A 144,179-nucleotide genomic window follows, 5' to 3' on the forward strand; every position below is an offset into this window, starting at 1 on the left:
GGAACTAAAAAGCCTCTTGATGAAAGTGAAAGAGGAGAGTGAAAAAGTTGGCTTAAAGCTCAACATTCAGAAAACCAAGATCATGGCATCTGGTCCCATCACTTCATGGGAAATAGATGGAGAAACAGTGGAAACAGTGTCAGACTTTATTTTTCTGGGCTTCAAAATCACTGCAGATGGTGATTGCAGCCATGAAATTAAAAGACTCTTACTCCTTGGAAGGAAAGTTATGACCAACCTAGATAGCATATTCAAAAGCAGAGACATTACTTTGCCAACAAAGATCCGTCTAGTCAAGGCTATGGTTTTTCCTGTGGTCACGTATGGATGTGAGAGTTGGACTGTGAAGAAAGCTGAGCGCCAAAGAATTGATGCTTTTGAACTGCGGTGTTGGAGAAGACTCTTGAGAGTCCCTTGGACTGCAAGGAGATCCAACCACTCCATTCTAAAGAAGATCAGTCCTGGGTGTTCTTTGGAAGGACTGATGCTAAAGCTGAAAGTTCAACACTTTGGCCACCTCATGCAAAGAGTTGACTCCTTGGAAAAGACTCTGATGCTGGAAGGGATTGGGGGCAGGAGAAGGGGATGACAGAGGATGAGATGACTGAATGACATCACCGACTCCATGGACATGAGTTTGAGTCAACTCCGGGAGTTGGTGATGGATAGGGAGGCCTGGTGTGCTGCAATTCATGGGGTCGCAAAGAGTTGGACACTACTGAGCGACTGAAATGATGAAGTGATCAACACAGTAAGTCTAGTTACCATCCATCACTATACAATTGACCACTTTCACCATTTTGCTCTCAGCCCTCTTGTCCTCTAATCATCAGTTTTTTTCTGTGAGTTTGGTTTTGCTTTGTCTGTTCTCTGTTCATTTTGTTTTTTTTAGATTCTGCATGTATGTGAAATCATATGGTATTTGTCTTTCTCTGACTTATTTCACTTAGCATGATACCCTTAATGTCCATTCATGTTGTCACAAATGGCAAAATTACCTTGTTTATGACTGACTAGTGTTTTATTGTATATACACAGGACATAGGTTGCTTTCGTATGTTGGCTAGTTTGTAAATAATGCTACAATTAAAATGGATGCATCTTTTCAAATTAGTGTTTTTGTGTTCAGTAGACAAATATCCATAAGCTTGATCATATCATAGTTCAATTTTTAATTTTTTGAGGTACCTCCATAATGTTTTCCATAGTGACTGTACCAATTTACACTCCCACCAACAATGCGCATGGACTCCCTTCTCCACATCCTCTTCAACACTTGTTAACTTTTGCCATTTTGAGAGTAGTCTAATATTGTGTGCTGATATCTCAATGTAGTTTGATTTGCATTTCCATGATAGTGATGTTGAACACCTTTTCATGTGCCTGTTTACCACCTACATGTCTTCTCTGGAAAAATGTCTATTTAGATCCTTTGTCCATTTTAAAATCAGATTATTTTATTTACTATTGTTTGCGTTCGACATTTTAGATACTAACCCCTCATTAGATATATATTTGCACTTCTATTCAGTAGGATGCCTTTTCATTTTGTGGATGATTTCCTTTATTGTGCAGCTTTTTAGTCTGATGTAAGCTCACTTATTTTTGCTTTTGTTGCCTTTAGTTTTGCATGCAGTGTGCAGTTGTGTCCGACTCTTTGCAACCCTTTGGACTGTAGCCTGCTAGGCTCCTCTGTCCATGGGGTTTTCCAGGCAAGAATACTGGACTGGGATACCATTCCTCCTCTAGGGATCTTCCTGACCCAGGGATCAAAACTGCATCTCCTACGTCTCCTGAATTGCAGGTGGATTCCTTTACCCGCTGAACCATCGGGAAAGCCCTAAAAGGCTTTGCTTTCGGATTCAGTCTAAAAATTTAATGCCAAGACCAAAGTCAAGGACCTCATTGCCTATGTTTTCTTCTAGAGGTTTTATGGTTTCAGGTCTTATATTTAAGGCTTTAATCCATTTTAAGTTAACTGTTGTGTATAGTGTAAGATAGTGGTCTAGTTTCATACATTGCATGTACTTATAAAATTCTCCAATGTATACTCTTGGCTCCTTTATGGAAATTGCCCATACACTTGTGGGTCAATTTATTGCTTTGTATTCTGTTCCACTAATCTGTGTGCCTATGTTTATGACAACATCACTCTATAACTTTGCAGTATAGTTTGAAATTGGGGAGTGTGATACCTCTTTCTCAAGGTTGCTTTGGCTATTTGTGGGTTTTTTTTGTTTGTTTGATTCCATAAAAATTTTAGAATTGTTTCTTCTAGTCCTGTGGAACATGGCTTTGTAACTTTGATAGGGATTGCATTGAATGTATACAATGCTTTTGGTAATATGGACATTTTAACAACAGTAATTCTTCCAATGTATGAGCATGGAATATTCTTCAATATTTTGTGTCTTCTTTCATCAATGTCTTAACAGTTTTCAGCATACAAGTCTTTCATCTCTTTGGTTAAATTTATTTCTAGATACTTTATTCTTTTTGATACAGTTGTAAATGGAATTTTAATTTCTCTGATAGTTTTAAAGAAAGCAATAGGTTTCTATATATTGATTTTGTATCCTGCAACTATAGAGAATTCATGTTAGTTCTAACAATGTTTTCCATGGAGTCTTTCTTTATACAGTATCACATCATCTGTAAATACTGAGTTTTACTTCTTGCCTTCCAATTTGGATGCCTATCTTGTTGAGTATTTTCAAAGTTAAAAATATCATCTTGATATCTTCATCTGGAATTTTCCACTCCTGATGAATCCCAGTGGTATAATATTTCTACTGAAATTGCTAATGCTCATTCTGGTATTTAACATGCCATGCATCGTTAACGCTGTTTTTGATACTTTTATGGAGTGATTTGTGTTACCTCATGTGTGTGTTTCAATTTCTCTTTTTCTGATGGTCTGAGCCTATAAATTAGGTTTGATTTTAGCAAGTTTATGTATATATACAATTGGGTCGAGTCTTCAAACTGTTTAATCAAGTACGTCCAATTAGCTGAACATAATTTCCTATGGGGTGTGTATTAGTTGCTCAGTCGTGTCTGACTCTTTTAGTCCCCTGACTATAGACCACCAGGCTCCTCTGTCCATGGGATTCTCCAGGCAAGAATACTGGAGTGGGTTGCCATTTCCTTCTCCAGGGGATTTTTCCAACCCAGGGATAGAACCGAGGTCTTCTGCATTGTAAGCAGATTCTTTACCATCTGAGCCACCAGAAAAGCCCAACTTCCAATGGTAGGAGGTCCTGAAATTCGGCAGAACTGTAGATGTTTGCTGCCGCTCCTGCTAAGTCGCTTCAGTCGTGTCCGACTCTGTGCGACCCCATAGACGGCAGCCCACTAGGCTCCTCTGTCCCTGGGATTCTCCAGGCAAGAACACTGGAGTGGGTTGCCATTTCCTTCTCCAATGTATGAAAGTGAAAAGTGAAAGTGAAGTCGCTCAGTCGTGTCCGACTCTTAGCGACCCCATGGACTGCAGCCTACCAGGCTCCTCCGTCCATGGGATTTTCCAGGCAAGAGTACTGGAGTGGGGTGCCATAACCACACTGAAATGAACTAAGATTGGAGGGCAAGTCCCTTCAAGAAGTTATAAGAGTGTCAGTGCAGGGGCAAGCTATAGCCGCTCAGCTTTATAGCCATTGGTTAGCACCCAATGGGCTCCTCCTCCAAGCAGTTGACAGGGAGCAACTGTCAACCCGCAGCTGTTACTGGTTCTGCTCAGTGATTTGGACTTCCCTGGTGGCTCAGACCCATAAAGAATATGCCTGCAATATGGGAGACCCAAGTTCGGGAAGATATTGTGGAGAAGGGAATGGCTACCCGCTCCAGTATTCCTGCCTGGAGAATCCCATGGACAGAGGAACCTGGCCGGCTACAGTCCATGGGGTCGCAAAGAGTCAGACACGACTGAGCGACTAACACTAACAGAGTGGGCCCCTCTCCCACTGTATAAAAGGAGCCTGAATTGAGATTAAGCAGAGGTAGCTTTTTGAGGCCTTAGTCGGCCATCTTCTCAGTCTGCTAACTTTCCAATTAAAATCGTTATTTTTTCTTCCAACAACTCATCTCCTGATTGATTGGCCCGATTTATGGCCAGCATAACCAGCCTGCGATGACCTAAGGGTACGAGGCAAATTCCTGCAAGAAGTGCCTTTGGATTTCAAAAATTTTCCGTCCAAAATCTACCTTAACATCTGTAACCCAGTACACGTGTATATGACTGAATAAAGAATGTTACTATAGAATACTCGACTGTCTTACTCCAATACTTACTCGACTACCCGAGAGGTTCCTGAAATTTCTCACTCTATTTCATATAAGACAAAAACTGTAGCCCTTCCAGGTAGAAACCAGGTAAGCTGATTTCACGAACTACTAAATGGTCGTTAAAGGCAAACTGAAACCGCTCCTCTATCCGTCTCTGCTGCTGCCTGGTCTCTCCTGGCCCTTTGGAAACGCGGCGCTGGCTGCCGGGAAGGTAACGGCCCGCGGAGACGTTAGGAGCTGCACCTGCGGTCCGCCCTTGACCAGTAGACCGGTTTCCTCTCCGGAAGCAGCTGGGCTGCAACTCACAGCCCGCGCTCGCTGGATGATGCGGAGCTCCACCAGTTGCCCTGCCCTCCGCTTCCTCGAAGTCCGTCCCGCCTCTCATCTGCTCTCAGTCAATTTCGCATCTCCTCTGCGAGGTGGGCCGAGCGCCGAGCAATCGATGCCTCCTCCTCCGCCCCGGGAGCCGCCATTTTGGGGGGAGGAGAAACACTAGTAGGGGCGGCAGCGGCTCAACGGGATGTCGACTGGCTCCTGCTTCTCTTGCCAGCGCTGTGGAGCTCGGGCAGAAGCCTCCATAGGGGCCACTCCTCCGCCTGCCTCTCCGGAATGAGGCCTAAGTTCCCGCACCGGAAGGCCCCCTTTCTCCTCCAAGAGTAAGTAGCACCAGGCGGCGCAGCGCGCCCCCGCGCGCCCTCCTCTGTCAGTTACCCCGCGCGTCCCCGCGGCCGCGCGCCGTTCCCCGCGCGCTCCCGCCCTCCCCCTCCCCCTCCCAGGCTGGGCGCTCGGCGCAGACTCGCTTGTTTGTGTCTGCAGGAGCCCAAGAAGAGGCCGAAGCCGAGACGATGCCTGGGAAGCTGAAGGTGAAAATCGTGGCCGGGCGCCATTTACCAGTGATGGACCGAGCTAGTGACCTGACTGATGCCTTCGTGGAGGTTGGTGCAAGGTCCTGCCCCTCCAAACACAGGGAGCGCCAAGCCCTGTGAAGGATCCTAGCCACCTTGCCCGCAGTCCCTCAGCCCGTTCCCCGCCCACCGGCCTGCCGGGTGCGGTGCTTAGCCAGCCCTCCCTGGAGAGCTGGCTGCTGAGGCTGCAGCCCATGTAATGGGTGCACGGCTCGCAGGCGTCAGCGGCACGCTCAGCCGCGAGGGAAGGCTGTTACTGCTCTGTCTGCAGGGGTGACCCTGATGTCAGGACTCCTAACAGGCCACCCGCCAGTCAGGAGATCGCAAGGCGTGGCCAGGCGGCCACTGAAACACACACACACACACACACCCCCACACCCACATCCACCCTTCTCTGGGGGCAGGGTACCTGGTTTTTTAATGTTAGAGTGATGGAGATATTTAAGAATGTAGATACAGTCTGTTATGGACTCGGGAGAGCTGCAAGGCGATCTCCTCTTTAGCATAGTGATTTCTGAATCATCAGTGCAAGTTCTGAAACCCAAGTGTAACACTTTTCTGCTCTTGTATAGACTGGTAGGTCTGATGAGCTGTTTCAGGGTAATTTAGTGCCTTGAGGTAGGAAGCCAGTTAAGTGCCATGGGTTTAAATTGCAAAATTGCTTTTTAAATCTAATGATTAGTTTAAAACTCATGCAAATTAGCACAGGCCTGGGGCGCAGAAAGTAATAATCCAGAGTCTGAAAGAAGCCTAGTAATACTGTAATAAAAAATTGTCAGGACGAGCCAGAGCATTAGAACAGTAATTGTTTGGGCTATTAATGCTTCGAGTTGATAGATACATGATAATATACAGCCTGATTCCATCTCAATATAAAATACTGTTCACGGTCCCTAAAGATTCTCTAACTCAGTCAAATATTGACACAAACATTTACATTCTTAGTCTCAACTTCATTTTTATTTGAGAAACAGTTACTGAGTATGTTCTTGGGCCAGATGATAAGTCATGGGGTTGCACAGATTGCAAAAGCATAGTCTTTGCTCTCAGGTATATCAGAGACTGACCTGCACAGTTTAGGTTAATAAATAGTAGCTAACATGTGTTGAGTCTTGTTATTGCCAGGTCTGTGCTAAGTATTTTTCAATTCTTAGTCTTTATATCTTAAATTTTAGTCTTACGTCTTAGTCTTTATATCGGACTTCCCTGCTAGCTCAGGCCGTAAAGAAGCTGCATGCAGTGCAGTGCAGGAGACCCAGGTTTGATCCTTGAGTTGGGAAGATCCCCTGGAGAAGGGAATGGTTACCCACTCCAGTATACTTGCCTGGAGAATTCCACAGACAGAGGAGCCTGGAGGGCTACAGCCCATGGGTTCGAAGAGTTGGACACGAGTGCGGGACTAACACACAACCCAGCCTTTGTATCAGTCCTACTGCTGTATTATTTCCCATTTACAGTGGAAGTACTGGAAGGACACAACAGATTGGTTTGTTTTAATAGCATATGAACTTTTGTTTCCAAGCAATATGTACATATAATCAATTAAAACATATCTGGAAAGAATCATGATACATGAGAAATGCTGTGAAGACTTGCTGGTGCAAAGGAACCTGGCAAGTTCAGGAGCCAGGGGAAAATGTTCTGAGATAACATTTGCATTGTCAACCTGTATTGACTGTTTTTACAATTAAAAATGCTTTACAACTTGGAAAAATCCTAGGAACAGTAAATATTTTGCCAGAGGTAACTTAACCTTGTAATTCTCCATAGCCTTGTGGTCTGTTAATCCACTGTGCTCATACTGCCTTTCCGGACAAGATGATGGGTGTTTTCTGTAGACTCTGGAAACTTAATTCTGTCTCTGAAGGTTGAGGGGTCTTCCTAAGAAAGAGACATCAGAGCTGGGCTTTGTAGAATACCCAGAATTTTCCAGGCAGAGTGAAAAGGCGCAGAACATCAAAGGCGCCGAGTGGGATACGTGGTGTGTGAGGAGACCAACTTAGTTTGTGATGTGCTTGGTGTCAGAAGGGATATGTGGGTAGTGGAGCTTTGGGGGGTTAAAGCTAGAAAGGTAGGTTTGCACCAACCTCATTTTCTGTATTAAAGACAATTTTCCTTTATTTTTTTGAGTGTAGGGTAGTTTGGGGAAGTTTTTCAAGCAGAAATGAAATAAGATCATTTTTGTATTAGGTTGTTTCTTTCTAGGATGACTTGAATGGTGATGTTATTGATAGCCTGGATAGATGAGAGACGAGGCAAGGAGATCAGTTGAGAAGGTGGTAAAATTATCCAGACAATGTGTGCATGTTTAGATGATAGTGGGAATGAATTAAAGGAGAAAGATTTGAGGGACGTTTCTGAGGTAACATTCTCAGGCCTTGGTAACAAATGGTGTTTGCTGGAGAGGGAGGAGTTGGATTTAATGGTGACTCATTCATTCCTTCTTTCAACAAATAGTTACTGAGTGTCTGCTGTTTGCCAAGCCTTGTGGTAGTCACCGATCTAGCCGATGCATATGTGATAGTGAATAAAATATTCTTGGTTCCTGTTTTTATGGACTGTATATTTTGGTGGGAGAACCAGATGTTAAAAAGTAAAGGAAACTTAAATTTATAATTAGAAATAGTGGTGAGAGTCATGAAAGAAAAGTGATAGAGAATCTCAGGGGGTTTACCCTCACTGTTCACCTGAAATTATCACGACATTGTTAATCGGCTGTACGCCAATCCAAAATAAAAGGTTTTAAAACGGAGAAGGCAATGGCACCCCACTCCAGTACTTTTGCCTGGAAAATTCCATGGACGGAGGAGCCTGGTGGCTACAGTCCATGGGGTCGCTAAGAGTCGGACACGACTGAGCGACTTCACTTTCACTTTTCACTTTCATGCATTGGAGAAGGAAATGGCAACCCACTCCAGTGTTCTTGCCTGGAGAATCCCAGGGATGGGGGAGCCTGGTGGGCTGCCGTCTATGGGGTCATACAGAGTCGGACACGACTGAAGCGACTTAGCGATTAGCGACAGAATAGATGCTGCCTTGAATTCTGTAAAGCAAATACTACTTTTCCTATTGGTATTTATTGTAGATCAAACATTCATTTCACCAAAAAAAAAAAAAATTTTTTTTTGCCCTGACGTAAGGTATACAAATAAATCAATCTAATAATAGTTTGCTTTTTGCATCAAAAAGTGTGTGGATGGATGTGTTAGTTTTTCCTTGTTTCTTTCTTCCACCTAAATGGTATGGAAGGAACAAAGTACGTGGTAGAAGTCACAGCATTTCTTTCACCACAGAGACCGAGTATGTGATTTATTAGCTAAACTTGTCTATATCCTGAACTACTTCTATTATTTTTGCTTTTTGCCTACTCCTTTTTTCCTGTCAGAGGCTAAGTATATTTCCCATGTGTAAAATGGGACCTAAGAAAGTGAGGTGCAGTACAATCAAGATTTGTTCACATCTCAGTGCAAATCAGTGAACAAATCAACTCATAATTTTTACAGATGTAAGAAAGATACTAAAGGTACCCCGGCTGACCCATTTTACACATGAGAAAACTGGACCTCCTTTTTTACATCATCATCAGTTCAGTTCAGTCGCTCAGTCATCATACCTTTTCATTTTTTTCCTAAATGTACTAATTTCTCCTGCCATGCTTTGGCAAATCTGATTTGTTTTTCTTTGTTTCACACTCATATTTGGTACCATGGATCACTCTATAAACTGGTCATCAGTGGATATTCTAAAACCACAAGTATAGAGACCTTGCAAAGAATTCCTGCCCAAGAGGGACTATGCCATGCATCCAGTATTATCTGACCTCAATTTTTTAAGCTACAGATTTTAAAGTTTCTGTTCTTCAACCTGTAATTGTTCTCGATCTTCTAATAAATGAAGTGGCAGCTCCAAAAAAAAAAAAAAAGGTTTAAAAAAAATTAAATACCATGTACTTGTACCCTTTTAGAAGTAGTAGACTGTTAAAATTTAATTTTGCATAGTCACTGTCCTGGAGTAAAAAAATAAATATATGCAGATACCCTTTTCTAATTGTCAGTAACTATTAAAAAAGAAGAAGAATCTCTGGAACTTTTGGTTGGATTATCAAGGGAGGCCCCCGAGAAAGTGCCAGCTAGGCACAGACCTTCTGGATGAGAAGGAATAGCTGCTTGGTGGCAGTGGCGGTGTATGTGTGTGTAGCGGAGGGGCTGGAGGAGAAGGAAACCTCAGCAGAGGGAAGATCCTGAGGATTTGCTTATTGCAGGAAGTGAGGGAAGAGATGTGTGCTGGCAAGTAATAAGGGAAGGAGCGAGTGCTGTGAGAGAACACTGGACAGTTAATCAGGGAGCCAATTGTGCAGGATCCTAGAGGCCATGACTGAAGTTTGGTTTTGATTGTCAGTTCAGTGGGAAGCACTTATTAAGATGAGTATTTCTGTTACTGTCTAGAGAATGGACTGCAGAGGGGAAAGAGCAAAAGCAGTCAACTAGTTAGGAGATTTCATAATAGTTCAAAAAAGAGATCGTGAGGGTCAAGGTGATGGTTTTGGTAATAGAAGTGGATGGATTCCAGATACACTTTGAAAGTAGACAGTAGAGGACTTGGTAGGTTGGAGTAGGGGCCAGGGAAAGGGAGATGTAGAGATGATTCCTAACCTTCTGGTGTCACTGGAGTAATTTTCTCAGTCTCCATGGGGTTCAGAGAGATTGGCTGAGTGGGTTGAGCATCAGCTTCCGTTTGGGCATGTTCAGTTTGAAGTGTCTTTGGGTCCTTTAATTGGAGTTATTTAGGAGAAAAGGTTGGATTTGTGAGGATGGTGTTCTGAAGAGAGGTATGAGTTAAAAATAAGCTCCCACAGTCCAGTACTTCTCAACTCTGTGAGACCCAATCTCGCATTTATATAGCAGGTATTTTGGAATCTTCCCTTTACTATCTTTACATGCTTACAGTTCTAAATAATCAATATAATGCTCTAACTGTAATATGATACAGAAATAAAAGTATTTTATAATATGTATTTTAATATGGACATACTTGTTAATGACCATAGTAGAAGACATGAAGTAGTCAGATTGAGTCCATGATATTTATTGAGGCTTTGTATATATCAGATACTGTACTGGCTATAGTACAGCATGCAAGGATAGAGCAGTGAGCAAAACAATTTCTGTAGTCCTGGAATGTAGGTTTTAGTGGGAGGAGAGAGTTAATCAGGAAAATTGTTAAGTAAGAGAGAAACTATGCAAGGTGGTGAGAAGTGCCCCATGTGGAGAAAATAAAGCAGGGATTCAGGATAGCAAATACCTCACCTCCACGTACAATCTCCTGAACACGGCTGCTCCTCGAACAGAGTGAGACAGTTGTGTAGTGCTGGCATCTCAGATGGGCCTTCACGGCCATAGGTGATCTGGGTTTCCAAAATAGCTCATGGGAAAAAAGTTGTCCACTGATTTTTACAGTGGTCATATTTCTTGACAATTATGTATATTAAAGTGAGTGTATATTTAAACCACACTATAATACTTATATTTGTAAAACTGATTTAGGTTCTAGGTAGGTTTTTGACCCATCTGGCTATCTGGTGCGGACATTTGATAGTCATGACATTGGACAAGTCTTCATTGCTGGGGACTGTCTCTTGAATTGCAGGACACCTAGCATCTCTGAGCTTCTTCGCTTAATAGTACTACTGTTTGTCCCCAAAATACCTGGTGGCAATTTTTAAAGTTCCATTAGAAGTTGGTTCTGTCCCTTTTGCAAACCACTGACTAAGGGGGAGAGAAGAGGGAGCAAGAAGAAGGATGGATCCTTGAACAAATTTGACATTAAGAATTTATTAGAAGTTGAGGATTGTGGAATGGAAACATACTGTCAGCCAGTGATTTTAGGAGAGAATCAGGAAAGTAATGTCTCAGATGGCATTGACACTCAGAAGGAGTGACAAGGCCGGAAACGCATACTGTAGAAAAGTAAGTACGCAGGAGGGCTTCGCAGGTGGTGCTAGTGGTACAGAACCCACCTGCCAAGACGGCAGACATAATAAGAGACCCACGTTTGATCCCTGGGTTGGGAAGAGCCCCTGGAGGAGGGCATGGCAACCCACTCCATGGGAGAACCCCATGGACAGAGGAGCCTGGTGGGCTACAGTCCACAGGGTCGCAAAGAGCTGGACACAACTGAAGCGACTCAGCACACACGCACTGTACACAGGAATAAGGAAGTAGGGGTGGCATGAATAGGCAACTGTTTCAAGAAATAAGGCTGTGAGGGGAGAGGAGAAACAGTGTGATATTGAGGGGGTATGCAGCTTTTAGTACTTAAAAAATAAATTAGAAGATATTAGAACATATTTGTGTGCTAGTAGGAATAATCCAGCAGAAAGGGAAAGATTAATGCAGGAAAAAGGGGATAATGAAGGATTATAATATAATAAAGGGATACATTGTATGGGGTAGACTCTAAGTACTGTATGAACACATAGGAAAGGAGCATAATGAAGTCTGGGCTCGTGATAAGAAGCCTTTGTGCTGGACTCGAAGGATAGTAACATCTCCACAGGCAGAGAGGAAAAGGGAGCATTTTTTGGATGAATAGGACAAACTTGATAAAAGCAAAAGGAGGTGATAGAGCACATGTCATTGAAGAGAGGGTTCTTGTTGAATAGAACTGGGAAATAAAATTTGGCTGAGTAAAGGGGATACGGGCCCCCTGGTGGCTCAGATGGATACAGATTACCAAGTGATCTGAAAAGGACGGGGAGAAGTCTGTATGGTGGATGCTCTCTTAACCAGTTTCTACCAGCTGACTCATTACGGTCTCCAGTGCTCTGCGTTTCTACCATAAACACATTTTTGAATACCTCGTATCATTAGATTCTGCTCCAGTGTGCCTGTTTTCTCTCATCAGTTCTGATATATTACTAAGAGGCAGTTGTGTTTATTTATGCCCTACCCTATTTATGCCAACTCCATTTGTTATTGTTATTTGTTTAAACCTCATACAAATCAGTGATTTAAGTGAGATGATGAAGTTGATAATGCTGTGTAAAGATTTATGGATACAGTTGCTAAAAATTACTCCTGAATTAGATGAAGATTTTAAAATGAGTATTTTCTATCCATAGTTTTTTACCAGCAATTTTAAGTCTACTGCATGAAAAAAAAAAATTATTTGTTTATATGGCCGCACCAGGTCTTTAGCTATGGCATGTACAATCTAGGTCCCTGACCAGGGGTCGAACCTGGGCCCCCTGCATTGGGAGTTCAGAGTCTTAGCCACTGGACTACCAGGGGAGTCCCTCTACCACATTATAAGGAAACCCAAACTGGTAAACACAGATGATACATTATGAGTGTTGTTTATGCAAAAAAGATGCCACAGAACTATCAGCAGTGGATCCTTACTCAAAGATGAGGCCTTTAGTCTTAAGATAAAAGATAGAGAAGTGAATATTTGTTTGCCTGTTTTATTTGAAAATGTTTATTGCTTGTATCATTTTTAATTATTATCTGACTACAAATTATTTGACTGACTACTCAGATATTGGTCCTGGTTGTATTGGTTGAGGGAATTTCTGCTGTATTTGATGTGAGGCTTTCAGGAAGCCAGTGAAGACCAAGTAGTACTTAAAGATGATTATTAAATGGGAATCTCCAGGATGAATGGGATGGGATTCTGTACAAGGGAAGTATTAATCAAAATATATCCCAGTATTAATGTGCATGTTACAAACTGTTCCTGCTAAACTACATTATCATGTGGTGTTTACCCAGGAGCCTTTGAAGGAACTGGGAGAGGAAAAGAAATTAATAGTTAATGAGCATCTTCTACCAGACATTTTGCTAGGTCTCTACATGCATTATCCTGATTAATGCTTACAGCAACTCCTCTTTTCAGAGGAGGAAGCAGCTTTAAATAACAGGTTAAATAACTTTCTCAAGGTAATTTAGCTAATGAGTGGGGAAAGAGAATGCCTTTACCTTACCAGGGAATCTCGTTAAAATCCCTGATGTTCTTTAGCTAAATGGTGAGGCATTCATTTAATTGCTGAGTAATAAAATCTCCTTTGAATTAAATAAGACCAAATGAACTCTGATTCTTCTTTAGTAGGTGGGGAATCACCGCAATGTTGGCAGAGTACCCGCTCTAGCCTTTTTCTTCTAAAATCTTTTGTTGGTTTAGAGTAGTATGGGGACTATTAGATTTTTACTGTAGATGAAATGGACAGTTGACCGTCCCCACCCCACCCCCCCCAAAAAAAGCACATTATGGCACTACATGGTAGTGGGACAGAACTCAAGAGGGTGCCAAAATCATAACTTAGGGAATGATATGCTGGTTTTTGGCAGTTGAGCCAAAACCCTTGGGTACATTTGGCTTTTGAATGGTGTTGAATGGTATTATGAATCCTAGTGATATTTTACTTCAAATAAAGTAGTTTTTAGGTAAATTAAAAAATAAATATTTCTTTGGTGTTTTGAATATTGAAATGTAATAAACATTAAAGAAGTAGTAATCAGGTTTCTTCTGAGGGGTCTTTTTCCTCATTTCATTTCTTTTACATTTGTGGTTTAAAAGTGAAAAGATAGTTACAGAGTAATACAGTTGGCCCTTCATGGCCCTGGGGTCTGCTTCCTTGGAGTCAACCAACTGCAGGTAGAAAATATTTGGGAAAAAAAATTCCAGAAAGTTCCAAAAGGCAGCAGTTGAATTTTTTGTGTGTGGCAGCTGTTTACATAGTATGGGCTTCCCAGGTGGCATTAGCAGTAAAGAACCTACCTGCCAATGCAGGAGACATGAGACAAGGGTAGGGTTGAATCCCTGGGTTGGGAAGATCTGCTGGAGAAGGGGATGGCAACACAATAGTCTTGCCTTGAGAATCCCATGGCCAGAGGAGCCTGGCAGGCTATAGTCCAGAGAGTCACAGAGAGACAGGACTGAAGTGACTTAGCATACACACATGTTGTATTTACAGCTATTTACATAGCATTTTGGAGAAGGAAGTGGCAACCCACTCCAGTATTCTTGCCTGGAGAATTCCTTGGACAGAGAAGCCTGGTGGGCCACAGTCCATAGGGTCGCAAAGAGGACAGGGCTGAAGCGACTTAGCACAGGGCTTCAGCCATGTCCTCTTTGCGACCCTCTGGACTAGAGATGATTTCAAGTGTACAGGAAATTATGTGCAGATACCGTACCATTTTATATAAGGGACCTGAGCATCCACAGATTTGGATATCTGGGGGTTGGATGAGGGGTAGGGAGGAGTCCTGGAACCAATACCTGGGTACTGAGAGACAGCTGAGCACGAATAACTCCTGTTACAAAAGATTTAGATACTCAGATGTAAACTTGAAAGCCCCATACTTCTTGCTACACTGTACTGTGTTATCTGCTCCCTTATCAGTTCCTTCTTCAGAGATCATTGCTGTCTCTTTTTTGGCATGTCTATATCTACTCCTCCCTCTAAAAAAAAAGCAACTCTTACTATCATATGTTTCTTGTTTTTTTCATATTCACCTCCCAGCATATATAGTTAACCCCGTTCTTTAGTAGGGAGTGTGTGATTTAGTCCCTTTCTTGTTCTCACTAGGTTTTTGTGTATTTTTTGGAGGAGGAGCCACATGTGAAAGTACTACTTGAGGATAAATTCCTGGACGTGAATCCAGAGTTCTGTAATTCGAATCTAAACAGAGTTTTTGCCATTTGAATTTATTTTTGATGTTTTTGACTTTTAAAATAGCCCATTTAAAAAATAGGTAATATACATGCATGTCAAAATTCCAGCAGGTGCAAAATGAGTCAGCCTCTCATTGCCTCTCCTTCAACTGATCTGTTTTGTTCTGTTCAGTGGCCTCTGTTAACATTTGTTGTATATCCTTCCAGAAATAATGCGTGCACATATAGGCATATGTCATATGCCTTATGACATTTTGTCATTTTTTTCCTCCACAAAGAATACCATACACACTGCCCTGCAGTAGAGATGTATCATAGACATTGTTCCTTTTAAAAAATTTTTTAAATTCAAATTATTTTGGCTGCACTGGGCTCTTTGGTTCAGCACACAGACTTCTCTGCTTGCAGCACATGGGCTTAGTCGTGGTATGTGGGATCTTAGTTCCCCGACCAGGGATCAAACCTGGGCCCTTAGACATTGTTCTGTACTAGTGTTTGGAGAACGGCTTCATTTTTCTCTTTAGCACTGCATCATGCAGCTTTCCCATACTTGATTTAGCCAGTTCCCAATTGATGGACATCTAGGTTACTTCCAGTCATTTGCCACCATCATGCTGCTTGTATATGTCATTGTGCATCTCTGTATGAATTTAAAGGGTATGGGCATTTAACATTTTGATAACTGTTGTCAGATTGCACTTTGTGAAGATTGTTCAGAGTTGCACTTACAGCAACAAGAGTACGAGTATGAAACACTCACACTGTTTTTTCGGACTTTGGACCTCTACCAACCCAAGCAGTCAACGTGTTGGTTTAGTTTGTTTTCATCTTTTGATATATTAAAAAGACATCTACGTTCCATTTCTTTGAATTTCTCTTTTTCAGTTGGTTTATTGATCTTTTTCTTACTGCTTTGTAGGAACTTGTTAGAAATCAAGGAAATTAGCTGTTTGTGACATGTTGGCAAATCCTTTTTCTCAGTTTTCTTATTTATCATAGTCCTTACCAAGCCTGATGGAGTAGGAAATGGCAAATCAGTATTCTTGCCTGGAAAATTCCATGAACAGAGGAGCCTGGCTGGCTACAGTTCATGGGATCGCAGAGTGGGACACGACTGAGCAACTAAGCGCACTCACCATGCAAGAACTTACTATTTTTGTGTAATTTCTTAAACTTTTTCTACTCTCTGATGCAACTACCTAGGTACAAAATGGTGGGTATCATCCCTGATAATTCAAATTGTGTGATAAAATGTACAGAAGATAATGACTATAGTTTTGGGTATTTTGCTTTTAGAATATTTTCTGGACTGATTAAACATTAATGTCTGCCAGCATTATAATACCAAAAGTAGGATTGTCAGTCAGGGAGGAAAGGAGATTTCATGGGTAATCTGACTGAACCAACATTTCCTGAGTATCTACAATGTGCAAAATTCTTTATTGGGTATTGGGATAAACCTTTAGTGAATTTTGAGGGTGGGACATACACACTGGTGAAAACTGATAGAACTGGGAAAGAGCTTGGCAAGATCAAATTTAGGAAAGATGAGACAGTCTAGGAAGTAGTTTCTTATCTGTTTTGCTCTTAAGCTTCCTGACCGCTTCTCAAGTCCAGTCTAAGGTTTCACAATCTCCATTCTTTGTTAGAAATGTCCCAGGGATTTAGCCTGCTTTCCATCTTCTTCATTTCCTTATTTACTTTTTCTTTTTGATTTAGTGCCCACCAAGACTGACTGTGAAACCAGATAGACTCCCCATCCAACCCCTTTTATTGTCCCCTGACGTAGGAACATAAAACCCGTAATGACCATAGTTATTGCTGATCACTGATGCTGGGAGGGATTGGGGGCAGGAGGAGAAGGGGACGACAGAGGATGAGATGGCTGGATGGCATCACTGACTCGATGCACATGAGTCTGAGTGAACTCCGGGAGTTGGTGATGGACAGGGAGGCCTGGCGTTCTGCGATTCATGGGGTCGCGAAGAGTCGGACACGACTGAGCGACTGAACTGAACCGATGTATACACAAGTAAAGATTTAAAAAAATAACAAATATGAGGAAGTAAGAAAATAGGGGAGTATATGTTACCAAGTTCTTGTAATAATAGGCTGTAGTTCTGGATTCCCTTGATAAGCTGGTGAGACAGTTGTCCTTTTTACCTTCTGATTTGTTTTGCTGGTCCTCCACCCTTAAGACTTTCCTCTTTTGTTTAAGCTCCTGTTTAGTGAACGCCGTGTTGAGTACTTCCTCCATACGGACTTGGTGGTGGATTAGCCACTAAGTCTTGTCCCACACTTGTGGCCTCATGGACTGTAGCCCACCAGGCTCCTCTGTCCTGGGATTTTCCAGGCAAGAATAGTTGAGTGGGTTGCCATTTCTTTCTCCAGGAGATCTTACCGACTAGGGATTGAACTTGGGTCTCCTGCATTGCAGGTGGATTCTTTACAGACTCAGCCACCAGGGAAGCTCTCACACTGACATAATGGTCTGATTTTAATTTCCCCATGCCGTGCTGTGCTTCATCACTCAGTTGTGTCCTACTCTTTATGACCCCCGTGGACTGTAGCCTACCAGGCTCCTCTGTCCTTGGGGAGTCTCCAGGCAAGAATACTGGAGTGGGTTGCCATGCCCTCCTCCAGGGGATCTTCCTGACCCAGGGATCGGCAGAGCTAGTCAAACAGAACAGTGGGCGAGCCCTTGTTCCCAGGTGTAATCTATCAACTTACCTGGGCCTATCCTATTTTCTCCCCTTTCATCTCAGGGATAGTTATCTTTTTCCCCCTGCATGGTTAATCTTCCCATTGCTTAGCTGACGTTAAATTTTATTTTTATTCACATTTTTGATCTTTATATTTGAATTATTTCTCATTTGTTTTTAGGTAAAATTTGGTAATACTACCTTTAAAACAGATGTGTATCTCAAGTCCCTCAACCCTCAGTGGAATTCAGAGTGGTTTAAATTTGAGGTAAGTTTTTAAATGTCAGCATTTTTTGTGTGTGTATTTTTGATATGACCCTTTTTTCTCCTCTCCCCAGGAATGATTGCACTACCTTTTATTTCAGGTAATGTAGTTTTTGTACACCAGGAAAATATTTCCTGTGTGTGTGCTCAGTCACTCAATTGTGTCTCTTTTCGGCCCCATTGGCCTCTGCCCATGGGATTCTCCAGGTAAGATTACTGCAGTGGGTTGCATCTTCCAGGGCATCTTCTCAACCCAGTGATCAAACCTGCATCTCCTGCATTGGCAGGTATATTCTTTACCACTAGTGCCAGCTGGGAAGCCCTGCTGCTGCTAAGTCGCTTCAGTCATGTCCGACTCTGTGCGACCCCAGAGATGGCAGCCCAATGGCAGCCCACCAGGCTCCCCCATCCCTGGGATTCTCCAGGCAAGAACACTGGAGTGGGTTGCCATTTCCTTCTTCAATGTATGAAAGTGAAAAGTGAAAGTGAAGTCGCTTAGTCATGTCCGACTCTTAGCGACCCCATGGACTGCAGCCTACCAGGCTTCTCCGTCCATGGGATTTTCCAGGCAAGACTACTGGAGTGGGGTGCCATTGATTTCTCTGTGGGAAGCCCTACGAATATTGAATTTTCAAAAAAATTATGTTACAGTTTAGAAAAATGGTGTATGAATAGGAGAGCCCAGATTAAAAAGGTATTATATTATTATGTAATAATTTTCCTCTGGATTTTAGCATATACCAAAAATCACATATGCACTGTGTATAGATTAAAAGTTTTTGAATTTTGTAAAAATATGTCATAAATATTACCATTTTAACCATTTTTAAGTGTACAATACAACGGCATTAATTGCATTTACCTGCATACAATGATACATAAGCATCACCACTATTTCCAGAACTTTTTGATCACTTCAGAGAAACCACTCATTCAGCACCAACTCCCTATGCCCTCCTCTCCCCTGCCCCTTGTAGCCTCTCATCTACTCTCTGTCTCTGAAGTTGCCTATGTAAGTATTTCATGTAAGTGGAATCATAAGTATTTGTCCTTTTGTGTGTGGCTTCTTTCACTTAACATGATGTTTTCAGGGTTCATCTGTGTTGTGCAGTGTGTATCCAAATTTCATTTCTTTTTATGGCGGAATAATATTTCATCTTATGAACATACCATATTTTGTTTATTCTCTTTATCTGTTGTTGAACACTTGGATTTGTTTCTGCCTTTTGGCTGTTGTGACTAATGCCACACCAGTGAACACTGGTATACAAGGATCTGTTTGAATCTTTGTTTTCAGTTCTTTTGGATATATACCTAGAAGTGGAGTGGGTGAGTCATATGGTAATTTCTGTGTTTAGCTTTTTAAAGAACTGCCAAACTTTTCCACAGTGGTTGCACCATTTTGCATTCCCACCAGCATGTCTTGAGAGTTTCAGTTTTTCCATATTCTTGTCCATATTTATTTATTTTAAAAATGTAAGTCATCCTAATAGGAAGGATAATTTAATTATATAAATTATCCTATAAATTATATACATTATTATATAATTTTAATGTGCATTTTTATTATGAATGAGGTGAGTTTGATTTCTTATGGCTAAGGCTCATTTGCATTTTTTTACTTTGAACTGTACCAAAGGAAGATATGTAGATTTTTGAGGTAGACTTCACCAGACTTGATGACCATTTTAATACAAAGAATGTAAATGTGAGGTGGTATCTCATTGGTTTTCTTCTGCATTTCTCTGATGACTAGTCTCTCTACCTTTACTTGGAGATAAATCTGTGTGATTTTTTTTTCCCCAGAGATAAGTAATCTTCTACATTATGCATACATTTATGGTAATGAAGATTTTTATTATATTTTTATTATAAGATTTAACTTTTAAAGTATCCTTTTTTAGGTGGATGATGAAGATTTACAGGATGAACCTCTCCAGATCACAGTTCTTGACCATGATACATATAGTGCAAACGATGCCATTGGTAAAGTGTACATTGACATTGATCCTTTACTCTACAGTGAGGCTGCAACTGTCATCTCAGGATGGTTTCCAATTTATGATACCATTCACGGTAAGCAGTACATTTTAAGAAAATAAGTCACGATGTTTTTTAAAAAATTAAATCTTCAAAATTATTTTTGGTCGTGCCAGGTCTTTGTTGCTGCGTGGGCTTTTCTCTAGTTGAGGTAAGTGAGGGCTTCTCTGTTGTTATGGAGCATGGGCTCCAGGTGCCCGGGCTTCAGTGGTTGTGGCTCATGGGTTCCAGAGCTCAGGCTCAGCAGTTGTGGTGCATGGGTGTTGCCCTGGGTGTCATATGGGGTTTTCCTGGACCACGGATTTGAACCCATGTCCCCATTGGCAGGCCTATACTTAATCACTGGACCACCAGGGAAGTCCTCACAATCTTTTAATTTATCTTAAAGACTTTTGTGCTAAATTTGGTTTTTTTAAAAATATGACTTTTGTTTTAATAGACATGTGGTAGTATGTATTGTTGGTAGAATTGTAACTTTTCTGACCGTAATTTGGAATAATGCTTGCTGAATTTGTGCAATATAATAAGCAAATACATCATTTGAAAATCATCTAATATTAGTACTCTGTTTCTAAAGCATACTTTAAAATGAATGATTTTGAAACTTTGTAAAAATTCTTGAAAGGAAGAAAAGTGTTCAAAGGCTTTTTGTTACCTAAAGTAAAGTTCTCAAAGTATGGTCTAGGGACATCTGTGTGTCCCTGAGATACTTTCACAGGCCCTGAGAAGTGAGATGAGAACTGTTTTCGGCATGATACTTACATGTATGTCGTTTGCCATTTTTAGCCTCATTTTCTTACGAGGGTACAATGGAGCTTTGTAGAGGTATCTTAGATAGCATATTCAAAAGCAGAGACATTACTTTGCCAACAAAGGTTCGTCTAGTCAAGGCTATGGTTTTTCCTGTGGTCATGTATGGATGTGAGAGTTGGACTGTGAAGAAGGCTGAGCGCCAAAGAATTGATGCTTTTGAACTGTGGTGTTGGAGAAGACTCTTGAGAGTCCCTTGGACTGCAAGGAGATCCAACCAGTCCATTGCAAAGGAGATCAGCCCTAGGATTTCTTTAGAAGGAATGATGCTAAAGCTGAAACTCCAGTACTTTGGCCACCTCATGCAAAGAGTTGACTCATTGGAAAAGACTCTGATGGTGGGAGGGATTGGGGGCAAGAGGAGAAGGGGACGACAGAGGATGAGATGGCTGGATGGCATCACTGACTCGATGGACGTGAGTCTTGGTGAACTCCGGGAGTTGGTGATGGACAGGGAGGCCTGGCGTGCTGCGATTCCTGGGGTCGCAAAGAGTCGGACATGACTGAGCGACTGATCTGATCTGATCTGATCTGATGATAATATCATGTTACCACACACTGAATGCAGAGCAGAAATGAGAATCTAAATATTTCATTAAGTTACGCACTATAAAGGTTCAAAAAAATGTAATGCCATTCATATCATTAAACATTTTTTTGTTTTTCAAAATATAGTTATTTTTATAAAAATGTTTATTTTGACATAAATAGATTTCCTGTTTAAATGAAGTAATAAGTAAATATTTTTCTGAATTCTCAGTTTAGATTTGTAACATGGTAAATATTGAAGATAGGTTTTGACCCACATAGACAAAGACTCTTTGAGATCCTCAATAGTTTTTGAGATTAGAGGGGCCCAGTGATCAAAAAGTTGAGAACCACTAACCTAAAAATAATGTCATCTCTTTAAAAGGGCAGATGGACCCATAAGAAACTGGCAGATACTTCTGCCTACAGTCTTGTACTTTTTGCCTATTTTACATTTTTGATCTGGCAATTCCATCGATAGTAGTTTATTATAAGAAGTAAGATATTTGATGAGATTTGTGTGTATTGTGACATTATTCATATTCTGTATTTTTACTGATATTTAAAATGGTAAAATAAGTTGGGAACAATATTTACTTAGAGCATCTGTAGAATAAAAATAATTAGGAAACAAGGTTAGCATTGCTATTATGATTGATACATTATTTTAAAATCATTAATTGGCATTTATTTGCTGATTATTTAATTATACTTTATTTTCTAAAGGTAGAAACTTGATTTTCCTTTTGAAATTACAGGTATCCGTGGGGAAATCAATGTAGTTGTCAAAGTAGACCTCTTCAATGATTTAAATCGATTCAGGCAGTCATCATGTGGAGTCAAATTCTTTTGCAGTAAGTAAATATATTTTATTACTCATTTTACAGGAAATTTAATGCATTTATTAATAAATATGAGAAATTTTGTTAATTTATACATATTTATATTAATAAATATGAAAATGTATTAATAAATATGTTAACTGTGAGAAATCAAATTAATATTTCAGAAGGCTGACAGAAAACCTATTACACTTCGGTCTTAATGTCAAAGAGAAAATTGCTAGTTTTTCAAAACTAATTGCTGTAGTTCTGGAAACTTATCTGATTTTAAAGTAGATGATAGCCAATTTTCACAAGTTCATAGAAAGTTTTTTCTAGAAAAATCCAGTAGGGCATGTCTGTGCATGTGGTTGTCATGACGATGTCCCTGTGGCCTACAGGGAGGCTGCCTTTGGTTGTTCCCCCCTTCCCTGACTTCTCTAGTCTCTATGCCAGCCTCTGCCCAGGCCCACAGAGCGTGATTAGAAGGAATCACATTAGTCACTGCGGCTTACAGTACTTAACACCATTAGAAAGAGTAACAGGTGAGGATTTTTGAATCTTTCAGAATTTTTAAAGAAGAATCCATATGTTAATGAGAGAATATTTACTTAAACCTTATGTTTAGTGATACTGGGTTTGAGGTGGAGAATTGATTGGTAAAGCACTACATAAGAAATATTTAAGAATGACTGGAAACAAGATTGAAGATAAAGGTGAAAAGTTTTTTCCTGCAATGCAACAAATTAATTCAGCCTTAGAGAAATTAGATATGGGAATGCAAAGTGTGCTAGCATTTGGTACAGTCTTAACTCAAAATGCAATAATTAAGGGAATAAACCCAAACTGATATATAATGAGCCCACAGTTCATCCAGGCTACATGTTGAAAGAAAATCAGTGCATTCTTAAACTAGGTGTGAGCCCATGTGTAATATAAAACATTGTGATATAAAACAGCTGATATACTGTATTTGAACATAGCCTACGCTATCTTGATGTCAGCAGGTAGTCAGTGGTCAGAGAGACAACACGAGGGGAGAGAACTTGTTGCACTTTCTCAATCAATGAAGACAAATCCCATTAATATCTACATTTGGGAAACATACTGGATGAGGCTACATGTGTGGAATATTCAGACCTAATTCAAATAGGTTGTTCAAAATCAGACAATATAGATGTGGAACCATTTGTGGTGGATGGACATGTATATCTTGCAGAAGTCTGACATGGCTTTAAAAAGCAGAATTATTTAAAAAGCATAATTACAGGACACTAACTTATAGAGAAGATTGCAAGCTACTCATCTGGTTTGAGTTTTACTCTTGTACCAGTAGTCAACAAAATCTTAAAATAATTTGCACATGTTTGTCTTATTTTATAAAAATTAATATTTTATTGCCTATTACATTTTTTTCATAAATTAGAACAAGTTATTTTTGTCAAATGTGTAAAAGATCTGACTATAATTAAGCTTTGACTAACTGTCCCAAAAAAGAAAAATCCAGTGGCATTTTATGCTGGTATAGGATGCTAAAAGATAGGAGTGGAGTACTGTGGTACTATCCAGAACGACATAAACACCTACAGGTATGGAGCCCTACAAATGCCATGAAATATGGGGTTGCAATTAAGCAGTTCTGGGCAATTCATAGCCAGCCTGAACTAACAAGGTTGAAAACGCCTAAATAATTGAGTTCGTTTCAAGGTACATGAATGGCTTGAAACTAATGACTTCACCACAAATGGCTCCATGTCAGTATTGTCTGATTTTGAACAGCCTATATGAATTAAGTGTAAATACGCCACACATGTAACCTTATCAGATTTGTTTCCCAGATGTTGATATTAATGGCATTTTTTTTATTGGTTGAGAAAGTGTGAATTCTCGAATTCTCCCCTTTTTGATAAATCCACTGAGCTTTGTTGTTCTCAGTATTGAATGAGTCTGTTAAGTAGTGTAGTGATTACTGAACCAGTTGGCCATGGAGCCATGGATTATTAGGAACTACAAACCTGTAGGACTTCTCAGATTAAGTCAGAAAGGTAATAGTGTGATTTTTGAGGCTGCATTATGAGGTGTTTTTAAACTTTTTAAAAGGGCTTCCAGTAATTAAAGGTTTTTGGTATTCATTATCTGCTTTCTGATTTTTTGTATAATACCTACTTAGCTCAGTTGAATTTTGACTTTTTTTATATTCTGTATTGAATACTACTTAAGATGGTGTGTAGCTATTTTCTGTATTATAAAAGTAAAGTTTGTATCTACTATGCTTATATGAGAAAGGTGAGAAGCCTCATGAAAGAAAATTATTGTTTCTAAGAATAATCATTAGAATCAATAGATTGGAAGAATCAATTGATTCTTGATTATTCTAATATTATTCGAATAATAATATTCTAATATTATTCTAATCAAGAATCATTAGAATCAGTTGTTTGATTGGAAATATTATTATGATTATACTGAGGTTATCAGAGTCAAAGATGTTCTTGTAGTATGTATCCACAAGGTAAGAACTAGTTGTACATTTTTAAAGGGTTGAATTTAACTTTGTGATAAACAGAGCATAATAAATAATTTTTTTTAACAGCAACATCCATTCCAAAATGCTATAGAGCTGTAATAATTCATGGATTTGTAGAAGAACTTGTGGTCAATGAAGACCCAGAGTATCAGTGGATTGATCGAATTCGCACGCCAAGGGCATCAAATGAGGCCAGACAGAGGCTCATTTCTTTAATGTCAGGTATTTGAAAAATAATAATAATAACTTCATGGCTGATTGACTTAATCCTCGAGAATTCTTCACTTCCTTTTGACATTTTACTAAAACTTTACAATGAAGACTGAATTGTAACTGACTGTTTCCCTATCCTTGGCCCCATTCTGCTAAACACATGTGCATTGTTGTCTTATAACAAGAAATCTGAATCAGAAGCTTTTGGTTCCTTTTTTCTAGGTGGTGAAAGGAAATTGCGCTTATGAAGTGGAAGAGAGGGAAGTAGTTTCCCTCCTTTGAGTGTTTATTTGTATGCAGAGCTTAGGTGATCTCTCTGAGGCTTCCTGTTTGCGTGCGTGCTCAGTTATTTCAGTGGTGTCTGACTCTTTGCAAGCCCATGGACTGCAGCCCACCAGACTCCTCTGTCCATGGCATTATCCTGGCAAGAATACTGGACTGGGTTGCCATGCCCTCCTCCAGGGACTCTTCCAACCCAGGGACTGAACCCACGTCTCCTACATAATAGATAATTTTTCCTGTATTGTGGGCAGATTCTTTACTGCTGAGCCACCAGGAAAGCCCCTAGGCTTTTTGTTTAAATGTCTTTTCATAGTCCTTCTCTGACAATTTATATCTCCTTTTATCCCCTACTCCCCTGCCACTCTTACCCCATTACTTTATTTTCCTTTGAAGAACTTATTTCCATCTAAAGTTTGTATTTATATGTATTGTGTGTGTGACTGCATACGCACACACACACGCACATACATTCATTCTCTCATATATATCAGATAATAAACACAAATGTGTTTATAATAAATTTGCATATTTAAATAGAAATATAGATATATTTATAGTTATTAATATATTATTAAGTATATTAAACATGTACTTAATATTTATAAATTTTTAATATAATTGATGAAATTTTAAATATTTATAAATATTTAATGTTTGAATGCATATGCATGTTATATTTAATATGTTACTGTTAATATATTAATTTAATTAAATGTTTTTTGTATTTAGTCTACATATTAAGAAATATATAACTTATTATATTTATTTATAATATATTAGAGTATATTATGTGCTGTATATTCTATGTATTTTATTTATATTATATATAATACTTGTTTACTTGTTTTTTATCTGTTTCTCCCCCTAGTATGTAAATCCCACTAGTTTTAGGGCTTTATCTTTCTTGTTCCCCTCTGTATCTCTAGCACAGAAGAAAAGAATGCCAGGCGCACAGTATACGGTGAGAAATTATTTAGTAAATGAATGCACGAATGAGTGAACCTTACTTAGCACATCTGTAAAATGTAGCTAGTAATATCTTACCTCCTTGACTATAGGAGTATGTACCAGGTAATCTTCTAGGTTCCCTTCAAGTTCTCAAAATCTGTGATTTTTCTGAACTCTTTCAAATCACCACCATACCCAGCTTTGTATTTTGAAACATACAGATAAAAAGCTGACTGAATTTTCTTCCCTTTTTTGTAGGTGAACTGCAGAGGAAGATTGGCTTAAAAGTTCTTGAAATGAGAGGAAATGCGGTTGTTGGGTACTTACAGTGTTTTGATCTGGAAGGCGAATCTGGGTTAGTGGTACGAGCCATAGGAACAGCGTGTACGCTGGATAAATTAAGTAGCCCAGCAGCATTCCTTCCTGCATGTAATTCCCCGTCCAAAGAAATGAAGGAGTAAGTATGAATTGATGAATTGTTCTTATGGAGCTTTTTATCTTTTGCTTACATATTTTCATTTGATTTGGAACAGTAGAGTTGTTCAAAATACATTTTTTCCTGTGGCAATTTTACTTATCAGAGATGACTATCACAATTTGAAACTTAGATCTTTCTAGTATTTTTTATACTGTCTTGTGAAATTCATATTAAATAATGTATAATTAAACTTGTTCTACATCTTTAGGCACTGTGTACCTAAAGCATAAAATGAACTTTTATGCATTGTGGGGAATTTTACTTGTTTTATGGGAAATGGTTAATACCCCATACCTCATAATCCAATTATGCATATTATTAGCAACATAGTATAGACAGCAGGGAAGAGACCTGTTCAGGGGTCTGAAACTTCAGTGTCTACAGAGGTCAAGCAATTTATATAAATAAAATAATTGGGTATAATTAAATGGTGAATACTGGGACTACATAGAGCAGATGTTGGCAAACTTTTTCTGTAAAAGACCAAATAGTAAATAGATAGTAAATATTTCATGCACTGGACATATAGTTTTGATCTTTGTTTATCAAAAAAAATTAAAAAAAAAAGGAATTTGGTGATTTTGACCTTTAGGAAGTTTAGTTGATTTTGACCTTTAGGGAGTTTAGGAAGTTAGAGTCTCACATTAAAAAAAAAAAAACTCCATCTGATCCAACAAAACATTTCTGTTGGCTTGATTTGGCTTATGTGTCATCGTTTGTGCTTAAGGCAGAGATTCTCAACATGGTGGTGGTGCTATCAAGAAGGAGTACTTGAAATGAAAAGTTTCTGTTGTAATGTCTGGGGTAAGGTGGATGATTCTGTTGGAGACCAGAAATGCTGCCTGTTCTGCAGAGCAAGGGACAACTCTATATAACAAAGACTTGTTTAAAATACTAAAAATGCTGATAGTATTTCCACTGAGAGCCATTGCTCTAGAGATTCTTGTAGATCACAGGTCAAAAAACTTGTTTTGGTAAATGACCAGAATGGGAATAGCAAGGACTCAACTTTGCTCTTGTTGCAAGAAAGCAGCCAACAGTAGTTTGCAAATGCATGGGTGTGTCTTTCATTCCAATAAAACTTACTTATTTTTGAAAAATGGATGGCAAGATGGATTTGGTCTGTACTGTGTAGTGTGCTGACCTCTGACTTTCATCATCAGGGAGTCAGAGTTCTGTAGTAAAAAAACCCAAAATGTTTCCTAGTTCAGCAGTAAAGAGAGGTTGCCTAGAAAGCAATCACAATGTTTTTTCCAACAGTCTTTATAAAGGTGAAATTTTTCTCTTTGTCTCAACTTAACTCTTTTTAATTATTTCTTTCTGCTGACCTTTAGTTATTTGAATTAAATTTTAGTCACAAGAGGGAGGACAGTATTGCGTATGCTACCTAATTTTATTTAGAAGTATTGATGTGTAATTGTTTTAAATAAATTGAGTGAATTTGCTTTATATTCCATTTAAAATATGTCTTAAAAAAGCTGTGAACTACCTTATGCTATAGATGAAGTCAGATGGCAGGTATAACCTTTTGGGGGATTGAGATTTTTTTCTTTCCATAGCAAATTTACTTGAAGACCTGGGTCCCTCCTCCTTCCGCCACCCTCCTGCTTTATCTGTACTGCCTGAAGGGGCCTGGCCTTTACAACTGTGATGTCTGAAGTTTTCCTCTTTTCACTAAATTACTTAGTGGAAATAAAGCTGCAGTACCTGTTGTTGTCTTAAAATGATATATGGATAGTAGAGAAATACATTTTGCCTGCATTCAGGGAGAGTTCCATTTATAGTAAACCTGAGCTTGTCTAAGTTTTCTCTTTTTTCTAATTTTGTTGCAGCCATTTGCCTTAAATTTTCAGATATTCACACCATGAAGAATTTAAGTGGCTTCATTAAGATTTTCTGATGGCATCTTATTACTTAAGTCACGTTATTTAAAAAAAAAAAAAAAACGCTTTCAACCAGCTTCTTTGTCTTTTTGATAAAGAATTAGTTTGGGTGCTAGTTTAAAATTGTTTTATGAGTCATCTGATTGTATTACTTTGCTATTTAATTTTAACTTTGTTGATTCTAGACAGGAATTTGATAAAGGTAATTTGGATTATGTTCTTGTCTGAATGGACTTAATGTTAAGAAATACCACTGACATATTCTTGTAAGGCAACCTCTCATATAAGACCAATAAGAATTAGGGCTCCAAGAATACATTATGGTGATGCTCCTTCCACTATGCTTGGATTTTAATTCGATGTAATAATTTGAACATTTAACAGTGTTCATTTTATTTTGCTTTTATTAACCATGTGTTCTACTCCATCAGTTTGTTTTCATTTTAGATGTTTAGTGTATTACAGAGTATAAATCTCTTTGGTGTTTCCTAGTTGAACTATCTTAATGGTAGAAAGTGCATTTAAATATGATTTATCAATTCCCTACTCTTTTTTAAAAAGTACTTTTTAGGAGCTTTTAGTTATAGTTTCTCCTCTGTATGGCACTGATTCTTATACTTTTTAACCATTAGTCTCTGGAGCAGAGAAAGAAAAAAACAAAACCTCACTTAGTTGCTTGTATAGAAATTGGTCACCCATGAGATATTTGATTTTTATCCATTAAACACTTAAAAATTTAAGTTAGCAACAAAAGCAGAAACATTTGTCCTGCAGTAAAAGCAGTGATATTTTCAGAAAGTAGATGGTCTGTAAAGGACCACTGTTGCCAGTTAATGAGAACTCATGTTTGAATCTTGACAAACTGTGACTTGGGAATGTTTACTGGGAGATGGAAAAGGAAGAAAGGCCAGGAAAAGTTGGGCTCTTAAACTACTATTAATTTGAATTCTAAAAAATGGGAGCATGAGAGCTTTTCAGAGTATAGTCACTTATTTGTTTCTCCCCATTGGGAGAAACATAAGGGAAGGAATTGCACAGTGAAATAATTGATTATATGAAGTCCAGGATTCTTAATTATATAATATGCCTTTTTTCCTCTCCTTTTTGGCCATCCATTGAAACTGCTCTTTCAGCTAAATTTCTTTGTGAAAATTTTAAATGTCATAGATGAATGTATATCTGTGTATCTGGTCTAAATATGTATCTTTACATGTACATAGATGTGATCTGTTGCAAGATATAGTTGATATCCTACAAAGTTTCAGTTTAGAATTTAGTTGAAATAAATTCTGTTTAAGTTTAAATAATATTTTCTGTTTGAAAGTTACAGAAGAGTCATTTATATTGTTTAATGTTTTTATTTTTTTAAGAGTAGTGTTCCTTTGCTTTGTTTTGTTCCCATTGTAACCTGATTTTAAGGTAGATATTTGGTGTGCAGAAATATGGATGATTGGATATACATATATATACATTCTATTCACTTATTTATCTTTATGCTGTCATTTTTCATATTCTAATGTACCCCAGTCTTGATATTCTAGATAGAAACAGTTCTGTTATTAAACTTTCTTTATAGAAAAATATAATTAATTATATTAGCAATTATTCATATCTCAGTTTCAAAGTCCGTGTAAGAACTTCATATTTGACTTTCATTTTTATGGGTATTTTCTTCCTGAAATACTGTTCAGTAAGCTCAGTGATGATCAAAATAATAACAGGCATTTTAAAGTAACTGAAAATCCAAATCATAGTCTTTTTCTTATTTAATTCCACTGACAGTTCTGCTTGCTGTTTTTCTATTCACAGTCATAATTTATTAATCTGATTCCTAACAAATTAATATCTAGCTCTTCTTTTTTATCTCAACTTGTTTTGTGCATGCTAGGGATTAAAAAAATAATTCCTCTCCCCTAACTAAAGCTCATTTTAAACTGTTTTAACATAACTTTGCTATCTGTTGTATGTATTGTTTTCTTTTCTTCCACTTTGACCACAAACTCCCTCAGGTCTCCGCTGGTTCATCCTCCAAGCCATGGATGCCGCTCGACTCACAACAGCCCAATTCACACTGCTACTGGCTCACGACTTACTCAGAACTTCTCTGTGTCTGTTCCCACTCTCATCTATACTGGTACGAGACTGCTCAGACTCCAGAGCTGGGGAAGCAGGCCACGGGCAGAGTGGCTGCAGAGGGCAGGCAGGCAGGCAGGTAGCGTAGGCAGGCCCCCGCTAGTCTTTGCTTCCTCCTTTTCTCACTCCTAGTCCAGCGGCAGTGAAGAATCCTGTATTTAGCCACCGCAGAGGCTCTAACTACATGGAAGTGAAAGTGTTCTTCCAGCTTCCAAAGTCTCTTCCATAGATCCTCTAAGACCCCTATCTTGTGTGTGTGTGTATATATATATATACACACACATATATATACACGTACATATATATACACATACATATAGATACTGTGAGTTTTGGGAGAATCTTCCAGTGTTTATTTTTGCCATTATTTCTGCATTAGAAATAAAATAGATAATTGGAATCTAAATGAAATAGCTGCCAAAGCTTCCAATTTGCTTATTTTCTTTATGTACAAAGCTTGTTACAGTAGGGTCTGTTTCGTTCTGTGGAAGAGAGCTATTGGAAAACAGGTAAGCGACTCTTGTGCATAAAATGCGATGTCTCTGTGTAACTATATTCATTTTCCACTCTGCTGTGTTTTTAGCTGTGGCACTCTTGATGCTATAGGATAAGGAAACATGTTTTTTTCCCAAGATACCTGTGTGTGCAAATATAAAAACTATTGTGAATATTTACACACACCATTTGCAGTCACCATTTTTTATTTTGTAACTTAAAAAAGCATTGTTTGTTTGAAAATATTTTTAATCATGTATTGATCCTTTTTGTTTATTTCTTCTTTTAATATTTTTTTACCCCTTGAGTCTGCCATTTCATGCTTTTTTGCTTTTTCCCTTGGCTTATTAACTGTTTCAATGCAGATAATTACTTATCTGGAGAATGGTGAATGGTTAAACAACAGTTGGATGCCTTTGGCCTCAGACCCAGCTCCACATTTAAGAAATGACTACTGGCCCTGCCCCAATCCTTCCCTGGTGTTTGGATCATGCTGCCTCTGTCAGGTCCTTTGGCACATGATTGCTTAATATTTCTCCACCTTCTTCTGGCAGGATTCCCTTCAATGAAGATCCCAATCCCAATACTCACTCATCAGGACCCTCAACCCCTCTGAAAAACCAAACTTATTCCTTTTCACCTTCCAAGTCCTACAGTCGACAGTCCTCTTCTTCTGACACAGATTTGAGTTTGACACCCAAAACTGGTAAGGCACTTCCACTCACCTTTTCTTTTTTTCTTTTATTTTCCAAATTTGTTTTTTGTTCCTTATTAGCTTTCCATCCAAGCCTTTCTTCCTGTTTTTGGCATTTAAGTTAAAAGCTAATGGAAATACTGATCATTTTCAGTGATTACAATTAAAATGTGAAAACTTTGTATAGTTCAGAAGTTATTTTGTTTAAAGCATGACATTTTGTTGATTTAACTATAGTTTAGATATGAAGTCCAGGATTTATTTTTGCATGTAGATATTTTTCATTTCATGCTCAAATTAAGAGGAATAACATCTCAAAGCATTTGAATAGAAAGTAACACTAGTAGCTTGCAGTCCAGTTCCTCATGCAGTATAAACAGTTTTGAATTCATTGTTTCTATTTTGAAATTTAATTCTAAGATTTTATTATGAAAAAAACCTTAAGAACAGCTGATATTGTTATACTGGAGTATATATATTTATTAGCTTTTATTTAAAATGTTTGGTTTTGCTAGTCGTATTCTCTAGGTTAGAAAATAGCATTTATGCTTTACTTATTCTTGCATATTTCTCAGTATATGAAGTTTATAATTTTTCCCTCTCCTATTTGTATTTTGCTGATCTCTCAGTTTTGTGAATATGTTTTATGATAAAAATTGATTAATGAATCAAATTAGTTTCTTATGCCTTAAAATAAAATTAGCTTATTTAAATCATCAAATTAATATTCTTAAGAAAAATAAAAGATAAATGAAACATTTAAAAGTTAATCGTTTGCAGTTTTTGCAAATAGCATGTTTGGGAGTTTCCTTGACAGATTGAGGAAAACGTTTTGCCTAGTTCATGTGTTATTTTTAATTTGTAATCTTTAGTAACTATTTTTATGTTAGACAAGAAATTTAGAAGGACCCCAGATTTTATGAAAATAAGGAGAAGAAATCTAATTCTAGAACCAGTGCTACTTTCAAAGTAAAGATAGGGTGTTTTTAAAAAGCCTGTAGTCATAATATCTGGAGAAGGAAATAACAGCAGACTCTAGTATTCTTGCCTGAGAAATACCATGGGTGGAGGCACCTGGCAGACTAGGGTCCATAGGGTCACAAGAGTTGGACACAGTTTAGTGACTAAACCACCACCACCAGACACAATATTATTTTTTATAAATGTAGTCACAAAATGTAAAGAAGATAATTATTAATACCTAATTCTTTGAAAAGCATTACTTTATTTTTACATGTATAACTATGAACAAAAACAAATGTGATATTTGATAGTAATGGATGCTGTGGAATGTGGCATCTTAACCATATTGGTGTCATAAAAACAGAATCATTGAAATTGTAGGGAATTGGGGGTGTTTTTTTTTGTTTTGTTTTTTTAAATTTTGTTTTTAAGTAAAGAATAAGATTCTGGCTTTGAGATTCATAATATCAAAACAATAAGGACGTAGCATAACATTTGATGAGTAGTTTCTTAATTTTTTGAGACTTTGTCCACTGCTTGTTCATTTTTGTATTCCAAGCCACTTTTCAGTATTCCTTATCTTTTTTTTGCCATGCTACAGACACATTTTTTAAAGTATTTTCCTTTGTCTTTCTGTTTCTTTTTAATTGATCAGGAAAACCAAATCTAGTGAAGATTGTCAAGTAATAAATTAACCAAACCAGACTTCTATTCCCTTAGCTTTCTAGTAGGCAATCAATTGTATTATCAATGGAAACTTTTTTCGTATTTTCTAGCTCCAAATTTTTGGTTTTTAAAAATTCATTTACAAAAAAAGTATTGTTCTCATGTATTTCTATATAAGCTGCTTCTAAGTAAATTATTTTGTTTTGCCTGTAATTATTCACTACATCAGTTGCATTTTCATAGGATATTAACAGTTTTTAGGTGCTTGTCCTAATCATGGGTCCTTAATACTTCTGAAAAAGTGAAAGTGAAAGTGTTAGTTGCTCAGTCCTGTCTGCCTCTTTGCAACTGCATGGGCTATAGCCCGCCAGGCTCCTCTGTCCATGGGATTCTCCAGGCAAGAATACTGGGGTGGGTTGCCATTCCCTTCTCCAGGGGGTCTTCCTGACCCAGGGATTGAACCCAGGTCTCCTGCATTGCAGGCAGATTCTTTATCGTCTGAGCCACTAGGAAGTATTCCTATTTTTCATGGAGATTGAAAGTGCCAAAATTGTGAATGTTCTAAAATTTCTAGAGCTGTAGGTCAGCATGTATTTCATGATAGATTGGTTGCTCATGATTGATAATTATATGTACATTGGGAAACAAAAACAGAATAGAATAAAGTTAATAGAACTTAGACTGAGAAAGTTGTTTTTCTGTTTGTAGATAAAGCTCTCATCCACCTTCAGATGAGTCTTGTTTTAAAAAAATTTCACACTTATTTCTGTAGATTTTTATTTTTTGACATTTTACCAGATTTTATTTTCATGTTTTTTTTTCAAGTATTCAACTAGGAGAAGTGGAATTTTAGAATGCTAGTGTTAAGATACTGATGTGACATCTGACTCAAGCTAATTTTTACTTTTTTTTGATCAGGCTTTTTGCCATGTGTGTTTTTTGTGGTTCAGAGCATATTCCTTTGACTCTCAGGTACTCAGATCTTTGTAAATGCAAACAGTGCTATGATCAGATTTGAGTATTTAAAATTTTAGAGGAAAAAGAAAAGCATTAACATACATCCTGTAGTTAATATTGTATTTATTTAAACTTAATGATGGCTATCTGCTTAATGTGGTAGCAGGTGTTTGATTTTTTAAAAATTCAATTAAAATACTCATAAGTCATGTGTTTTAGCTAGTAACATTGGAAGAACTATACTCTTACCTCTTTAAAAAGGTTTTTGTATTTGAGACAACAAATTTCTGGCTTTAAAAAATGTGATACATTTTGACCTTAAACAGTCTTAAGCAAAAAAATGGGAAGTAATTTAAATGTTTTTAAGGAGTCAGCTAAAAGTAATCAGAATGGCATAAAATCCTGTTGATCGATTTAAAAATGTTTAATGAGTGCAGAGTTTGTAAAGGTTTTGTTAAGTTTTAGACTATGCCTTTTATTTCTATTACGTTGAACAGATGATCTTGCTAATGACTTCATATGCTTACTGTAATTTGTGTACGCATTTTACAGTTCATTTTACTGTTACGTTTTGCTTCACCATTGCTTTCCTTATCCTGCATTTTCTGGTCATCTTCTGAATCTGCATCTTTTCTCTGCTACTTTCCTCCACAGCACCTTACCCACAGGGGCCTAGGATTTACCTGTGTCCCAGCTCCCCCTCTCTCCCTTGTGGGTCCCTTCATCTTAAAAAGTCCTGTCTCCTCCTCTCGGAATCTAGCCTTCCCCCTCATCCTTCTAGCCTTGTCAGCCCAGTTCTGAGGAAAAGTGTTTCTTTCAGTGAAGAGCTGTTCCTGGCTGCTTCTGGTAGGATCATATTATGTCAGCTTTTTAATCCCTTTATTCGAAATCATTTTTGAAAAAAATTAATTATTTCATACTATACAGAAGTATTGAGTATTTGACACAGGATGTATTTCTTATTTTTCTTATTGGCGGACAGTAAAATTACCATGAGAACACGATTGAGGATTACTTGATGGATAATTATGGATATTCTGCTAAATAATCTTATGTATTAAAAATTGTATGTCTAAGTGCTTAGAGCTGCATATTTCCAGTAATTATTAGGTTCTCATTACTAGAATTTCTGTTCTAGATGCTTTTACTTTCTTTCCCTTCACACCAACTCCATTCACGTTGGACCTATGCCATCATGTTGCTAAACCATATGGTTACATTAGTAAATTATTCTGTTTGAATCAGTTTAAGTCTCATTTTAGTGATATTCTTTCATTATCTATTTTTTTTCTTGTCCATTGCATTAATTTTCAAGTTATTCTGCTCTATTTTCTGATATTTCGTTTATCTTTCCCAAATTACATTTTATTTCATGGCTTTCAATATGCTTCATATGAAGATCTTAGTTTTGTTTCTGTGTTTAGTATTGTATAGTCTCTAAAAATTATGTTTAGGTTACTACAAGAAAAATACATTTCTTTTTAATTTTTAAAGAACAAAATGGGACTATACACATGCTAACTTTGTTTCCTTATCCAAGAACAGCTAAAAATATAAAAGTAAATTAGTTCCTTTCTTAAGTCATTGTAGTAAATATGCTTGCATGTATCTTCAGATTTAAAAGGTGGGACTAAATTATTAATTTTAGTTTGTAGAGCACTGGCTTCTCACCTGCCCCCTGCTTTCTTTAATTCTTTGACCATAGTTGGTCTATTAGTACTATCAAAAGAACAAAATAAGGAAAGACATTTAAACTTATGCCTTAAAAATAAATACGTCTAAGAGCTTGGGAAATGTAATTCTTTCATCCATAACCATGTACATTTGTGATGTGTCTATTCTATGTCTGCAATTTTTAGTTTTTAAAAACTTTATGTCAGTTTTTGCAAATGAGTGTTATGATATGAATATTAGTGCTATTTTGTAATGAATATTATGTTTATGAATGCAAAATTATCAGAAAATAGATGTGACTATATTTCAAAATTGCCTAAAATTCATACTCCTTAGAGAATTTTGGAGTATTTTAAGCTCAATTAGTGCTTTCTCTATATATATATATTTAGTTTGAAACAAACATTTAATGTTTCTCTTATTTCTTTTAGTACTTTTCACTTGTTAGCAGGGTATAAATAATTGATATTACATTGATTTTTTTATTAGAAGATTCAGCTTTTAAAATTGAGTATTACATTAAAAAGTTTATCACCTTAATGTAATTTTAAAAATGATTTTTAGAATAAATTAAGTCCACACTCACTGTGATCAGAATTTTGACATCTTGCTTCTAAAGAAAACCTTGTGAATAAAAAAGAGTATGTGCTTAGTTGCCATCACAAATACTTAAAATGTTTAGATTTTTGTTTTTAACAGATTTTGTTCATGATATTTATGAAGATAAATGCAATTAAACTTTCTATGTCTCTAGTTGTTTTTGGTCGTTATTTACATACTGATGTTCTGTAGGAATGGGAAGTGGTAGTGCTGGAAAAGAAGGGGGGCCCTTTAAAGCTCTTTTAAGACAACAGACTCAATCAGCATTGGAACAGAGGGTAAGGTTCACTCAATATTCTTTCTTCTTACACTGTTAATATGATTTTATTCTCATGCTTCTATGTACTTACTTGTTTCCATATACTAGTTTTGATTAATATTATAATTTCAGTCCAAAAGGTATCATAATAATTTGCTTATAAATGATTACTTTTAATTTGGAATAATTCTATAACTATTTTGGTCTTATCTCCCAAAGTTATATTAGAAATAGTCTATTTGGAAATATCCACTGAATAATGAAATCATTTCTAATTTTACATTACAGTTTAATATATAAAAGGAAATAGTGGATAATTTTCTAGAAAAAAGTTTATTAGTGTTGTATTAAAAATAATTCTTTAGTATATTAATATAGATTTGCTGAGATGAATTTTATCAGTGGCCAGTCTCTTTGGGATTAAGAAATGCAGATTCCATATTTTTACAGATTAACATAGATAATATGATTGTTCAGTATGTGAATACATCTGTATTAAGTACTGTAAATTTATTTAATTAAATATGTTGTATGAAGAGCTAAAGTGTTTGGATGATTTTCTCTCTTTATTTTTTTGTATAAACTTCATTGCTAAGGGAGGATCGCCTCATAGGTTCTGTAGAAGGCGGGTATGTTTCTGAACATGTGTGAGAGCCTATTTCATGTATTGGTAGCTTTTCTAGTTTTAATCTTGGTCATTTAAGTTTTATTTAAGCATTTAACAAATGTTGCCAGCTTTTTTTCTTTTTATAATGCAAAATTGTTTGTTTTTTGTTTTAATTTAATGGCACTATGAGACTCATTTTTTTTTCCCCCCTAACTAATACAGTGCATGGTTTTATATGTCATGTCAGTTATTTTAAGGCACAGTTCCATAGCTTTCATTATGTCTGATTTGGAAGTTACAAGCATTTACAGAATTTTCTTTTACATGTTCCGTTTTATACTACAGTAAAAAAAAAAGATGAAACGTATCAAATGCCTGTAAAAGGATGCATTTTATAAAACAAAGGTATTTATTTGCTAGAAGTTGGCTTTCAACAAGAGTGTTTCTCAGATGCTATTATTATAAACAATACAACAAGTAATTTTTTTAGACTTCCTTTCCGTGTGCTGAAAGTATCTATGCGTGTAGTTTGCCTGTTATGAAAGTCTGGAGAGAACAGAGCTGAACTAAACTTGGGACTTTGGTAGGACTTGGGTGGTACCTGGTTCTTTGCCTTTGAGCTACTACTCTTACATCGGCAGGCATATCGTGCCAACGGCTGCCATCAAGTAGCTCACCTAAACATTCAAACTATACATTGAAACCAAATATAAAGAAAGACTAACAGCGTGGGGAAGAGGATCAGAGTTAAAGTGTGTGTGTCACTTACAGTTTTTAGGCCAGAGAACTCTTATTGCCTACCCCCTCCCAGTTTTACATTTTCTGGAGTCCCTTACGCTAGGAATATTTTCTGTAATCTAATTACCATTCTAGAATTCACATGAACAGAGAAACTTGACTTGCCTTGACGTTTGATATAATGAGACTTTGCCTGTGTGTTGAGTCCATGACTCTCCTGTCTGTACTAAGAGCTTTAAAAAGCACCTAGTTTTAAAAGACAAAAGAAATACTAATCATTGAAAAGGTTTTGGATTTAGTTTGGATAAAATTTATGTTTTCAAATATGCTTTCAAACATTCTTAAACTTTTGGGCGCATTAACACATTAGACATACATTACTAGATAATCCTCGAGGCATTAGCAGCAGAGACGTGGAGGTCTATAGTTTTCGTTTACCACTCTGTAAACCTCAGTTGGCAATATATTTACATTATCAAACCTTGCAGTGGCAGTGAGTTGTATGTGTGAGCCTCCCTCTCTACCCTGTGTACATAATGGGTAGAAAAAGCATTGTCATGCTTGGCTTCCCCATTTACCTGTGGCTGCCATCAGTATGGGAAAATTTGTGCAGAAATAATGTAGAATTCTTCCTATATGTGGTCACTGATGCTTTAACTCTGCCAAGTTGAACACTAGATCAAGTTGAACATATGATCTATTTATCATTTTATATATTCATTTTTAAAATACTCACTTCTGCCCCTTGCTACCCTTAATATATTATATGGCCTTTTGTTTCTTGTGGAAAAGAGGAACTTTATTTGTCCATCGTCTTTTATTTTGAGTTACTCAAGTAGCAGTTATCAAAAATAAAAGTGCTTTTTTCTTCCTCACAAAAGCATTAAAAAATGAATTGACAAGATCGTGGTAATTGGTATCAGATTATTGGGAGGTAAAAGTTTAGATTAAGGTTCTGCCTGTGAAGTATTTGCTGTGAAGCAAATAGATTTATTTTTCCAATATGATTCTTTTTTAACTTGCCAGAAAAATGAAGTTACTTTTTAGATTCTGGAATGTATATTTTTCTTCAATAAAGAATCCTAATTGACTTAGTTTAGTTTAGTATTTCCCAAATGTATTTTACCATGAAGTCCTTCCATTTAAAATGCCTGTTAGGAACCCACTTTGGAAAACTTAGATTTAAAATGGATTCTTTTGATAAATTATGATCTTTTTTGAAGTAGGGATAAAATTATATGATAAATCATTGTAGGAACCTAGTGGGGAGTTTTGTATCTAGAAAGTTTTCTGTGGTGTCTTGGGATAATAAAAAAATCTCTGATTTCAAAAAATGAAATTGATTAAATATCTTTTGAGAAAAATCCTATTTAAATCTTTAAAAAAAATTCCATTTGTTCTCAGAATTTTCAAGTAGCCTGCCTCTGAACACATGCTATTAAATGATTTATGCTGCATGCACTTGGCTTATGTCAAAGCATCAATGTATGAAGTCTTATCTAGGCTCCACAGGGCAAAATAAGGGCTTTCCAGAGAAAATGTGGTCCCTGGCATTCCCATCTGGACACTGAAGGCAGGGTGTGCTTGGGCGGATCTTAACGAAGCTGTCCTTTTCAGTGGAGGAGAGCCTATGGATTCATCAGGTGTAGTAATAGACTATAGAGATTAAAATCAATTCTTTTACTCAGTGATTTAACCAGCAATGGTAAGAAGCCAGGTGACAAAGTTTGTGGCTCAGAGAGTGTAGGCCTCCTCATTTCAGTGTTTCACCTGAACCCTGGATTTGATAGGACATCCATCTCAGGGTATGGTAACGTCTGTGAAGCCTAGTTTTGAGGTACTGTGTACAGGACTGGCACATTGGAAGTGCTCCATAATAGTTACTGGTGATGCTGGTGGGAGGACAGCTATTTAACCTTCAGTTGAGATACTGGCGGTAAGCTCTTCTGAAAGTGTTGTTTGCCAATCATAGTTTGGGTTGAATAACAATGCCATTTTAATTCTAGGTTAAGTTTGTTGGTTGGTTTTTGGCCACGCCCTGTGGCATGCGGGATCCTAGCCCTAACCGTGGGTGGAACTCATGCCCCCTGCAGTGAAAATGCCAGTCCTAAGCACTGAACTTTCAGGGAAGTCCCTCCAAGGTTAAGTTTTGTGTTAAACTGGGGGAGTGTGCTGCCTGGATGAACTGGGGACAGTTAGGACAGAGTCTTAAGTTGGCAGGGCATCGTCCACCTCTGAGGTCAGCTGGTCCCTACTACTTCTGCTCTGACCAGCTCTGGAGTGAGCTGTCTCCAGATCCTGTCTCCCCATCCTGTTCTTCCATATTCTGAAGTTTGGGGAGAAGGGTCAGAGACTCCCAAATAGAAAAATCATTTAGGTTCATTTTCTTTTTCTATCTTATCTAAAATCTTATATGCATATTTCTAGCATGGAATTTACTTATTTCTCAAGTTTAGGTGGAAGTACTACGTTCCATTTAGCTTCCAAAATTTGCATTTTCACTGTCTGTTATCCAAAATATTTAAAATGTTAAATATAAAGATAAAGTGTAACATGCTTTTTGGGCTTTACCACAGTAGTTTGAGGAAATTTTAAAATTTTAAAATTAAAAACAAATCTTAAGGATCTTAAGGACACAACTCAGAGACTGAACAAAAGACTCATGTTTCCAATAGTATGAGCTTATCTGTACATTTCTCATTTAAAATTTATATGTAAAAAATTTAGGTGGAAATAAGGGGGCCTCTACCTATCAACTGGGTCAAACCTGTCCACTTCCACTGTTTTTTTACTCCCTTTTTACATAGCATAGGTTTTTCTTGCCTTTGTTAAAGATTATTTTTAAATTTTAATGAATTTATTTCTGAATATGAGTGTGTGTGTGCACACACGCACTCACACATGTATATATATTTTAATACTATACCTCATGGGTTATTGGGGTGTGCAGGACTGTTTGCCTGTGTGCTAAATGACTCCAAGTTGCTTTGCTGTGTGAATTATGGTCAGTTCATATCCCCATGCTTTAAACAGCCAGTCAGTAGTCTTGCTGTGGTTAATGTGCCTGCTTCTTGTAGTATTCTGTATCTCTTTATCTCCCAACTTTTATTTGCTGCATTTAATCTGCTATGGCCCAGAAAAAAAAGATACCAGTAGATTTTAGAATATAATTGTAATGTTATACACTTGTAATTACCGTATATCATTGTATGAATATAGTCTATGGGGATCTCTTAGGAATGAAATACATGAAGTTTAGTCCTTGCAACTTTAACAGTTCGTTTGATTGTTGAGAGCTCTGTTTTGCTTACTTTCCAGTTCTCAGTTATGTTCTGAATAGCTGAGGCTACTGCTAAGTGACTTGTGGTTAAGTGAGCTACGTTAATCTTGGCCGCCAGACAGGTCGGATATTGTTTTCCTTTCTTGCATCCAGTTTTTATCATATGAGCGGCCTCAGGAACTCTCCTTTCCTTTGGCTGCTGTTTCAGTACATTTTCTTTCTCTGCTTTACCATTTCTCTGTTGCCTGCATCTCTTCATTTCTAGACTTCCCTGGTGGCTCAGACGGTTAAGCGTCTGTCTATAATGTGGGAGACCTGGGTTCGATCCCTGGATCGGGAAGTTCCCTGGAGAAGGAAATGGCAATCCACTCCAGTGCTATTGCCTGGAAAATGCCATGGACAGAGGAGCCTGGCAAAGAGTCGAACTTTTCTAAGTTGACAAATTTGATGTCCGAGAGAGAGAGAGAGAGAGAGGAGAATAAATCTTGGAAGAACTTGTAGAATTTGATTGCCTCCCTTGCTGTCATCTACATACCTCTCCCTTCTTAATTTGCATTTATATATTTAGATTTTTTTTCCTGCTGCCCCCTTGTTGATAGAGGAAATAAGCCCACACAATAATTCTCTGCCTACCTGAACTTGACATTGGCTCTTCTCTTCACCTTTCAATGTAGGGTTAACCTGCTCTGCTCATCCTCTCCCTCCTCCTCCCTCAGCCCCACCTTGTTTTAGACCTCCTGCCCCAGAACTTCAGAGTCTGCCAGTAGCCTGGAACAGGGTAGGTGTCTGAGGGAGACTCTGCCCCGTCGAGAAGTAGACGTGGATTGTGGTTCTGGCAGATTCCCCATCTCATTGCTAAGTTGGATCGCAATAGGCGATTGAGAGGAAGGAAGAGTGTGTTCAAATATCTCAAATTGAAACTCTGAGAATTTTTTTTTTTTTTTCTCGTTTAGAAGTGATAAAAAAGGTGTTTGGATTCTCTATAACATAATACATATGGGAAAATGGATTGGGAACTCAACATCCAAGGAAGCTTTTCATTACAAAGCATCTGTAATGTATAATTGGTAGCCTTTTGTTAAGGGGTAGAATTCATTTCTTTATGACAGGCTTTTTAACAGGCATGCATTTGTACTTCACACATGGTCAGGCATATTTTTCCCCCATTCTTTCTACTAGGAATTTCCATTTTTCACCCTGACGGCATTTCCTCCTGGATTCCTTGTGCATGTTGGGGGCGTTGTTAGTGCACGCTCTGTGAAGCTTTTGGATCGTATCCACAATCCTGGTATGTTCTCTAAACATTTGTTTTCTGTGTTTCATTTACTTACACTGTGATTATTATTAACACTGATTTTGATAGTTTTTTAAGCTGAATTTATCCAAAAAGAAAAATGACGAAGAAAGTATAAACTAGCACACATTGCTTATAAATATTTGCAGTAATCTTAACTAAAAATAAACTAAGTAGAAGTGTATATTTCAGTTACTTTTTTTTAATACAAAGCAAATCTTGATTCATTTTTGGCCAAGGTATATCACTCTGAGGCAATCCTTAAATCACTTTTGAGTCAGCTGTTTTCTTTGACTCAGGCAGATAACGAAATTTACAATTTGATCATTGTGGCCATTAGCTTAAGAGGTTAGGTTAGTTCTTTTCACTGGAATAATTCTTTATGGGTTGTTTGAGTAAGTTTCTTATTCATAAAAGAAGTCTTAGTTTGAAATGTATAAATTGTGTAGAGAACCTAAAAGTTTTAAAAAAATAATTATTGTCTTTGGGTCCTTGGTTTCTTTCAGTAGCTATTTATTCCATTTAAGCAAACAGGAGAAAATGGCAACTCACTTCTTTAAGACATGAACCTTGATTATAAAAGAGAAAAAAAGCATGCAAGTCCCGGTAATTTCAGACCCTTGGATTAGAAATGCTTTGCTGATTTTTCTAAATCTAAAATAAGCATGAGAAGTATAGTAGGAACTTTCCCTGTGGAACTTGTTCTTGCATCTCTCATTGACTGGATGCCCAGTAACTTGCTCAGGTCACTTATTATTTTGATGACATACTTTAAACTTGAAGTTATATTAGTATTCTTACCTGGCATGGTAAGAATGTATGTATGCGAATGTGTTTTTGAAAATTGAAATGGTCACTTCCAGTAACCTCTTCGGGGCCTTGTACTGACAGCTATGAAAAAAGAAAAATGCTTTGAAATTATTGTATGCAAAACTCAAGTAGTGATTTTGAGGATACAAAGCATTACTGTTCTTTTAGATTTTTAAAAAATTTAATCTGGGCCCCATAGTTTGATGTCATTTGAATTAAAACAATGGAATTTTTCTAGACCCTGAATGGAATTGCAGAAAAGCAATACTATTTGGGATTAATTAAACTCCTAACGTTGGGCAAATACATATTTTAAGTGCCAGTCTTCTCTTTTTCTTCTCTGGTTTATTATTTTTTTCCCCTGTATCTCATTTTTGGGGTCAATTTAAAATCTTTTCTTCATGCAGTATTTTATGCATTCTGTAGTAATTAAATGGAGAAGGCAATGGCACCCCACTCCAGTACTCTTGCCTGGAAAATCCCATGGACGGAGGAGCCTGGAAGGCTGAAGTCCATGGGGTCGCTAAGGGTTGGACACAACTGAGCGACTTCACTTTCACTTTTCGCTTTCATGCATTGGAGATGGAAATGGCAACCCACTCCAGTGTTCTTACCTTGAGAATCCCGGGGATGGGGGAGCCTGGTGGGCTGCCGTCTATGGGGTCGCACAGAGTCGGACACGACTGAAGCGACTTAGCAGCAGCAGCAGCAGCAATTAAAGGCAAATTTAGACTGATGCCAGTTTTAATGGATTGAGATCTTGAAAACTATGCCAAGTTTCATATCTGTGCATTTAGGAGCTTGAATTATTTGAGAAGTGCAAGGGAATACTGAGTTAAGATACCTGACACTAACTGGGTGACCCAAGGCCAGTTAGCTGAGTTTCTGTGTACCCTTGACTCAAGTATTTTGATAGTTGGCATCCACCAACTCCAAATAGCTCCAAAAATGGTTATAGGAATATATTCAGTTGTTCGTGATGGAAGCATTTAGACTTCATCATTGCTTCCATGTACTCTGAGTAAGCTGTAGAATCTAGGAGAAGAAACAAAGGTTATTTAAACCAAATTTAAGTAGAGAGCCAAATTTTAAATTGCATTACTTAAAAAAAAAAACCCAAAAACCTGCTTTTGAGCATTTTCTATACTTGCCAGTTTATTTTTAGTTGTGTAAGAAATATAAAATTCCAGGCCCAGGGAAGAAAAAACAAGTTCTTCCTTCTTATAAAATATGATTTGTATATTGTAACTATAGCACATCCATTTTCTTCCTCTCCTTCCCTATCAGAATATTTTTTCAGTTTACGTGGAGAAATTCTCAGTTACTGATGGTTTATTTTCCAGAAGATTATGGGCATATATAATACATATAAATACTTGTAATGTTATAAATATTGTATTTCAGTTTTGTTTTTATTTTCAGTTAAATACAAATCATATTCTAATGGCCCTAATATTATATTATTTTGATACAATTATCACATTATTTGGATTGTTTTTTATATATGTATTGTGCCTGAAAAAGGAACATTTGTTTAACATTTTGTTAATCTTCAGGCCCCGTAAATAATTATGTGTGAAAAAATTTTAATTTGTTTACAGAAGCTAAATGTCAGAACAAAACTCAGTTAGCATCTACCATAATAAAGATTTATTAATTTTATGATTCTGAGTTACTCTGCTGAAAGAAAATTATGACAGATGAGATAACACGCGCTAATGTCAAAAGACCTATATTTGCACTCTCAGATGAATCTTGCAGCTATTTTTTGACTAGTGAATATGGGAAATTTTCATTTCACACTAAGTATAAAAGGAAAAGCCTTATTTTAAAACGACTACCACCTGCTAACTATTGATTATTATTTTGGAGTTACTTCTTTAGAACTTCCTCTTCTTCAATATTAAACAAACAGGTCATACAATAAGGGAGAGAATGGGATGGTTTTAAAAGGTAATTATCTGAAATAATAATTAGACTTCAGTTAATGTTAGATTACTATAGCATGTTCCTTCTTCTCTATTTCTACTTCTTATTAACTCTGCTGTCTCTGTCTTTCTAGTTCCTGTCAAGTGGTGTTGTCAATTGTGTTCTTATTTGTAGTATTTTTTGTTTTTTTTTCTTACTATTCTGCACCTAAAACTGATCTACTAATTTGCTGTTTTGAACTCAGCCTTTGTCGGAATTATGGGTAACACAAGATCTTACAAACTGCTAGACTGGAATAGTTTCAATTCAGGTATTTTAATGGTCATTCAGTACTACATATGCTGACAAAAATTATGGCAGCTCAGTGAAGTTTTTAGAAATGTTCTCAATTAAATAGGCTTAATGTCAATTCAGTTAATACAGATACATTTTGGAATACATATGTGATAACTTTTGTAATTTCCATGGAAATACAAACATAAAAATGTTTTTACTAAAATGAATTAATCAAAACCATAGAAATACCATGAATTATGAATGACTTCTGTTAGGTAATGAACTTTCAGAGTGATAATTTTAAATTTATTACATTTTTGTACAGTTTTTTTCATACCAGGTGAATGATACTAGATTAGCTTTATCATTAAGGGAATAGTAATTATTTAAACTTCTATTTAGATTTGAATATATTTAGTGTTCTATAAATATTATAAAAGTATAACTGTATTTTTAATTTTTTAAAATTTATTTTAATTGGAGGCTAATTACTTTACAATATTGTGGTGGTTTTGCTGTATTTTTATTTATAATTCTAGAAGTGTTCTAAAATTTGGTAAGTAGGAGCAGATTTTGGGGGGATTAACAGCTTTCATAAGCTTTCCTCTCTCCCTTTCCAAATAGAATATATTTTTTCTTTTTAAGTAATTTTACATATGAATATAGTTTGTAGCTTTTAAAGAAACTTAAGATAGCTTTACAGCTGATGATGTGGTTTAGAGTCAAAACAATTTTTCTTTTTGATTAAAAGAATGTTCTCTTAACATAAAAATGTAGATATTTATATTAACTCTATTTTAGAAGTAAATAATAGAGCTATTTTGATTCAGTCTCAGAAACTGGCATTTTCCTAAAGAACTTTTTTAGTTGTGTCAGAAAGTACATCTATTTACAGAAAAACAAAAGCAGAAACACCAAGAGGCTCAACATTTGAGATAATATTCCATAATCTTTTCAGTATTATAAACTTCTTTTGTTTTTAGGAGTCCAGGAGTAAGTTCTGATGTAAGTAGTGCATGTTTGACTATGAAGTAACTCATGTTCATCATGTGGATTTAACCTAAAGTCAGTCTAGTAAACAATCTGATCTGGTCCAACCTTTGCAGATTTGGACTGACGTCAGTTGGTAAATCTTTGAGGAAATTACCTCTATTTCCTATCTAAGTTTTTGCCAGCATGTATCACATTGGTTAGAGTTAAAGTAATCTCTTGTAATGTCATGCTTTATATTGGTTTCTTTAATGAGAAATTAAAAACGTCCTGCTGGATTCATTTAATAAGAATATATTTTAGAAAAACATGGGCAGATTATGGTGGTGGGCAGAGAAAAGGCTAGTTACATAAGAATAGAACATTGAGGCATCATCATTAATAATTTAAGGAGCTGAAAGTTTGTGAGGGCAACGATGTTTAAGATGAGAGATATAATAGATGATAGAACTGTTTTGAAATGTGGAAAAGGCAAAAGTTTTTAAAGACACAGTAAAGACTTTGTTCCCTGTAAACAGAATTTGGTGAGGAGGAACATGGTTGAGGAAGCAGTATATCTTGCCATCATTTAAAATAAAATCCAGTAGGAAGTGTAAGAAAGAAAAGATGGATATGTTACAGCATATTAAAATAACATAAAAAGTGATGCTTTCAGTTTAATATGCTTATAGTTTTATGTTTTTGATTGGGGGTATTTAGAGTCTTTCTGATAAGAATTGGTACATACTTAGAAACCAGGGTTTTTCTGATACTAGTTTCAGAAAAATAGCTTGATAATTCTGCAAAAAAAGTTATATATTTGGTAAATGTATTCAAATCCTTTATATATTTTTCTGTGTAATTAGGCAATATTTAGCCACTCCTGTCCTGAATTACCACAGAAAATCGAAAATTGTAGAAAAGTGGTTGTTGATACAGTTTCTATTAATGCTAGAAATTATTTATCAATACTATATTTCCTGGTCTCTGATACCAGCTATAATATGATATATCATTGACTTCATAAAAGTCTTCTAAGAAAAAAGAGGAACACGTGGTAGTCAAATGTACTAATTATTCGACATTTTTATTTCAGAAACATTAAAATGTGGAACAGTATAGGAAAACATTTTATATCACACAATAGTGTTTCATGCAAAACAGTAAACCATGTGGGCAGTTATTAGAATTTATTTTGTACTATGCAATTTGTTAGATAAGAGATGTGCAAAGGTGCCTGTCCCCCTATTTTTATATTCTGGGAGGATAGAAGAATATGTAAACGGCTTACTGTGTAGTATGGTGTGATAGTAGATTCAGAGTTAAAGAGAAAGTTAGGATTAACTCTGTGTGGCAGGGTACCTTATAGAGGTAGTAATCTTGAGCTCAGTTTTGGATAGTATATGAAGATTCACTTAGATTTATATTTCAGACAGTGCATTTGGAACCATGTTAATATATTCTTTGAGTTTAGTTCTGAAACTTCAAGCATTTGCAAAACAATATCCTAGCCATTACTCATTCAATGAAGTTTATTACATAGCTAGTTCATACTTTTTGTTTGCTATTAATACAAAATGTCTTAGTTTACCTTTTTTCCCCACCCCCTTTTCTTCTGCTTTGTCCTGTTAGTTTGTGTATTTTTATAGAGCAGGAAGAAAGGAACTCAGTATTTGAAAATTTATTCAAAACTCTTACCTTTTATTACCTTGTTTCTTTTTCTTTGGCCTGTTAATACACTGAGAAAGATAAAATGAACCTTGCTACTGGAAGGAGAATGTAACATTTAAAGATCTTGTGTGTGACATGCCAGGGAGGAGATTCTCAGAAGACGGAGTAGTCAGATTTGCATTAAATCGCTGCCTGCTGGTTCAGAATGAATTTAAAAGCAGCAAGACTAGAGAGATCCCAGTTAGTGCAGTGCAGGAGTCCTAGCCAGATTGTGACCTGGGATCTGATGGTGACAGGAGAGCTAAAGTTTTGTGGTGCACTTACTATGTACTATTCTAAGATTTTATGGTAGTAGCTCATTTAGTCCTCAAGCACAGCGCTCACATACGTGTTCTCATTTTGGACGTGAGCAGTATGAAACATAGCCATTTGTCCGAGGTCAAATAGGGAGTGACTGAGCCCCAGATTGAACCTTGCAATTTTGGCTTCAGGGCTTAAACTCTTAACCACAAGTTTACAAACTGTTTAGAATGGGAAGCCTGCAGGACTTGGTAATTAAAGGAGAATGTGGTGAGTGAAACAGGCTCTGTGCAATTGTCAGCTGAGAGAGAGAGAGAAGGGTAATGATTGTCCCACATGTCTGCAAGTCTTAACATCCCAGGGGACAAATGATTCCTATCTTTTAGAAACTCAAGTCTGTTTGAAAGTTCAGTTGTAAATAATATTTTAAGAGTAAATCCTGATAGCCCTAGCTCATTGCTTCTCAAATGGCTGTAATCTATTTTTCTTCTGAGTTTACCACTAGAAGTATTTCTGAATAGGTCACACATAGTTTCTTACTTATAACAATCTCAGTGAGTTGAGGAAAATTTGTTATTCTTTCCTGTGTAGGATGCATGTCAATTTAGATAACTTTTGTAGAAGTGACAAGAGGAAATTAAAATACGTGTATAATGTCATTTGAAAAATACTAGTTTGAAGTAGCTTATGAACTTAGACAATATTTTTAAGTGTTTTTAAGCCCTGAGTTAGTAAAGCAAGATGTTTGAATAGCCTTTCTTTTGTTTTTGAGAATATTCTAAAAATATTTTTTCTTTTTTTACTGTTTTAGACAGATCGTAGGTTTTAAGACTTATTAGACTGGAAATTTTCTCAATCTTACAATGAATGAACTTCAGCTAATGATAGATTTAGTGGTTTAAATTTGGAAAATGTTACTCTTTTTCTCTTTTTTGTTTTCAGAAATATAGTTAGAAATTTGACTTTATTTTGGAGGCAAAATTAATAGTTAACATCTAAAAATGTAGTTACTACTTTAAAAATATGTAACAGAATATGAGTCAGCTGAGGAAATACTTATATAAGGAAATATTTATATAGAATATACTTATCACTCTGATCATTCAAATTTTTCTCCAATAGATGTTTGTCAAGTGCCTACCATGTCTTAAGCACAATTCTGGGATTGGAAATAACCAGGGTTCACCCAGGCAGACCTCCTGTTTACATACTAGTCTAGTCTGTTTCTTACACTACTTTGCTGTGTGTGTGTGTGAGAGAGAGAGAGTTAAATGGAGATAGACTTTCTTGCAATTTGAATTCTACTGATGATCTCAGCAATCATTATTTTTCTACATCTGAGGGACATTCATGAGCAGATGTGCAAAGTAAGCCTAAAGTAGTTAAGCAGCATTTGGTTTTCAGTATTTTAATAAGGTTTTCAGAAAGTAGATACATAGAGTTCAAGAAGGCATAAATATAGCATGCATGACTTGTGAGCTTTCCTTTATAATGTGACATAAATGTAATATTTAATTTTCTTTCTATATATAATGTAACTGGATATTCATTACTTTTCTACTATCTGTAAAAAAAAAAGTCAGATGGGTAATCTCCTTAAGTGGGAAGTTTCACTCTTCATATATATGAAATATGTAAAATGTAACTGGATATTCCATTACATTATTATAATGTAACATGTAAATGTAATGTATCATTCTCTGTATAAAATAATGTAACTGGTCACCAGTTACATTATATATATAAAGAATGAAATGTCACAGTCAAGGAGTAAATTACATATTTGACTTTTTTTTTTTTAAACAAATAGTAATGACTGCAGTTTGGTCCAACATGGATTGTATCTGAGCCACCATCCTAATATTCCAAATTACCACATCTTGAAGTTCACTCTCAGTTTGCACATTACTTCTTCTATAATGAGATTCTTCTTTTTAGTCTGTACTGAATCCCCAACCAGTTTGAGGTTCTATACTTCCTTGAACCTGGACTCTCTAATTTCTGTTCTATTAGTGGAAATTTATCTTCTTCAAAAGGTTGTTTTGCGTTGGACTGTTACTTTCAGACATTTGAGAAGGTAGCTTTTTGTGCTGTCCATTAACAAGATACATTGTCCTTTTTCTGAAAATCCTATCTAACACTTTATCTTGTTTATTTAAAAATTAGATTGAATAACTGCCCATTTCCTTTTTTATTTTCTTTCAACTTGATTAAAAGGTTTCCAGGGACAGAATTATTCTCTTCTAGACCTATATGAAAATAGAACTACATTTAACTCTTCATGTAGTCAGCATTTCTTAGTTGCAAATGTGTAATTGCCTAAAATCTCGAAGGAATTGACTTTTATAAAGGCATATTGTGTTGAGTTGTTCACTTCTTTACTTTTTGAGGGGTAAACTATTACTGTCATTTTAGGAATCTTTACCAGTGTCACCTGTACTTTAGAAACAAGATTAAATACTAAAAAGATGGCAAGATATCAAGCTATGGCCATGCTCTAGACAAGTAATAGAAAAACAAATTAACTGTGGTGTCAACATAAGTGTGAGGACATTACCCTCGTAAGAGGCATCAGTGAGGCATTGATCTAGAACTCAATTCTTGCTTGCAATTAAAAGAATATAGTAAAAGATCTGTGATAATTATCTATGTATAGTTCTGACCCTTAGAAGAAAAATACAAAATAGTATGAAATATAATTTATATAATAAGTAACTTTTCATATCTCCTAAAATGATAATCTTTTTACGATTATCAATAATTCTATAGATTCTTGGAAGGAGCATGGTATTTTAAGTGAAGATATTTTTTCTTCACATCTCTGAAACGTTAATTTGCAACCCTCACATCTCAGCTGTATATCCTTCAAGTGACCAAATTGTATCCAGTTTCATATAAGGTGTGTATAGTTGCCAGTAAATTTTTAAGCCAGGTTCTTTGTTTTGCCTTTTACAGAAGTATGGTAAATCCTCAGTTTTTACTTTTGTAGGGTGAATAAAACAGTTCAGATTCACTAATGTATTTCCTATAAGAAGTATAATTAGCAGTTTTTAAGATTTCCATTAGTAGGGATTAAATACTCTGATTTTTGTTTCTGAATTTTCAGTACTAGTAAGTTAGACTGAATCATGATTGCTACTTGAATATTCTGTGGCTCATCTCTGGCATTAAGTATAAGATAGGCTTTGAAGAGAAGTTTAATTTTTCTGTAATATTAAATAAATTGATTTTTCTTAATTGTATCTTAATTAACCCCTAAATTTAATAGCCAAAAAATTCATCCTTTGACTTCTTGCTCACAGTTGTAGGTAATTATTTTAATCCAATTCCTAGTTTGTGATGAAGTGCTCCCTACTGTATGCTTGCCTTGCTTTCACCTAGAATCTAGGGCCATTACTTTCTGTAACCATTTCAGTGAGCTGCCATAGTTTTCAGTCTGTACTGTCACCTGATCCAAGCATGCGCCAAAGTTTCCACTGTTTCTGGCTCCCGTCTGCTGAATCTGCTTTGCAAAACCCTTCGTTCTTTGAGCTTTTGCTTTAGCCAAAAACCAAATTTAAGAAATTCTTTGGAGTGTGGACATAACACCATTTGCTTCCTTAGCCCTCCTGTATGTAACTCTTTAGCTTTTATTAAACTTGTAAATACTGTATTAACTACAGCAGCGGCATCCCCATGTGCAATTGTGTGGCTCGTGTGTCAAAATAAAGGCTGCTTGTGAACTTGTCAGAAGAGTATGAATGCTCTACTTGCGCTGCATTCAGCTTTTTGTTGGTTTTTTGTTTGTTTTTTTTAAATCAGCCACTTATTCTTTCATAGTGTTTGGTTTAATTATCTGATTATTTTATGTGTTATACCAAGGTAAGTTTGATGTAGATAAACTTTGTATTCTATGTGGTTACATGTATCTCATAGTAATTATGATTACATACTTTTTCCATTTAGGCATGCTGGCCTTTCTAAATAAATAGATCTCGAACTTGAAATAAGTAGCTTCTTCCAAATTTTTCATTAATTTAAAAAAATATAATACTGTTGATTACATCCTGTAAAATTTTTAAAGCAGAAAACTGCCATGTATCACTATGTAGCAAGATGTAGGCTAACCTAATGTGAGAAAATCTAATTTATAAAAACGGAGTATATGATTATTTGATTTAGTAAATATTATTGTAAACTTCCAGAATGATTTGAAAAGTAAATTGCAGATTTTACTATTATGTTTTAGAAAGTCAACTTTTCATTTTACATAGTTTTTCAGGAAAATAATTTTTTTCTAAGCTGAGATATAGTTCTCTTATTTTTGCTATCTTTTTCGAAAATCATAAGTAATTTGATAGATGGAGCAACTAGTTGAATGATAGTTTGTCTTATGATATAAAATTTCCCTATTAGGAAAAGATGATGTTAATAGATGTCCAAATTAATCTGGAAACTTGTATGTCCTAAAAAGAGAGAATGGATATGAAAGTGTTTTTGTGCTCTTAATGTCTACATTTCAGCTAGGAATATGAAGAAATTCTTTAACGTAGTAGCATATGTGCAAAATAGGGCCACCTAATTGTCTCACCCATTTCTGAATTCGTAATATTGATTGCTAACACCATATTGTAGTATTTTCTACTTCTTTTCCTTCTTTATCTCGTACTTTGATCTTTTCCTTGGTTTCTTGGAGTTTTGTGTTTCTTTCTTCTCTTCTGAAAGAAAGTTTTAGGGTAGCACGGTCTTGGATCTAAGACTTTAACGCAAGAACTGGCTGGCATCATTTGTAGTTCTGGTTTTTATCTCCTCACTTCTTTTTGCTGATCTCCCTGTGGGGGAAACAAAATTCCACCATAGGAATGTGAGCTATAACAAGGCTTTTAACCTTTCCTTACTTTGCTGTCTTCAGTATTTCACTAGTGAGTATGATTCTACTTATTCTACTTATTTTGAAAAACGTATTTGAAAACTGCATATGTACAGAAACTCAGAAGGCTTTTGGAGTGTTGGATTTTTAGTCGTAATAGTGCCTTTTTAATGTGAAAGATTTACAGTAAGAGCTTAGCATCTTATTTAGAGTTGATCAGGTTTTTTCTTTTCCAGATTGTTCCCAAATGGAATTGGCCACAAAAAAAGAAACAATTTAGGATATGCTGATTATAGACCGTTTCTGTTTTTAACATCTTTGGGCATGAAAAGCTAACTATATATGCAGCTGCTGTTCATCAGTAGTTTGCAGCTAAATGCAAGTAATTAGAAAGTGTATGTGACAGATGTTCCATCTATAATGCTCCATTGCAAGCAATGTTGGGCTACTCTATGGTAATAAAATGTGATTCTGTGATTTGAAAGCATTTTCTTAATGACAGAGCTATATATGGAGTTGCAGTGTTCTTTCTGAAATTTGTCCTTATGTACATTAACTAGATTCTTCGTACTAATGTTTTCAGTGTATTTGCTTTCTTTATTTTGAACTGGCCAGTCCCTTTCTTTCTCGTCACTTTGCTTCAGGACCCACATCTCTTTAGAAGGATGGCTATAGATGGCTTTCTGCTTTTTAATGTTGATAAATCTATGCCTTGCAGAGAACCCAGAATGTATTGCATTATTAAAAATTAAGTACAGGAAATGAAATCAGAATTTAAAATAAATTTATGGATATGACTCAAGGTGCTCACTCAGTGAGGTGAGACATAGGAAGTCATTTTAGTTTAAGATTAGAGTCTGAAAACTCTGGGTCTACCTTTCAAATTGTATTTCATAAAACAGATCCCTATAGATAGCCCTAAAGCAAAAAAGCAAATAGAACTAGATGATTTATTTTCTAGCACCTGAGTTTAAAATGTTAAACTTCTTGAGACGTAGCATTAAATGAAAATGTTAATAAGCTTTTTGAGAAGTAGCATTTTAAAGATGTGAAGTTTGAAAACCTGTTGTAGAATAGTAGTTCTTTGCCTTCCAGAGTATGCGTACTTTAAATATTTCTTGTTCAAATAGACAATATGCTATTGAGTAGTGAACTGATTTAAAATTTATTTTTCAGATGAACCAGAAACTCGAGATGCATGGTGGGCAGAAATCAGACAAGAAATAAAATCCCATGCCAAAGCATTAGGCTGTCATGCTGTAGTGGGCTACAGTGAATCAACTAGCATCTGGTAAATGATAATAACAACTTGATTTTCTAGATGCTGTGGTTTACAGATTGTCATCTGAAAGGGGAGAAGCTTTATGCAGATACGGAGAAAAGAAGAAAAGTGGATTGATCCAGTTAGTGTGGGCTTTTTTAGAATACATCAAGAGGAAATTCGTATGCTATCTTTACTGCTTAGTTAATGTGAAACTTCAGGAAAATTGTTCTACTCCTCCAAGCCTCAGTTATACATTGGAGACAGTAACTACCTGTCAGTTAAGGTTATTGAGGCATTAAATGAGAATATAATACTGGCACACAGCAAGTATTAACTCCAAGCCTACTTTACTCCAGTTTGTGACTCCACCAGCTCTTTCCTCTGGGATTTTGAAACTCTTAATCTATTGTAAACAAACCGCCGTGTGTCTTTCAAGTTCATTTGTAAACTCTTTCTGCCTTCATTAATTAACTATAACTTAACTTTTTCCTACCAACAAATCTCCCTAATGCTACCCAGTTAGGAAGGGACTTCCATACTCTCAGTTCTCAATTTCTTTTTCTCCTGTCTTTCATTTGGACAACTTCTTCCCCATTTAAGTCCGTGCCAATCCACTGTTCAGGATTTTCTACCTCCAAAACTTTTTTCTGCTCTTTTTTTTCCTGCCCATCTCCTCCAGTTAAACACAATTATCTCCCTTCTAACAGTCTGTCATTGTGCTTTCTCATTCTCAAGTCCTCTATCCTTAGTTGACTTTCAACCTTATTTTGACTTCATTATTGCATGAAACTGTTCCTCTTTAAAAATTTGAAACCATAAAATTTCACTCTTGGATCACAACCTGATATTTTCCTACTCATCCTATTTGCTTATTTATTTCTGGTTTATTTTGGCCCTTCTCTTAATCAAGAGTTTTCCCAGTTCCTTACTTAGGTTCTGACTTTACTTGCTGTCTGCCATCCTTGAACCCTACTTTCCACTCCTTCAGAAGTTGGTAATAGATGTCATCTAGACACTGTTTGCGGAGAAGGCAATGGCATCCCACTCCAGTACTCTTGCCTGGAAAATCCCATGGATGGAGGAGCCTGGAAGGCTGAAGTCCATGGGGTCGCTGAGGGTCGGACACGACTGAGCGACTTCACTTTCACTTTTCACTTTCATGCATTGGAGAAGGAAATGGCAACCCACTCCAGTGTTCTTGCCTGGAGAATCCCAGGGACAGGGGGAGCCTGGTGGGCTGCCGTCTATGGGGTCGCACAGAGTCGGACACAACTGAAGTGACTTAGCAGCAGCAGCAGACACTGTTTGACTTTAGGCTGTCTTATTTTTCCACCTTCTGTTGGGTAATTCTTAACTGCCAGCTATTACATGGATAACTTTCTTGTGGTGGTGCTGATCATTTTTGTTGGAGAAAAAATGATTAGACTGTAATAAATGAGGATGTTACAGAGCCATGCTGTTTAATTCTCTAAGGATCCTTTTTTTTTCTTTGCAGACTATATATTATACTCTTTTTAAAAAACAACTTTAGTGATATATAATAGGCATATAATCTCACATGTTTAAAGTACATTACTTTGAAAAGTTCTAACATAACTTTTATGTGAAACCATAAAACTCATGAAACCATTATTATCATGAAACCATTAGCATCAGTCATGAAACCATAAAACCATTAGTGTCATTGAGACAGTCAACACATATATCACCCCCAAAGCTTCTCTATATTCCTTTGTACTCTCTCCCTTCAGTCCCTTCTCATCCCACCCCTGTCATAGGATATACTGCTGATCTGCTTTCTATCACTAGAATAAGTTTTCACTTTTACAAAATTTTATGTAAATAGAATCTTAACATTATGCACTCCTTTTTGTTTAATTTCACTCAGCATGTTTAAGTTGAGATTAAATTGAGTGTCATCCCTGTGACAGCAAGAACCTGTTCCTTTTCCTTGCTGAGTAGTACTCCTTTGTATATATTATACTCTTGAACTGCTCTATTCTCATTGTGGCTGTTCTACTTTTGTTAACCTACTAACCTTGTTAGGCTTATCCTGCCTTTCTTCCCAGTAGATAGTCTTGCTCTATTTGTGGATTTATTTTCATATACTTTCAGCTCTTAGGGGTATAGTTTTAGAAGACATAGTTCTTACCATTAGATTCACATTCTCCTGGAGAATTATGACAAGCATAATACATTTTATGGTAGAGATATCCCAGGATATCTTAGGATCCTAGAGGGCTATAGGAGGATTGGAAGAAAGTTTTAATGAAGTAACTGAAGCTTGAACTGTATCTTGAGAGATGAGTTATATCAATGAAGAGAAAAGGCATAGGGAGGGTTTTCAGGGTGAAAAGAGTAGCATGTGGAGAAGGCCAGAGGTGTGGATTCAGTTGCTGGAGATAAGTCACAGATGCAGGAGTCTACAGAAATGAGTCCAATTCATTTATTTAGAAGTTTGCATTCACCTGATGTAAGCTTCTGTTTTCCCTGGAGACCTCAGAAATTTTGTATTTAAATCCTGTCTTTACTAGTTTTTTTCTGTTCTAACCCGTCCTACTTACTATTACTGGTTTAGTTCCCTGCAGTGCACACCTTGAAATGCACACCTGCTCTAGTAGCTCTTTGATTCAGCGCCTTCTGTGGCTTTATGTTTTTTTTATATTCTCAATGTGCATTTAACCGTTAGAAGCCTGGCCTCTTGCAGATCATTTCTTTTATGGCCTTGCTTCTTATCCATTTACTTTGTTTCAAGTGTATTGTCCCTAGGTTGCTACTTTTCCCATTAGCTTTGGGTGATCTCATTCATAATTCAATAATTATGTTGATTGTTTTTTGGCTTTCAAGTTGGGTAATATGTAATAAAGAGTTTCAGATAATTCTTTGGAAAATCGGTTTTTATCATATATATAATATGATGTAGCTTAAGCTCTGTCTAGTATACTTTGGATGTTTGTGTCAGTTGTCTTTTTATTATTAAGTTTAAATTAAGCTAAAGCAATATAGATATTTACATAGTTGTGCTTTTAGAATAATTTTAATAAAATTCAATATTCATTTAAAGAGTATTTTATTACAGTTTAATGGGCTATTGCTGGATTCAGCAATATAGTTTGTTACTACTATTATTTTGAAACATTCCAGTCTTTATAAGCTTTGCCATATTTTAAAGGAATTGTCACTAATACTAATCTTTTACAATTTTTAAGTGGCAAAGAATACTCTTCCTCTTCATTTTAACAATATTACTTCTATTTTCTATCCTAGATTTAGGAGGTAATCCAGTGATAATAATATTTAGTAAAGTCTATCTTAAATTTAAATTGTCACCTTGGTAAGTTAGACTGCCTGAAAATATTAACTTGGTTACATTTTTTTTTTTTTCTCTTGTAGTGAAGAGGTCTGTATTTTATCTGCATCCGGCACGGCAGCTGTACTGAACCCTAGATTTTTGCAGGATGGCACCGTGGAGGGCTGTTTGGAACAGAGGTTGTCACGACAGCATGGCTTATTTTCCTTAAGGGTAGAGAAGGGAAAGTTTGACTTTCTTCTTCTCAGAGCTGGGATAATCCTTCTTTATGAGGGCGGGTTACACGGGTGCGGTGCAGAAATCAGGACCAGGCACTTGACTGATTTTACCTAATCCATAGCAACACCATAGCAACAAACAAGTATTGGGTTCTGCACTGCATGACGCACACTGTTATTTCTAACACCTCAGTAAATGGCACATATGATTACCAATTGAAGAATTTCAGGTATATGTTTTTGTGTTTGCTACAATGTAGAAATAATTTCTTTTGAGTTTTCTCTTCCTTTCTTTTCCTTTTGTTTTACCTCCAAAATAGGAAAAGGTCATGACACAATTTCCATAAAGAAAATTCCTAATTATAAAACAGACACTATGTTGTATGAAAATTATATATAAAAGCTTCAATTATGTATAAAAATCTTGTGAAATATGACTTTAAGATATGTAAAAGAGAAAGTAAAAATGAAAGCATTGGGTAAAATGAGACTGCTTTTTGGTTTATTTGATTATTGGTTCCTTTAATCTGTTAGTGTCCATAAATAAAAAGATGAGGTTATCAACTATATATACAAAAAGCTGTAAGTTTGATACCAGAGCTTGCCTGAATAATATAAATCTTAAATACTTCTTACCTAACACTATGCATATTTTTCCCCAGTATTAATGTATAATATATATTAAGGAAGAAAGCCAAAAAAAAAATCTATACGTTATCAAATTTACTATAAATTTGAAAGTCTCTATGTAGCCAAGAAAAATGTGTTACAAAGACCTTGGTTAGTTTCTTTTGTCAGTATTAAAAATGGATTTTGACCATAATATTTTTCAGAGCATTAAAAGTCATGGTAAATAATAGGAAAGTGAAGGTTGGACATTTTGAAGTATACTAAACAATTGGAATATTCTGTTGAGGAAACTGACTTTGCCAGTGAGTTGTCCCAGGGCTGCCATATAGTTCTTGCTTATGTCAGTAGCTTCCATTCTGTAGTAGGTAGAAGCCTAATTTAATGAACAGCCTTTCTCATGCAGTTTGGTTGTTTCCATATAATGGCTTAGACGGACACATGAAATTATTAGCGCTTACTAAAAAAAATTTGAAAAAATGTAGGAGAGTAGAAGGAAGAAAAAAATTCCCTAGGATGTCAGTATTTAGAGATTATCCATTTTGTACATTTCATATTTCAAATGTTTTCATACTTTTTTTGCATTTCTTCTTATTTGGGATGATTTTGATCACCTCCTCCTGTACAGTATTATGAACCTCCACCCATAGTTCTTCAGGCACTCTTTCATATCTAATTCCTTAACTCTATTTGTCACTTCCACTGCATAATCTTAAGGGATTTGATTTAATCATACGTAAATGGTCTAGTGGTTTTCCCTACTTTCTTCAATTTAAGTCTGAATTTTGCAATAAGAAGTTCATGATTGGAACCACAGTCAGCTCCTGCTCTTGTTTTTGCTGACTGTATAGAGCTTTTCCATCTTCAGCTGCAAAAATCTGATTTTGGTGTTGACCATCTGGTAATGTTCATGAGTAGAGTAGTCTTTTGTGTTGTTGGAAGAGGGAGTTTGCCATGACCAATGCATTCTCTTGGCAAAACTCTTTTAGCCTTTGCCCTGCTTCATTTTATACTCTTAAGGCCAAACTTGCCTGTTACTACAGGTATTTCATGACTTCCTACTTTTGCATTCCCATCCCCTATGATGAAATGGACATCTTTTTTGGTGTTAGTTCTAGAAGGTCTTGTAGGTCTTCACAGAACCATTCAGCTTCTTTAGCATAAGTGGTTGGGGCATAGATTTGGATAACTGTGCTATTGAATGGTTTGTCTTGGAAATAAACAGAGATCATTCTATCATTTTTGATATTGTACCCAAGTACTGCATTTCAGACTCTCTTGTTGACTATGAGGGCTACTCCATTTCTTCTAAGGGATTCTTGCCCACTAGTAGATATAATAGATATAATGTAGATATAATAGTAGATTTAATGGTCATCTGAATTAAATTCGCCCATTCCAGTCCATTTTAGTTTACTGATTCCTGAAATGTTGATGTTCACTCTTGCCATCTCCCGTTTGAACACTTCCAATTAACCTTGATTCATGGACATAACATTCCAGGTTAGGAATGTTTTCTATGCAATATTGTACTTTACAGCATCAGACTTTACATCCATCACCAGTCACTAAATGCAAAAAGGCAACATGGTTGTCTGAGGAAGCCTTACAAATAGCTGAGCAAAGAAGATAAGTGAAAGGCAAAGGAGAAAAGGAAAGATATATCCATCTGAATGCAGAGGTCCAAAAAATAGCAAGGAGAGATAAGAAAGCCTTCCTCAGCGATCAGTGCAAAGAAATAGAGGAAAACAATAGAATGGGAAAGACTAGAGATCTCTTTAAGAAAATTAGAGACACCAAGGGAACATTTCATGCAAAGATGGGCACAATAAAGGACAGAAATGGTATGGACCTAACAGAAGCAGATGATATTAAGAGGTGGCAAGAATACACAGAAGAACTATACAAAAAAGATCTTAATGACCCAGATAACCACAATGCTGTGATCACTCACGTAGAGCCAGACATCCTGAAATGTGAAGTCAAGTGGGCCTTAGGAAGCATCACTATGAACAAAGCTAGTGGAGATAATGGAATTCCAGTTGAGCTATTTCAAATCCTGAAAGATGATGCTGTGAAAGTGCTGCACTCAATATGCCAGCAAATTTGGAAAACTCAGCAGTGGCCACAGGACTGGAAAAGGTCAGTTTTCATTCCAATCCCAAAGAAAGGCAATGCCAAAGAATGTTCAAACTACCACACAATTGCACTCATCTCACACACTAGCAAAGTAATGCTCAAAATTCTCCAAGCTAGGTTTCAACGTTACGTGAACCATGAACTTCCAGATGTTCAAGCTGAATTTAGAAAAGGCAGAGGAACCAGAGACCAAATTGCCAACATCCACTGGATCATAGAAAAAGCAAAAGAATTCCAGAAAAAATCTGTTTCATTGACTGCGCCAAAGCCTTTGTGTAGATCACAATAAATTGTGGAAAATTCTTAAGCAACAGTTAGAACTGGATATGGAACCGGCAACAGACTGGTTCCAAATAGGGAAAGGAGTACATCAAGCCTATATATTGTTACCCTGCTTATTTAACGTATATGCAGAGTACATTATGCAAAATGCCAGACCTGGGTTAAGCACAAGCTGAAATCAAGATTGCCGGGAGAAATATCAATAACCTCAGATATGCAGATGACACCACCATTATCGCAGAAAGTAAAGAGAAACTAAAGAACCTCTTGATGAAGTGAAAGAGGAGAGTGAAAAAACTGGCTTAAAACTCAGCATTCAGGAAACTAAGATCATGGCATCTGTTCCCATCACTTAATGGCAAATAGATGGAAAACAATGGAAATAGTGACAGACTTTATTTTATTGGGCTCCAAAATCACTGCAGGTGGTGATTACAGCCATGAAATTAAAAAACGCTTGCTCCTTGGAAGAAAAGCTATGACCAACCTAGACAACATATTAAGAAGCAGAGACATTACTTTGCTGACTAAAGTCCATCTAGTCAAAGGCATGGTTTTTCCGGTAGTCATGTATGGATGTGAGAGGTAGACCGTTCAAGGAAGCTGAATGCCAAAGAATTGATGCTTTTAAACTGTGATCTTGGAGAAGACTCTTGATATTTCCTTGTACAGTAAGGAGATCAAACCAGTCAATCCTAAAGGAAATCAAACCTGAGTATTCATTGGAAGGACTGATGCTGAAGCTGAAGCTCCAATAACTGACTCATTGGAAAAGACCCTGATGCTGGGAAAGATTGAAGGCGGGAGGAGAAGGGAACGACAGAGGATGAGATGGTTGGATGGCATCACCAACTTGATGGACAGGAGTTTGAGCAAGCTCTGGCAGTTGGTGATGGACCGGGAAGCCTCATGTCATGCAGTCCATGGGGTCGCAAAGAGACACGAGTGAGTGACTAAACTGAACTGAACGTCATACATTTTAGCACTTTTATTCTTTATGCTTTATGATGTTACACCACCTGTGTTCAAATTTCTGGGAGTTATTTGGTTAAAAGTTGTCCCAAATTTTCATCTTTCTGTGGCCCCCTTGTACCACATGACCTTTGGATTCAAACAAACTGACTTTAAAATCTGATGTCTGCTACTTAGTACTTTTTGTGACTGAGCAAATTACTTAGCATCTCAGCTTGGTTTCAGGCCAAGTGAAACTAGGTTTTGTTTCCCTGTGCTTGGCATTATATTGAAGGGGGTGTTCATGTAGCTATAGTTTTCTTAATCTTTAAAAAAAAAAATAGAACGTTTCTGAGTAGATACTGTTGTTCCAGTTTTATAGAGGAGACTCTCAGAGGTTAAATGACTTGCTTAGGCTCACAGCTCTGCTCATATCTGTTTCCCCTGTTACTTCTAATAAGCCAGAATGCCATCCCACCAGTAAAAGAATAATATCTGGGAGAAACTTAATAATTTAGAGGCTTATTCTGTGAAATAATGTATACAAAGAATCTATGCAAAGCCTGATTCCTGGGAAATATAGTAACTTGTAAACTTTTAGATGAAACAGAATTGAGAACCCACATCTTTTCAGATTCATGGATGTGACTGTGAAATCCTGCTGTTCTCCGTGGAGTTTCCCTCTTCCCTTCCTATTCTCCTGATTTCTTCAGATTTAATGACTGGAAAAAGATTTTATCATTCTAAAGTGATTTCATAAACAGCCTATTACAGTAGACATTTTACAATGAATGGGAAGGTTGTGGGTTATTTTTTTCTGCTTCATGTATGATAAATGTTCATTTCTGAAACACAGGTGTTTTGGTTTCTCTGAAAGGCTACAACAGACATTAGAAATTAGAAACTTTAGAGTGTGCCTAGCTTTGACTTTTTTTCCCCCTCTTAAATACATTTGTTTCTAACTGTAGATTTTTTTCAGATTGGTAAAGTTTTTTCCCTTAGGAATTATTTTCTGATTTTATGTGTATTATCTTTTCAGATAATAAAAGCATATCACTCTTATTATCTAGCCATTTTAAAAAATATTTAATTTTTAATTGATTGATGATTGGTTTGCAATATTGGTTTGATTTCTGTCATATATCAACCATTCATTTTTATGTTGTATCCTAAAGAAGAAACCATTGGAATAATCGTGGTTTTTGTCAGGTCATCAAACATAAGAATTGAGGGAAGGGATATATGTATACCAATGGCTGATTCATGTTGAGGTTTGACAGAAAACAACAAAATTCTGTAAAGCAATTATCCTTCAATTAAAAAAATAAAAAAAACATAATTGATAGAAAATGCCTCTCTACTTGTATAAGCCTCTTCTTTCATAACAGTGTGTGGTTCTGATTTCCTGTTTATTTCTTATCAATCATAGTAGTACCTATTATGGTCAAAGTTATGATATAGTTTGTACACAGGTACTGGATAGAGAATATTTGTTTTTGGAAAAATGCGTAGAATTTTTCAAGAATGCCTTTTTTCCCCTTAATGTATCCATATAGGCTAGAAGAAAATTTGCCTGCAGGCTGTGGATTTTGCCATATACCATATGATGAACTGAATATGCCATTTCCAGCTCATCTCACATACTGCAATAACTGCAGGAAACAAAAAGTTCCTGATGTTCTCTTCACAACCATAGACCTCCCAGTGGATGCAACAGTTATTGGAAAAGGTTGTCTCATTCAAGCAAGGTATGTTTGTGAAGACAGTACTTGGGGTCCTTGAAGGAATGTAGAGTATGAAGTCAAATAGACATATTTGATCCATATGATTTTATTGTATGGAAAATTGGAAGGAAAAATAATCCTCTTTATGAGACTCAGATAAACTTTAATGCAAAAGCAGTCTTAAAAATTGAAATTAGGTACAAATGTTTATTATTATGAAGATTATTAACTAACCTGTCACAGGTGAGGGATGTGACTCAGTATGCTTTAATGACGTTAAATATCTGATACATTTTGGAAGTTGACTTTTTGTTCTTTTTAAGAATGGTGCTATGTGGTTTTTTGTGCTTTTTGTTTTTTTTTTTAAACAATTTCAGTTAGCTGTTAAGAGTTCTCTTTAAAGTGTGCTGGAATAGGAAATTGGAAGGCACACAGGAAACAGCTGCAGCTATCTAGGTCACTAACAACTGCCAGGCTGCCAAATCCATGGAGCATTTCTGTCTTCATTTTACTTAAGGTCTCAGCAATAATCACACAGCTGATCGTTTTCTCCTTGAAATTCATGACTTCACAATGCCACATGTCCTCTTTTTTCCTGCCTTTATATGTAGTCTTCATTCCTCCTCATTTCTTGTTCCTTGAGAGCCATGAGTTCAGACCCTCTTCTCGAAGCTCTCTCGCTAGTTGAAGTCATCAACTCCTATATATCTGTTTTCTGTCTGTAAGTCTAGGACTCCTAAATTTATAGCTCTAGTTCAGAACTTTCTTCTGAGCTTCAGACCCATATACTTTGCTGTCTACTTTATACCCCACTTTCATAAGCATCTCATACTTGTTCCATATTGAACTGCTGATTTTATCCATTTCTCTCATATTGGTCTTTCCTGTTTTCATAAGTGATACTTGCTCTATTCAGTTCTTCATTGCAAATATGGTATTCTTAGACATTGTTCTCTTTCCTAACCTCCCCACATCAGAGTTATTTATATTTCTAATCTATTTCCTTTTTGCTTTCATTCCGTCTTGCATCTTAGACCTTCCATTTAGAATAGTTTTTCTTTCACCTGAGTTATCTCCTTGAGTATTTTTTTGATGGATCTGTTGATGGTGAACAATTTTTACGTGTTTGAAAATGAGCCTATTTTATCTTTAAACAGTATCTTTGGCTAGCAGTTATTTTCTTTAAGCACATTGAAAATACTTGTCCACTGCCTTCTGGCCTTCATTGCAACTGTTGAGAAATAACCTCTTAGACTAACTGTTCTTCTTTTGAAGTTTGTCTATTTTTTTCCCTCAGGCTGTGTGCAAGCTATTTTATTTGTCTTCAGTTTTCTTCAGTTTCCCTGTAGAGTATTAGGTATGGAGTTCTCTTTATCCTAATTGCTATACCTTGGACATCTTGAATTTATAGATTGGTATCTTTCATGTGTTTTAAAAAATTTTAGGTTAGTTCTGTGATTCATCTGTTCTCTCGTCTTGATATTCCAATTAAAGTATGTGTGTCTTTCTGACCGCCTCTTCTATGTCTGTTACTTTCTTATCTATATTTTTAATCTTTTTATTTCTTTATGTTATATTTTGGATATTTTCTTATCTTTCAGTTCTTTAGTTTTGTCTTCAGCTGTCTTTAATATGCTGTTATGCCTAATAATTGGGTTTAAAATTTTTGATTTTTTATTTCCAGAAGTTGTATTTTATTCTTTTTCAAATCTGATATCACATACTATAGTCTGTGTTTAATTCTGTAACTGATAATTTTAATATCTAAAACATTTTTTTTTCTGTTGTTTCTGCTGCTTATTGTTCATTGTGTTTTACTTGCTTTGGCAAATATTGTAAAAAGTCCTGTGTTCACCTAGCTTCCCCGATTGGTGACATCTTACACAGCTATAGTAGGGTATCAGCTAGGATATTGACACTGTTATAATGGTTTTAACTATGCTCCAGACCTGAATCAGTTTTACATTTGTAATACTTGCATTCATTTAAGTATTTGTGTGCGTGTGTGTATATGTATGTCTATGCAGTTTTATCCAACAAATAGATGGTGTAAACCACCGTCACAGTCAAGATACACAGCTGTTTACCACCACGAAAGAACTTCCTTATGCTGCCCACTTACATTTATACCCTGTATTGCCCCTTGCCCTGGTCCTGTGATGCTTTTAGGAAGATTTTTAAAAGTACATAGTTTATCCAGTTGTTTTTTTTTTTCCTTGTTTTAGGTAGTCTTCTTCAGCAGTTCTCAGAGTGTGGCCCTTAGACCAATAGCATCACCGTCCTGGGGGAATGTATAGAAATGCATATTGAGGCTCTGTGCCAGAACTGTTGATTTGGATACCCTAGGGATGGAGCCCGGCAATTGTTTTTTAACAACTACTGGCCTGAGCAGCCTGGCTTACCAGTTTGGGGATATTCTCTTCATCTTTTCAGTCAACTTTTTAGTCCAAGCTTTTGCTGTCTGTCACCTAAGTAGGTCTTGTTCACCATTCCCACATCAGTTCTCTTTGCACCATTCTCTGTGTAGCAGTATAAATGGTGTCCTAAAATATACATTAGATCATGTTACTTCTTAAAATCTATCTGGCGTTCCCATTGCTGGTAGAATAAAATCAAACTCCTCACCATGACCAGTCCTAACATATTCATGCCCATGCTTAACTGCATCCTCCTCTGTGCTGCCCTCACCTTTGCTCACTTCACTGGAGCTACAGTGGTCTCCTTTTGGTTCTTGTAGTATGCCAACTTCATTCCATCATTGTCTTTCTCCAGCAGTCCCAATTCTATTTTGTCTTTAAGATCCTGGCTCAGGTGTTATCTCTGCTCTGAGGCCTTCTGTCCAGTTATTCTTTCTTCCCCTGGTTTATTTTCTGCACACACCTGATTCTTAAGTGTTGTCTGCAGTTGGCTTTGTTTCTTTGCCTTTTTTTTTATTACTCCTCCCCTGGAATACAGTCATGAGCAGGGTCTCTGTGTTTTATTCCTTGATCATTGCTCACCACCTAGAACAGTGCCTGGCATGTAGTAGATACTCAAGTTTTATATTCTTTTAATGAGTAAATTAACTGTTTTCTCTATTGTCCACCCATTATATGATCATGTGGAGTTATAAAACCTAAGATTTAAAATTATATTCTCTGATGATTTTGATTACTGTTTGTTTCATTTCTAGAGATTTTGAGATTTTTTTTTTCATTTTGTTTATCAAAATGGGACTTTTACCAAAAGTGTATACAGTGAAAAAATGGCAGAAAGGATTATTGATAAAACATAATAAGCCCATCTGAAGCAAGTAAATGTTTTTAATCAAGCACATTTTTATGAAGTTTTAAAAATTGGGTATTGCTTAAGATGGTATCAGGAACACTATCCACTGACTACATTATTTTCCTTAATAGGTTGTGTCGCTTAAAAAAGAAGGCACAGGCAGAAGCAAATGCCACAGCCATCAGTAATCTCTTGCCATTTATGGAATATGAAGTACATACTCAGCTAATGAATAAACTAAAACTCAAAGCAATGAATGCTTTATTTGGACTGAGAATTCAGATCACAGTGGGTGAAAATATGTTGATGGGCTTAGCGGTAAGTTTCAAGATGTTTTGTTTTTGTTTTGTGATTCATGTAGTTGTAGATTCTGTTTTATGAGATTCAAAGAGTCTTTTAAGAAGACTTAGCTATTGGCATTAAGACTTCTAAAGGCTAGGGACATTATAAGAAGAAAAGAAATCCAGTGATAGACTTTCAGATACTTTTATATTTCTTTATGAAATTATTTTGAAATTAAGTTAATAAACTATTATATAAATTTATATTTATGTTATTATTCTATTTTTGTATTCAGATTATAATTCTTATAGTCACATTTCTAAGAATTACCATGTAGACCTTATTTTGTAAGTTGGCCACCATTGTCTGGACTTTATTATTGTTTATACTTGCTAACATAGGGTTTTTCCTTCTCAGCATTGTTAACATTCCTGCCTCAAATACTGCCTTTTCTGATTCTTACTGATCTTTTCTTCTTAATCACTAGGGACACTCATTGTAACTATTGGAGACTTTTTTAGTCTGTACACCTGAATCTCAAGGTCCCAAGAGTAGCTTTCATAATAGGTAATCTCTGATGAGTGTCTCCTGGGTATGTGGCACTGCACTGCTCTGGAAGGAATGTGACATTATCTTAACTTTACAAGAGAAGACAGATGCCATAATAGATTGAGACTTGTCCAAAGTGATATGGTTGTACATACCAGAACTCAGTTTCAAATGCAGGCCTGTCTAGTTCCAGAGTTTGTGTTCTCAGCTATGCTGGGTTGTTGCCTCATTAGTGAATGCAGTTAAGAAAGTGTTAAGAGATGGTGCTCTCAGGCTTCATATGGTGCGGAGGGCATTCTAAGTTTGAGCATCAGAGACTGGGTTGTGAGTCCAGTCATGGACATGTGAACAAACCAGGAGAAAGAGCTTCTGGGGACCAGACTTCATAGAGCACTACACGCTTTCCAGGATGGACTTTAACAAAATTGGCAGTTGCTTAAAAATTTTAGTAACAACAACAGCTCTTACAATTTATGCAACTATCCAGAGTTAAAAGAATTGTCTTCTCTTTTCTCCATTCTACTCCTTTGATGTTAATGATTTGCTGTGGGTACTTTTATACATTTTTTTTTGCTTTCTTTCCTTACAGAAACATATTTAAACATAAAGCACATATGTGTGTGTGTTTTATCTTGTTTTGTATTTCCCCTAATAGATTTTCAGTACTAATGACATGCAGTACTGTTACAAAGTCAGAATTTTATTTAATTAAATATTTAAAATAAATCTGTATCAGGTTTTCTTTCTTGGTGATTATGAAGTTAGGATGATATAGTGGAAAGTTCTTGGTTTTAAGAGTTTGAAACACATTCACATCTCTTCTCCACATTTATTGATGTGATCTTGAGTAAGCTTCCTATCCTTTCTGAACTTCAGTTTCTTTACTTGCTTTGCATAAGTTTCTTTTTTACTTTTGCCATTTTAAAGATAAACTACTTATTAATGAAATACTTATTTTATTACAATTTTCAATCGTATTTTCCTGAGCTGTTTCTTTCTGTGCACATTACAGTCCAGTTGTGTGTGCAGAGCCAAGGAAATTGTCCTTTCACTACTGTCTGACCTACCCAGGGTTCTCACTGGGAGTAACCAACCCCTGTGCTACCAGTTCTGGTTTTCTGTGTTCTTTTACATATGTCCTGTGCGAACACTGGTGCTACTTATCTTTTTCCTACAGGACAAGGACCATATTTCTGAATATGAATACTGAAGGACTGTTATGATTTAGATATTTTTTTTCTCATTATTCCCCCATTATTTTTACCAGTCGGCCACCGGTGTGTACTTAGCAGCTTTACCAACGCCTGGTGGTATTCAGATTGCTGGAAAGACTCCTAATGATGGCTCATACGAGCAGCATATATCTCATATGCAGAAGAAGATAAATGACACGATTGCCAAGAATAAAGAGTTGTATGAAATCAATCCTCCGGTAAGTGAAATAAATCTCCATTGTGAATACATAAGTTATTGTCTAAATTTGCTCTCCCTATTACTCATTCTTTCTCCTTCCTTTACATCCGTGCTCAAATGTCTTATTTTTTAGGGAAGCCAACTCCAAACACCCTATTTAAAAAATGGTAACTGTCCCATCAATTTTTGGTACTTCCCATCTCCCTTCAGTGTTTTATTGTTTTCTGTTTCTCTTATTTCTGTGTGTCTTTATGTGTGAAGTATGTTTTTGTGTATTGCTTGTTGCTCCTGGGCTTCCCTGATAGCTCAGTTAGTAAAGAATCTGCCTGCAATGCAGGAGACCTCGGTTTAAATCAGGAAGATCTACTGTAGAAGGGCTAGGCTATCTCCAGTACTCCTGGGCTTCCCTGGTGGCTCAGCTAATAAAGAATCCACTTGCAATATGGGAGACCTGGGTTTGATTCCTGGGTTGGAAAGATCCCCTGGAGAACGGAAAGGCTACCCACTCCAGTATTCCGGCCTAGAGAATTCCAAGGACTGTATAGTCCATGGCGTCACAAAGAGTTGGACACGACTGAGTGACTTTCACTTACTTGCCTGATGCTCTCAGTAGAATGAAGCTGCATCAGGGCTGTATTCCTAGTGGCTCAACCAATTCCTCCTAGTAGTAGCCTCCTGATAGATAAGTTCTTGTTAAGTAACCAAATAAATGGTTTAAAATTTTCTTTGTTTAGTATAAAGAAAGATTGCTTGTCTATGGCAAAAATACTAAAAAATGCAGGGTCTTTTCTTTCTCACTTTGTAGTCACTGTAACAGGCACCCTGTCAGATTTATGTAGGGCAGATTAATGTGGAAAGCAAGTAAGGTAATGGATATGAAGGTGCTGCGGAGTAGCTGAGTTAGGAAACTGCGGTGGCAGTCTTATGTAAGGTGTGCACTAGCAGAGAACGTTGAAAACAGTTTGGAAAAACCTTTTTAAAAATAATTTCCTTGGTCTTTTTTTTTTTTTTTTTTAAAGATAGCTCTGTTATACCAACAGCAAGCTTTGTCTTTTACATTTGTGTTCACATATCCACTTTCTGTTGATATCCTTGTGGCCAGCAGCTGTTTAGAACCTCTAGTTAGCTGCGATCTTTGGCTATAAAATAGGTAAAAACTTACAAACCCATAAAAGATTGCACCATACATTTACCTTAAAAAGATCATTGTAACTGTCAAAATTTATTTAGCTTAATAAGTTGCATAGCAAATACATGTATAATATATGTATTATGTGTACAAACACAAACATAGATACGTATGTCATATACCACATTTTACTATTTGGGGCTTTGAAAAACTAACACTGCATAAGATATAAAAGATTAGAATGTTATTTGGGTACATAATCTTTAATTCTTTATGAGTTATTTAGGACTTTCAAATGTTGAGTAGAAAACACTGTGAGCTGGAAAAACCGCTAGTTCCCTACCAGTTGTAGTGTCCTCTTTGTACACTAGATGTCAGTGTTGCCTTGTTGTGTCTGATAGTTTCTGGATTATTGTATCAAGGCGGTGGTGGTTGTTTAGTCCCCAAGTTGTGTCTGACTAAAGGAGATAGACATGTATTCTATAAAAGTTTAATTATTCCTAAAGATTATAATTAAATATAGACTAGGAATACATTTTACAGACCCGCCCCATAGTTTTCTATTAATATGCAAATTTAAAACCAGACCGAAGCATACAAATATCAAATCATTGTGTTGAATACCTGAAACTGCTATGTTACATGTCTACGGAAGCTCCATTAAACAGAAAAAGATACGATATAAAGCAATTATATTTCTTTTAGGACATATCTGAAGAGATTATAGGATCCCCCATTCCAGAACCTAGACAACGCTCAAGACTTTTGAGATCTCAGTCAGAAAGCTCTGATGAAGTTACAGAATTGGACCTTTCACATGGGAAAAAAGATGCCTTTGTTTTGGAGGTATTATTGCATTGAAATAATTTCTAAAAGTTTTTGGACTATAAGATACGTATTTTTGCAATCAAATCCTAAATTGGTGCGATTTTTATCATTACAACTGTTATAAATGTCAGAAGAATGTTTTCTTACAGAAATTACAACAAATTTGAAGATATCAAGACTTGGTAATATATCTTTTGTTTAACACCAGATGACTGATTAAATAATGTAGATGGTTTGAGAAGAATTAATGTTGGGGTTGAAATAAAAACATTAAACTTTTGGAGCTATTTTTGTAAATTTGAATTAATTTAAATAAGGTTCTATTCCTTCACTTACTATAGTTCTTATCTACTTTATAGGTTATAATGTTACTATAACATTTTTACATGTAAACATAATAATATAAGCACTGTAGTGTTTTCTTGCCGAGTTCAGAATATGTAATCGAATTTTCATTGTACAAAGACATTCAGAACTGACTTTCCTGAAGAATAAATGTGACATGAAAGGTTTATGGAACCTCTGCTTTCACAGATCTGCTTCCCAGGCACTCCCCTGTAGAATGCTTAGCTTTTAAAGGGTTGATGATCTTTCTTTGATCCTGAAGGAAAGGAAAATAAATGAAGATACTGAGAAATGTTTCCTGGTAAGGTGACAGTTGAGAGAAAAAATCCGACATCTGCATCTCAGTAAAGCAGGAAGGTGATAGTAGAATTGAACTAGGTTGAGATTGGAGGCTTGAAGAGTCTAGAACAGTGCCTGTGAATGATTAGGATGTCAGCTGTAGAAGATGCTCAAGGCTTAACTGAAATAAGAGTGTTACCTTGTAGAAAACTCAAACTATATGACTTTGTACACTTTTCTCATAATTTCTACAGTCTGAGAATGGAAAAAGAAAAGTGTAGCAGGTCAGTGAAAGATTAAGAACAAGCTCCAGGGTTCTGTTTCGAGCAGTGCTACTCAGTGTCCTGTGAAGTGGCATTGGCACCAGCTGGGAGTTTGTAAGAAATTCAGACCCTGGGGCCCCTACTCAGACCTCAAACATGAATATTTCAATGTGGGGCCCAGGAATCTTTCACAAACCTCCAGATGATTCTTAGCTTTACTTAAACCTTGATCCAGAGCATTTTTGATACTTCTGATCCTGGGATTCTAGCTAATTGGAGAATGGAAGTACTTCAAGTGTGGACAAGAAGGCAAGGTGTAGATTCAGTAAAAGAAGGGACAGAGAGACAGAGGGGTTGTGTTTGGAGAGTGCTTGAGATCTTGGTGTGAAATGTTTTGGGGAATACCACAGTTGAGGTATGGCCATGACTGTGGGTAACTGAAGCAAAGTGTAAGTGAAAGTGATTCTTGACACCTCAAGGGTATGAGATAGGACTTAGACCCCCAAGGTACAGAGGAATGTCTATATATGTCCAGTTGGATATGTTCACTATTTATAATTCACAACAGAATATTGAGATGTAAGAAAAATGGAATTTGTACTTATTCTTTTAAGATATACCTTTAAATTTATCCCTATGTAATTCTGTTTTAAAGCAGTTCCATATTTAGCCAAAAGATTTTTTAAAGTTACACTTTATTAGTTTAAACAGAGGTAGTGATTATTTATGTTATCTTTGTAAATCTTTTGAAACATGCCCTCAAAAAGTCTTGAGAAAAGGCTTGATTTTTTTTTAACCCAGTGTACTTTGTAATGTAAGATATTTCATTTAGAAGTATTTATAATTATTATTGCAGTAAAGTTTATAGATTTTAGAAAAGTTTTTTCAAATTTTATGCTTTAACTTAGGGGAAAATGGCTCTACTTTTCCTTGACGCTTTATGTTTTCTATTTAATAAATAATAAAAATAATCTTAAAAATTTGAAATAACTATATATTTATTATTTATGTGATAGGTTTAATCTTTTCATTTTCAGATTGATGACACAGATGCAATGGAAGATGTACATTCTCTCCTCACTGATGTCCCACCTCCTTCAGGTAAATAGAGAAAAATTACCTGAGAGGAGACTAATTTTGCATATCAGTATTTCGGTTCATAATTGTTATAGCACTAACTTTAAAGGCTTTGTCAGTGTTACATTCTGTCATGTTCTTTGCTGCCCAAGATCGAAAACACAGTGTTTAAAAATATTTACATTAGAACTTGTGAGCTGATTTTTAATCCTTTTATGTTTATCATTACCCCCAAAACCATGCTGATTTATTAACGTGGTCTGAAGTTTCCCAGAGGTATAGAGTTTTAGAAGAAAAAAATGAGTAGATTTTACAGTTAGGACTTCATGTAATGATTGAAATATGTTATCCTTTAACAACAAGAATAAATGAAATAGTATCATAAGTTTTAACTCTAATTTATTTTAACAGGCTTTTATAGTTGTAATACAGAAATCATGCCTGGTATAAATAATTGGACATCTGAAATACAGGTAAACCTTTTATTCTTAATTTTAAACAAGTATAGCATGTGTGATTTTGGCAAGTTTTTTCTTAACATGTGTCTTCTTTTTACCTCCTTATTGCAATTAAATCTTATCTTTTTAGAAAATAATTATTATAGTAGTAGTATGGTAGTTATTGTTTATTTTATTTTCTGTTACAGTATATAGTTAAAAATAATGAAATGACATGCCATTATATCTTCCCATATTTAGATGTTTACATCAGTAAGAGTAATCCGATTAAGCAGCCTTAACCTGACTAATCAAGCCCTTAATAAGAACTTTAATGATCTCTGTGAAAACTTGCTTAAGGTAGGAACCTTCTGACTAACTATACCTTAGTTAAAATGCCTAAGGATCATGAGATTTAAAAAGAAAAGTGCTTGTATTGTCTGGAATACCTTGCACAGTGGTAGGGACAATTATTTTTATTTATTTGTCAGTCTTAACTTGCCACCAAGTAAAATGCCAAAGTTGTCCTCTCCATCCTAATATGCCATAGTATAAAAGATATATATTTTGAGTTATTTCATAGCTTTAAACTGCATAAAAATCTGTATTTATAAATTTTTAAAATCCCTCTTTCTTATGTTTTTATGACTTAGAAATATGACTAAATATTATTGTCTGCTCAGATATTAAAACTGTATTCATTTTTTAATATCTCCATTTTTATTTTTTTAATTATTTTAATTGGAAGATAATTACTTTACAATATCGTGATGGTTTTTGCTTTATATCAACATGAATCAGCCATGGGTATACATGTGTCCCCCCCACCCAAACTGTATTCTTAATGAAAGAATAGACAAAACAGAAATGTTTTAATCTTTTGAATTTTATTTGCCACAGTAAAATATGCATTAAAAATCATTTTTTATGGATTTTTAAATTACAAGAAGTGATATTACTAATATTTTCTTTTGTGTAGAGCCTGTATTTTAAACTCCGGTCTATGATCCCCTGCTGCCTCTGCCATGTCAATTTTACAGTCTCTCTCCCTGAAGATGAATTAATTCAGGTAATTACAGTTTAGTCTATTATTAAAAAAGATTTCTTTGATCTGTTTTAATATTATACATTTGCCATAATTGAGAAGTATAAGCTGCTTTATTTCAAAATATTTTTAAACATGTTAGTATGAGTCAGACCTTATCTGTCCGTTTTACTTTTGTGAACTCTAGTTATCTAAAGGTGGAATCACATGTGTGTTCCAGCGTAATACCCACTGGGAGTTCTGTCTCAGTGTGACTTCTGCAGTCTCCATCCTTTAGAGAAGGTTCTTGAGCTTTTTCTGGAATACCTAGGTTTCGGTGTACATGTTGGGCTTAGTTGTAGTCTGAATATCTGAGTTTATGTGCAGTTCCGGTTAAGAATCTTAACCAGTAAAACTAAAGGCAGATTAGCCAGTTTGTATAAGTTGTATGTAGTGAGAAAGATCTGTGAGAAGATGATTTTGGGAATGATTACTTCGCTCATCATATTGTTTCTGTGATTCTAGGTTACAGTCACAGCAGTTGCAATAACTTTTGACAAAAATCAGGCTTTACAGACTACAAAAACACACGCTGAGAAGTTATTGCAAAGAGGTAAACCTGTGGTAGATGGGAGTATGGTTCAGTGAAAAAAATATATTTGTCTATTTTATAGTTCAGTGAAAAAATATAGAGGATAGGTAACTAAATGATATGTTTTTTGGTAAGATACTGTTACTTTTTCTGTTTTCTTTATCAGGATAACTGTATGGATAAGCATATGACTGGCTTTTTTTTGTTTCACACATGGATAGGTGGTTCACTGCTGATTACACAGAAAATGTGGCTGTTTTTTAGACTTAGATTGTATCATTAATTCTTCAGCAATTTAGAGGCTCTGAAAAAAAAGAAACTTTCTGAAGTTTAATGACTTGCTGGCTAAATAAATATCTAAAATATTTTAAGTTGAATATATTACACCTATATGCTGCTGCTGCTGCTAAGTGGCTTCAGTCGTGTCCGACTCTGTGTGACCCCATAGACGGCAGCCCACCAGGCTCCACCGTCCCTAGGATTCTCCAGGCAAGAACACTGGAGTGGGTTGCCATTTCCTTCTCCAATGCATGAAAGTGAAAAGTGAAAGTGAAGTTGCTCAGTTGAGTCCGACTCCTAGTGACCCCATGGACTGCAGCCTACCAGGCTCCTCCGTCCATGGGGTTTTCCAGGCAAGAGTACTGGAGTGGGGTGCCATTGCCTTCTCCGATTACACCTATATAGTATTGATTAAATGTCAGATTAAAAGATGTGTTAAATGATGATGTGTTCAGATACTTATCAAAAATAAATAGTAACTGGTTTAAGTATTATAGAACTACTATAGTATCAATACAAAAGTAGGATAGTAATAATTATTAGTGAGTGCTTATTCTTTGAAAGGCATTGTGCTAAGAGGTTTATATGTATCATCCTTTCTAAATCTTAACAGTCCCACCTGGAAAGATAGCAACCACTCTCAGTGTCTGCACGTGAAGGTAGAAAGCAAGGAGAAAATAACCAGAATAAATTGAGTTGGGGAAAAATAAATATATTATCCCAGATTCTTAATTTTTAAAAAATTAATAAGAGATCATTACATAGTAATTTATATTTTTTCTTGCTTCTCTAGCCTCTACAGATAATGAAGAACTTCTGCAGTTTCCCCTGGAACTCTGTTCAGATTCACTTCCTTCTCATCCTTTTCCACCAGCTAAAGGTTGGTTAAGCAAGAGAAATGCAAGCACAAATACTAGTTTCTAGCACAAATACTAGTTTCTAGATGCTTTTACTTGCTTCTTGATTGTAGGTGATCTTAACTTAATTTTGAAATGGAGATTTGTTCTTCATTCCCCATTGTATGTTTCTTCATGTTCATAAAGGGGAGAGAGTTTTGTTGCTTTCATTTTAATTTCTCTAGTAATCTCATCATAACTTATTAAGGTAATTTTTCATATAATATCCTGTTCTAATACCTCAAATATATTAAAGTTTTATTTTCAGAGATTTGGATTTCCCAAAGTTAACTGTTCACATATGGTATTTTTGATATTTTTATCTGGTGAATTTTTTCCAGCAACATTGTAACCTCTTGCAGAAACTTCTAGATTTTCTTAGACAACAAAATACTTATTTTCTTCAGAAGCTAAGTGGAGAGAGGTTTTGGGCAAGGATTAGTGCAAGTGAGAAAGGGATGAGCTTTCTGTCTTTCGGGTGTCTTATATTTGAGAAACATTTTTTCAAATGCAAAATGATTATCCCTTAATTCAGTAGCATTAGGTATATTTATATCTCTACAATCTTTGGAGAAAAATGGGAGGTAGTTTTTTCCATTTCTCTTGTGATTTCAATGTAATTCTTATAAAAATTTCAGAATTACTGTACCTTATCTTAGAGCAGTTTATATACAATAAATGTTTGTGTTTTTTCCTAAATTTTTTATTCTGAGAAATGATGCATTCATTATTTGAAATCAGATGGCCTTTCTAATGCTTACATTTTATCATGCATATGATTTCTATTTGTCAGTTACTTTATCTGATACGAAGTTAGTTATAATACATAATAGCTTTAAATTCACATTGTGTTTATATCAGTAGAGTCTTTACTAAATCAGTTCAGAGTCTATGAAGATAAATAGATCTTGACTCATATTTTGGAGCTGAAAAAGTTAAGCTACTTTCAGATTTGGAACTTTCTAACATAGTTACCATGTGGTTCTTTTTCCTTTTTGTCCAAATAAAATTCTCATTTAGAACTTCATAGAGAATTTCTTTAAAAAAAAAAAGGGATAAATCCAAAGATAATCTGAGTTCAGATTTATAACTTAAATATAGCTTTTAGAACAAAAAGCAGAACAGTCTAGAATCTTCCTTGAACTGACTTCATAAGATTTTTTTTTTTTAAACATCTGCTTTCTATAGAAACTTACATTTAACACAGGGTTAGTTTCAAACTACTTTTAGTTTTCACTTAGTTTATCCTTACCCAGCAGTGGTGAGGAGGGGGCAACTAAAACCAATAACCCTATCAGCAATAAGGTTTGATTAGTTGCTAATCTATAAAAATATTTATTTGTGGAGTTGAGGTCCCTGTCAGCTCTATTTTACCATGTTGTTAATAGCTCCTGAAATCTGCGGAAGATTAAATTTAAACTCTGTAAATTAACCATGTCTATATTGATAACTTACAGTTTCGGTAATAGCTTTCAAAATGTTTTCAAAGGTAATTAAAACTAATGCTTTTTGTAGTAATCAGTGTATTTTGCACAAATGATACTTTGTGAACTGAAAAACAAAGAAGAATTTGAGCAGAATAAGTTATATCTAAACAATACCTAAAATATTTGCAGTTTATTTTAAGGAGCATGGGAAAGGGCCATAAAGTGGACTAATAAAGCAAGAGACCTGGCTTTTTTCTCATTTCTGCTCCTGATGATATCAGATGTGAGAACTTGGGCCAGTTAATCTGCAGTTAAGCCACTGAAGTCTCAGTTCTTCATTTGTAAAATGTGAAAAGATGAAGATTCTCTCCAGCCTTTAAAATTCTTGGATTTTTTTGAGTTTCTATGGTGTATGGTTCTTCAATTATTACTAAAAACAAAAGCTAAATTATGCCTGAGGTCACATTGAGCTTCTTTGAGTTCATTTTCCAAATAGCTTCAAATCAGTTAAACCAATGATTTTTAAACTCTGTCCCTCCAAACCCTAGAATTTCTTCAGAGGTGCCTTGTGGCCTTCTAAGAGGCAAGGTGTCGGGGTTAGTGCTGGCTCACCTACCTCTGAACTAGAGTAGCTTTGATTCACTGTGCTTTCTGTGTTCGCTTTCTGTGTGATTTTGTTAGAAGAAAGGGTTTCAAAAAGTTTGAAAATCAGTGAATGAGATCCTGCTGCTTTTATCATCATCGTTGTCACCGTTATCAGCTTCATAATAATATCATCACATCTAATACTTACATATATATATATATAAAACTTTTAATACTAAGTACTTAACTGTAAAACCTACGTGCCTTTCTTTGAATGTTGTATTTTAAATTCATCAGTGAACACTAAAAAGTTTACCTGTGCATTTTTTTTAAAGTCGTGTATACTGTGGTTTATGTTGCATGCTTACTTATTGTCTTTGCTTCCTGACGTCTCTCCAGGAGAACGTGTGCTATGCTATATACATTAGAAAAAGTTATTTCAAAATATTTTAGAAAATTTGAGGATAGAATGGCTTTTGAAAGGTAGGAAACATGTAATAATAGAGTGTTATATCATGAATGTAGTAGCTGAGTATTTTAACATGAAGACAGGCTTTGAATAGAGAATAGAAATATCTGGAAACAGTTAAGCTTAGCAGTTTAGAGGAAATAGGTGGGAGATAGAAAGGCAAGGATGGGAAATAAATGTTAAAAAAAAAAAAACTTTACTTTCTTTCTGCAACCAGAGGCTTAAAAATTGACAACTGATATGATAAATAAATATAGTTTTTATAGTTAGGTCAGTTAGCTAAGCTGACTGAGGTTTATCTTTTTTAATTCTGAAAACTTTGAATACTAATTTATTTTCCATGTTCTCATCACAAATGAGATGATTTATGAAAATTTTTATTTCTTTTTAGTTGACAGAGTAGTGTCAAGAGCTATGCACAGTATGTTTATTAATACTTCCATCTTTTCACTTGTAGATAAACCTTTACTTATCTTTTGGTGTTACTGAAAATGAGAGACTCTTTGAAGAGAAGATGTTTCAATTATGTGTATTCTAATTGACTGTGTAGAGTAAGCCTGGGCCTGAGTTGTCCATCCATGTTCAGTTTTTTTCCCCTTCTATGTTTTGTTATACTTGGTTTTGTTTCTCAAGGTAAACAAAACAGTTTTGATGTGTGTCTCAAATTATGGTTGATTTCGTGTTACCTTGCTAGTTATCTTGATTTTTCTGATTTGAAATATCAAAAAGCAATTTTTGATATTTAAGTAATTTTAGTAATTTAAGTAATTTCTTAAAGAATATTATCAAGTGAAGGTCATCAAAATTCTCTGAATACTGTGAGGAACAGAGATGATGTGGCATCACCATACATTACTTTTTTTTCATATGAACCTGTGTTATAAGAAAAAAAGATAACAATAGCAATTTTTTTTTAATTTTATTTTATTTAACTTTACAATATTGTATTGGTTTTGCCATATATCAAAATGAATCTGCCACAGGTATACATGTGTTCCCCATCCTGAACCCTCCTCCCTCCCCATACCATCCCTCTGGGTCGTCCCAGTGCACCAGCCCCAAGCATCCAGTATCGTGCATCAAACCTGGACTGGCAACTTGTCTCATATATGATATTATACATATTTCAATGCCATTCTCCCAAATCATCCCACCCTCTCCCTCTCCCACAGAGTCCAAAAGACTGTTCTATACATCAGTGTCTCTTTTGCTGTCTCGTATACAGGGTTATTGTTACCATCTTTCTAAATTCCATATATATGCGTTAGTATACTGTATTGGTGTTTTTCTTTCTGGCTTACTTTACTCTGTATAATAGGCTCCAGTTTCATCCACCTCATTAGAACTGATTCAAATGTATTCTTTTTAATGGCTGAGTAATACTCCATTGTGTATATGTACCACAGCTTTCTTATCCATTCGTCTGCTGATGGACATCTAGGTTGCTTCCATGTCCTGGCTATTATAAACAGTGCTGCGATGAACATTGGGGTACATGTGTCTCTTTCCCTTCTGGTTTTCTCAGTGTGTATGCCCAGCAGTGGGATTGCTGGATCATAAGGCAGTTCTATTTCCAGTTTTTTAAGGAATCTCCACACTGTTCTCCATAGTGGCTGTACTAGTTTGCATTCCCACCAACAGTGTAAGAGGGTTCCCTTTTCTCCACACCCTCTCCAGCATTTATTGCTTGTAGACTTTTGGATCGCAGCCATTCTGACTGGCGTGAAATGATACCTCATAGTGGTTTTGATTTGCATTTCTCTGATAATGAGTGATGTTGAGCATCTTTTCATGTGTTTGTTAGCCATCTGTATGTCTTCTTTGGAGAAATGTCTATTTAGTTCTTTGGCCCATTTTTTGATTGGGTCATTTATTTTTCTGGAATTGAGCTGTAGGAGTTGCTTGTATATTTTTGAGATTAGTTGTTTGTCTATTGTGTCATTTGCTATTATTTTCTCCCATTCTGAAGGCTGTCTTTTCACCTTGCTTATAGTTTCCTTTGTTGTGCAGAAGCTTTTAAGTTTAACTAGGTCCCCTTTGTTTATTTTTGCTTTTGTTTCCAATATTCTTGGAGGTGGGTCATAGAGGATCCTGCTGTGATGTATGTCGGAGAGTGTTTTGCCCATGTTCTTCTCTAGGAGTTTTATAGTTTCTGGTCTTACGTTGAGATCTTTAATCCATTTTGAGTTTATTTTTGTGTATGGTGTTAGAAAGTGTTCTAGTTTCATTCTTTTACAAGTGGTTGACCAGTTTTCCCAGCACCACTTGTTAAAGAGATTGTCTTTAATCCATTGTATATTCTTGCCTCCTTTGTCAAAGATAAGATGTCCATATGTGCGTGGATTTATCTCTGGGCTTTCTGTTTTGTTCCATTGATCTATATTTCTGTCTTTGTGCCAGTACCATACTGTCTTGATGACTGTGGCTTTGTAGTAGAGCCTGAAGTCAGGCAGGTTGATTCCTCCAGTTCCATTCTTCTTTCTCAAGATAGCTTTGGCTATTCGAGGTTTTTTGTATTTCCATACAAATTGTGAAATTATTTGTTCTAGCTCTGTGAAGAATACCGTTGGTAGCTTGATAGGGGTTGCATTGAATCTATAAATTGCTTTGGGTAGTACACTCATTTTCACTATATTGATTCTGCCAATCCATGAACATGGTATATTTCTCCATCTATTAGTGTCCTCTTTGATTTCTTTCACCAGTGTTTTGTAGTTTTCTATATATAGGTCTTTAGTTTCTTTAGGTAGATATATTCCTAAGTATTTTATTCTTTTCATTGCAATGGTGAATGGAATTGTTTCCTTAATTTTCTCTTTCTATTTTCTCATTATTAGTGTATAGGAATGCAGGGGATTTCTGTGTGTTGATTTTATATCCTGAAACTTTACTATATTCATTGATTAGTTCTAGTAATTTTCTGGTGGAGTCTTTAGGGTTTTCTATGTAGAGGATCATGTCACCTGCAAACAGTTAGAGTTTTACTTCTTCTTTTTCAATTTGGATTCCTTTTATTTCTTTTTCTTCTCTGATTGCTGTGGCCAGAACTTCCAAAACTATGTTGAATAGTAATGGTGAAAGTGGGCACCCTTGTCTTGTTCCTGACTTTAGAGGAAATGGTTTCAATTTTTCACCATTGAGGATAATGTTTGCTGTGGGTTTGTCATATATAGCTTTTATTATGTTGAGGTATGTTCCTTCTATTCCTGCTTTCTGGAGAGTTTTTATCATAAATTTTTATGGCACTTTCATAATATTTTTCCCCTTCATTAATATCTATATGTCAATTTTTTTAATATGTCACTTCACTCTGAAATGGTTTTTAAGAGAATTTTAAAATCATATATATTTTATGAAGTGAAAAAAGATTGAGCAAATATAGTAAAAATAGAGAATCTGAGTAAATATAATCTGGGTAAAAGATGTGTATAATTTTTTTATATAAAAGATTAGCATATTGCTTTAGTAGATACACATTTAAAGACCTGAATCTTGAGATATTAGATACCATATTGTGGGACTTTAAGAACTTACGTTAGACAAACGTGTGTGAATCATATACCACTATATACACACACATATATAAATAGATATCAAATACTTTGTAAATCTAATCTATATCAGGATAATGGTTTTCACTAAAATTCTGAGAATTTAAGGCTATAAAAGTGTTTAATTGAGTCACTTTTAGTGTTTGTATACTGTTGGATGAAACTGTATAGAGGAAACATTTTTTTATTACTCCCTACCCCCCATGCTTATTTCTGCTGTCACTTGGCTTTATGCTGGGGTGGTATCCTCACGTTCAGTTGCATTAACTAGAGGCTGGGAGGAGTTCTCTTTTCACTGAGCAGTTGCTGACTAATGTGACAAACATAGGTCACATTCTGGATTTCAGTAAAAAAGAAAACTTACACCCCTCAATGCATTGTACTCCATAATTAGGTATCCACATTGGAACCTTTTTCCTTTATTTTTACAGTAGGCTATTGGAGTTTACTTTTTTGTTAAACCAAATTTGATTTTAAAATATAGTTTAATTTTTTAAACTTAAATGACTTGCTTTAAATTATTGTAAACTAGTTATTAGAAATATAAATCTATAAGAATTACAGAAATTAGCTTTTAGTTTTTCCTACCAACTAATGGTTCTGAATTCTTACAAGTATATATAATTCTTTATATTAACTAAAGTTTTTTTATATTAACAGTTCATTGCATGTCTGTTTTTTCTCTCTTATTTTTTAAGATATATTTAGTCACTATGACCAAATGGTGGGCTTCCCTGGTAGCTCAGCTGGTAAAGAATCTACCTGCAATGCAGGAGACCCCAGTTCAATTCCTGGGTCAGGAAGATCCCCTGGAGAAGGGATAAGCTACCCATTCCAGTATTCTTGGGCTTCCCTGGTGGCTCAGATGGTGAAGAATCTGCCTGCTATGCGGGAAACCTGGGTTTGATCCCTGGATTGGGAAGATACCCTGGAGGAGGGCATGGCAGCCCACTCCAGAATTCTTGCCTGGAGAATCCCCATGGACAGAAGTGCTTTGCAGGCTACAGAGTTGGGCAGGACTGAGAGACTAAGCACACGTGACCAAACGGTGAAAGTGTGAAAGTGAAGTCGCTCAGTTGTGTCCGACTCTTTGCGACCCCACAAACTGTAGCCTACCAGGCTTCTCTGTCCACGGGATTTTCCAGGCAATAGTACTGGAGTGGATTGCCATTTCCTTCTCCAGGGGATCTTCCCAAACCAGGGCTCGAACCGGGGTCTCTCACATTGTAGACAGACGCTTTACCGTCTGAGCCACCAGGGAAATCTATTAAAAATGCTAAATTTTCCTTGTTATTGGTGGCCACAGCAATCAGTAGGGGATCCTGAAAGGAGAAAGATACTGAGGGGAAAGAGAATGAATAGGAACTCTGTAAAGAGTGGAAAATGTGAAAATTGCACCTAAGAAGTGTGAAGGAAGCAAAGAGTTGGATGAAGAAGTAGAGATAGGGAATCTTAGCTTCTTCAAGGCAGCCCGAGGGCAGTAAAAGCCAATCAGGAATCGAGGGAGTGAAAAGCAAAGAAAGTTGAATTGGGCTACTGACCAAAACCCAGGATTATTTGGGGAAAAAAGATAACAAAGGATAGTAGTGAGAGGAGTGAATGATGGGGACTAAAGAAGAAAAGCAAGTGGGTTAAGATACTGTACACCTTTAATTGGAAGTTTTAATGATTCAAATAGGGCAACTAATTGTCTTTTGTCATATATGTATTATCTGTGTATTCTAGTTGAATTTTTTTCTTCTAGTGAAAAACAACTTACATTTTTCTCCATGCCTTAATAATTTTTAACTGTAATATGTCAATTTCATTATCAAACCACCAATATTTGAAGACCATTAGGGTCCAGGTATATACTGAATGTTTACATACATCATTTGTCTCACTCAGTCATTAAGCCAGATACTGATCAGTGCATTAAGGAAATGCCTAAAGGAACATAAAACCAAATTTTGATCATCATAGTTTAAAACTGAGCATGTTTAAATAGGAAAATAAAGCAATATAGTTTAGAGACTCCAGATTGCACATAGTTTTATCTGCCAGAGAATCTTTTCAGAGTTTGCAGGAATTTTTTCAGCTTTAATACTTTTCTTAGGGTGACAGGAAAAGAATGTCTCAAAGACTTTTTTAATTATTCAGAGCAAAGATGACCTGTAAAATTTAATGATAGTAAATTGTCAGAAGAGTAGTCAGTGTAAGACTTTATCGTGACTAGTACATCCCTTTGTCATTGGTATGACAGATTGTTTAGGAGGATGGAGGCATCTCAAACTTCAGAAGCACTGGCAGGGGTATAATTGAAGGAGGAAGAATTCTTGCTACATTTTCTTTTTGTTTTTCATCTGTATGCTCATTTCCACTAAACCACTTTAATCTGGATTAATCCCCCTCCCCACTCTGCTCAGGCCTGTTAAAAGTCATTAGAGTATACTAAGAAAATAGTTCTATATGTTGTTCTGCTTGCCTTGTTAACTTTCCAGCATTGTTTTTTTTTTGAGGGATCATCACTATCACTTAGTAGATTTTTTGAATAGCAAAATTGTATTCAGTGGGCAAGGAAATGGTAAGAGAACTGGGTTGCTGTGTGGCTTGATTTAAACTCTCTTTGCGGCTTCAGTGGGGACCTGACATACGAAGTGTTTGTCTCAAAGTCTTCCACAGAGATATACAAATGGCCAGAACTGAGCATTGGCTCCCCAGCAAAGCCTCAAGGACATTTAAAAAGTTTCTACTTCTGAGTATGAAATCTGTTGCCTTTTTAAAGTACTGGCTTAGAGATTGCATGGGGCTTCCCCGATGGCTCAGCAGTAGAGAATCTGCCTGCAGTGCAGGGAACAGGAGATCGGGTTTGACCCCTGGGTGGGGAAGAGCCCCTGAGAAGGAAACAGCAACCTACTGCAGTTTTCTTGCCTTAGAGAATCCCGTGGACAGAGGAGCCTGGTAGGCTATGGTCCATGGGGTCACAAAGAGTCAGACACAATTGAGCATGCACGCACTAGAGATTGCAGAGGGCTTCCCTAGTAGCTCAGACGGTAAAGCATCTTCCTGCAATGCAGGAGACCTGAGTTCGATCCCTGGGTCGGGAAGATCCCCTGGAGAAGGAAATGGCAATCCACTCCAGTATCCTTGCCTAGAAAATCCCATGGACAGAAGAGCCTGGTAGGCTGTACAGTCCATGGGATCACAAAGAGTCAGATACTACTGAGCAACTAACACACACACCACCAGAATTTCTGCTTTGTCAGTGAGCCAGACAGCTAATGTCTATGCTACCTTCTCTTGAAAAGTCTGTTACCTGGGAAGCCAAACAGTAATCAGAAGGGGCAGAGAGCCTGAGGTCATTAAATGTTTGAGGTGTTCAGACCAGTCCAAAGTGCTGAAGTCCACAGGACTAGCTTCTCTTGGGCCTTTTCTCTGATAGAAAAAAATGAGTGTCCAGGCAAACGTGGCAGAAGGTGAACCTGCTCTCCTTCAGTGAGGTCAGAAGTCTCCTGACTCATTCACATTTGAGGGCTGGGAATAAATATTTTTGCTCTCTTGTTTCTCTTCTTCTCCACTTTTGTAAAACTTTGGGGAAAGTAGTAAGTGTAGTAAGTGTACATGATAAAAAATTCAAACCCTGCAAAAAGACCACATTGTCCAAAATAAAGCTCCCTTCTCCCTTCATTTTCCTTCCCAAGAGGCAAGTGCTTCTAATAGCTATATTGTCTCTCTTTGCAAAGATGTTCTATTTATCCTTAAAAAAAAAAAAAACACACAGATAATCTACAGACCATTGTATACCTTTACTTTTTAACACTTGACATATTTGAAGATGGGAGCAGATAGATTCTACATGTATAAGCTCTTTTTGTGGACATTTCATATACAGTTGCTACCAGGGAATTGCATATTGCCAAGATAATATGAAGGTATAGAGGATAATTTAGTCATTTTCATGTTTTCTCTTAGCTTCCTCTCCCTTCTTCCCATCCCCACACGATAAAACTAGGGTCTTTAGTGCCAACTGTATTTTCTGTGTCTGTACTCAGTGAGGCTGTGCTGCCCAGGACCTCTGGGAGTCCTGGAACTCTCCTGGGATATGTGAGCCTGGGGTGGGCCACTTACTTTCCCAGCTTCTGCATTGGATCAGCTGTTGCTAGAAATTGAGTGTCAGTTCTGTTTAGTCTTCCTGCTGTAGGTCCTGTCTCCTTCTGGGCTTCCAGTACCCCTCAGGATCCCGAATCAGGAGGACACTCCCTCGAGAACTTCATGATGGCCAGGGCACACCCAGTGTGATCCCCTCACAAGTCATTTTGTGAACTTCTCCTCATGATCCCTTTTATTGGACAGCTGTGTATCTCAAGAGGAATGTTGACCACTGTACTCTCTCCAGTATTAGCTCGTGGTCACTAGCCTTAGGGAAAAAGAGGTGGAGTGGGGATGGGAGATATGTCATTGTCCCCCAGTTGGCAGATACATTCTGTATACTTCTGATTTTTGAAAAGTACAACTTTTACAAATTTAAGAATATTACCCCCAAAATCACCATATGACACAGAGACAAAAATATTATATATTTACTTATTTACTTAGTTTATAATAATAATAAAAAATGGCTGACCCAAATTATTCTTAGTGTTTTTATGAGTTATTTCTGTCTTGGCAACACTATATATCTTCAGTTATGAGATTCTTAGAAACAAAAATTCAAATATGCTAGTGTGGGTAGAGCCTGAAAATTAGAAATAGATGATGACTTTTTTTTTTTTTAATGTAGTGCTGTTTGAATTGTACAGTTCCTTAAATATGTATGATAAAAATATAAACTTTCAGGAAGAATTCAAGATGTTGCTTTTGTGAGCGTACTAGAAAGGAGGTTATAGTTTGGGATTCCTAGTTATTTCTGTGAAAAGTAGTCACCTTTTAGTTCCATAAAGTCATGATAGTTTCAGAGGAAGCTGTTGAAAGTGAAAGCTTTGAATGAGGGGGTTGGTGGTGAGGTGGGTGGGGCGGGGCTAATGTATGGTGTGTGTTTATCTATGAGACACAGGTCATTGCTTTGTCTGTAGCTCTTAATCTTACTGGCTTTTCCCCCATAGACATTTACCTTCCCTCTTTCATTTCAGATTTTCTTCCCAGTACATCGACCCTTTTCTCTGTTCAGGTTTCCCACATCCTGCTTCCCTCCCGCTAACATTTGTTACTGTGTTGATATTTTCTAACATGTAGACTTTCTGGAACTTTCTTTGTGTTATAATAACAAGTAATCTTTCTTGGCATGGTGTTTATTAACCGAGCTAGTTTTCATATATCAATAGAAACTGCCATTTTAAACCTAAGTACTTCTATTTGGTTTGCTTTTATAATGAGGCCATAAAAATTTTCTCCTATTCATCTGGTTTTTAGAGAGTATTAACCAAGAGCAAAGAGATACTGGCTTGTATTTAGCATCCAAGCTAATGTTGTTCATATTGTCTTACTAGAACACCTGGAGAGTGCAAGTTCTAACTCAGGTATACCAGCTGCACAGAGAGGTGAGTTTGTCTAATGAAGCAAATAGTCACCAAAGGTGTGAAATTCTAGCGTGGTGGTGCATAAGCATACAGACATCGAAGAAGTGCTCTGGACAATGGGATAGACACCAAAATGTGGCTTTGTTGTAGTTAGATTGTGAAATTCAAGTAATATTTACGCCATCTAGCATTTTAGTAGTGTCCCAGTTTCTAAATATAAGACTTTAGCTTTTTAATATTATTTTTTAGCTCAACAGTAGTAAAAGATATCCTTTTGAAAAGGAGAACTTGTTGGGCTCACACTTGATCCTCACTCCATGTTAATAGAAGTTTTGTTGCCAAAATCAGATGTGGAAATAGAATATTGATAAAAATGACCCTTTGGCTTCCTTGTTACTACTGGTAGAAAGAAGATCGTTTGCAAAAAATAAGTTAACTAGTGATTTTTTTTCATGTATCCTTTAACATTTGATTCTCATTATTTATTTATTCATTTATTTTTTTGATTTCAGGGCAAAAACAGGGCAAGGAATTACTCACAAAGTTCTGATTGTAAATTAAAGTCCTAAGTATAAACAGCTAAAAACAGTGTAAAATAAAAACAAGGGAAAGGAAGTTAGTTAAAACGCAGCACGTGACCCTTTCCTTGATCTTGGTAGACCCGCTTCTGTTCCCGCTAAGAGACCACACAGCTCTGACATCACCAGAGATGCTCAGCCAACCGACAACTTGGCTTTGGACAAATCAGTGTCTAAAGCTTGATTCTTTACTATCTCTCTCAACCTGACTTGAAAAGGACCACCTTTCCCCCTAAGTTACAGTTAAATTACATCATCGAGAGGAGTGTTGTGATGAGTAAGAGACGTCATCCATATTTTTTCTTTGTTTTTTCTTTTGTTTTCTGTCTGTGTTTTCAGCAACGTCAGTTGATTACAGTTCCTTTGCAGACAGATGCAGCAGCTGGATAGAGCTCATTAAACTGAAAGCTCAGACCATAAGGCGCGGATCAATTAAGACAAGTAGGCGGATGTTTCTACCACGTTGTGATTTGAGAAGCATATCCGTGATTTCCCAGTGGTGAAGGCTGGCCCTGACTACTCAGTAATAACATTGCCAATCAATCATGTGTTGGAGTGTGAAAGCTGCAGACGCTAATGGTCATTTAGCAAAAGCTTTTGAAGGGCCTTTAGATGTTTAAATTGTAGCTGCAGGGTTGTGTTGTTAGTATTTTATTTTGGGAAGGTATTCTTAGACGTATATAAATAGATATTATGTCACATAGTGGAAGGAAATTAATGAGCTTTTATTGAAGAGACTCTTTCAGGGCCCAAGGTACTCGGTAGTATATGGCATCTGTCAGATTACTAAGAGTAATGTCTAGAGTGAGAGTAGAAGGTATCTCCAGAGAGAAAGTGGCCAACTCTTACCTCACTGCTAGACTCAGCATCAGGACTAAGACTTTTTTTTTTTTTTAATCTATACTCCATGTGTTTTGGTAGACTTTGAGGTAAATGTATTTGAGTGAAAGAGTTGACATTAAAGGGAAGGAACTGTATTTAGGGGGAAGCTCACAGGCTATGAAACCAACCAGGTCTGGTTTTGAATCCTAAAAGTGTCATTTTAATAGCTGTGTGACCTTGGCAAGTTATTTAAGTTTTGTGAGCCTCAGTTTCCTCATGTGTTAAATGGGGATGACAACACCTATGTCGCTGCGTTGCTGTGAAAATTACACACACACACGTGTGTGTGTGTCTGGTTCATGGTAGTTATTTGATAAGCAGTAGGTATTTGTTATTTTATGAACAATTAACTTTTAGACAGCCAAGGTCATTTGTTAAATTTTTTAAATGACAACTTTGATCGAGAAGGTTTGGAAAAGAAACCTGCTACAACTAGTTAAGATAAGGTTTATCTACAAGTTGACAATGAAGAAGTCGTCTGAAAAAGAGATGGAAAACACTGCACTGGGAAATGTAACAACTTTCACACTCTCGTAATAATTTGTTCCTACAGCAGATTTTTTAATGCTCTACCGCTTTTTCTTTGTCTTCACTTTATAACGATCATTGTGTGTGTAGCTACACCGCATCGACATTTTCTTTTGCAGGAATGCCATTTTTCTTCCCAAAGATTCCATTCCAGCATTTCCTCTTACGTTTTTCTTTCTCTCTCTATTTGTAACTGCATGCAGTGCATGATAATTTCTTTTCTTTCATGACATGGCTTAGCCTCACAGACAGCTGAATGTTGTCACCACTTATTTGGAAACACTAGGGAATCATTGAGTCACCAACATGTGATCTTGATGCTTTCTCTTCTCTTTCCAATTTTAGCAGTGACAGTTGAAAAAGCAAGTCCAATGGGTGAAGGAAACTTCCGGAATCGTTCTGCTCCCCCTTGTGCAAATTCCACCGTTGGGGTTGTTAAGATGACACCTCTTTCTTTCATTCCTGGAGCAAAAATAACAAAATATCTTGGGATAATTAACATGTTTTTCATTCGGGAAACCACTTCTCTACGTGAGGTAATTTTATAGTTGTTATTTCATTGTGTGTGTGAATTTTCTGTGGTTGAAAGTAGTAGTATCAAAACTAAACATGTTTCAAATTGTTTTTTTGCCAAAAGTAACACACACACACACACACACACACACTTTTTGCCATAACCTGTCTGGATTGGCTGTAGATTAGGCTCAGATGGTAAAAGTGTCTGCCAGCAATGCAGGAGACCCAGGTTCAATTCCTGGGTCAGGAAGATGCCCTGGAGAAGGAAATGGCTGCTGCTACTGCTAAGTCGCTTCAGTTGTGTCTGACTCTGTGCGAACCCATAGATAGCAGCCCCGCCAGGTTCCCCCGTCCCTGGGATTCTCCAGGCAAGAACACTGGAATGGGTTGCTATTTCCTTCTCCAATGCATGAAAGTAAAAAGTGAAAGTGAAGTCGCTCAGTTGTGTCCAACTCTTAGAGACCCCATGGACTGCAGCCTACCAGGCTCCTCCGTCCATGGGATTTTCCAGGCAAGAGTACTGGAGTGGGGTGCCATTGCCTTCTCCAAGGAAATGGCAACCCCACTCTAATATTCTTGCCTGGAAAATTCCATGGACAGAGGAGCCTGGTAGGCTATAGTCCACAGGGTCGCAAAAAGTTGGACGTGACTGAGCGACTTCATTTTCACTTTCAGTATTATCACAAGAGTTGTGTTGGGTTTAAATTCATTTGTTATTAGAAGTTACAGATCCTTATCAGATGGTAAATTAAAAAAAAATAAATGTATCCATGTTTGATAGAGGTTTAAAACAGCCCTGAAAGAATAGCTTAGTTTCTCAGTAGGTATTTGCCTGAGATGGATTTAAATGGCAATTTTTTAAGAGTTCACATTAAATAGTAGGGGACTGTATCCTGAATAGATGTCTTTGGAGGTTTTTTTATATCATTTAGTTCTGTCGTTTTCTCCTGACAAAGAAGGAGGCTGCTTGTTTTCTCCTCTAGCCATCAGTGTTATTTGTTCAAGTTCTACCTCACACTGGGTATCATTAAACTTTAATTTGTTTTTTAAGTAACAGCAGTTATAATCTCTTGCTTGATGAGGTCAGAATTAAGAATCAGAGTCAGCCTATTATATCTTGCATTACAGAAGAATTTAAACTCAGGAAAAGATTATATTTCTATTTGTCTTATGTTTCTTGAGCAGGGCTGCTAAACAAATTAATATAGTGAGTAGGGAAAATGTTTAATTATTTAAATCTGAAACCCAATAAACTCTTCAAAATTTACTTTAGCAGAAGTTTGTATTTTTTAAAAGCGTGTCAATTATAAACACAACTTAATTGTGTTTTTCCCCCCCTTGTTTCACCAGCAGTGTTTCTATGCCTTCTTGGAAATGACAGCCTGCTTACTAACTCAGGCTCACCCTCCTGCACCCAGCAGAGTGCCTGGTGCAGAGTAACCACAAGCCGTTTTTGTGTAAATGAGGGAGTGACTTCTGACAGATTAATTAATTAGATAGATGTTTCCTTTAAGAAAAATTATTTTTATAATCATATTCTAATTGTGTTGAGATGGAAAAGAAACTATCTCAAGATATTCTCAAAAACCTTTTAATATAGAATTAAAATAGGCAACACTTAAATCCATTGAGGTTTGACAAATTTGGGTTTGAGAAGCTGTCATAGATTGGTGAATTAACCTTTTCCAGTTGCACATGGATATTATACTGTTGAATGCGTAAAATTTTCTTTCCAAAGTGTCTTTTCAACTGCTGAAGCAACCATACCCCGAAATGTTGCTTCACAGATTTTCCTTCAACAGAGATTTATAATACCAGCTGTAATATAGTTAATAGTATAATATGTAGTATATGCATGCATGTGGGCTAATTTGCTTCAGTTGTGTCTGGCTGTTTGCAACCCCATGACTGTAGCCCACCAGGTGTCTCTGAACATGAGATTCTCAAGGAAAGAATACTGGACTGGGTTGCCATACTCTACAGGGGATCTTCCTGACCCAGGGATTAACCCACATCTCTTACGTCTCCTGCTTTGGCAGGTGGGTTCTTGACCACTAGTGCTACCTGAGAAGCCTGTGTATAGTGTAATATCTGAAATCTGTTCATTCCTTGTTGAGTTATTTGCTTTCAATTACATAATATTAGAATTTACCCCTCTGTAGTGTCTTTTACTCTAAGAATTTTTTGATTTTATATGTAAGAGGAAAACTGATGAAAGTAGAAGAAAAGACTGTCCTGGACTGTGATTGAGTCAGAGGGAGGCTGAAGCAACTCCTTTAATTCCTTAATGACAAACTTTATGTAGGATCCTGTAGCTTTTCAGAAAAATGTGACCTAGACAAATGCTTTTTCTAACAGTGTATTAAATTTTGCCCTTACCTTCCAATTTGAAGTTGGAAATTTCTTCCTAGACTGTAAAAAACCTTCAGTAAAATTTGTGGGAAATTTAGATTGTAAAGCGTTCTAAGCTATCAGCTAGCCTTTGGTTTCTGTCTTGTTTGGTTTTGAACACTGCAAAAGTTCCCCAAATTGTTGGATTTCCTTCCATGACAAATATGTATAGATCACTGGGTACATGCCCCTGTTGAAACAGGTGTTAGCGTATATAGTTGTGAGCATGGCAGATGCGGTCCCTGGCATGATGGAATTTAGTGGACAGTAAGTAAATCATCATCATGTGGTGAATAGATAGCTCTTAGTAATAGTAAGTCATATAAAGAAATACAACAAGGGCTCTCAGAGAATATTAACAGGAGAATGTAATTTAGGTCTGATAGGGTAGATTGCCAGAGAAGGCAATAGCACCCCACTCCAGTACTCTTGCCTGGAAAATCCCATGGATGGAGGAGGCTGGTAGGCTGCAGTCCATGGGGTCTCGAATCAGACACAACTGAGCGACTTCACTTTCACTTTTCACTTTCATGCACTGGAGAAGGAAATAGCAACCCACTCCAGTGTTCTTGCCTGGAGAATCCCAGGGACGGGGGAGCCTGGTGGGCTGCCGTCTATGGGGTCACACAGAGTCAGACACGATTGAAGCGACTTAGCAGCAACAGCAGCGGGGTAGATTGCTCTGAAGAAGTCACGTGTAAACCAGGACCTGAAGAATTGAGTATGAGTTACCCTGGTGGAAAATTGGGTATGGACCCTTCATGTACAATGACCCCGAGGCTGGAAAAGGTGTCAAACCTTCAAGAAACTGTAAAAGACAAGTGTGACTTGGAACATGGTTCATTTTCAAAGTGGGAGATATGGATAGCAGGGAAGTCTCATTGTTTATATTTACCATCAATTTATTTGAATGATGACGGGAACAGCTTCATGGAGGGAGGTGTTGACAGTGGAGGAACAGTTAGAACTCTTGCTCTGCCATCTGTCCACTAGCTCTGTGTTCCACCTTCATCATGGACACGTCACATGAGCTTCAGTTCCATCATCTCTAAAATCAAGATAGTAATCCCTGTTGGGATTATGACACACCTTAATAACTGAACACCAACAATAATCCCTGTTGTAGACGTGTTAGGTAAAGGTTTTTCATTCATGCAACAGGTCTGCATGGTGAAGGAAATTAAAAGGACCATCCATTATAGTAAGATCACTTAAACTGTTTTAATATATATTCTTTGATGTTTTATGTACATTCATTTACCCAGGTATATAGTTTGGTTTGCTTGTGCATTGTCCTTTAGGAAGGTGGAGTCAGTGGTTTTCTCCATGCTTTTATCGCTGAAGTGTTTGCAATGGTGCGTGCACACGTGGCTGCGCTGGGAGGGAATGCTGTCGTCTCCTACATAATGAAGCAGTGTGTCTTCATGGAGAATCCAAACAAAAACCAGGTGAGGTGGAGTTAAAAACCTCTGATGGGGAGACCCTACGAATTCACCCTATGGCCTTTTCACCTCCCACCCGCCTCCAAAAAAGAGAATTGTTCCTCAGAGCTCTTTGATTCCAGAGGCTTAAAACATGTTTTAGTAAATATTTTGGTAACTGTGGTCATACATAGGTCAGGTGTTGTTTTCACATCCCCAGTGACTAGTTAGTCTGAAATACCTCTGGAAGTTTTGCTCCTAAATTACTTTTCCCACCACCTTCTTAGGGGGGGTGTTTTTGGGATCCAGTGATGGCTAATGGAGGACAGTTAAAGATGCCCTCTGGTTTGAGCTGTGATGCTGTCCACTTCTGACTGCCCTGCTGGTAAAGAGTACATCCTGATGGGGCCACACTGTTAATTCTAATAAGTAATATAATTTTGTTAATGAGGATAGGGGAGTGTTACTTAGGTTAAATTTTAGAATAGATTTCTCTTATCAGCTTTGTTAACATAATAATTCACTTACAACTGTTAAACATAGTCCTTTAAAAAATTAAATAACTATATTAATGAATTTTTTTGTTTCCTTTCCTATGCATTGCCTTCTTAGCCTTTGCTCATTTTTTTCTTGAACTGTATGCCTGTTTCTGCTCTACAGAAACAGTAGAACATAAACACTGCCCCCAGCATAACAGGAGAGTATGAGCGTGTTACTGAAATGTAACTGAAATGTGTTATTCTTTTAGGCACAGTGTCTTATAAACGTCAGTGGTGATGCGGTGGTTTTTGTTCGTGAATCTGAATTAGAAGTGGTGTCTACTCCGCAGCCTGCTGCCAGTTGCCAGCCCTCATGTACTGGAGGAGAAGTCACAACCTGAAGTCAGTTAGAAAGAGCTCAACTAAATGACATTCATCAATTTCCTTTGTCATTCATTTATCGTACTAGACATAAAAAATGAACTTAATATGAGAGAATTAAGAAAGAATTGATCCCATATGAGAATGTTTGATTTGAATGGGATCGCTTGGAGGCATGAGAATTTTCGAATCTTGACGTTTTTTTTAACCAAGGCTAGACAGACAGGCCTTATGGAGGCTTGACTCCCCAGGAAGTTCAGATAAATTTCTCTGAGAACTGTAGCAAAGATGCAAGCTATTTATAATTTATGTTGATTTTAATAAAATCGTAATTTAAATTATCAGGAAATTAGGCTAGCTATCCTGGTGTAATTTATAAAAATTAAGCAAGAAATTAACAAATTGTTAATAAATAATCTGATTTGAGGAATGTATAGGGAAAATGGAGAAAAGTTTTCAGAAAACTGTGAGTTTATTAATGTGTTATTTTGATGAAGAATCTGGTAACAGCTGAAAGGGAAAAGTACTTTAGCCATCTTTGAAAAAGGAGTTAAGCTTCTGTGACTTGTATCTTAATTGCTGCAAAAGTAAAATCTGTTTATCAGAGCCAGTGTCCTTTTATCGGAAGCTTAATAATATCTCTAAGGAAGGAGGAAAAAATTACTATATAACTTCATTTTTACCCAAGTTTCAATTTGTGTTTAATTTTTCTGGAAGGGGCTTGGCTTCAACTGGGAAGAACAAGCCAATGAGTTTTGTTGAAGTAGTTAAAATATGATTGATCTAGTTGGAACATAAAATTATTTTCTAATAAAGTCATACTGAACTCTTACAAATAAACAGAATTTTAGTACTATCTTATTAGGGGTTTGGGGTGGTGAGGTAGACTGTATTTGGCATAGAATTTGGAAATGTAACTTGAATGTAAATATGCTGCAGAATGTTGAATGTATAGATAGAAATACTTTTTTTTTTTGTCAATGCCAAATACATATTACAGATGAACCTTTAAAAGTACATTCCTCCTTTGGACAATAAAATTTCTTTTTAAAACTCATGATTTTGCTCTTCCAGGATAACAACTGCCCTAAAGATTAGGAGTCGTTTCCTTGTTATCACAGGTGTCAATATTTTTCTGTATTTTGTTTATAATTTTATTTTTTAAATAAAAGATTTTATAAACTGGAATATTCCTAAATCTGTTTTTTTGCCCCTTTGTAGTATTGTCAGTGGTCAGAAATCACTTTCCATATGATCGTCTTCATTGCTTTAGTCAACAATCTTCTGTTGTATGTCTGTTCTTCATTTGGAGGGGAAATACACTTGTAATTGTGCCACTTTCGTTGTTGGTGGTAGGAAACCTGCACGGTTAAGTGAGAAAATGTGTGTAGCTTGGGATGAAGGTGGCTTCCCCAAGAGGATAATACTTAAGCTCATTCTGGAAAAACAGGTACTTGGAATTGACTGACTTGTTCATAGTTTTATCCATACATACAACAGCTATTTTGTGATTCCTGAGTATGTTTCTGAGTTCTTTCTTGGCAGGGGCTTAATAATGTAGCTCACTGGTTGAGTACCTGTTTTGTGTCATATCCTGTGCATGTTGTTGTTGTTCAATCACTAAGTCATGTTTAACTCTGCGACCCCATGGACTGCAGCATGCCTGGCTCCTGTCCTCCACTACATTCTGGAGTTTGCTCAAATTCATGTCAGCTGAGTCAGTGATGCTATCTGCTAGCTGTCTGATCCTCTGCTGTCCCCTTCTCTTTTTGCCTTCAATTTTCCCCAGCATCAGGGTCTTTTCCAATGAGTTAGCTCTTCCCGTCAGGTGGCCAAAGTATTGGAGCTTCAGCAACAGTCCTTCCAATGAATATTGAGGGTTGATTTCCTTTAGGTTTGTGCATGTACCTTATTACTAATGTTTAAAACATAATACTGGCTGTTTTTGTTTTACCTTTTGAGACCAAAATGTATTTCCATTTTGGTCTCAACATTTGGATACTTAACAGAGGCACAGACTGATTTCTAGAAAAGCTAGAGTTTCTATAACTACTCAGGTTTTCTGTCTGCTGACACAGGCCATTTGCTCAATGTGGGTCACATGTGAGGTAGTCAGCCCATGCCAGAAATGGCTCCTTCTGGAAAGGCTGATGTTACCTGATGCCGAAAGAGTTGCTGCTGTTCATTGTGTGTAAGCTGCCTCAGAAACATCATTTTAGACAAACGTACTGGGACTTAATCTTTTGGAAATATTGAGGCCAGTGACAGGACTTTAGCACACCTTGTAGTATCTCATTCTCTATTGGTACTCCAAAGCTTAAACGACACAAGTTATCCAATCCTTTGTTAGATTTGCTAAACTCACTATCCCATTTCCTCACTTCCCGTGTGTGTGTGTTTAGTCACTCAGTTATCTCCAACTCTTTGTGACCCCATGGACTGTACCCCACCAGGCGCCTTTGTCCATGGAATTTCCCAGGCAAGAATACTGGAGTGGGTTTCCATATTCTTTTCCAAGGGGATTTTCCCTACCCAGGAATTGAACCTGCATCTCCTATGTCTCCAGCGTTGTAGGAGGATTCTTCACCTGCTGAGCCATCCAGGAAGCCCTACTCTGCCATAAACCATCACCAGGTTTCCATCATCTGATCTACCCCTAAATTTGAACTTGCCAAGGATGCAAGTATTGGACTGCAGTATCAGGTAGCTAAGAAGCTTCATGCATACACAAACAGTTTTTCATAAATTGGATCAAGTACCTAATTTTTAAGTATATTGGTGTTTTTTTTTTTTTTTTTACCTTTTCACCTGGTTTTCTCTTCCCCCATCTTATCCCTCCCAATCCATGTTAATAACCTAGTATGTATTCTTACATATTAAAATATGCTAATTTATAATTTACATTCAATAAAATTTATCTATTTTAAATGTACGAGTCAAAGTTTGACAAATAGATTCAGTTGTGTAACCAAGATAACATTTCATCACCAAGGAGAATGCCTTGTGCCCCTTTGCAGTCAGTTAACTTACCCCCTCCATGTCAATACGATCTTGTGCTTGGTAACTTTCACTTAGTATGAGGCATCCCATTTGGACAACATTTTTGGCTATTATGAATAAAACTTTTATTTAAGTTCACACTTTCTCGTGAAACTTGTGTTTCTGTTCTATGAGGTCTTTCAAACAGTACTGTGAGAATCTGATCTAAGCTCTGGAACTCTTCTCCAGAAAAATAAGCACAGAGGTGAAATTTTGCACACTATTTCAGGTTTGTTGAAGCCCCATTGTTGAGCTCAAGTTAAATTTAGTACAGGCCCCAGGTGGTGCTAGGGGTGAAGAACAATGCAGGAGACATAAGGGGCGTGGGTTCCATCTCTGCATGTGGAAGATCCCCTGGAGGAGGGCATGGCAACCCACCCTAGTATTGCCTAAAGAACCCTATGGACAGAGAAGCCTGGTGGGCTACAGTCCATGGGGTCAGAGTCAGACATGACTGAAGCAACTTAGCACAGCACAGCATATGGAGGGGAATAAGGAACCAGGCTGAAGGAAACATTAGGAAGATTTGGGTAAATCCTATCCTAAAATGTTTGCCTCTTCTCCAGTAGAAAAGACATTTTTAAGATTAGACGTTTAAATATTTGAAAGATGTATATTTATGGTAGGCAGGATGATGTCCCCCCGGCCTCCCACCTCCCAGCAAAGATGTGCACAGCCTAACCTGCAGGGCCTGTGAACATATTACCTTACGTGACAAAAGGGACTTCACAGATAGTGTCAAAGCTAAAGACCTAGAGATGGGCGAATTATCTAAGTTTATCTGTGAAAGTCCTAGAACCTAATCTTTCTTCTTGAAATTCAGCAATGGCAGGTTGAGTTTACCTCTCAAAGAGGGATAGGAGACTAGGTCATAGAGATTCTTTTGAGAGGTGAACTCAACTGCCATTGCTGACTTTCAAGAAGAAAGAAGAGAGCTATAAACCAAGGAATGTGGGTGGCATCTCAATGCTGGGAATGGCCACCAGCTGACAGCTAGCCAGGAAACAGGGTTCTCAGTTCTACACCTGCAAGAACTGAATGTTGCCTCACCTCAAATGGAGGAGGAAATGGATTCTTTCCTTTGAGCCTGCAGAAAGGGGTTTTAGCCTAGGGAGACTCACATCAGACTTAATGACCTGTGGAACTGTAAGCTAAACTTGTATAAGTCACTAAGTTTGCAGTCATTTTTTAATAGTAGGAATAGTAAACTAATACAAGTTCTCATAAGTATAAACTGAAGAGATATAGTTCAAATATCAAATACAGTGCTCTTTATGAGTGACTAAGCACAATAACCTCAGATATGCAGATGACACCACCCTTATGGCAGAAAGTGAAGAGGAACTAAAAAGCCTCTTGATGAAAGTGGAGAGCAAAAAAGTTGGCTTAAAGCTCAACATTCAGAAAATGAAGATCATGGCATCCAGTCCCATCACTTCATGGAAAATAGATGGGGAAACAGTGGAAACAGTGTCAGACTTTATTTTTGAGGGCTCCAAAATCACTGCAGATGGTGACTGCAGCCATGAAATTAAAAGAGGCTTACTCCTTGGAAGGAAGGTTATGACCAACCTAGATAGCATATTCAAAAGCAGAGACATTACTTTGCCAACAAAGGTTCGTCTAGTCAAGGCTATGGTTTTTCCTGTGGTCATGTATGGCTGTGAGAGTTCGCCGGACCCCGGCAAGAGTTGGACTGTGAAGAAGGCTGAGCGCCGAAGAATTGATGCTTTTGAACTGTGGTGTTGGAGAAGACTCTTGAGAGTCCCTTGGACTGCAAGGAGATCCAACCAGTCCATTCTGAAGGAGATCAGCCCTGGAATTTCTTTGGAAGGAATGATGCTAAAGCTGAAACTCCAGTACTTTGGCCACCTCATGCGAAGAGTTGACTCCTTGGAAAAGACTCTGATGCTGGGAGGGATTGGGGGCAGGAGGAGAAGGGGACGACAGAGGATGAGATGGCTGGATGGCATCACTGACTCGATGGACGTGAATCTGAGTGAACTCTGGGAGTTGGTGATGGACAGGGAGGCCTGGTGTGCTGCGATTCATGGGGTCGCAAAGAGTCGGACATGACTGAGCGACTGAACTGAACTGAAGCACAGCACATAGTAATAACATCTAATACAAAATGCTTCACTAACTCAAGGTACGAGTATAGTTGTATCTCTTTTGTTTTCCAATTAATTTTTTAATACTCATTGACTAAGCAGAAATTCATGATCTCCAGTCTTTGAAGTTGCCTTCAATTCTAGGTCTCAGCCCCCAAAGCACTCAGCTCTCAGAACCTCTTTGGTTTGCACTTGCTTCTCATTGCCACATGGTGTCACTGTTGTAACGGGTTCCACATAGTAGAGCAGACGATGCTGGTTTTTCTGCAGTGAGGATGTCAAACTGGCCAAGATGCGCATGTATGTTTCCAGGATTCTTTAGCAAGTAATTTTCTTCATGCCTGCTCCATCTGAGGAAACCTGCCAAAATTCAGTTTATGGTGCTCAACTGTTTATTGAGTTCTGAGAGTTACAAATTCTAGATATCAGGGGGTTTTTTTTTGTTTTTTTTTTTTAATATGTACTTTGCACACATTTCCCCTCAGTTTGTGGCTTATTTTGCATTCTTTAAACATTATCTCTGAGGAATAGAAATTTTAAATTTCGGTGAGGTCTAATTCTTTTTTTTGTTGTTTTGTAATTTGTGTGGTGTTCTAAGAAATTTTTGCCTAATGAACCTCGAAAACATTTTCTAGAAATTTCAGTTTTTGCCTCTACATTTAAGTACATGATCATTTCAATTTACATTTGTATATGGTGTAAGGTAGGGGTCAAGGATTTATTCATTCATTCATTCCTTTGCTTGCATATGGATGTTGAATTGCTCCAGCAATGACAATGTTGACTAGCTCTGCTACACTGGATTGACAGGACCTCTTGGTTGAGAACTGATTTTTAGTATATACAAATATTGATTATTTACATTGGTATTGCATCCTGCATCCAGGATGTATTGATTCATTAGCTTTTTCTGTATTTCTTTGGAGTTTTTATGTGGAGAATCATTTTTATGACTGTACATGGGGACGGTTTTATTTATTCCTTTGAATCTAGTGTATATTTATTTTTCTTGTTCCTTACTTAATTGGCTTTATTAGTAATTATCTTAGTAAATTATTAAGTATAATGTAGAATGATAAGAGTGGATATTCTAACCTTGTTCCAGATCTCAGGGGGCGAAGAAGCATATTTTCAAAGAAGCAGCTTTTGGTTTCATTGATTTTTCTCTACTGTTTTCCCCTCTGTTTTCAGACTCTGTGTCTGCTTTTACCTTTATATTTCCTTCTTTATACTTGCTTTTGGTTTAATTTTCTCTTATTTTTCTAGTTTCTTAAGGCAGAAGCTTAGATCATGGATTTGAGGCCTCTTTTCTAATGTAAAATTGAATGTGACACATTTCTCTATATACACTCCTTGAAGAGGCTCCCCAAATTTTTATATTTTTCTTAAATTCAAAATAGTTCACAATTTTCCTTTTAACTTCCTCTTGAACTAATGAGTTGTTTAAAAGAGTGTTAATTTCCAAATATTTAGGGATTTTTCCAGTTATTTTTTTGTGGTGATAGCCAGATTGAGTCTTTCAGCAATTTTGAAGTTTATAATACATGATGTTCGTAGTGATGCTTTCTAAGGCCCATTTGACTTCACATTCCAGGATGTCTGGCCTTTGACTGTGTGGATCACAATAAACTGTAGAAAATTCTGAAAGAGATGGGAATACCAGGCCACCTGACCTGCCTCTTGAGAAATCTGTATGCAGGTCAAGAAGCAACAGTTAGAACTGGACATGGAACAACAGACTGGTTCCAAATAGGAAAAGGACTACGTCAAGGCTGTATATTGTCACCCTGCTTATTTAACTTCTATGCAGAGTACATCATGAGAAACGCTGGACTGGAAGAAACACAAGCTGGAATCAAGATTGCTGGGAGAAATATCAATAATCTCAGATATGCAGATGACACCACCCTTATGGCAGAAAGTGAAGAGGAACTAAAAAGCCTCTTGATGAAAGTGAAAGTGGAGAGTAAAAAAGTTGGCTTAAAGCTCAACATTCAGAAAATGAAGATCATGGCATCTGGTCCCATCACTTCATGGGAAGTAGATGGGGAAACAGTGGAAACAGTGTCAGACTTTATTTTTTTGGGCTCCAAAATCACTGCAGATGGTGACTGCAGCCATGAAATTAAAAGATGCTTACTCCTTGGAAGGAAAGTTATGTCCAACCTAGATAGCATATTCAAAAGCAGAGACATTACTTTGCCAACACAGGTCCATCTAGTCAAGGCTATGGTTTTTCCTGTGGTCCTGTATGGATGTGAGAGTTGGACTGTGAAGAAGGCTGTGTGCTGAAGAATTGATGCCTTTGAACTGTGGTGCTGGAGAAGACTCTTGAGAGTCCCTTGGACTGCAAGGAGATCCAACCAGTCCATTCTGAAGGAGATCAGCCCTGGGATTTCTTTGGAAGAAATGATGCTAAAGCTGAAACTCCAGTACTTTGGCCACCTCATGCAAAGAGTTGACTCATTGGAAAAGACTCTGATGCTGGGAGGGATTGGGGGCAGGAGGAGAAGGGGACGACAGAGGATGAGATGGCTGGATGGCATCACTGACTCGATGGACGTGAGTCTGAGTGAACTCCGGGAGTTGGTGATGGACAGGGAGGCCTGGCGTGCTGCGATTCATGGGGTCACAAAGAGTCGGACACGACTGAGCGACTGAACTGAACTGAACTGAATACATGATGTTGACTGTAATAACTATGCTGTGCGTTGGAGCTCCAAGACTTACTTATCTATTGTTTGCAAGTTTTTACCCTTAAAGAGCATCTCCCCAATGCCCCCACTGATTCCCCATCCTGAGCTCTGATAACTACCATCCTATTCTCTGTTTCTATGAGTTCAACTTTTCATTTTAAAATGTTTACTGTTTATTTAGCTTATTGATATAATTGATGTGTAACCTTGTGTAAGGTTAGGGTGTGCAATTTTTTATTAATTTGTTACATTTATGTATTGCAATATGATTGCCACCATACTGTTAACTAATACCTCTATTTGCTCATGTAATTATCATTTCTTTTTTGTGATGGGAATAATTAAGATCTAGTCTCTTGGCAAGTGTTATGTTTGAAACACAGTATGTTGTCTATAATCACTATACTATAACAAGTTTTATTTTTTTAAGATTCTACATACCTTACAGTATTTGTGTCTTTGTCTGACTTATCTCACTCAGCATAATATCCTCAAGGTCAGATTTTCTGATTTCATTTTGTCTTCAAAATTGACATATAAATTTTGCCTCTTCTTAATATAGCTTTGGTGGTTGCTCTAGACTCTTCAATATGTATTTTCATATTTATCACAGTCTACCATTAAATAATAGTATAGCAGCATAACTTTGCAGTTCAAGAATATTCTTTGAATGATTGAAATCAATTTTACTTTTCATTTTTTTCCCTTTGGACTTTATCAGCTTCCTAGGGTGAACATTTAGCTTGTTTATTGTCACTCTTAGTTAGATACACTTTCTAACTAATACACTCTTAGATACACTTAGATACACTCTCATAAGTGTATCTAAAGTTATAAATTCCCCTGCAATTGCTTTTTTATCATCTCACACGTTTAATTCAGTATCTCTAGATTTTTACCTGAATATTAGTAATTACCATTATGATGTCTTCATTAGAAGTGTATTCTTAGTTTCCAAAAGCATGTTGTTGTTGTTGTTTTCTTTGGTGTTTTCTAATTAAGTTGCACTATGATAAGATATTGTGATCTCAATAAGTTCTTTGAAAATTGTTGAAAATTCCCTGGTTGTTTTTCTGTTCAGTTTATGTAACTGTTTGATATGCACTTGAAAAGAAAATTCATTTGTTGCAAGCAAGTTATATATCTCTATATCATCTATCTGTCATCTATCATCATGGCTCTATTAAATCAAGCTTATTAATTACGTTATTGAATCTTCTACATCCTTACCACTATTTTTGTCCCCTTGACCTGTCAATTTCTGAAAGAGGTGACTGTGGTGCATTGATTACACTGATGGCCCTAAATAATGGCCTCCAGGTAACCAGGCATTTAGCATATGACTTTGTGGCTCCTACCATCAAGAGGTGGACTCCATTTCCCCAGATTTTGAGGAAACAGACTGGCCTCCTGCTTTGCAAAGGCCAATGGGATAAAGCAGGAGTATATCTGCTTACACTGCACTTGGATCACACATGTACTCTACTGTGCGTTTCTGCTTTCTCTCTGGAACCTCTACCATGCCATGCAAACAGGCCCTGGCTAGTCTGCTAGAAGCTGAGGAACTTTGTGAAGCAAAAATAAGTCCTTCTGAGTCCATCCCACACTTGAATTAATTAACTGTTAGGTAGATTCATAAATAGTAATGAATGACAATTGCTTTAAGCCAAAGAGTTTGAGGGTAATTTTTATGAAGGAATAACTAACTGATACATAATTTTAAAAATTTTCCACTGTAATTATGTAGTTGTCAATTATTACTAATGATGACATTTTGGAGAATGTGACTTTAAGTCTATTATCTCTGAATTAGGCAGACTTATCTGGTTCCTAACAATGTAGAGTAACCACAGGACTCCTTCCTTACTGAGGCGCAAAACAGAACAGAGCAGAATTTGTGTTCTCTACTGATAGATCAGATCAGATCAGATCAGTTGCTCAGTCGTGTCCAAGTCTTTGCGACCCCATGAATCACAGCACGCCAGGCCTCCCTGTCCATCACCAACTCCCGGAGTTCACTCAGACTCACGTCCATCCAGTCAGTGATGCCATCCAGCCATCTCATCCTCTGTCGTCCCCTTCTCCTCCTGCCCTCAATCCCTCCTAGCATCAGAGTCTTTTCCAAGGAGTCAACTCTTCGCATGAGGTGGCCAAAGTACTGGAGTTTCAGCTTTAGCATCATTCCTTCCAAAGAAATCCCAGGGCTGATCTGCTTCAGAATGGACTGGTTGGATCTCCTTGCAGTCCAAGGGACTCTCAAGAGTCTTCTCCAACACCACAGTTCAAAAGCATCAATTCTTCAGCACTCAGCCTTCTTCACAGTCCAACTCTCACAGCTATACATGACCACAGGAAAAACCATAGCCTTGACTAGACGGACCTTTGTTGGCAAAGTAATGTCTCTGCTTTTGAATATGCTATCTAGGTTGGTCATAACCTTCCTTCCAAGGAGTAAGCGTCTTTTAATTTCATGGCTGTAGTCACCATCTGCAGTAATTTTGGAGCCCCCCAAAAATAAAGTCTGACACTATTTCCACTGTTTCCCCGTCTATTTCCCATGAAGTGATGGGACCGGATGCCATGATCTTCGTTTTCTGAATGTTGAGCTTTAAGCCAACTTTTTCACTCTTCACTTTCAATTTCATCAAGAGGCTTTTTAGTTCCTCTTCACTTTCTGCCATAAGGGTGGTGTCATCTGCATATCTGAGGTTGTTGATAGATGATCCCAAAGATTAGAAGGGACTGAGCTGTAGCTAGAGAAAGCCTGCATACAGTGTGGAAGGACACTTAAGGACACTTGTGGTTACATGTAGGACCCACCTGGATTAACCAGGATAACCTCCCCATCTCAAGATCCTTAATCCCATCAGCAAAGCCCCTTTGGTATATAAAATAATATTCACAGATCTGGATTTAGGGCATGGCTGTCTCTGGGGCCCTTTAAGGAGCCTACCACATATATGTTTTTTTTTTCTTAAAAAAAAATTGCTTATTTATTTGTCTGCATCAGGTCTTAGATGTGGCACTCTGGATCTTCTGAGCATCATGCAGGCTCTTTCATTGCAGTGCAGGGTCTTCTCTCTAGTTGTGGCACATGGGCTCAGTAGTTGCGGCACAGGGTATGTGACATGTGGTTCCCCAAGCAGGGATCAAACTTGCGTCCCCTGCATTGCAAGGCAGATTCTTAACCACTGGACCATGAGATAAGTCCTCATGTACCCATTCTTAGTATGTTATTTCTCTAACAAGTCGAAACTTTTGAGTGTTCCTATATTTCTCCCAAATAAGCAAAGATTTAATGTTACTGTCTATGATTTTTAATTCTCACACTTTAAAACATAAACAAATTGTGGTTGTTTCTGAGTTTTATGTATTTATGGAGATTACTGATGTACTTTTCTGATATCTACTTAGCATTGCTTTTTGTGTACCATTCCTTTTTTCTGGGTTTATTTTCATTCTTGCATCACAAGTATATTTATTAGAATTTAGTTTGCTCAGGTCCTGTGCATATTTAAAATTTTGTATCTGAAATTTTTTTGTTCCACTTTCACTATGTAGTATAATTGACTCTATAATTCTAGGTTCACAATATTTTTCCCTCCGAAGAGTACCATATTTTCTAGCAGAGCACCAGATACCTAGGGGTGAATGAATGAATGAACTTTACAGATATTAAGAGAACAGAAGAGTGAAAATAATCATTAGGATGAAAACATGGACTGGCGTTCAGAAGAACTGGCCTTAAATGCCAGAGTTCCTTATCACAGTTTGGTTTAGACAAAGCCACTTAACATAACAATCTCACTTGAAAATGGGGATATTAATCTGTGCCCTAAATCACAATGGTCTTGTGAGTTTCCAAATAAAAAGAAAATAATGGATCTGAACATTCTTTGTGAATTGTAAAATTTTACAATATCTGAGTAATCAATTAATTGTTATATTAATTATTTTTATAAGTAATTGATTACTCAGAAATGGTGACTGCATTTCATGGCATCCATGAAAAAGACTCTTGCTTCGTGGAAGAAAAGTTATGACAAAACTAGACAGCATATTAAAAAGCAGAGACAAAAAAATAAATAAAAATAAAAAGCAGAGACATAACTTTGCCAACAAAGATCCATCTAGTCAAAGGTATGGTTTTTCCAGTAGTCATGTATGAATGTGAGTTGAACTATAAAGAAAGTTGAGCGTCAAAGAATTGTTGCTTTTGAACTGTGGTGTTGGAGAAGGTTCTTGAGAGTCCCTTGAACAGCAAGGAGATCAAACCAACTCAATGGACATGAGTTTGAGTAAATTTCGGGAGTTGGTGATAGTGCAGTCCATGGGGTCACAAAGAGTCGGACACGACTGAGCGACTGAACTGAACTGAACTGAAAAGCATTTCCAAAACGCTGATTTAAATCTACATCCACTTACTGGGCTTGAGAGTGTCTCTTTCAAATGATTCAGAGTATTTGACAAGGTTGATTTTTTTTTTATTGCTAAACAAGGGAATGATTATGTTTCACAAACATAACTTTGACCTGTGAGATTTAATTACATCAATTAGTAAAAAGTATATTGCCACAGCAAGGGGCTTCCCTGATAGCTCAGTTGGTAAAGAATCCACCTGCAATGCAGGAGATCCCCGGTTCAGTTCCTGAGTTGGGAAGATCTGCTGGAGAAGGGATAGTGAATACCCACTGTAGTATTCTGGCCTGGAGAATTCCATGCAGTGTATAGTCCAAGGGGTCGTAAAGAGTTGGACACGACTGAGCAACTTTCACTTCACTTTCATATTGCCACAGCAAAATATATTGTGTATCTGAAGACTCTTCTCTAGTATATCAGTACAGCGTTTCCATAGTGATGGTTTTTGACGTAACTTTATGTGTAAAAGGTTAATTAGAAGCCTTGATGTTCCTAGCAGTAATGTTTTCTTGACAGGAAATTATTTATTTGAGATTGTTTAAGGGAGTTGATGAGATCTGTAGAGAAGATGACAGATGAAGCTTAGAATGAATAATGAACCAGAATCTGTAATGGTTAGAAAACATTTTGCATTGCAGTCAGTCACACATAGCACTTTATCCTCACAGGTAAGATTTTCAAAGAAAATCTGTGAAATTTTCTTTGCAAATCTTACTAGGCTTCAGGTTGAGGGAACAAGGTGGATTCTTTATGGCATAAGAATGAAGGTAACTATTCCATACCCATAAGACAAAAAGGCACGCATGCATGTTTTAATAGCAGAGTCATCTGGGTGAATTGCTCTTGCCTGCCTTGGGTGGAGTTTGCTAGGTGTTTTTAGAGAAACAATCTAAATAGAAAGGATCTATTTACAGACATTCTCATCTCTTTCTCCCTCTCTGAAGTTGAGGAAATTGAGGAGTAATCATTTCTATTTTTGCTTGGTCACATTCAGTTATGTTGGATGGACCTTTGCCAAAATTTCCATTGATCAGTCTCCTAATCCTCCACTTTGAAATAAAGTACTCAGCCATTATTGGATCCCAGGATAGATAGAAGAGATACTTATTGGTCCCTAAGATATTCCTCCACACATTGGCATAAATACCTCATTTACCAGAGTGGTTATAATGATGGAAATAAAAGATGAAGCATCAGTTTGTAATGGGTGGAAGGAGGTGGGGAGCAGCTGGGTTCCGTGGACTGATTGCTATTCATAACCTTAGGCATTTTCCAGAAAGGCTTTCTCATTTATTCTTATCATGTTTCAGAGGCATGGACCCTAAGGGATTACCACTTAATGTCTCTAGCTGGGAAACCATAGGCCAGTTTTCTTGGATGCTCACTGGGATGGACATAGATACCACTTTATCCCTCAGATTTTAGGTCTTAAACTACTAATAACCTATTTACAGTTTCTTTTATTTTGCTTCAACTGATCTTAGTATATTAAGAGTTCTGCCACTCTTCTAATGCAGTGACTGGTACATAGTAAGGGCAGAGTAAATATTTATTACAGGTAAAATGAATGAGAAGCTTTTGTTTCTTCTTTTAAAAAAATCAAAATGCAATTCAAGATAAACTTTTAAGCATAAAGCTGTTTAAGGTAAAAACCAGTTATATCTCTTAGTGCTTGTGTATCTCTAATAAATTTTATCATTTTGGCATCATGCTCCCTGAGTTTTCATCTGTCCTAGGAGTTGCCTTGTGTGTCTTTTTTTTTTAATTAACTTAAAATTTTTTTTTGATCCTAGTGTTTAAGAATCTTTTATTTGATCACTTTCTTCATACACTTGTTTGTTTGAATCTAATTTTCAGAACCTCTGATATTTTAAAACTAAGATCACAGGCCAAGAATCTTTTGGTCATTTTTAAGTAAACATCCTGATATTAAATACATGTTATCTAAATAGCAATCAATCAAGAGAAGAATAAAAAGCCAATGAGGTTGATTATCCCTCTGCCCAAACTCCAGATTGATACTCTTCCGTTCTGAAATTGTTGTTGTTCAGTCACTAAGTTGTGTCCCACTCTTTGTGGACACATGGACTGCAGTCCCCATGGACTGCAGCTCATCAGGATTCCCTGTCCTTCATCTCCCACAGTTTGCTCAAACTCATGTCCATTGAGTCAGTGATGCCATCCAACCAGTTCATGCTCTGTTGCCCCCTTCTCCTTTTGCCTTCAATCTTTCCCAGCATCAGGGTCTTTCAGTTCAGTTCAGTCACTCAGTCGTGTCCAAGTCTTTGCGACCCTGTGGACTGCTGCACACCAGGCTTCCCTGTCCATCACCGACTTCCAGAGCTTGCTCAGACTCATGTCCATCAAGTCGGTGATGCCTTCCAACCACCTCATCCTCTGTCATGCCCTTCTCCTCCTGCCTTCAGTCTTTCACAGCATCAGGGTCTTTCCCAATGAGTCAGTTTTTCACATCAAGTGGTCAAAGTATTGGAGTTTCAGCTTCAGCATCAGTCCTTCCAATGAATATTTAGGACTGATTTCCTTTAGGATTGACTGGTTGGATCTCCTTGCAGTCCATGGGAGTCTCAAGAGTCTTCTCCAACACCACAGTGCAAAAGCATCAATTCTTTGGCACTCAGCCTTCTCTATGGTCCAATTCTTACATCCATACATGACTACTGTAAAAACCATAGCTTTGATTAGACAGACCTTTGTTGGCAAAGTAATGTCTCTGTTTTTTAATATGCTGCCTAGGTTTGTCATAGCTTTTCTTCCAAGGAGCAAGAGTCTTTTAATTTCATGGCTGCAGTCACCATCTGCAGTGATTTTGGAGCCCAAGAAAATAAAATCAGTTTTGTCTGATTATTTAACACTTTGGCAAAAGTTTTCACAGGAAAGTTGATATTAAGTAATTGTTTTTCTCCTTCCCTCCCTCTCTTCCTTTCCTCCCTCTCTCTTTTTCTTTCCCTTTCCATCTTCCTTCATTCTTCCTCCCTTCTTTCCTTCCTTCCTTCTTTCCTTCCCTCCTTTCATTCTTCATTTCACAAGGATTTGAGAGATTCATTTCTTCCAAAATCGCAATGAATCAAAGCTTCAGTGGTTTTTTTTTTTTTAATTCATAAAACACTAGCCCTCTAAGGCATTTCCATTTAAAATGATGAGATAAAAAGTAGTTTGCTTTAAAGTCCACATTCGCTTTGAAATAAGAATTGTGCCTCCAGAGTGGAAAAAAAACCTATGGATAAGCTTTGGCACAGTAATTATACTCTCAGCCTGTGTAGGTATATTGGCAAAGGCACTGGTGTTCAGGAACTGGTGTCCAGGTGGGTGGCTCTTCCACTCACCTAGTATTACTACTTCTTCACCTTAAAGTCACCTCCTTGACTCCTTGATCTTTAAAGCCACCCAATCTCTCTCTTACACATCACCTAATACTAATTCTCTACGTAGCCCTTATCACTTACTGCTTGATATTTTTCTTATTTGTTTCTTGTGACTGATCCTCCCAGAATTTAAGCTTCAGAGACTTTATGTCTTTTTCTTTGCTAAATATCCAGCGTCTAGAAGAGAAGCAGGAGTATACCTATCTCACCAAATCTAGCATGATGTCAATTATAAGATACACCATCATTTTACATATGTATGTAAAAAACGCCACCACTTAAGCTATGGCACAATGTCTTCTTGTCACTTCAGATTTTTAATCTCAAAATATTGAAGAGCTCTTTTAGATTTATTTAGAAAGACCATAAATTTATCATACATCTTACCGAACACTTGAAAGATGAGAACATAAGCAAAACTAAACTGGTTAACCTATTCCTGAAACAACTTCTCACTCAGAATCCAACTCTCCAGTATCAATTTTCAATGAAAAGTTGCCAGTACACACACTTTTCACACAGTATTATTGTCTTTGTCATCAAGAGCATTCGCAAAGCAGTGTTTCTTAAAAGACTGAGCCATTATTGTCTTTGTGATTTTCTTCCCAGAGGGTAACATTTGCTCTGCAAGTTTTGATGCTTGTGGACAGTCAATGCCTGGCAGATAGCAACTCTAAAAGTCACCCAGATTTCAGAGTTGTCAAAATATGAAAAATTGTACATCCATGAATTGCCCGAATGGGTTATAGATACTCAATAAATAAATGCGTTTTGAATACTTGAAGAAATGAAGCTCTCTGTCCTTAGGCAAGCCAGTTTATTCCTTGAGTCTTGTTTTCTAATATAGAAAATTAAGGTGTGAGACTAGAAGTCCTCTAAGATCATTTTTTACTAAAAGAAAAATTGTCTCTTCTTTGTAAGTGGCTAGAGTTGTATAAATGTAAGACAGTGTAGTTCAGGTGAACTACTAAAAAAAAAATCCTCTAACTAATTTTGGTCTTCAAGTGTTCAAAATTCCAGGTTAGACAATAAGAATCCCACCCATCTATTTCTTCAGGAGACTGATGGAAGGTGCAGGAGCTCAGCTCAAAAGATGTAAGTTATGTGGAGGGTGGGGATTCTCACCACACTTAACTGGTGCCTTTGCCTGGCTGCCCAGTTGCAGATGGTGAGTGAGTGTACAGCACCCAGAACACTGCCATCAGAGAGAGAAAAACGTCATTGAGTGGGTTTCCAGACAGGAACAAATATATGTTTAACCTCTATATGGCTCGGGATGTAAAGAAGGGATGACCTGACCAAGACTCAGGTTCCAGACATTGTAAAAGGACTATCTGGTCTGACTGCTGGTGACCCAATGGGCATAAGTTAAAATATCTTGTCTGTCCAATTTTGTCTTGATTCTTTCTGTACATAGCCCTCAGGGTCTTATATCTCCAGACATGGCTGAATGGACACTTTGTGAATACAGAATTGCTCCTTTATAAGCCTGAAGGTAGTGCCTACAAATTTGGGGAGCAACTCCATGAACCACCATATAACCCGTGTGTGTATGCACACCATCCAGCTAAGTATGTCTATAGGCACTGCCCAGAATGGCTACCTACACCAAGTAATCTCTATGGCCTTGAAATTGCTATAAACCTCGCTATGTTTCAGGAGGCCATATCTTAGACACAGTGACCTTCTGCACATCAGTGAGATGATTGAAACTAGAATAAGGAAACCTTGGATTGACTTCTCCTTTGTTTTTGCTATTACCGACAGTATCTGACTATTGTAAGTAATTGCTTCCTGCCTGTTTCTTTCTCTAGGTTATGAGATACTCCGCAGAGAACTGGGGAAGAACAATGGAGTACACATTCCTTTCTTTTTTTAATGCCATCCTGTAATAGATAATTTATCGTAGTTTTAGTGCCCCAGGAAACATTCCAGTTTTGTTACGTCCTGCAGAGAGAAGTTGTCGTAAACTTGCCTCCCAGACCCCTTCTTATATCTGGCATGGTGCTAATACCCCCCACTACCTTGGGACTCTTTGTTTCTCAGCATAATTTGAAATTCTACTTCCAAGTCAAAATCAAAGAAGGATTAGAAAGAAGCCCATTTCAATATTTAAAGACGACTTCAGGAATACTTATAATATCCCACCAGTTCTGAATGTATTGCATTTACTAAAAATTATTAAGTACCCTGCTAAATTATTTTGTTAATATTATCATCAAAAGTATTTAGTTATTGGTATTTCTGCAGGCACTGAAAATACCAAGTAATGATATACAGAATATATTTTCTCCTTTGAAACTGCAAAACCCTAGAGGTTCAGACTAATGGCTACACTCTTTCAGATACATTATTCATTATATACTAGCTTTCAAGAATCCTACATAATGGAAAACTACCTGCCACATTTCAAACCACATGTATGCTAATTTACACTATTAGCATTTTGAACAATCACTCTTGGTCAACTGTTTTCTTTTTTTTAATAATAAAGGCACTAAATATATATATATATATATATATTTGGTAAAGCTTAAAGAAAAATAACAAGTTAGGGAAATTTGACACAAAAACATTGACAGAATTTATTATTAGATGCAGGATAAACAAATAAAATGAAAGATGGGTAAGAGATTTATGTTCCAAGCCAATTGTTTGCTGCTAAGTCACTTCAGTCATGTCCGACTCTGTGTGACCCCACAGACGGCAGCCCACCAGGCTCCCCCGTCCCTGGGATTCTCCAGGCAAGAACACTGGAGTGGGTTGCCATTTCCTTCTCCAATGCATGAAAGTGAAAAGTGAAAGGGAAGTCTCTCAGTCCTGTCTGACTCTTCACAACCCCATGGACTGCAGCCCACCAGGCTCCTCCATCCATGGGATTCTCCAGGCAAGAGAACTGGAGTGGGGTGCCATCACCTTCTCCATTTAAATACGTCTTTTATTGTTTATGGTTCTGTGCAGATGCTAAGGCCTGAAATGGAGGTGATAAGAGATGTCTCCCAACTGAGGATGTGGAAAACATCACTTATCCATTTGCAGCTAACACCTTGGAGAAGATTAGATAGGATGCTTTTTCTAGGTAACTTTCTCCCCCTTCTTGGAAGCTTCCCAATGATTGTATATGGAATTATATGCCTGGTAAATTCGGGTTTACCAAGACCCATCTACTGTCCATTAAGTTTATTCTTTTTTACGGTTTTTTTTTTAACTTTTTATTTTGTATTGGAGTATAGCCAATTAACAATGTTGAAATAGTTTCAAGTGAATACCTAAGCAACTCAGCTGTACATATACACATGTATCCATTCTCCCCCAAACTCCCCTCCCATCCAGGCTGCCACATAACGCTGAGCAGAGTTTCCTGTGCTTTACAGTAGGTCCTTGTTGCTTATCCATTTTTAAATATTTTGCTACAGGTTTTAGTGAAGGATATTGAAAAGCATATTAAAATGCAGAGACGTTATTTTGCCTACAAAGCTCCATATAGGCAAAGCTATGGTTTTTCCAGTAGTCATGTACAGATGTGAGAGCTGGACAATAAAAAAAAAAAGTCTGAGCAAGGAAGAATTGATGCCTTTGAACTGTGGTGCTGGAGAAAACTCTTCGAAAGCAAGTCCCTTGGACAGCAAGGAGATCAAACCGGTCAATCCTAAAGGATATCAACCCTGAATATTCACTGGAAGGACTGATGCTGAAGCTGAAGCAAGGATAATCAAGGGAGGAGAATGTGAAACGTATGTATGTATGACTTCTTCTCCCCTGATCTCCTTCACCTGATGCGAAGAGCTGACTCGTTGGAAAAGACCTTGATGCTGGGAAAGACAGAAAGGTTAAGGGCAGGAGGAGAAGAGGATGACAGAGGATGAGATGGTTGGATGGCATCACTGACTCAATGGACATGAGTTTGAACCAACTCTGGGATATGGTGCAGGACAGGGAAACCTGGCGTGCTGCAGTTCATGGGGTCACAAAGAGTCAGACACGACTGAGCAACTGAGCAGCAAATTAAAAACTCATCTCACATGTAAGTGTTCAAAAACCCTGGGAAGGCCTGAAATATTATCACATATAGAATAAATACAAAGAAGAGTTAAAATAACAACAAACCAGGTATAACTGTATTAGTGAACCTGAACACAGAGTTTTCAAGTCAAACTCTCCCCCAATAACCCCCTTACCCTGCTTTTAAGTCTCATTCATTTAGAATGCAACTAAAATCCTGCAAGATCCTATATGAATTGTCCCCAGGCACCCGCTCTGACAGAAGCTCCCAGCCATCCCGGTTTCCTCTGCTTTAAGGTGTCTCTTGTTCATCACTGCATCCCTTACATAGTTGTTCAGTTGCTAAGTCATGTCCAACTCCTTGCAACACTATGGACTGCAGCCTGCCAGGTGTCTCTGTCCTTCACCACCTCCCAGAGTTTGCATCAGTTCAGTTCAGTGCAGTTCAGTTGCTCAGTCGTGTCCAACTGTTTGCAACCCCATGGACTGCAGCACGCCAGGCCTCCATGTCCATCACCAACTCCTGGAGTTCACCCAAACTCATATTCATTGAGTCGGTGATGCCATCCAACCATCTCATCCTCTGTTGGCCCTTTCTCCTCCTGTCCTCAATCTTTCCCAGCATCAGGGTCTTTTCCAATGAGTCAGCTCTTCGCATCAGGTAGCCAAAGTATTGGAGTTTCAGCTTCAACATCAGTCTTTCCAATGAATATTCAGGACTGATCTCCTTTAGGATTGACTGGTTGGAGCTCCTTGCAGTCCAAGGGACTCTCAAGAATCTTCTCCAACACCACAGTTCAAAAATATCAATTCTTCAGCACTCAGCTTTCTTTATAGTCCAACTCACATCCATACATACTGGAAAAACCATAGCCTTGACTAGACGGACCTTTGTTGGCAAAGTAATGTCTCTGCTTTTGAATATGCTATCTAGGTTGGTCATAACTTTCCTTCCAAGGAGTAAGCGTCTTTTAATTTCATGGCTGCAGTCACCATCTGTAGTGATTTGGGAGCCCCCAAAAATAAAGTCTGACACTGTTTCTACTGTTTCCCCATCTATTTCCCATGAAATGATGGGACTGGATGCCATGATCTTCGTTTTCTGAATGTTGAGCTTTAAGCCAACTTTTTCCCTCTCCTCTTTCACTTTCATCAAGAGGCTCTTTAGTTATTCTTCACTTTCTGCCATAACGGTGGTGTCATCGGCATATCTGAAGTTACTGATATTTCTCCCAGCAATCTTGATTCCAGCTTGTGCTTTATCCAGCCCAGCATTTCTCAAGATATACTCTGCATGTACGTTAAATAAGCAGGGTGACAATATACGGCCTTGACATACTCCTTTCCCTATTTGGAACCAGTCTGTTGCTCCATGTCCAGTTCTGACTGTTGCTTCCTGACCTGCATATAGGTTTCTCAAGAGGCAGGTCAGGTGGTCTGGTATTCCCATCTCTTTCAGAATTTTCCACAGTTTATTGTGATCCACACAGTCAAAGGCTTTAGCATAGTCAATAAAGCAGGAATGGATGTTTTTCTGGAACTCTCTTGCTTTTTTTGATGATCCAGCAGATGTTGGCAATTTGATCTCTGGTTCCTCTGGCTTTTCTAAAACCAGCTTGTACATCTGGAAGTTCATGGTTCACGTATTGCTGAAGCCTGGCTTGGAAAATTTTGAGCATTACTTTACTAGCGTGTGAGATGAGTGCAATTGTGTGGTAGTTTGAGCATTATTTGGCATTGCCTTTCTTAGAGATTGGAATGAAAACTGACATTTTCCACTCCTTGTTTCATTAATATTTACACAGGTCTACAAAAAAGGTAGAGACATATATACATATATATATAAATAATATATTTGGGTGCATATGTATATGTAATTACTTCTTTATTTTAAAATTATTTCTTTATTAGGCTGCAATGGACCTTCTTTGTAGCACACAGGCATGTCTCCAGTTGTGGCTCCAGGACTCTAGAGTGCATGGGCTCAGTAGCCCTGTGGCTTGTGAGATCTTAGTTCCCCCCAACAGGAATCAAACCCACTTTCCCTGCACTGGAAGGCAGATTCTTAACCACTGGACCACCAGGGTTATTGATGTTATTAATTGTACCCTGTGTAATTATTTAAATTGTAGTGCTTTATACTTTTCAAATTACCTTTACTTTCCCCCCTTTGATCTCTATCTTGTTTCCAGAAACTTTCTATCAGTTTCTACCAGTTTTTTAAAAACTCACCTATTCTTGATATCAGATTATTAAGAGGTTAGCAGTCAGTAGAAGTAGTTGATAAAATAAAGGAGTCAATCCTTGTGGCATGTTGGTGCCTTTGAGAAAATAAATTAGTACAGAAATAGATGGGAAAAAGTGTGTTTATTTTCCATTAGAAAATACATGAAAAAGTCAGTGGTTTGTTAGAGAAGGCAGACTGGATGTATTCAGTTCCTCTAAGGTAAAGGAGCTGCATTTAGGGGCTCCTTTAGGCTGTTGTCCATGATTCTCCTTTGTGAATCACAGACAGCAGTCTCAAATCAGAGCAAAAAGTCACACATCCTTAGATTGGAAAATCTGTCTTGTCTTTAAGCCTCTCTTGCATGGATGATGGTTCTATCCATCATGGTGTCATTTAATGAGATTGAAAGCCTGGGTCCCTGTGCCCTCAACAGGAAGAAAAATTAACATGTGGCTTCAGATTCTGTTTATGCTTCTGCTGTGACTGGAAGTCATTTTCTAGGTTGGATGAAAACAATCTTTATTTTTTAAACTGATGTGTAGTTGCTGTACAATATTATACAAGTTAGAGGTATGCAATATAGTGACTCACAATTTTAAAGGTTATACTCCATTTACTGTTATTATAAAATATTGGCTATATTCTTTCTGTTGTACAATACATCCTTGTAACTTATTTTATATCTAATAGTTTTGTACCTCTTCCTCCTAACCCTTATATTGCCCCCTCCCTTCTCTCAAACTACTCGTTTGCTCTCCATATCTGTGGCTCTGCTTTCTCTTTTTGGTTATATTCACTAGTTTGTTTTATTTTTCTAGATTCTGCATATAGGTGATATCACACAATATTTGTCCTCTCTCTGATTTATTTCATGTAGTGTAATGCCCTCCAATTCCATTCATGTTTCTGCAAATGGCAAAATTTCATTCTTTTTTAAGGCTGAGTAAATGTGAATGATGGCTTCCCTGGTGACTTAGCGATAAAGAGCCCGCAATGCAGGAGACTCAGGTTCGATCCCTGGGTTGGAAAGATCCCCTGGAGGAGGAAATGGCTGCCCACTCCAGTATCCTTGCCTGGAGAATCTGATGGACAGAGGAGCCTGGTGACTACAGTCCATGGGGTCACAAATAGTCGGACATGACTGAAGCAACTGAGCATGCAAATGTGAATGACACGAACGCTTTGAGGTAAAGAGGATAAGCCAGTAGTTTTCCTGAAGACCAAACAGGAAGGAATACACTGAAATAACAGGAAGGTTAGGACACCGGCTTCATCTGTGTTCTTCATTTCCACCTGAGCAAACCACCACAAAAACAGCTGACATTTATATCATGCTTCTTATATACAGTTACTACTTCAAAAGCTTTACATCTATTAAATTTTTAACTTTCATGCAACAGTTCAGGAAGGGATGAATTTTACTCTCCTCATTTTTTATTTTGTGGGCTCCATGAAACACAGAGTAATGAACTCTTTTCCCCAAAGTCACACAGCTAGCAGTGGCAAAACTGTCATTTCAATTTAAATTCTCTGAGTCCAACACTGCAATAAAACCTGGACAAAGCTCTCTGAATCTATTTCCCAAACATGAGTAACCACAGCTACTTCTATTTTTAACATCTTTTTATATGGCTTCCTCTTCTGCCACAAGAGAGGAACAAAAAGGGCAACTGATACTCTAAAACAACAAGTGTTTCTCCCCTAGGGTATTTCTTATGCTCCTCAAAGATACTAAGAACAAGAAATTCCTGTTGCTACTCCAGGGACATCAAGGAGGTGCCAGAATACTGTGTGGTTGCTGGCCTGGGAGCTGGAGGAGGGAGGTGTGAGAGCGTTAGAGGGGCTTTGAGTGCTTCTCCTGAGTCATCAGTGTTTTGGGTATTTACAAATTTTTTAAAAGATTTTTTTGACATAGACCATTTTTACTGAAAGTCGCTCAGTCGTGTCTGACTCTGCAACCAGTCTGTGGAATTCTCCAGGCCAGAACACTGGAGTGGGTAGCCATTCCCTTCTCCAGGGGATCTTCCCAACTTGGGATCAAACCCAGGTCTCCTGCATTGCAGGCAGATTCTTTACAGCTGAGTTATCAGGAATGCCCAGTTAATAAACAAAAGTCTTTTAAAATTTAAAATTTACATTTTAAAATTTAAAAAAATTTTAATTAATTAAAAAAAAGTCTTTATTGAATTTGCTTCAATATCGCTTCTGTCTTATGTTTTGCTCTTTTGGCTCTGAGGTATGTGGGATTTTAGCTCCCTGGCCAGGGATTGAACCTGCACCCCCTACATTGGAAGATGAAGTCTTAACTACTGGACCACCAGGGAAATCACAGGATATTTATGATTCTTACAAAAAAAAAAAAAAAAAACGGTGCACATTGGCTTTAATTCCACTCTGGATCATTGGAAGCTCCTAAAATAGAAATTATTGCAAATGTTCGGCAAACATGGGAAAAGAATCTTCGATCAGTCTTTTACTGGCTTACACATAAAAGCCATGTCTTGCTGATACTCTTTGTAGAACGTGAGATGTTTTGATATTTATGTTGTTGAAGTTGTAAAAATAGAGAAGTGGAAAAATTGTATAAGTAAATCAACAAGAACCACTTCCTAATACTGAACATATGCCCATTCTTACAGACAAAATCTTTTTTTTTGGATGACGTGATTTTTCTTCTGCAAATCCAAATCTTTATTTTGTCTTTTTGCTCTTTGTACTGTAGAGCTTGGAAAAGGCGAATCTATTTTCGCATTTCAATAATAAGCCTCAACAGCCTCTGTTTAAATACTTCCTGTGATAAGAATCAAACAACTCAGAGGACAGATTTTCTATTTTAAGAAATACAGCTTGGAGTATGAGAACATTGATATCGACGGTTGGCAATTGTCAGAGCATGTTTTCGTGGTGTGTAAGGACAAAATATTCCTCATGACCTGTGGCTAAGGAAACGTCCATCTGACAAAAGTGTATGGAGGATATTGTTTGGGGTCTTTAACCACCAGGACTCCACAACTTCTTCTCCTCACAGCCTGTATCTGGCCCCATATTTAGCCTCTTGGTTGCCCAAATACTAGTGTTCATACTCTATGCTCACCCCAAGCTGGAACCTGAATCTAGGGACGTGCTTAACTATAGTTACTTTCTCCGTGACACCACTCTGCTGAGTTCTGGCCTAGAGTGATTCTTCTGGTAGCATGTTTAGAATAGCAAACTTCTGTAATTCTACTTCCTAATTTTCTTTTCTTAGAAATGTTATTTATTTACTTGGCTGTGCTGAGTCATGTGTTTCCCTGGTAACTCAGAGGTAAAGAAAGTGCCTGAAATGCAGGAGCCTTAGGAGATGCAGATTCGAACCCTGGGTGGGGAAGATCCCCTGGAGAAGGGCGTGGCAACCCGCTGCAGTATTCTCGCCTGGAGAATCCCCAGGGACAGAGGAGCTATAGTCCATAGGGTTGCAACGAGTCAGATACGACTGAAGCGACTTAGCCCTCATGTACACTGTCTTAGTTGCAGCACGTGGGATCTAGTTCTCTGACCAGGGATTGAACCCAGGCATTAAGAGTGTGGAGTCTTAGCCACTGGACCACCAGGGAAGTCCTGTCTATTTCCTAATTCTCTACTCGAGACAGTTTTTAATTTTTCTGACCTGAGGAGCCAGGCCTCTAGCACAAAGACCAGCCCTGTCTCAAAATCACATTGAAAAACTGTACTGGTAAACAAGAAAACTTCCCTTTTTAATTATAATAGTGATATGAACACTGAAAACTCAAATGAGACAAGAGCTTCCTTTTAAAAAATAAAATAGCCATACTCTAGTTCCAAGTATGGTTCTAAGGCAATGGATACTACTCAACACTCATGTGGAAAAAAGAGCCAAAGAAGTAACAACTGGAAGTAGATTGTGTAACACTGGATTTGAAAGTCATCCATGATGTGAGTGTTGTCCTGGAAGGCAAAGTTATGATAGCCCCAAACGCCACAAGAGAATATTTGTTACAAGTGGTGCTGGAAGAATATGTATGGGAAGAAAACATTATCCATATTTTTAGTTGTTTTCCTTCAAAACTGAGAGTGTAACAGATACCTACTTCAAACAGTGATATATTTTTCTTCTCTTTATTTTTTATTTTTTTAAAATTTTATTTTATTTTTAAACTTTACAATATTGTATTAGTTTTGCCAAATATCGAAATGAATCCGCCACAGGTATACCTGTGTTCCCCATCCTGAACCCTCCTCCCTCCTCCTTCCCCATACCCTCCCTCTGGGTTGTCCCAGTGCACCAGCCCCAAGCATCCAGTATCGTGTCCCGGGACTTTCCACTTAATGAACCAGTGGGTTTCAGTTCTTCAGAAGAAGGGTGTGTGTGTTGTGCTAAGTTGCTTCAGTTGTGTCAAACTCTGTGCAGCTCTGTAGTCTGCCAGGTTCCTCTGTCCATAGGATTTCCCAGGCAAGAATACTAGAGTGGGTTGCTTTGCCCTCCTCCAGGGTATCTTCCCAATCTAGGGATTGAACCCAAGTCTCTCGTGTCCCCAGCATTGGCAGGTGGGTTCTTTACCACTAGCACCACCTGGGAAGCCCCTCAGTGGAAGGCTAGGACACACTACTTAATTGCTTGGATATTTATAGGACTCTTGCAAAAAGCAGGATCCTGGGAGGCAAGGTTTGATGAGAGAGAAAGGCTTTCTACATTTTCAAACTCCTTAAAGATTGGTGGTCTGAACTTCAGCTTTCACTAGGGATTGCAGGAAGAGGGAGCAGATGGGCTGAGATCTAGGAAGGATATTGATTGCACAGGGAAGAACCGGAGATCCCCAGGGGTGAGTGGAGAAAAGGAAGACAGAGGACATGGTCAGATCAATGATTCCTTCCTCCCTGTTTCACGTCAAGGCCTGGAAGTGAGGTATTAAAAACAACCAGGTAAGGTTTCGGGCATGTAAGAGAAGAAGGGCTTTCTCTCCATTTTTTCTGGGCGCAGGCTGGAATTTCAAGTCCCCTCATTGGAAAAGACCCTGATGCTGGGAGGGATTGGGGGCAGGAGGAGAAGGGGACAACAGAGGATGAGATGGCTGGATGGCATCACCGACTTGATGGACATGAGTTTGAGTGAACTCCAGGAGTTGGTGATGGACAGGGAGGCCTGGTGTGCTGTGATTCACAGGGTCACAAAAAGTCAGACACGACTGAGTGACTGAACTGACTGACTGACTGACAGAAAGAAGAGCAACCAGCCAGGTGCATCCAGTTGACAGGTTAGAACAGATGTTGGGGGTGTTGTCGACTCCTCGCCTCTCCAACCAAGGCAGAGTTCAGTCATCGTGGAGGGACAAGCACAAGGATCTGATCAGGAAAGAGAAAAAACTGCAAGTTTTCCTCCCAGTGACTTTTAGCAACGAATAACAGAGACTGCAGTTTCGACCTCTGGGTCAGGAAAATCCCCTGGTGGAGGGCATGGCAACCCACTCCGGTATTCTTGCCTGGAAAATCCTATGGACAAAGGAGCCTGGTGGGCTTCAATCCATGGGATCACAAAAAGTTGAACATGACTTAGCACCTAAACAACAACAAACGAATAGAAAAATGCCCAGTGTCCAGGGAAGATCAGAAACAGCCTCAGAGAAGTCAAACAGTGCCGGGAGCCGGCATATTGCGTATTGAGTGCATATTGCATATTGAGTGCAGCACTTTCCACAGCATCATCTTTCAGGATCTGGAATAGCTCAACTGGAATTCTATCACTGCCGGGAGCCAGCGTGAGGAGCTCCACCATGACAAAGGTCATGAGGAAGGAGGCTTGGCATACGCAAAGGCGGGATTGAGCCTCAGGAGTCCCCCTGGAAATTCTCGAGCATCTACCGCCAAAACCAGAGTCTGCCTACTTTCTGCTTTGTGCTTTCACCTACACCTCTGACTTTACGGGGGGCTGTCCCCCACTACCTCTCTGAAAAAAGAGTTAGCTTACAGCTCCAGTTAATAATTCCTGGGTGTGACAGTGTTTCAACCTACAACTCCTTTGGAAGTCCTCTAGCCTGCCTGAATAGGTTTTTCCGGCCACATGTGATTATTCAGAGCCTCCCAACTGTGAGAGGCAGGAGATGTTCTGAACTGTCTAAACACAGATTCCTTTGAGTAGTTAAAAGATTGATTAGAAATTGTATTGGTGAAGGGTTTTTCACTTATTGGGCCAATGTTTGCTGCCGAGTCTCCATACTCCTTACCTACTGTGTCCTTGGCAGTATATTGATTGATATAATGGGTGTATAGAAATGTAAGTAGTAGCCTCAATGTTTGTAACCTTGGACCCTTGAGTTAGTTCTTTTCTTGATTGAGCCCACCTCACCTTTGCCCTATAGGAATGCAGCTTTGTCCAATGCTTTTTTGGAGGCTGGTGCCTGACTTTGGAATAATCACCTTTAGAGAAAAATAAGTTCCTTAAAATGTTAACCCGCCTCCTGGCCAGAAGATGATGTAAATCACCTGAACTTTTGCATATGATAAGTTTGAAAGCCTGGCTTCGATTAAAACCAGGAACTGCTGTCCTTGCATGACTCCACCCCTTCCCCCATTATCCTCTATGCACAACTTAAGGTATAAAAACTACTTTGGAAAATAAAGTGCGGGCCTTGTTCACCGAAACTTGGTCTCCCCATGTCGCTCTCTCTCTCAAATTCTGGCTGAGTCTCCATCTGGAGCGCGGAACCCGCCATGCTTGCTAATTATGCCTGGGCTTCTAAGATCCGACCGGGGAGGCCTTAGTGTCTCCTCTCCTTCGGGAGAATGGAAGGACGCCTGCGGCCTACGTAAGTGGTGCAAACTTCTTGTCTTGAAGTTTTATTGGTCTCCCGCGTAAACCAAGCTACTCAGCCTCTTTTCTCCACTGAATTTTCCTACTGAGCTATCCTCATTCTCTTTCTCTTTATATCCTTAATTAACGTTTAATTAAACAGTTGTTTCCTGATCCTCGCCTACGCCGTCTCTCCTTCGACGTCTCTCCTTCTACCCTGGATCAGCCGGGGCTGGACCCTGGCAAAACAGGGTGAGAGCCCCAGGCCTCAGGATCCTTTCCTCCTCATCTCCGCCTCCACACATTCTCTGATAGAGGAAACATTCTGAACACCTGAGCAATCACCTGAAATAAAAAAAGTTAAACCCGAGTAGAATTTTAAACAATATGGGTGCCCAAGTTATATTTCATTGGCAAATTTAATTGCACTTTTTGCTTCAAACCTTTACAGGTCAAGATGGGAAAGCTTTCCTCGTTCTCTAGAAAAATAGAGAATGCCGTGCGTTTCTTATTTTTTCCCCCTCTTCTGAAAGTGTTGTAGAAATGCTGATTCCTCCACAGAAAACAAAACTCTAGATGTGCTTGTTAACTTTATTTGGTCCAGGCACTAACTCCTATTGAGTAAATTCTAAAATTCCAAAAATGATTTCATGTTTTCCATGATCACATCACCTTGTTGGACTGTAGCAAGGAGATCCCTGTATCCTTTTCAAGACCTGTTTCTTTTTTACTCCTGAAAGTGGAAGTGTTAGTTGCTCAGTTGTGTCTGACTCTTTGTGACTTACGGACTGTAACTCGTCAGGGAGGCTCCTCTGCCCATGAAGTTCTCCAGGCAAGAATACTGGAGTGGGTAGCCATTCCCTTCTCCAGGGGATCTTCCTGACCACACAGATTATATCTCAGATTCCCATTAACAGGTTGGGCTATTGGCTATGGCTATGGCTACATTCCAGCCAATGGAATGTAGAAGTGATTTATTTTTTTATTGAAATATAATTGCTTTACAATGTTGTGTTAGCTCCTGCTGCATGACATAGTGAATCAGCTAGGTATTATACATATATGCCCTCCGTCTTGGATCTCCCTCCCACTCCACCCCCCTCATCACTCATCTCAGTCATCACAGAGCACCGAGCTGAGCTTCTTGTTCTATATAATAGCTTCCCACCAGCTGTCTGTTTTACAGCTAGCTTCCCACTAGCTCTTTGTACTTATGTCAAACAATCTCTCAATTCCTCCCACCTTCCCTTTCCCGCTCTGTCCATATGTCCACTCTCTACATCTGCATCTCTATCCTAGCCCTGGAGATAGGTTCATCTGTGCCATTTTTCTAGAATACACACGTTCATATACAATATTTGTTTTTCTCTTTATGACTTACCTCACTCCATGTGACTCTAGGTTCATCCACATCTCTACAAATGACCCAATTTTATTCCTTTTGATGGCTGAGTAATATTCCATTTTATATATGTACCATGCCTTCTTTATCCATTCACCTCTTGATGGACATTTAGGTTGTTTCCATGTCCTGTCTATTGTAAATGGATGGAAGCGATTTATGTTGCTTGGCGGTCTGGCCCCTAGAACCTCCTACACATTCCCTGTTACTTCCCTCACCTATCATTTGTGTGCTGAAGATGTAGGTAAGGACTCATTGGCTGGAAAAGCTGATATATGCCTTGATCCCTGAATAATTGTGTTTGGAACAGAGCCCCAACCTCCACCTGTCAAGAATTATGAAGGATCTGGGATTTTACAAGACTCACAGGATAACTGGTGTATCTGCTACTGTTCCGTGGATCTTGGAAGAAGACATAAAACTCCGTAGTCAGAAACAAAAGGCTTTACTATTCCTGGCAAAATCGGTAGCCAGAGCTTCCTGTTGGTTTTTATCTATTTTTCTTGTCTCCCAAGTTCTATTCAGGCTACACAGGACATGGGAGAGATGTCTCCACATGCAGTGAGCTACGTTATAGGGAAGGAAACTTAGCTTGGGGAAGTCACCACTTTTATTGTAAGCAGAATCAAGCCTGCCCTTTTCTATGGAGAAGACATTACTTCGTCTTTCAAGGCTGACACAGTAACTATAACCCTGCGGACGGTCCTGGTAAAGAATGGTAAAGGTCTGACTGAAATTTGCAATGATGCTCAGAGTCCAGGCAGGACTGGATAGGAAACAAACTTCTATAAGGTTAAGCCATTGAGCTCCTGGGTTGCTGTAGTATTTGCCAGTCCTACCTGATACATGGATTTACCCAGAAAGAACCTTCCTTGCTCAACCCAGAAATGTAGCAGTAATTTCTCCACTTCTGCCTCATTCCATAGATTTTATTTTCTTCTTCTTCTTCTTTCTTCTTTTATTTTCTTCATCTGCAGCTGTTAAGCAGCCAGGGGCTATATTTGTAGACTAAAGAAGCTATGCATTTCTTTCTAAGGTAACTTTATCTTCAAAAATTATGACTAGAATGCAAGTATCAAGGTTTTGGTTTAATTAGATTCAGTGTTAATTTTTTTATTTAAACATCTACACTTGAAATATTTGATGAGTAGCAGTTTGGACAAATTGGCAAAGATTTTCAAGGTGTCCAACTAATGAGTCATTTCTAAACATAATAAATAAATACTATTACTTTTATTATACTAGTATTTATATACTAGTGGTAGTATTTGCCTGATTAGTGTTATTATTAAGTTTTTAATACCTATTTCTTTAACTTACAAAGGAAAAGTCAAGTGCTAAAAGTATTGTAATGACAAGTGTCATGGAAAAGAACTAACAGAATGACATTTTGCAATATCAGGGGCAAGATCATTAGAATATGTTCCTTCTCCATGAGTTACTATGGTGAGTTCTTTTGATGTTTAATGCTGAACTAGGAAAATTGCAAAGAAGATATAGTTTTCAGTGTCCTGAAAACTGGGACACATTTTACTTTATGCCAAAAGTAAAAGTCATATTTCTGGAAATAATATTTAACATCTAATAATAATAATATTTGGAAGAGGGCATGGCAACCCACTCCAGTATTCTTGCCTGGAGCATCCCATGGACAGAGGAGCCTTGTGGGCTACAGTCTAAAGGGTCGCAAAGAGTCAGACATGACTGAAGCAACTTGGCACACACCCAATAATATTATTTAACATTTCCACCACTGATATGAATTACGAGTGTCTGCTGTGTTCATAATGATTGGTTCTCTCTTGTTTTAAAGGTGAAACTGCTGACCTGTCACTGGCAGATTAAGCCATTTGAATGGCTTTCCAGTAATAGAGATAGATCCATACATTCTCAATGCCCTCCTTTTTTTGACCTATTTAAGGGCAAATTGCACAGTGTAGCCTGAAAACACAGAAAATTGGCCTACCTGGGGTACTGAACACACAACTTTGACCTGGTTGCTAATACATTAGCACCATTTTCTACTCAAAAGAGCAACTCTGTCACAGACTCAAGATCTCTGCCCCTGTAACATGTGTGTTCTTAATCAATTTTGTATTTTCACAGGGTCCTATGCAGGCTGTACTGTGACTCTATCACATTGAGTTATATTTCTGTTCAAATAGAGAAGCATAAAAAATATATATTTTTTTATCCTAGAGGTGATCATTCTGGGATTTTATGTTTTGTATCTGGGTGATGTAATTTACAACTACCTCACCAACTTCCATGATGGATACCTGCTGTGCCAAGACTAGTAACTGTCTGTACTGATATATGGATGGATGCTATTTTCTGAACTGATTGGTTGATGTTTGTTTTCCCCAGAAGATTTATGTTGTCTATTAAATCTTCCACCACCATCTGGTATAATTAATGACTTGTGAAACTTGCCTCTTGTAGCCCCAAATCCATTGATGGCAGACAATGCAGGTGGGCATTCCATGAGATGAGCCAAGGTTTCAAAAATAAACATTTCCTCAGCCAGCAGAGGGCAGATATACAAAGAGCCCACCTGGAATTTATTCTCCTTCCCCATTCACTGTTCCAGAATCCCAGAACGTGGGGCAGCAGCTAGATTTTGACTATGACTGAAACTGAAGCTTCACTTTAGTACACTGAAGCCTAGTCCAACTTATGTCATCACCCAGAGGTTTTGACGTCAGACTTATTTGTTATTTGCTAGTACCTTTGTTTTTTTGTTCTTTATTCACAACTCTTTACATTACTCTGTGCTCTATTCTGACCTGACAAATTGCCATTTTCTTCTATCTCATTTTTTCCCCCAGAAATAATGTATAATCATGATAAAACCATTCAAATATTAAAAAGTATTATAGAACATCCCTGATGGTTTCAGTGGTTAATAATCCACTTGCCAACACAGGGGACATAAATTCGATCTCTCATCTGGAAAGATTCTACATGCTGTGGGGCAACTAAGCCTGTGCACCGCAGCTACTGAGACCACGAGCCACAACTAGTGAAGCATACGTGCTCTAGAACTTGTGCTCTAGAACTTGTGCTCTGAAACAACAGCAGCCACCGCAATGAAAAGCCTGCACACTGCAGCTAGAGAGTAGCCCCTACATGCTGCAACTAGAGAAAAAGCCCGCATGCATCAATGAAGACCTGGCACAGCCAAAAATAATAAAATAAACAGAAAATAAAATTTTTAAATTTAAAATATTATAAAGTAAGAGCCTAATATTATGCAAAAAAGTAAACATTGTTAATAGTTTGCTTTGTTTCTTTGGATGAATTTTTTATGCATATGACATGTAAATAATACATATGTATTTTGTTTTGCATAAATGGAATCATACTATACATACTATTTTGAATTATTTTTCTACTATCAAGTTTTTGAATATATATATATCACCCAATTTTTATATAAGGAGGGTCATTAACTATGTTATATAAACCAAAAATCCTGAGATAAGAAATCACCAAGGCTTTATTTACTCAGTTGTCATTGGCAAGTCGGCTTTCTCTTCCTAGTTACACAATGGCTGTCGTAGTAGCAGAAAGTGTATTCTGGCATATGCCAAAGCATTGTTTTGAAAGAGGAACTGTCTTTTCTTGTTTCTTTAAGAGTGAAGAAATTAACTGTACTTCAGTTAAAAAAAATAAAGAGTGAAGAAAACTTTTCCCCTTACACATCATTGGGCAGATCGCCAAACACCCACATTGAGGCAAAGAGGATGAGACATGATTGTCGATTGTCTAAGACCAGTTACAATGAGCCCTAGGAATGACATGGGAAAGGGGCATTCCTTCTGCAGCAAAGAAGGTGAACACAACTGGAGCTCTGGTAATGAGGAAGAATGGGGAAATGGTTGCTGTATAGGCAGCTAATAGTATCAGTTATAGTCACTTTAACCCTTTTTTTCAAAGCTGTGTCAATTATCCTTAAACATTTATTCCTTCTTTTAAATTTGAGAGTCTGTTTGTCATATTTTTCTCAAAGTCCACCTGGGTTTTGATTGGGACCATGAGGAATTTCTGGATTATTTTTCTTTATGTGTTTCTGTGTAAGGAAAAATATCTCTGCAATCTCAGGTTTTTCAACCATGAACATGGTTATCTCTCCTTTTATCGAGTTTGTTTTCAAAGTCCTTAACAGAGTTTAAAATTGTTGTAAAATAACAATGATCTTGTTGGAGGTTTACAGGAATAATATGACCAGACCTTCCAGATAGCTGCAAGAACAAAGGATTCTGGTGCCAAAATGTTTGCACACACCCCTTCCCCCTTTAGTATAAAGAAGCCTGCATTCTAACTTGGGTAAGATTTTTGGGGGACACTTGTCCATTATCTTCTTGGTTTGCTGGAGTTGCAAATAAAATCACTGTTTCTTGTCCCAACAACTCATCACTCGATTTATTGGCCTGCTGTGTGGTGAGCAGTATGAGCTTGTTATTCAGTTACAAAAGTAGTTGGTTTTATAGAAGAATTCCAGATGAAAATATAGGAAGAGTGATAGTATTATAAATGAACCATTTTATAACTTCTACAGTAATAACTGTTTCAAGCAATAATCATTAATGGATATCAAAACATCAAGAGGAAAGTTGATGACTATAATAGAAAGATCAGACAGGCACTCTTGAATTTACGTGTTAGTAAATGTAAACATGTCAATATTTCTTGCAAAATATCTTGGACTTGACTGTAAGTGAGATTATTAATTTAACTTCTGGTTTAATGAGAGAAGAAGAGCAGGGGGAAAGTTAAATATCACCAGGGGGAAGCAAATAGACAAATTCTGAAGGAGGATATTCTACAGAAGAACCATCTTATTTCATCCATAAGTCAATGACATGAATACAAAAGGGAGTATGACTGTTCTAAACTAACAGCGCATACTAAGTGGCTTCAGTCATGTCAGACTCTGTGACCCCCTGGACTGTAGCCCACCAGGCTCTTTTGTTCATGGGATTTTCCAGGCAAGAATAAGAAGTGGGTTGCTGTGCCCTCCTCCAGGGAATCTTTCCAACCCAGGGATTGAACCCACATCTCTTAGGTGCACCTGCGTTGGCAGGAGGGTTTTTACCACTAGCACCACCTGGGTAGCCCAAACTAACAGAAACCTAAGAAATATAACCATCATATGCCATGTGCGAATCTTGTTTTTTTTCTATTTCAAAGGAATCGCAAAAGATATTTTTGATACAACTGAGGAAATACTATTACAAACAAGTTATTAGATAATCTCAAAGAATTATTGTTAATTCTGTTACAAAAGAAAATAAGATTGTTATTACATGAATAATGCTCCTAATTTCAGTGACATCTATGGAAGTACTTGTGATTTTAAATAAGATAATACCAAGAATTTTCCTGAAAATTCTGTAGCACCAACTCCACCCTCCAACACATACCCCTAGAAAAGAAAACATAATGAAACAAAAATGAAGGAAAGAAAAAGGGAAAAAAAAATTAGTTGAAAAGAGTATTTTTAAAGTGTTAATAGTAATAACAGTTTAATCTGAGAAATATGTAGTTCGCTTATACAATTAACTGTACATTTCTGTATGCTTGACAACTTTCATTTTAATAGATTTTTCTTTTAAAGTTTGAGTGATCTCTGGGAGATGGTGAAGGACAGGGAAGCCTAGTGTGCTGCAGTCCATGAGGTCACAAAGAGTCAGCATGATTGAGTGACTGAACAACAGAAGATTTAAAATCTAAAATCAAATTATTTTACTTTTGTGAGTCATAAATCCAAAAAATGTAACTCCTAATCAAATTTTCTTGATCTTTGAAAGTCCAAAGAAATTATAATCTAACTTTCTTAAATTAACCCCCTACCCCAATTTCCCAATCTTTTTTTCTGCTTAATCTCAGCCAGGTGCATCTCCAACTGCATGAATAGATTTAGCATTTGCTTTTTTTTTTTTTTTTTTTAATACAGTGGTCCTTAGTTTAGGTTTTTCCTCCAAAAATTCTAATTTCTTTTGCTTGAGATGAACTAGAGCAGTAGTTCTCAAACTTTTATGTATCTTAGAATCCCCTGGAAGGCTTAATAAAACACAGATTGCTGGACCCTATCCCCTGGTTTGTACTTTCTTTTTCTTTTCTTTTTGGTTGAACCACGTGGACTGTGGGATCTTAGTTTTCTGACCAGGGATCAAGAGGTGCCCCCCTTACAGTGGAAGCACCGAGTACCATCTGCTGGACTACTAGGGAGGTCCCTGATTTGCATTTCTGAACAGTTCCCAGATGCTATTGGTGGTTCTGGTAGCAGTCTGGGGACCAAACCCTGACACTCACTGCGCTGTGGAACTGGCAGTTTTTTAAAAGCTCCGAGCTGATTTTAATGTCAGTCAAGGCTGAGAACCACTGTTTGAAAATGTTCAGCAGGTACTATCTGTAACCGATGTGGGTGTGGTTCTTTGGGGACCTCAGAAAATTAAATATGACTCATCCTTGAATGGTTCTTCCCTCATAGCTCAGTTAGTGAAGAATCTGCCTGCAATGCAGAATACCCCAGTTTAAATCCTGGGTTGGGAAGATCCCCTGGAGAAGGGATAGTCTACCCACTCCAGTATTCTTGGGTTTCCCTTGTGGCTCAGCTGGGAAAGAATCTGCCTGCAATGCAGGAGACCTAGGTTTGATCCCTGTGTTGGGAAGATCCCCTGGAGAAGGGAAAGGCTACCCACTCCAGTATTCTGGCCTGGAGAATTCCATGGACTGTATAGTCCACAGGGTCACAAAGAGTCAGACACGACTGAGCAACTTTCATTTTCACTTTTCATCTTTGAATGACAGGCTACACAGGATAATCAGCTTCAGACCCCACACCTACCCCACCACAAGACTAAAAAAAAAGAAAGAAAAAAATACCTCCTAGAGAAGACCTATACCAAGCAAAATGATGTTCTTAGAACTTGCTGCTGCTGCTAAGTCACTTCAGTCATGTCTGACTCTGTGTGACCCCATAGACAGCAGCACACCAGGCTCCCCCATCCCTGGGATTCTCCAGGCAAGAACACTGGAGTGGGTTGCCATTTCCTTCTCCAATGCATGAAAGTGAAAAGTGAAAGTGAAGTTGCTCAGTCATGTCTGACTCTTCTCGACCCCATGGACTGCAGCCTACCAGGCTCCTCCGTCCAAGGGTGTTTCCAGGCGAGAGTACTGGAGTGGGTTGCCATTTCCTTCTCCATCTTAGAACCTAGAACTTGGTAAACTCCAAAGATGGGAACTCTGTAAGTGTATTAAGGAGACTGATGGAAAAGAGAGAACCATGAATGATTTCTGGCTCACCAGGATGCCAATCCATCTAAGTGAGTTGTTCGGATTCCATGGTTTGTCAACATTAATTCACCAGAGGTAATTATGTGCGTGTGTGTGTGTGTGTGTGTATTAGTTGCTCAGTTGTGTCCAACTCTTTGCGACCCCATGGACTGTAGACTGCCAGGCTCCTCTGTCCATGGAATTCTACAGGCAAGAATACTGGTGTGTTGCTATTTCCTTCTCCAAGGGATCTTCCCAACCCAGGGATTGAACCCAGGTCTCTTGTATTGCAGGCAGATTCTTTACCATCTGAGCCATGGGGTTTCCTGAGGCAATTACGCTACTGTGCATTTGTTAGAATATCCCCTGTCTATATTTTAAAATAGTTTTTTCTAAAGTTTTTTTTTTTTTAATGGGGACCATTTTAAAACCTTTATTGAATTTGTTACAGTATTGCTTCTGTTTTATGTCTTGGTATTTCTTGGTCTTGAAACTCGTGGGATCCTAGCTCCCACACTAGGATTTAAACCATATCCTGTGCATTGAAAGGCTAAGTCTTGCCAGGGAAGTCCCTGTTGTTGTTGTTCAGTCGCTCAGTCATGCCCAACTCTTCGTGACCCCATGGACTATAGCGTACCAGGCTTCCCTGCCCTTCACTGTCTCCCAGAGTTTGCTCAGTTTCATATCCATTTGGACAGTGATGCTGTCTAACCATTTCACCCTTCAATCTTTCCCAGCATCTGGGTCTTTTCCAATGAGTTGGCTCTTCACATCATGTGGCCAGAGTAGTAGGGTTTCAGCTTCAGCATCAGTCATTCAGTGAATGTCCAGGGTTGATTTCCTTTACAACTGACTGGTTGTATCTCCTTGCAGTCCAAAGGACTCTTAAGTGTCTTCTCCAGCACCACAGTTCAAAAGCATCAACTCTTAAGTTCTCGGCCTTCTTCATGGTCCAATTCTCACATCTGCACATGACTACTGGAAAAATCACAGTTTTGACTATATAGATCTTTGTTGGCAAAGTGATGTCACTGCTTGTTAATAAGCTGTCTAGATTAGTCTTAGCTTTTCTCCAAGGGGCAAGCATCTTTTAATTTCATGACTGCAGTCACCATCCACAGTTATTTTGGAACCCAAGAAAATGAAATCTTCACTGTTTCCACTTTTTTCCCTTCTACTTGCCATGAAGTTATGGGACTGGATGCCATCATCTTAGTTTTTTGAATGTTGTGTTTTAAGCCAGTCTTTTCACTCTCCTCTTTCACTTTCATTAAGAGACTCTTTAGTTCCTCTTCGCTTTCTGCCATTAGAGTCGTGTAATCTGCATATCTGAGGTTGTTGATGTTTCTCTCAGCAATCTTGATTCCAGCTTGTGCTTCATCCAGTCCCACATTTCACATGATGTACTCTGCATATAAATTAAACAAGCAGGGTAACAATATACAGCCTTGACATACTCCTTTCCCAATTTTGAACCAATCCTTTTTTCCATGCCAGTTTTAACTATTGCTTATTGAGCTATATATATAGAAATTTCTCAAGAGACAGGTAAGGTGATCTGATACTCTCATCTCTTTCAGAATTTTCCACAGTTTGTTGTGATCCATACAGTCTAAGGCTTTAATGTAGCCAATGAAACAGAAGTAGATGTTTTTCTGGAATTCTCTTGCTTTTTCTACAATCCAATTGATGTTGGCAATTTGATCTCTGGTTCCTCTGCCTTTTCTAAATCTAGCTTGTACATCTGGAAGTTCTCAATTCACTTACTGTTGAAACATAACTTGAAGGATTTTGAGTACTACTTTGCTAGCATGTGAAATGGGCAGTAATTTGAACATTTTTTGGCATTGCCTTTTTATGGGATTGGAATCAAAACAGTTTTTCTACTCCTATGGCCACTGCTGAGTTTTCAAATTTGCTGACATATTGAGTGCAGCACTTTAACAGCATCATCTTTTAGGATTTTAAATAGCTCAGCTGGAATTCTGTTATGTCAGCTAGCTTTGTTTGCAGTAATGCCTCTGAAGGCTCACTTGACTTCACAATCCAAGATGTCCAGCTCTAGATGAGTGACTACACCATCATGGTTATTCAGGTCATTGAAACCTTTCTTATATAGTTCTTCTGTGTGTTCTTGCCACTTCTTAATCTCTTCTGTTTCTGTTAGGTCCATACCACTTCTGTCCTTTATTGTGCCCATCCTTGCATGAAATGTTCCCTTGATATCTCCAATTTCCTTGAAGAGAGCTCTAGTCTTTCCCATTCTACTGTTTTCCTCTATATCTTTGCATTGTTCAATTAAGAAGGCCTTCTTATCTCTCTTTGCTGTTTTCTGAAATACTGCATTCAGTTGGGTATATCTTTCCCTTTCTCACCTGCCTTTTACTTCTTTTCTTTTCTCAGCTATTTGTACAGCCTCCTCAGACAACCAGTTTGCCTTCTAGCATTTCTTTTTCTTTGGAGTGGTTTTGGTCACTGCCTCTTGTACAATGTTGTGAAGCCCTGCCCATAGTTCTTCAATTGCTCTGTCTACTAGATCTAATCTTTTGAATCTATTCATTATCTCCACTGTATAATCATTATAGATTTGATTTAGGTAGTATCTGAATGGCCTAGTGGTTTTCCCTACTTTCTTCAATTTAAGCCTGAATTTTGCAATAAGGAGGTGATGATCTGAACCACAGCTAGCTCCAGGCCTTGTTTTTGCTGACTGTATAGAGCTTCTCCATCTTCGGCTACAAAAAATATAATTAATCTGATTTTGGTATTGACCATTTTGGTGATCTCCTTGTGTAGAGTCATATCTTGTGTTGTTGGAAAAGGGTGTTTGTTATGACCACTATGCTCTCTTGACAAAACTCTGCCAGCCCTGCTTCACTTACTTGTTACTCCAAGACCAAACTATCTTGTTACTCCGTGTCTCTCTTGACTTTCTACCCTCGCATTCCAATCCCCTATGATGAAAAGGACATTTTTTTTTTTCGTGGTGTTAGTTAGTTAGTTTTTCATAGAACAGGTGAACTTCAGTTTCTTTGGCATAGTGGTTGGAGCATAGACTTTGATTACTGTGATATTGAATGGTTTGTTTTGGAAATTAACTGAGATCATATTGGCATTTTTAAGATTACACCAAGTACTGCATTTTGGATGCTTTTGTTGACTATGAGGGCTACTCCATTTCTTCTAAGGGATTCTTGCCCACAGTAGTAGATATAATGGTCATCTGAATTGAATTCTCCCACTTCCATCATTTTATTTCACTGATTCCTCAGATATGAATGTTCAATCTTGCCATCTCCTGCTTGCTGCTAAGTCGCTTCAGTCGTGTCTGACTCTGTGTGACCCCATAGATGGCAGCCCACTAGGGTTACCCCCGTCCCTGGGATTCTCCAGGCAAGAACACTGGAGTGGGTTGCCATTTCCTTCTCCAATGCATGAAAGTGAAAAGTGAAAGTGAAGTCACTCAGTTGTGTCTGACTCTTAGTGACCCCACAGACTGCAGCCTACCAGGCTCCTCTGTCCGTGGGATTTTCCAGGCAAGAGTACTGGAGTGGGTTGCCATTGCCTTCTCCTGCTTGAGCACATACAGTTTACTTTGATTCGTGGACCTAACATTCCAGGTTCCTATACAATAATTGTTCTTTACAGCATTGGGCTTTACTTTCACCACCAAATGCATCCAAAACTGAGCATTGTTTCCACTTTGGCCCAACCACTTCATTGTTTCAGAGCTATTAATAGTTATCCTCTGCTCTTCCCGCATAGCTCAGTCGGTAAAGAATCTGCCTGCAACGCAGGAGACCTGGGTTTGATTCCTAGGTCAGGAAGATCCCCTGGAGAAGGAAATGGCAACCCATTCCAGTATTCATGCCTGGAGAATCCCATGGACAGAGGAGCCTAGCAGGCTACAGTCCATAGGTTCGCAAGAGTTGGACATGACTTAGTGACTAAACCACCACCACTTCCCCAATAGCATATTGGACCCCTTTTGACCTGGGGGAGCTCATCTTCTGGTGTCATATCTTTTGCCTTTTCCTATTGTCCACGGGGTTCTCCAGGCAAGAATACTGGTGTGGACTGCCATTTCCTCCTCCAGTGGACCGCACTTTGTCAGAACTCTTCACTACGACCTGCCTGCCTTGGGTGGCTCTGCACAGCAAGTCTCATAGCTTCACCGAGTTACACAAGCCTCTTCGCTATGACAAGGCTGTGATCCATGAAGAGGAGGGATGTCCCAACCTGTGTACCTTATGGTCTTTCTCAAGAATTGAGGATTTCAATGGTGGCAATCCCAGTTCTCAGGTCTTTCGTGGGTCTCTAGTTTTACCTCAGCAAGAATGTACAAAATCTCTTTATTTCCACTGATCCTTTGAATTTGGGCGCTGTTCTACTTTTGTGAGCCAAGTTCAGCTCATGACACAGGGGCAACTGTGACTGCCTCTCATTGATGAAGTGTGTGTGAAACCTACTTCTTCTGGAAGATTTTTACCTAGTCTCCATTTAGGTTTCAACTAGAGAAGATTCCTGAACTGAGGGTCTCAAAATGTGCCACCAGGGGCATAAGGTGGATGGGCACCTCTGCCACCTGCTCCTTAAGACATGTTCTGTCAGCCTTTGTTTCATGCCCTAAGTAGCATTTCTTACTCTTATATCTTTATTTTGTCAATTGCAGGATATATCTTAAGTATTTTGCTTCCCCTCTGCTCTTTCTTGACCTCTTTCAGAAAGGTTTGGCTGAGATCCTTGCATTTAAAATGCTTGTACCCTTTACTTCTCTACTGTAGAAAAACCCCAAGATGAATGCATTTTTGTTTTTAATTCTTTCTTTCCAGCCCATATGTTTATTTTCTCATTTGTTCTATTGGAGTTTGCTTTGTGGTATTTCTCATAGTAAGATAGATGAGTCATTTAAGTTATGGATCTATTAAAAGCATCAATGTTGAAACAAACCTCATCCATCTTCACCTTTTTGAACCGACTAATTTGACAGAGGAGGTATTTTGTATTCTGTGAACATCTACCACAGGCCTATTTTTGATCTATTGTTGTCCTACCTGGCTCCCTTTTATCTTGGCTCATCCTGGTTGGGTCTTTCCTTAAGAGTCCCAAATTCCATACATTTCTTGGCATGTCTCTACAGGGCCTGGCTAATGCTTGCATTGTCTACTTAGAGTAAATGTGTTGTTTTGAAGCTCATCCAATAATTCTTTGAATAATTTACTCTGTTCTTGGTTTCCCCCATCAAATCTGTCCAAATTTTATTTAGCAATTTTGCAAACCTTTCCCAATCTTCAAGGGTAATTCTCCCAGTTAATTATACTGTGGTCTCTCTGCACCTTTGATCCTGTCTCCTGTTGGGGGTCAAAGGCTGGGCCCTTCCTGATGATGGTCTGAGACCTCACCGCTCTTCCTTTGTCCGATTTATTGGGGCTCCAGTCGCCCTTTCTGTTATACAGCTTGTACATCTCTCTTTTCCAATAGCTGGATAGATCTTTTTCTCCATTTTAGGTGTATTTTTGCTAGTCTCTAAAATCTCATTTTCCTTTCATGTTTCTCTAGTATGCCCTCAATCCCACTTCCTAAGAAAATATCTTTTTTTTCCCTTCAGTGTAATAAAGGTTTTTCCTTTCTTTTGATTTTATTCTTCTGCTGCTTCTGTCCTGATAGTAAGTCAGTCAGACTAGGTGGTTGAAATGTGTGTGTGGTGAATGTGTAAAGGACATATTCAGATGCTCCTATTTTGTTGAATTTTACATGTCAAGATTGATGTAAATTCTGTCCATTCCACCTTACTTTCTGAAAATTCTGTTCCTATTATTTTGTTTCTATTGTTTCTAAAGATGTTCGTGGTTTCTCCACCTACTATCTTCTTTCCTAACTCCTTTTTATATTTTCAAGACATCATTCCCTTCCTTTCTTCCTCTTTTATTATGTTACTATATAGTCTATTTCATTTTCAGAAGACAGTTTTACTTTCCTTGTCATCTGCTTCCATTATAATTCATTAACTGGACCATGGCTCAGTCAAAAGCATATTTATTTCCAAACTTGGAAGTTTTTTCCATTATATTTTTGTTACTGACTTCTAAGTTGAATTAAGGTCATAGTATATCATTTATGTGACTTCAAATCTTTTTGTAAATAATTCACGTGTATTTGAAAGAATGTGATTTGTAGAGTTTGTGCTTATGTTCCAGAAGCACTGCTGTTCATCAGGTCAGATTTGTAGGGTGCGCTATTCAAACATTTTATAGCTTTTTTTTAAATCTGAATTCTAATCTACTGAAGGAAGAGGTGTTAAAATTTTTCCATTCTGATTGCGCAAGTATTAACTTTCCCTTATAGTTATGTAAAATTTTACTCTCTATATTTTGTGGTTATAAACAGGAAAGTACACATTTAAAAAATTTATATTTTCTGAATGTTTTATTTTTATGAATAAATGTTTTCCTTTTAGGAATAAAATTTTTCCCTAGAATCTTCAATACAAAGTTATATAAAAGTGATGAGCCTGTACTCAATGATCAACTGTAGCTTCGGTAAAATTAATACTTCTTGTAAGGTGCATCTGCTAGTGATGGATTTTTTAAGTTTTTGTTAATCTGGGAATGTCTTGAAATTCACATTTGTTTTTTGAAAGACAGTTTTTCTGGATATAATATTCTTGGCTGACAGTCTATTTCTCTCAGAACTTTGAATATGCTGTCCTACTGTTCCTTGGCTCCATGATTCCTGATGCAAAATCATGGAATGTGTGCATTTATTAATTATTATTTTTCAAATATTCCTCCTTCTCAATTTTCTCTCACCTCTCCTCCTAATATGCCCATTATATGTATGTTGAATGCTTGAGGGTTTCCCATAAGACTCTGAGGCTCTGTTCAGTTTTGTTTTTTCTCTTTTCTTTCTACTCCTAAGTGTATATAATATCAAGTAACCTAGGTCATAGTTTTATAGTTTTTTCTTCTGCCATTTCAAATCTGATGTTGAGCCCGTCTAGTGAATTTTTCTTTTCAGTTATTCTTTTCAACTCCATAATTTCTCTTTGGTTCTCTGTCATAATCTGTCTCTTCATTGACATTCTCTATTTGGTGACACATGGTTCTCACACTTCCCCTTAATTCTTTAGTCATGGTTGTTTTTATTTCTTTGAAAATATTTATAATAGCTTGCTTAAAGTTCTTGTCTAGTACATCCAGTAGAAATATTCAGGGACAATTTCTATTAACTTTTTATTTTCTGAGTATGGGTCATAGTTTCTTGTTTCTCATCATTTTTTTTTGTTTAAGATTTAATATTTAAAATAATAAAATATTTTAATTCTGGGAATCACAGTCTCCTTCTTCCTCCTTTAGGGTTAGTTGTTGCTTTTCATTGGTATTATTACTGTTGTTGCTGTTTGATTGTTTAGTGACTTTCCTGGACTAATTCTATAAAGTTTATATTCTGCATTCTGTGCAGCAACTGAAATCAGTTAACTTATTGATCAGGTAATGATTCTAATAGTTATTTCAATAACTATCCCAGCCTTTGCTAAGTATCTTTGCGCGGATGCATGCACTGGACCTGTTTTCAATGCTACAGCAGGAAGTTCACAACTCTGCCTTAACTCTCTTCTTGCTTGCACAGTCTCAAGGTCTGTGAGAAGTTAGGGATTGTGTTAAACAATTGCCATTTATTGTTTCAAGAAATATGCTAGGACAGAATAGCTTGCACAGACCATGTGCTGAGTCAAGTCTTGAGAATGAAGCTTTTTCAGGAAACTAACAGATATTCAGATACTGACAATTTTCTGCATATGGGATTTTCAGGCAGCTTCAAATCTGTCTGTCCTCTCTAGGTTCTCTAGTGTGCTGGTTTTCACACCTATGACAGTTGTGAGGCTGTTGGCTTTCATGGCTACCATGGAGCTGGAAAGGCAGATGAGACTAGAGCAAATTAAAACATCACAAGGCTCATAATTACTACTGAGATGCAGCTGTTTTCTTGAATAATACCCCTTAGATTGTTGTAAACTAGTAGTTAATTTCCAGAGTTCTAAGAAACTTGATTTTGACAACATCTACTTTTATGAAGGAGATGATTTTCAGAGATCCATATTCCACAATTCTGGAAGTACTTTCCCCCCATGTTTTGAAAATCTTTCAAAAAATATTTTCAATTTCTTTTTCTCATTGTGCATCTTTCTGGATAATTCCTTCTGAGCTATCTTGCATTTTACCAGTTCTCTCTCTAGCTCTGTCTCATCTACTGTTTAAATTTCCAACGAATTTTCATTTCAGTGATGATGTTTCTTTGTAACAGTGTTGTCATAGCTTGTGAGCAACCTCTCAACTTCAAAGAAGTAAAAAGGAGAAATAAATACGTATTATGTTCATGAAATTGATTATTAGATTTTTTTCAATTCTAGAAGCTCTGTTTTCATGCTTTTCAAATCTCTTGGTCATTCTTTACAGTTTTCTGATTTCAGATACATTCAAATAAATCTTTTATGTTTTAAGCATAGTAATTATAGAATTATATATCTGATGATTCTACTATATCATCCTTTTTAATGTCTGTTTCTACTGTGTATTATTTCTGCTATTTTGCTGCTTTGTTTCTCCCTGTTTCCAGTGATTTTGGGGGGTGATTCACGAGTGTTTCCTGTAAAATTATTTTTGGAAGTTCTTTGATGCCCAGGATGAAGATGAGTTCCACAGAAAGAATTTTTGTTTTCATTTGATATTTCCAGGTAAAACTATTCAATATCATCTGAGATAATTTTAAGCCAAATTTTCAACTTGAGGTGTTTTTCGCTATCCAGGAAATAAGAATAGAATCTAATAATCCATCTAATAATCTAATAATCACTAGTTTTCCAATTTTTCAAGCTCATTCTCACTGTCTCCATTTTTTGTTCAACTTGAGATGGTGTTCCCTTTGTTTCCTAGGTTTAGGATAATAGCATGAATTGACATTGTTTTTATATTTATGGGGCTTAAGGGCTCTTCTTAGTCTCCAAATTTGTTAACATAATGCTCACAAGCTGCCCCAGCCAAAACCTGGGTGGTTTAAAAAAATAGAAATTTATTATTTTGCTCATGTCACAATCAGATGTAAGTCAAATGGCTCTCTTGGGTTAATCTCCATCTCAGTCCCTTTCTAGAAACGTTGAACTTTTAGCTTAACAAGCCAAGGACCTTGTGGATTATGCGAAGAGTCAGGCCTGAAGCTGCATACATTAAATTCTGCACCTATTCCATTGTCCAAAACTAGACATGTGCCTTCAACATTCCTATAAGTAGGAATGGGAAATACAGTCACCCTGCAGGTCTAGGATGAAGAAAGGGGATGTTTGGCACATACATTGTCTTTGCCTATTCCTTCCACCCGTGACTATACACTCCTACAGGTGGTGAAAACAACATCAAAAGTTGTCTAGTTTTATCAAGTACTCTTAGGGAAAAATTAAGGCTTGGTTTCCCTCTGTGGGTCTCTGCCTTCATTTAGATTTAGACATTGAGATTGCTTACTATCTCTTTTTCTCTTTAGCGACTTTAAGATGAGATAAAAACATATAAATTGTATGCAACATTTGTAGTTATTTTCAGCTAGAGTGATGATAAAGAAATTCAGCCAGCATGAGGTCGAGAAGTGTCATAAAAACATTTTCCACTGCGTGGGCTTTTTAGGAATACCCCTAAGCGTGTGATTCCCAAGAGCTTAAATACCCTAAATTATTTGTTTGGAGCTGGTAATTATTAGTGTCTTGTTTTGCAAGTCTAAATAGCACATGTCTGAAGATAGAGTAGCATTACATACAGTTTAAGTGACCTCATCTTTAAGCCTCATACCAACAATTTCAGGAAGGGCTACTTTGTCTTTCTAGATGAATGAGGACGATGCTTGGTCCTACCATACATCTACTTAAAGCAGAGATGATGTGCTTTTCCATGAGGCTAATCATAATTACTCATTCTAGCCTGCATCTATCTGCCTCCCTCATTCTTGGGCATTGCTTTGTTTCTTCAGTTTTTCTCTGATGCTTTCTTTTTAAATTGGTTCTGCCAGCATGGCTGTGTCCAGGCTTTGTACGCCCAGGGATGAGGGAATCCCACAGTCTTACTGGAGTCTGGATACTACACATCGGCTTTCAGTTTGGGGATCACTTTCTCACCCCTCACTTCTTCCGACTCTTGGCATCTGGACTTCTGATGCATGTTGACTAACTCTGAAAATATAGTTTTTTTCTTTGATTAATGTCATTCATCTAGGGCTTCCCTGGTTGGCTCAGTGGCTAAGAATCTACTTGCCAATGCAGGAGACATGGGTTCAATCACTGATCTAGGAAGACTCCACATGCCTCGGAGCAACTAAGCCTGTGCATCACAACTATTGAGCCTGTGTTCTAAAGCCCAGGAGCCACAACTACTGAGCCTATATGTGTAACTAATGAAGCCTGCATGCCCTAGAGCTAGTGCTCCACAACGAGAGAAGCACTGCGATGTGAAGCCCGCTCACTGTAACTGGAGAGTAGCCCTCACTCGCCACAGCTGGAGAAGAGCCAGCACGGCAATGAAGAGCCAACACCAACAAAGATAAATAAATGAACAAATAAAGTGTCACTCATGTAACATCCCTCTTTTTATGAAAAAATGTAGAAAGGAGAATTCAAACTTCGACTTCTTTGTGAAACAGTTCAAAGCTACAGAAGCTGTGGCCTCAGACCAGGGTTTCAAACTACCTAAGCCAAATTATATTTTCCTCACTGCTTAAAATGTCAGTGAGGTATGGGTATGATGCCAGCCTGTTTCTTTTTTAAATTTAATTTAATTTTTATTTCATATTAGAGTATAGTTGGTTTATAATGCTGTGTTAGTTTTTGCTGTAGAGCAAAATGATTCCGTTATACATGTATCCATTCTCTTTCAGATTCTTTCCACATATAGGTTCTTACAAAACACTGAGCAGAGTTCCCAGTGCTGTATGATATTGCTGTTGTTTAGTCGCTAAGCAGTGTCTGATCCTTTTGCGATCCCGTGGACTGTAGCCTGCCAGGTTTCTCTGTCCAAGGGATTTCTCAGGCAAGAATACTGAGGTGTATTGCCATTTCCTCTTCTGGGGGATCTTCCCCATCCAGGGATCGAACCATGTCTCCTGCATTGGCAGGCAGATTCTTTACCACTGTGCCACCAGGGAAGCCCCATGATAAATTGTACATCCTCGTTGATTACCTATTTATGTATAGTAGTGTGTATATGTTAATCCCAAGGTCTTACTTTATCCCTTGCCCTCACCTTTCACCTTTAGTAACCATAAAGGTTAACCACCAACTTTTACATAAAGGTAGCGACTGAATCTGTTTGTGTTTGGTAAATAAATTCATTCAGATGATTTCTGTTATAGTTTATGAAGATCATTCTTACTTAACAAGATTTACACATGAAATAAAAAATA

General features: G+C 37.4%; 1 protein-coding gene across 9 annotated transcripts; it reads left to right on the plus strand.

The window, feature by feature from the left end:
- The first annotated feature begins 4,752 nt into the window (after positions 1-4,752).
- C2CD5 (C2 calcium dependent domain containing 5) lies at positions 4,753-96,584 on the plus strand. Of its 9 annotated transcripts, XM_086404054.1 has the most exons (29): positions 4,753-4,937; positions 5,098-5,216; positions 17,742-17,828; positions 19,729-19,900; positions 21,961-22,056; positions 24,617-24,772; positions 26,252-26,450; positions 31,537-31,688; positions 34,917-35,108; positions 36,729-36,814; positions 37,392-37,424; positions 42,600-42,708; positions 54,695-54,809; positions 58,176-58,271; positions 63,866-64,057; positions 67,432-67,618; positions 69,399-69,563; positions 71,379-71,519; positions 73,426-73,489; positions 73,877-73,938; positions 74,164-74,262; positions 74,882-74,971; positions 75,452-75,539; positions 76,591-76,677; positions 88,191-88,241; positions 89,138-89,239; positions 90,554-90,744; positions 94,417-94,563; positions 95,285-96,584. In XM_086404054.1, exons 2-29 carry the CDS (start codon positions 5,127-5,129, stop codon positions 95,414-95,416), a joined length of 3,381 nt encoding a protein of 1,126 aa, XP_086260180.1. In that variant the 5' UTR covers positions 4,753-4,937; positions 5,098-5,126; the 3' UTR covers positions 95,417-96,584. The 9 variants fall into 9 exon arrangements, with proteins under 9 accessions (XP_086260180.1, XP_086260172.1, XP_086260173.1 ...); XM_086404046.1 differs by lacking the exons at positions 34,917-35,108; positions 37,392-37,424; XM_086404047.1 differs by lacking the exons at positions 34,917-35,108; positions 37,392-37,424; positions 89,138-89,239.
- The last annotated feature ends 47,595 nt before the right edge of the window (positions 96,585-144,179 follow it).

Source organism: Bos grunniens, chromosome 5 (genome assembly GCF_055505025.1).
Source record: "Bos grunniens cultivar Pamir isolate PY7600 chromosome 5, Bosgru_T2T1.0, whole genome shotgun sequence".
Lineage (NCBI taxonomy): Eukaryota > Metazoa > Chordata > Mammalia > Artiodactyla > Bovidae > Bos > Bos grunniens.

Bases quoted from the DNA above. Each gene is read 5' to 3' on its own strand.
- C2CD5 (XM_086404054.1), top strand. From the start codon at position 5,127: ATGCCTGGGAAGCTGAAGGTGAAAATCGTGGCCGGGCGCCATTTACCA. The intron at 5,217-17,741 runs GTTGGTGCAAGG...ATTTGTTTTTAG, and splicing joins TGACTGATGCCTTCGTGGAG to GTAAAATTTGGTAATACTAC. The intron at 75,540-76,590 runs GTAAACCTGTGG...TTGCTTCTCTAG, and splicing joins TGAGAAGTTATTGCAAAGAG to CCTCTACAGATAATGAAGAA.